The sequence below is a fragment of the Parambassis ranga genome, chromosome 16, assembly GCF_900634625.1.
Source record: "Parambassis ranga chromosome 16, fParRan2.1, whole genome shotgun sequence".
NCBI classification, from domain to species: domain Eukaryota; kingdom Metazoa; phylum Chordata; class Actinopteri; family Ambassidae; genus Parambassis; species Parambassis ranga.
Genome location: NC_041036.1, coordinates 20,557,000 through 20,678,895, shown reverse-complemented (window position 1 = coordinate 20,678,895; position 121,896 = coordinate 20,557,000). Strand labels below are relative to the sequence as shown.

The 121,896-nt window shown below is 41.3% G+C and overlaps 6 protein-coding genes across 6 annotated transcripts; 2 read left to right on the top strand and 4 right to left on the bottom strand.

The window, feature by feature from the left end:
• Positions 1–4,763: 4,763 nt before the first annotated feature.
• Positions 4,764–48,548, bottom strand: crppa (CDP-L-ribitol pyrophosphorylase A). Its single transcript, XM_028426396.1, has 10 exons — positions 48,153–48,548; positions 47,042–47,306; positions 44,011–44,160; positions 40,768–40,872; positions 38,729–38,774; positions 36,562–36,653; positions 29,721–29,798; positions 29,509–29,601; positions 24,432–24,563; positions 4,764–6,488 (listed from the first exon to the last, which is right to left on the bottom strand). Exons 1-10 carry the CDS (start codon positions 48,410–48,412, stop codon positions 6,384–6,386), a joined length of 1,326 nt encoding a protein of 441 aa, XP_028282197.1. The 5' UTR covers positions 48,413–48,548; the 3' UTR covers positions 4,764–6,383.
• A 690-nt stretch (positions 48,549–49,238) lies between these two features.
• sostdc1a (sclerostin domain containing 1a) lies at positions 49,239–51,172 on the bottom strand. Its single transcript, XM_028425870.1, has 2 exons — positions 50,888–51,172; positions 49,239–50,186 (listed from the first exon to the last, which is right to left on the bottom strand). The coding sequence occupies exons 1-2, from the start codon at positions 51,102–51,104 to the stop codon at positions 49,741–49,743; spliced, it is 663 nt and encodes a 220-aa protein (XP_028281671.1). The 5' UTR covers positions 51,105–51,172; the 3' UTR covers positions 49,239–49,740.
• Positions 51,173–59,178: 8,006 nt separating this feature from the next.
• On the bottom strand, positions 59,179–64,384 carry ankmy2a (ankyrin repeat and MYND domain containing 2a). Its single transcript, XM_028425840.1, has 10 exons — positions 64,192–64,384; positions 63,687–63,751; positions 63,141–63,279; positions 62,941–63,039; positions 62,456–62,616; positions 61,714–61,928; positions 61,488–61,623; positions 61,272–61,400; positions 61,065–61,194; positions 59,179–59,966 (listed from the first exon to the last, which is right to left on the bottom strand). Exons 1-10 carry the CDS (start codon positions 64,256–64,258, stop codon positions 59,833–59,835), a joined length of 1,275 nt encoding a protein of 424 aa, XP_028281641.1. The 5' UTR covers positions 64,259–64,384; the 3' UTR covers positions 59,179–59,832.
• A 22,580-nt stretch (positions 64,385–86,964) lies between these two features.
• pkdc (protein kinase-like domain containing) lies at positions 86,965–88,788 on the top strand. Its single transcript, XM_028426055.1, has 2 exons — positions 86,965–87,509; positions 88,027–88,788. The coding sequence occupies exons 1-2, from the start codon at positions 87,154–87,156 to the stop codon at positions 88,619–88,621; spliced, it is 951 nt and encodes a 316-aa protein (XP_028281856.1). The 5' UTR covers positions 86,965–87,153; the 3' UTR covers positions 88,622–88,788.
• Positions 88,789–89,516: 728 nt separating this feature from the next.
• herpud2 (HERPUD family member 2) lies at positions 89,517–95,417 on the top strand. The gene is made up of 9 exons (XM_028426430.1): positions 89,517–89,629; positions 91,562–91,920; positions 92,648–92,725; positions 93,009–93,110; positions 93,235–93,407; positions 93,489–93,614; positions 93,696–94,028; positions 94,174–94,285; positions 94,618–95,417. Exons 2-9 carry the CDS (start codon positions 91,774–91,776, stop codon positions 94,810–94,812), a joined length of 1,266 nt encoding a protein of 421 aa, XP_028282231.1. The 5' UTR covers positions 89,517–89,629; positions 91,562–91,773; the 3' UTR covers positions 94,813–95,417.
• A 10,178-nt stretch (positions 95,418–105,595) lies between these two features.
• On the bottom strand, positions 105,596–113,278 carry tbx20 (T-box transcription factor 20). Its single transcript, XM_028426022.1, has 8 exons — positions 113,149–113,278; positions 112,228–112,465; positions 111,331–111,495; positions 110,394–110,502; positions 108,597–108,755; positions 107,946–108,022; positions 106,150–106,262; positions 105,596–105,924 (listed from the first exon to the last, which is right to left on the bottom strand). Exons 1-8 carry the CDS (start codon positions 113,276–113,278, stop codon positions 105,596–105,598), a joined length of 1,320 nt encoding a protein of 439 aa, XP_028281823.1.
• Positions 113,279–121,896: the final 8,618 nt, after the last annotated feature.

Below are 121,896 nucleotides of genomic sequence, written 5' to 3'. Positions count from 1 at the left end.
AATGTGCCAATTTCTACTGTTGAACAGTAACAACAACAGAAACACACAACACTGAATGGAAGATACTCCCACACAGAGCTGAGCTCCTGTCATCAGCTGTCACTGCTGTTTGTTTTCCAACCACAACACTTTTCACTGATGTCTTTAAAAGCTGTAGCGAAAATCCTAAAATTAAATTATATTACTGGTTTATTTATTACTTATTTATTTTTTGTTACTTTTTTCTTTCTGCTAATTTTCAAACCTGTGATATACAATTATTATTATTATCATTAATTCAATCAAATTTATGGAATTTAAGTCGAAAATGTATATAAATGTATATTTATAAATTCCATAAATTCAATAAACACAATATATATGTGTGTGTGTGTGTGTAGCATCAAGCTTGTGTGCAGTTGGTTGTGTTCTGTGGTACTATAATGTTATGCATCCACCATGAAATTAGATGTAATCTCCACCAGGGGGCACTGTTGTCCACAGACGTTAAGGAGACTTTAAATACTTTAGGTATGATGTATTATACAGCAGGTCAGCAGTGAGGGCAGCATCCTCTGTACTCACGTCTGCTTTACTGCAGTTGTCGTTGGATCTTGTGCAGCTCCCTGACCTGTCCAACCTCCTCATTCTCAGCCTGCTCCTCTCACTCTCACCCCCCTCTCTCTCTGTTTGTTGTCTAGTCTCCAGGAAGAGGAGCTTTCTTGTGGTTTCTCTCAGCATGTCTATTGTTGGACACCTGGAGTTAACCCTTCACAGTCCTATGATGTGATGAGACGGGTCTATATGTGTGCACAGGATGAGCTCTATTATAATACCAAGGTCACAATCAGAGCTGCCGACTGGCTGGTTTGTGGGTGACGCCGAGGTCTTGCCCAGTCATACTTGTTGCAGCACAAATTTAAAGACGATCAGACGAAGCTTGCAGCTCTGGTTAGCATTAAACTAACTCGGCTTGCATTTGGAGCATGACGGATAATAAAACAGAGGTGGATGTCTTTTGTTCTCAGTTATACAAATACATGTGAGGCACTTTGTAGACGATCAGGGCTTTTAGGTCTTTATATATATATATATAAATATATATGTCTATATATATATATATATATATATATATATATATATATATATATATATATATATATATACATATATATATATATATATATACATATATATATATATATATATATATATACTTTACTTATAGAAGTAAAGATGACACATGGGACTTATTTCCCTCTGTGAAAGTAAAGTTTTAAAATGAATATCCTGGGTATTATGACCTGGATGACTGAGAATCTTCGTGTTCTGATGAAAAAATTAAAAATAAATAATAAATCAAAACGGACTGTAGGGAGTTCTACCAACCCCTGCAGTGACAGGTACATGTTGTAAATCCAACATGGCTGCCAAATGATTTAACAAACCACACTGAGTTTTCCAAAAAGTACACCAGCCCGTCCAGCAGATGCCGCTGTAGGCAAACACATGTAGTTCCTCACACCTTCTTTACATCATCCACATGGATTCATTCTGCATCATGACATCAATTCAATTTATTTTTATTCACTTTTATTGTTAATGCACAGACAATCTTTGTGCATTAACTACACCACATTTGGCGCCATCTGTCTGTGTAATGAGTAAGCTCCCTTTTTAAGGTGCTATTATTTCATGCCATTTTTTTTTCTATGGCAAAAAATACAAAACACTGGTGATGGTGTGGCTGATGTCACCTGACACATCACTCGATAATGGAATGATAAAGCAACAAAGATCAGTTAAAGAGGCAGAGTGCAGATGGTGGTGGTCATATAACACTGCAGACTTTAACCCAGGAGTCTGCGCATTACATTCACCTTTAACTCCATGGTTTTCACTTGTAAAGTTTTAGTTGGGGTTAGGGAAAATGGTGGTGTGTCTTAAAAAGAAACACATATTAATAAAATGAAATGCATTTTTAAAGGGAAACCTGTGCCCTCTGCTGTCAGAGCAAAGACATAGAAACTGAAGTGCTGTGAAATGGTGCTAAATATCCCATCCTGGTCTTTACAATCCACCTACTGATGTACACTACTGTTCAAAGGTTTGGGGTCACTTGGAAATGTCTTTATTCTTTAAAACAAATGTTTTTTTTTTTTCAATGAAGATAACATTACAGTAATCAGACATACAGTCTAGACATTGTTAATGTGGTAAATGACTATTTTAGTTAGAAAAGGCTGGTTTTTAATGGAATATATATAAAGGTATACAGAGGCACTTTTCCAGCAGCCATCACTCCTGTGTTCTAATGCTACATTGTGTTAGCTAATGTGTTAAAAAGGCTCAATGATGATTAGAAAACTGTGAAATGATGTTAGCACAGCAGAACTGCCTGGTGACCCCAAACCTTTGAACGGTAGTGTACATTTGGATTGTGGTAAGATACATTTCTAACAAGCATTGCTCAAAATCTATTTATACATAAATAAAATATAAAAGAATATTAACTAGGCCAAGATGGCGACAGCAGTATACTGTAACTAGGATGAAGCTTCCATGACATCACCTGCAGGTTTCTGAATAGTTGGCTTCAATAGTTGCCATGTTGGCAGTGCCACAGTCCACCGAAACTCCCAATACAGACACAAAAAATGTGACTTTTCAATAAAGACACCAAAACAGGACCAGGCCATAAACATGCTTACTTCTGCTGTACTGTCAGCTATTTTGACATGGGAGTCTATGTGGATTGACATTACTTTTGAAGCCAGCCCCTACAGGCTGCGGGGTGAACTGCAATTTTGAACACTTCCACAGGCTGATGTCATAAGTTGTTGATATCATCAACAGGCGAGCAACATAAACTTAGCAAGCTAGCTATAATTCAGCTAAACTGCATGGATTTCAATGTTAGCTGATGTTAGCATGCTTACTGCCCCCAAGCCTGCATCTGTCTTCTTACATTAGCTTGCCAGCAAAATAAAAGTCTGTGAGAAATCGGTTGTGTCAGAAAGAAAAGACACAAGACAGTATGTTACAGTTCACGCTGTAACCCTGTGACGTTATTATGTTAATCACACAGGTTTTTAAAGCACTCTCCACTTTCACCATCAAAGCCCCAAATGAATAAATATGACCATCACACCAGCTGTACAGATGTTTACTGGGTTTCACTGTGTGTGTTTTTTACATCGCTGGTAGCTCTGCAGCCCTCATCACGTCACTGTGTGTTAGTCTCTTCACAGAAGTCCACGAAATATAAGTCCGTGTTCTGAGGACAGGAATCTGAACATGAGGACGGTGCTTCTCTGGCCTCAGGCGGCCCTCTATCAACAGCTGGAATTCCAGCATGCTGCAGAGTAAGGCAGGAAACCGGAGATGGCCTGGATGTGTGAGAGGTGTTTGGGAAGCACGCAGGCCTTTGTGGCAATCCTAGGAATGCTTCAGCATCAACACTGTTTAAGGAGTTGTTGATGTTTTCTGGACGCCTGAGGATGACTCCCAGAGTCTAATTCACTTCAGACTTCTTCATTGCTGCCAGGTAAGAGAACAAAAATGTGTGTTACTGATCACATGCCCATGCAGCCTATGCAGCACTAGAGGTCAGAATTTATAACCTATGATTGAGGACTACCAGAGGAACTGTGAGACGTTTCACACTGAAGGTCAGAGGTCAGAAGCCGACTTGCAGTTGATACAGTTCATATATGAACGGCCAAATTATCACTCAACTCTGCAGTTCCTCTGAGTGGGCCCGTTTTATTATTGTCATTAACTTTACATGGATGGTTGACTTTCTACAACTTTACTCAAACGTCTTCCATGTAAGGATCATGGAGGCCACTGTGCTCTTAGGAACCTTAAGTGCAGCAGAATTATTTTGTAACCTTGGCCAGATCTGTGCCATAATTCTGTCTCTGAGCTCTTCAGGCAGGTCCTCTGACCTCATGACCCTCATTGCTCTAACATGCACTGTGAGCTGTAAGGTCTTATACAGACAGGTGTGTGTCTGTCCTCATCAAGTCCAATCAGTATCATCACACACAGCTGGACTCAGATGAAGGTGTAGAACCGTCTGAAGGATGATCAGAAGAAATGGACGCACCTGAGGTAAATATATGAGTCACAGCAAAGGCTCTGATACTGAGGACCATGTGATGTTTCACTTTTCTTTTTTAATGCATCTGCACAAAAGTCAACAAGTCTGTGTTTTTCTGTCAATATGGGGCGCTGTGTGCACATTAATGAAGAAAAAAGAACTCATTTTAGCAAATGGCTGCAATATAACAAAGAGTGAAAAATGTAAGTGGGTCTGAATACTTTCCGCACTGTGACTGTAACAAAACAGTGGCTGTTATCCTCTCCTGCTGTTTTTTGTAATGTATGAATCAGTCTCATTGCAAAAAATAAATACAAATAAATTTTTTAACAGCAACTTTTCTTCCATAACTATTTTTTCCTAACTACGCTTTTATTAGTGTAGGCATTCTGCAGTTTTCATAGTTGCTAGGTGACAGAGCCATTCATAATACTACTACTACTACTCATCTCATATAACACATATTGCCATCTACATATGCTTTGTCTCCGTGGAAACCGTCCTTAGTGACCACAACAACAAACAAAGTTAGTGACCCCCCCCCCCAAAAGGATCAATTAAAGCATGATACATGAACATGATAGTTGCTGTAAAAGCTGGACAATTAAGAACTAATGAAAACACAAAGCTGAAGCTGTGATCTGACAAACACTGTAAGCCTCAAAATATGAAAAAGATCTTTATTATGTCACATTTATCGTTGGAAAAGTGTTAAAAAATAATAATATATAAGCACCCTAATAATGGTCTTTCAGTCATGAACAGCTTCATTCTGTGGTTTTTTACACCCAGTTTTTCTGGCACACAAAGCGCAATTCAAATTTCCACAGTAATACGTCAACGTGATGTAGCCTGTTAAAGCAGGTCTGTGACAGCGGCGGCCGTAATCACTCAGATTAAAAAGATGCCAAACAGCCGTGAAGTGATCTAACTCGTGTCGCCTGCGCAGCCAAAGTTTGACATGTCTTATTGGTCGGTGCCGCAGAGCTCTGTTGTTGTCCAGAAACTATTAAAAACACATCAGTGAGCAACTGGGGTGATGACATGCTCTGTCATTACCATGAACACACACACACACAGTCTGCAATACAGCCACACGTTCGCCACCCCGCGGCTAACACAACAGATGTGTATTATCAACAGCTGGACATGTCAGTCCATTCTCTTCTACTGGAAGTGTCATTTCAGCGGACTGATTTATTCTTTTTAAGTTATTATTTATGGTATATGCCAATGTGTCCTCACGTATAACCAACACAACAGGTAGATATCAAGAATTTCCATAAACTAAAGCAGAAGATTGACAACACACAAAGTAACTCTGACAATGATGCAGTGAGTAAAAACGGCTGTCAACGTCCACACACAGGCTTGAATTAAAGGGGTGGGCGATAAATGAGACATTTGAAGGTCTGTTGTCCCACAGTCTGTTTTCCTTTGAGTACTGCTTATGTGGTTTGGGTTAGAACAGACCCTTACACAACATGTTACTGGGTAAACTTCTCACTTTAGCAACAAGCTTTTTTTTGCCATTTATCCCGCAGCCACAGATTGGTAAACATCAAGCAGCAACATCTGTAGCTAAGAAGTCCAGCATGCTGAAAACTGCAGTTCCTCTAATGGCCACTTAATGCTGGGTCAAAAAAATGATTGCATAATCCTCTATGTTAAATTGTCTGCAGAAATAAACATCATGTGACAACTCCAACATTTTAATTATGTAAACACTGCATTATTTAAGGTAATTCTTAATGCTTATAAAGTACCTCAGCTCCACCTCTTTGCCCGTATTTGGATCAACCAGGTGGACTATGGTGACTGCGATAGCCTCCAGACTGAGCTTCAAAAGTGCTCGTATGAAACTGTAACATTTCAATCATCACAATGTACAGTAAGACCACATTAGAGTTTTTCATGACCAATCATGTAGCATAGAAGTTGATGCCACATTTACATTTCAGACTGTAGTGAAGGGCCCTAGGTGAAATACAGTCAAAACCAACAAAGAAAAAACAGCTGTGTAATATTAATAATATTTTTCTGTCCTAACATCTCATACAGCTCTTCATCAGTGAAAAACAGTGGAGTGGTTGATGGAGTGATGTGATGAGGTAACAACAGATTATGTTATCATTATGTACCACACAGGCAGCACTGAACAATACATCTTACTGCAGATGCACTGTGGGAAATGTAGGATTCTTCCACATCTTTGGGACTAAAAAGTCAGAGAAAGTCATCATCCCAGCAGTGTTCATAGGTCATTATATAAGGGACGTTCTGCTGGTGCTGCTTCCCCTCATGCCTGCAGAAGCTGTCCCACCAGGGCAGGGCTCCTCTCCCGGATCAAAGCTGACGCAATATCAGCGACCCTGGACACGGACCCCTCCCAACGACCAGCGTCCTGAGAGAGAGAGAGAGAGAGAGAGAGAGAGAGAGAGAGCGTGAAAGAGAGGATACAGAGGACATAAAATTACACAAAGACACGATAGTGAATGAGTAACAAATGAAGACGTCAAAGCACACTTTCATCTGTTTCTCTCCAGAGTCACGGCTCGGGTTTGAGTCATCCAAACCATTCTGGGTCCAAACCAGAGGGAAACAAAGTGCCCAAGTTCCTCCACAGAAACAGACCTGTTAGGAAGGACTGACAACACTGATGGCTTGATTTCAATCTGAGCTAAAAAAAAAAATACAAAGTTTACTGTCAGGATTAGTGAGAACGTCCCCGTGTGAGTTCGCTGCAAGGTCAAATAAACACTGCATGAGCTGAATGTGAATTCACATTTTAATCATGATAGTTAGAATGACTGATTCTGGCGGCAGATTACTCCCACGTTATTTTACAGCTTGTTCAATCAGCAGACGGAAGCAATTTTCCGAAAAGGGGGGGAGCAGAATTAAACTTTCCTTTTTTACAAATTAAAAGTCATCTGAAGCTTGTGGAGGCAATAAAGAGCTACTTTGAGATTCATGGTGCATGACATTGGACAGATCTACTCTATAACCCACATGTGAAGACAAAGGGAGGCCATACATTCAGCTTCACTGTTGTGGTTGCTTTGCTTTCCTCTCCTAGTCTGCATCACTTTCTTCTTCTTCTCTTTCCCTGTGCGGGCCGCCTGCACAGTGCACGTTTAATGGTTTTAACTCCCCTGACTTCATTCCTCAGACTACACTGGCTCCTCACTTTGATTTAGCTTCTGGATGACGACTTAGAGTGACCTTTTTTTCAAAGGAACTGAAGTTCAAGGAGCTGGTGGCATGGTCCTTCACATAGATTTATGTTTCATGCTCTACCTGCATCTTGTTTTTCAGAAATTGAACTTTAATATGGCTTTTGAAGTTGCAGCAAGCACAAGGGAGCAAATATGAACAAAATGCAGCTTGTACCACACAGAGGAGAAGAAACAAAGGCCTGGGAGAGATTTAGCTTCGTGCACAGATCTGGAAAGTACGGTTTACATACTTGTAATACAGTATGCATTTAAATAGCCACCAGTGCATTTACATTTTTTGTAAGCTACAGCACATGCATAAGCTTTTGAACACATCAGAAACCTATAAACATAAAGTAGAGGTTGTTGGCACGCACAAACCTTTTTTATATCCTCACAGTGCATTCACATGATGTACACTTGTCTTTTGAGGAGTTTAATGTCATACTAAAAACAAAACAAACTACGCAGCACACTGTGTAACTATGGAGAGGACGGTCAGACAACACTGGTAGGTTTCTCTCTGATAGTCGCCATACTGGCACAGTCCGCCTGAACTCCAAATACAGGCAAAGAGGTGTAAAACAAGCGAAGCTGAGGTATATTGTCTCACTTTTGCAACCGGCCCCTAGATGCTGCGGGCTGAAATGCAATTTTTTTAGAATCAGAATCAGATCATATATTACTTTATTTATCCCTGAGGGGAAATTCTTTAAATTTACCACTTCCACATGGAAGTCATTTCTCAGCCATGGAGGTTGCTGCATGGTCAGACCCCTTCTGTGCAGCAGTTCATTACAATGTTTCAGTTCAGACACTACAGAGATATGCCAATGTCTTAAGAACAGGTCACTCACATGTAAAAGCACCTTTGCAGATGTCTTAATGCTACAGGCAAAAACTGCTTAATGTTACACCAAAATATGATTAGATTACACAAGTACACTGTCATTTCGTCCATAGTTTAAAAATATATTTCCATTCCACAGAAATATAAACAATAAAGTAATATATAGATAAGTGAGTCTGGAACAGGATTAGCTCCTAACATGCAGACGGAAGTATCTGTTGTGACGTCTATGCTAGCTAGCCTCCCATGCTAACAACTGTTAGCAATCAATTAATATTCTCTTTTCATCATCATTCAACATATATAATCCCCTGCCAAACCTGCCGTGGCTGGTTAAGTTAAACTTTATGAACTACATTGTGCTTTTCCAGCTAATGATGTCACAAAAAACTGGAGTTTAATATTGTAATCCAGAATTAGCCTTTACAACAGGACTGAATGGGGCCGAGCAGTCTGACACTTCCAGTTTTCTCAGCCAACTCTCAAAAGGCAGGTTTTCTTAGAGTGGAATAAAATAATCTGAGGAGGCTTTTCACGTAGATTTTAAAGCTCTAACAGCCAGAGAGAGAAAAATGAAAATATATTGAAATTATATCCCTCTGAAATGACAAAATACCTGTGATTTGTGGCTTGTAACATCTCATTTAGCACATCTTTGGACTTCTTTGACTTCCAATAATACTTCTCTTTTTCTTTTCTTCTTTTTTTGCATTACACAGTGAGCAGTTTAACACATCTGGAGCAGAAAATAAGCTTTCTCTCACTTTGTACTTCCTCGACCTCACAGGCCGACTCTGGCCTGGCCAGCTCCTGACAGCCGCACTCTGTGCACAGGAACGCAACAAGGTGTTAGAGCGATGAGCGTGGAATCATGCCTGACCGTGGTTAATGGGAGCAAGAGACCTGGGATCCAGCAGAACTCACAGGGTGCTGCTCTGTAATCAGAACCAGCAGAGGGGAGGGGGTGAGGGCTTGGTGGAATCAGATGACACTGATTTTCCACACCAGCAGAGGTACTGGAGTGCAGGATCATTGATTAAATCAAAGCATGAAGTCCTTACACTTAAAACTGACTAAACTAATGGATTAAACAATTGAATTGAAAGTGTTTTTTTGTATTTTGTGCACACGAGTCATTGTTCTTGTGGCCCCCGATCACTGAGGAGATGGGCCAGTACATCTGTTAGCAGTCAGCAGCTGATGGCACAAAGTTGTCCTGAGGAATATGCATCAGTTCATCAGCGATCAGTCGACAAATCAAAGCTTCTGATTGCATCTTTTCATTGTTTATCAGATGAAAGCATTCCTTCTCTTGTTATCTAAAAGCAATTACATCTTCACACGGAAACTATCCGAGATGTTACATGTGTTTGGAGGGAGCCAAAAGTCTGCGGGGATGATAAATGTGACCATCATCAGACCCTGTTACCACCCACGTGTACATCGACGACCGTCGTGGGAAAGTCACGAGAGCACGATATTGAAGACAGCAACAGCCATCAAACCACAGCTAATGATTCTATTATAGAGGTCTGCTTTCTTATAGGCAGGGAAAAAAAAGAAACCAAAAAAAGTAAGTCGAGATCACCAAGGAGGATCAAAGTTTGAGGCCTGTCTAAGTCCCGGCGCTGAATTATTCCCACTCCAGATATGCTGCCTTTGAAATATGAATCATGCTTCATAAAGCAGCATTATTAAATCAAGTAGTTGCTTGCACAGTGGAACACAAATACGACTTTAGTTCTTCATTGACTCGTGGCACAGCTTTAAGTAGTCACAACTGCCACTCAAGACTTCAAATGTGGTTTGAGGGAGAAAAAAAGAGTCAAGTTACTGAACAACAACAAACTGTGAGGCCTATTTGCATATCGAGCCTCTCAGGCTGAAATCTATATAGTGATTGAAAAGCCACGGCCGGCTTCTGGAGGTCTTGACTGACACCTCTCGTGACCCGGGCTTAGCTGCTGTTGGCGGCGATGCCTTCAGCTCTCCTCTTTCCACCAGAACCAATCCAGAGCTCTCTTAATGAGCTGCCTCATTGTTTTGGGCACGCAAACATCCACAAGAGGGATTACATGTGTTGGGACACACAAAGAGGTGGAACGTGATCCAGGAGGATTTGCATGTCTCCAGATCTTCATCATCATCATCATCATCATCATCACAGTGTTGACTGAGACCGTTTTTCCACTGTCTCCTGTCTTTTCCAGTATAAGTGGCTGTTTGCTCGGGGCTGAATGTTTCTCACCTAGACAAACGCAACAGGCAATTTTGGACAACCTTAACTGTAACAGAGCCTTTAAACCAAAAAACCGCAACCCTGATTGATGGTCCTACTTGAGCTCCTCACCTGTTTACAATGTGGATTTAATCTTCAAATGTTCCACAGGCAGACATCGAGCATGTGCCAAAGCCTAAGTGCAGTCAGCAGGAGGGTATTTCACTTTTATTTTCAAGAGGGCCCGCTTTTTTACGAGATTCACTTTATTATTATTAGACGAGGGAACCTCACTTTCCACTTCATAATGATTAACTGCCACAAATCTGCACTTAAAGGATTTACCAGCCAAACGTATCATCATTTATTCACATTAGTGGGAGGACTATCACTTGTAGTATTGAACGGGAAAGTGACACATTTACATTTTTGAAGACCTTTTTTTTCTCCACTGACAGCAGAGCGTCTGCTGCATCCATTACTGACACATCCAATCCCTCGGTGGCCTATGTAGTTCCTCTTGATGGATATTATTAAAAAAAAAATAGAAAGACTGACAGTAAACAATATTTGAACAGCTGGATGCCAGTCAAAAGCGAGGTTAGGAGACTTTGCCAGTCACAGGGTTCTTGCAGGTTTTAGTAAGTTAAATTTAAGACCTTTTTAAGACCTTTCAAGACCATTGTGAATAAAATTTTAGACCAACACGATGCAACACCCGAAACAAGATGCTGCTAATATCAGTACTACTGTGAAATGACAGATGCTTTGTAATTGAGTGAAGAAATGTAGCTCGTTAGGTATGTAGGTCGTTAGTCGAAGTGGTAGTGACACTGTGCTGGAGTCTGGAGGGACGAGGCGCTGACAAAGGTGAGGGCGGCGGGGGTGATATACAAAACTGGGTGATAGCTTGTGCCCGCTGAAGGCTTTTTACAGCAAGGCCAACACTTCTTGGGAATGAACAAAAAAAAATTGAAAAATTAAGACATGACAAGATTACAAGATGTTTGGGTGAAAATCTGGTCATTTTAAGACTTTTTAAGGCCTTAAATTTAAAGTTTTATATTTTAGACATTCACATGTGCTACATCATGGCTACAAGCACAAGGAACCCATAGATCACAAATAAAATAGATCTCTTTAATTGATTTTGTAAATGATGATGTTTTGATCCATCCATCCATTTCACCTGTTTATCCAGGGCCAGGTCACCACGACAGACCGGCACAGCGACCACATTACTGCCCAAGCTGCACCAATCTGCCGGTCACTCTCCCGCTCCATTTTTCCCTCACCTGTGAACAAGACCCCGAGATACACAAACTCCTCCACTTGGGGCAGGAGCTCTCCTCCCACCCAGAGAGGACAAGCCATCTTTTTTCTGATCGAGAACCATGGCCTTGTTTTCAAATTTTCATATTCACCCAATTTTTGCCATGAGACTGCAGGCCACAGGTAAGTCAATCATGACCAACTAGTTGTACTGAACAATGCAGAATTTTTTCACAGAATCTTGTCAGTGCAAACGGTTCATTTTTTTGACAACTAATAAATCAATTTTAATTTTAATTAAATCCAATGTTAGCTTCACTTTAAATCATTTATGATGCATTCAGGAACTGTCAAAAAAAACTTTTAACTTTATGCTGCAAAAACCTGAATTTCAGGAGAGAAGCTGTATTATAAGATGAAGTGACAGCATTGTTTGAATATATAAACAAGGCAATCCATAATTCTTTTGACTGGGCAGAAACTAGAAGCAGAATGTTCTCAATCGCTCCCATGTGTATGAATGCAACACATGCAACAGCCTTGTTATTCCACACTGTGACCACAAGTTTATGGAATGGAACTTCAATCATTAGCTTCTATTTTTGCTTACTGTTTAAAGGGGAGGATTCTGACAAGTCGTGAGGCAGCAGGTCTTTGAAACACAGAGCAGAACGGAGAAGAATGAAGGGGAGGGGGAGGAGGAGGAGGAGGAGGAGGAGGAGGAGGAGGAAGAGAGGAACAGCGGACCACACAAAAAGCAGTCCTCAGACTCTCTCCTCTTAAATGCCACAGATGCAATCGACCTTTCCATCTCAGAGGGGAGCGCAGCGGCACTTCTGCCACACAAGAAGGGGCCCGGCTTTGAAGCTGAAAGGTTTCAGGCAATTAGGACCTTTAACAGTGACAATCTGCACGCCTGTGTCATTCTCCAGCCCTGTGGACGGGTGCTGCTGCTGCAGCTGCAGCTCAGGGCTTCCACTTCTGTTCCCTTCATGAAATGCCAAGCACAGCGTCCTAATAGAAAAACAACTTATGGAAAAAGTTTGGCATGAAGCCCGAGCCAAGAGAACTGGAAAGAGTTGTTAGAGTCACACTAGCTACCATAACTAAAGTAGCCAAGAACATTTAAGATTTTATCACCCCTTTTCATCATTCTAATTTTGTCCCATCAGATTAAGGTGTTGCAGTACTAATGGCTGCAGCATCCACTTGAGGGCAGTATCATTACTAGCATTAGGAGTCCAAGACAGCGAGCTCGACTCTGGGACTCCTAAACTTAAACCACCACCTAAAACTTACTCTCCCCAGATGACCTGTGTGCTGGTCCCAGTGACACAATAGAGCTAAAAACACCCGCTGCTTTGGTCTGAGAGAGGATTGTGTTTCAGGGTTTCTGGCAGCTCGTCCCTGAGTGGGTATTGTGGTCCTCCTGCCTTTACCTCCCCTCCGTGTATCATTGCAGACAGGCAGTAGCTAGGGGCTAAACTGAGAAGAGAGAAGGGGATAACAGGTTCAAAAAATCTGATTAGATTTTACACTTTTAAGGTCCTACAGAGATTCTTTAAGAGCTGTGAATGTAGCTCTGTGGAAAAATAGCATTAAGGTCCCAATTATGTCCTCCTTAACATCTAATATGTTGTTTTTATCAACTTATTAAGAGGCTTGGTGTCTGGAAAAATCAAGATTTAATGATTGTGCTTGAGTAACAACAAATCAGCTTGATGAATTTGGTGGGTTTGGACTGGATTGAGTTTATAATGACTAGGCTTCTGGCAGATCAATGTGACTGAAACAAGGAAATAAACAGGCATTAACAGCAAAGAAAATCTCTTAATAGCACACACTTAAATACTTCAGCACTGCTTGAATCCCATGTTTTGTTTTGTTTAACAAAACCCAGATTATTTGGATGAAAGTCTTTGGCTCTTCTGAAAACAATAATCAGTTGCAAAGTAAATGTAATAACACAACAAATATTTGTGTAATTACTCTCACTGGCAAAATGGAAAGAGAAAATATAACAGATAGCATTCCAGACTAAGTCGGAAAATTTGGCTGTTGTTATGAGCCGTTAGGAATACCAGATGATTGAATAACAGTGTATAACTAAAGGTAAACGAATGCACAGAGCACCGGTATGTGAGGTTCTGAGTAGAAATCTAAGAATAGAGAACTCCTGATATTGTAATGGAACAAAATGTTTTCACTTAATTTTGTACCTTTTTCGTTTTCTCTCAGTTTATACAGATTTTGGTGAGTTGACAGAAGATGCTGTGCGGTAACTACAGCAAACCAGATGTTTTCTCCATCACATTATTTGTGTTAAAAACACAGAACAAAATCATCTGATCATAGTGGGTCTTTCTAATACAACTTCAGATGAACAACAACATATAACTTTCTCTGGTATACTAAATCTGGTTCATGGTCCACTCAATGACTGCACGGTGTCCAAAACAACCCCCAAACATCCCTCCACCACTGTGCTTGAGAGTTAGTGTTAGGTGTTTCTGCTGAAATGTTTCTGTTTGTAACTGTGTTATCTTTAGATTTTCCTTATCTAAATGGGTTTAAGAAAGAACAACAAAATGAGAGAAGACAGAAAAAGGGTAGAAAAGAAAAGAAGAGGATAAGGAAAAAAAAGACATGTTAGTATTTTCAAGCTGTGACATCACTGTAGAGGTCGTTCACAGCGATGTGTCAAATGATCATACTTTTGATATAGTGTTGTGCTTTTTGAGGACAATTCAATCTATAATGAACAAAAGATGTATCAGTGATCTGTTGAGATGAAATCTAAGCTGAACAGTGACTTCAGTTTTACTTTATGCACATCCAAAGTCTACAGAGAAGAGAGTATTTTCTGTCGAGCTTTGGGTCTATACAAACTTCAACACTGTACATCAGACGTGCACTGAGAGTTCAGCCATAAATATGAAAGCCGCTTGGATCCGAGCTGAGAGACTAAGAGCTCAGGCTGACAGAGATGACAGCGACATAAGCATTATTTCGTACTCTGTACAGACAAAGCGTCTCCAAGGAACGTGTTTTATTGAATTTTGCTGAGGTATTTAGTGTTGTTGCCTGAATGTCTGTATTTTAGATATATCTGTGTCATTCCCACTCTGCCTCACTTCATCTGAAAGGATTGTAATGTAGGAAAATGAATGAAATCTGCAGCATCCCACCCTGCTTTTGTGCCGCTCCCGTTAGCCTTTTGGAAAGTCTGAGGAAGCGGCTCGCAGCTTTCAAAAAGAAAAAAAAAGAAGGCAAACTTTTGTATTGATAACTGCTTTGAGAGAACAACTGCTGCCACACAACTCTTTCACGGTACGCTGGTAAAGCTCTTTCAACACTGGTTTCCAAAATATCCTGTCTAGGGGCATCCATCGGGCAAACAAAGCAGTTTGTTAGTCATGCCTAATGTACGACTTCTCTTTCTGTGTACCCTCTTCAGAGAAGGCAAACCCTGCTAAAAGAATGGAACACTGAGGGGGTCTGTGTTTCCACTGGATGAGAACTTTTTCAACAAGCTCTGCTGAGAGATGACTTTGTTTGAATTCATCTCACCGAAAGACATACCTCAAAACAGTGCCCGGAACAATGGCTCCTTAGTTGAGGCGGTATGAAAGCATGAAGGCATGGGTGGGATTTATGAACTGGGACATACCAAATCCTACAAAGCACTCTGCAGATGCCTCATTTACTTATCACACTGTATCACTTACCGAAACCTAGGGGAAGCCAAATACACTCTGTATCATGGGGCATCTGAGGTCAGCTGCAGGTGCAGGAATATTTTACAAAACAAGACATTTATTACTACCTGGGTTTTCAGCAGCATGCGTCCTGGCCAAGGCTTAGTGCCCTCACTTCCATCCCTAATACAAGCATGCGATAGTAATCGCAGTCGGCCGTAAGCCAAACATACAAACAGAGGTGCAACACTGTGTTTTTGTACCGCTGTCAAAATACCGGTGTGCTGCAGACTAAACAGCAGAAGGATAAAGTTGGCTTGACAGAGGTGAGAACAAAAAAAGGGCTGCTACAAGAAGTCATTTTTACATGAACACTTCATGAGAAAGTCCCACCTTGAAATATAATTATTCATAACTTCATAAATGTCCACTCAGGATTTCCACAGAAGTCACGGGCCGTTTTCACTTAATCACCTTCCAAATGAACATTTCAGCTGTTGGAGAGTAAAAAAATCCCAAGAACCTTGCTTCGGCCCTGTTTACAGCACTTTTCCAATATATTGTGGCAAGTCAAGATCATAGGCCAAGAAGTCTGAGAAAGTAGGTGCAGCACCGACTCACAGCAGCTAGAGCAGGCAGACAGAGCAACAAGCTTCTAAAACAGATAAAGCAAGATGTAAAAGCTTCATTCCATATGCACACATTGTCCACCTTTCTTCTACAATGTCTATAAAGAAACAATATCTCAGCGAAAGGGTGGTGTGAAATGTGTGGCCTAGAGCACCTCAAATACCACTTTGTTTTTTTTCTTGTATACTTGTTGCAAACTTTATTATCTAATGGTGGACTAATAGGGCTACAAGCAAAAGACTAGGTAGGAGGACAAGGCCACCGCATACTGCTTGCCAGCAGGGCTAGAGTAGCATTATATGTGAAAGCAATTTACCACATTGTTGTGTTACCAACTAAAAAAAGTAATGCATTACAGCACACCTGTGTTACCTCTGAACACTTTAACACCCTTAAAACTGAACTCTGCAGCCTAATAATGACAGCACTGATAGATGCAGCAGGCTATTCCTATCACAGTGTGTCATAAAAAATGTTATTTTTTCAAAACATCCTCATGAAAAATGACACATCACTAATTACATCATCTAGATTCAACATATGGTTATGTTCAAGATAAATAGTCAAATTGTAACATATGGATGTAAGTGCTAACATCATCAGATCATGGAACCATGCCAGCCACAAAGCTCCATGTAAAGCACACAGCGCACTTTGATTCACAATGGTCGCTTCCAAACAATGAGAATATCAACACCTTTCTCATGATGACAGGCAGTTTTTGCAGTCCAATCCAATTAGGGCTAATGGCTCAACTACTACAAAGTATACAGGCTTCTCAAGACATGTCCTCATACGCACTGACATACATATCCTCCAGGTATATTCACTGTAATCTTCTTGTCCTTTATTCCTGCAAGGTAAAGATAATGCAAATACTTCAGTGACATAAAGGCTGACCTGTCTGGCATCTCACTCATTGAGTTCTCTGACACACACACACACACACAGAACAGCAGTGACAAACCCGCAGGATCCATAGAGCCTGACCAAACACATACAAGAACAGCACAGATCCAGCTTTTATTCAAATGATATATTAATTTAAAAAAGTTAACTAAATAACGGATTATTAGCTCTTCCTGTCTGGTACTGGGCAGGGACAGCTAGTGAAGCTGCTGCAGCAGCCAGTTACATGTTGATGACAAACATTTGTAAGGATACGGGAAAGCATTGGGCCACACATGAAGAATGGAGTGCTGGATACAAAATGTATGATCCCCAAAAGAAAGAGAAAAAAATAACCAAAGGCAGCAGGCTGAAATTGATTTTAATGCCTCTGTTCGGATATTAGTAGCAATGCATCCAGTGCATTCTTCACTGCCTGCAGCACCAACTTTTCTCTTCACTTTTCCATTCTATCATCCTTTTTCACTTTAAAATAGATGCACTAGCCATTCCTCACAGCAACTGTGAGTTTGGTCGAATTTAATATGTAACATATTTAGGCTGAGTACAAAGTAATCCTGAAAAAGTTTATTGGCAAAATGTTTGTAGGCTGTATATCAAATGAGAGCTATTCCATGTAAATTTAAGCCACAACAGCACACAGCCGCAATATTTCTGAAGGTATTCACTCATCAGAAGCAGCAAGGACACGAACTGCAGACCTGCCAGCCTCGAGGAAATTTTAGTACTACCCTCCTTTACCTTGTTCTTTTATTAAACAAACTAAACAGCCTTATGTTATTTATCCTATTTGCATGGCACCATGTCATTTTTGTCTCTCCATGGTTGTTTACAATTCAAACAATTTACCAATGTGCGCACACAAACACACATGAAGACACATGTGCACATACAGGTGTGCACACTCCCACCAGCGGATGGAGAGCTCCTGTCACTGTTGCTCATGACATGCTAGGTGGACAGACTGAACTCCATTGACTACACTAGGCTAAGCTAGGCAAACAGTAGTGCCAGCATTTGGCTAGAAGGGAGAGGTGGATGCTGTCCCCTTGCTGTAAAAATGTAAAATAAAAGTTCTCTGTAGAGCTCGTTACATACTCCAGAGAAGAAAGAAATCTGTTTGTGTTCCAGAGGTGGCAAGAATAAAAACAAACTTTTTAGACTTCATGAGAAACGTGTGTGTAGTCCTCATACAGCTCTCCCACTGCAGCGCACCCCCCCCCCAGAAAAAGTAAGAGAAATAATCCTTCATTAATCAACATTTATATAGATATCTGTGGCTCAGTGGCAGAATCAACTTCATAGAATACGTAGAAACTGAATGCAGTGAAATGCAGATGCAACAAATTGCGTGCCGGGAGAGCAGTGAATGGTACAAGTGCACTTAAAGGTCAAATCATGCACAGTATGAGAAATGCGTACGTGTTGGCAGGTCTGGAATTGGGTGCTTTCTAAGAAATGTCTACTTTATAGGAGCAAATAACTCACAAGCCTTAGCAAAAACTGTTTGATATATGGTTGTTCTATGAGTACAATGTGCTAATCTGCAGCTTTTTTCCACCCCACCCAAACATAGAAAAGCATGTGTACGGAGAGGTCCCTTCAAAATAAAGAGCAGGAAGGTGAGTGGCACAAAAACAATCTTTGATGAGGCCTGTTAAATGAAAGCATAATCCCTGCAGAGCTGTGCTTCCCCCTTAACATAACTGGAAGGAAACTCAAAACAGGACTACTGTGGGTGGTCAGAAGGGGCAAAAAAAAACCCAAGTGGCAAAACAAACACACACGCATGTTTTGCCTTCGCTGTGTGATTGAATGTTTACAAACTAATTGTGAGGAACTGGCTTGCATTAATCTTTCACGAGAACATTGTGTCTGTTTGGAACACAAATTCTTGGTGTGTCATTTCCCAGTTTTCTGCAAGAGCCTGAATAGAGTAACATCAGCCCAAGCAGACTGTTTGCAGGTCTTTTTAATCTAAGAAATCAAAGCTGAGTAAACATCACTTTGGTATGTGTAAGTCCTCCAGCCAAACTCCGGCGGTCAAGTTTCACACATACCGACACACATCTGGAGCACTCTCGGCATGGAAGATCAAGCTTGATATCCTGCACATGTCAATGCAGTACAAGTCTCTCCCAAGGCCCCGACCCAAACACTCTACAAATACATCACTAAGGAGGGAGTGATCCTCGGGCTTCTGTCTGTATGGACATGTCAGGATTCCACCCAGGAAGCCAACTGTTCTCATCCATGTTTTCCAGGGGGATCTTAGATAAAGTGTAAAGACATAATTGTCATAAGACAGAGAACTACTTAGGCAAACAACAGGGGAAAAGGAGTGTATATAAAGGGTCAGGGTGGATACTGAATGCTTGCCAAATCTTCCTGAGAGACGTTGCTGTATCACAACCAAAAACAGCTTTGTGTAACGCCACGTCATTTCTTATCTGTCCTGGTTTCTGCAATGTTTTGATTAACATATCTTACATTTATGTTTTTGTGCTCCTCGCTTCAAATGTCTGCCTTTGCTGTATATTGAGACAGATGAGCCAAATAGACAACTAAATGTAATTTTAGGCCTTGCGCATGGAGAAAACTTCTTATTTTACGAACTTAAAACTGTGCTGTTTAAGGTTCCAACACAGAAACTATAACACTGGTCATCATTAGCTGAAATTCTGAAGAGAAAACTTGGGAGTGTGCCGAGACTGCAGCAGCCATCCTTGATCACTCTTGACTTGAATAGGTGTCACACAGACTTTCACTCATCTACCTTGTTGGACCTCCAGGATAAGCTGCCTGTGTGAATAAGTGCAGACAAAGACCTCTGGTAAGATCATTTCCCCTTAACGCTTCATTTAGAAATTTTTTAAGGAGTGTGTAATTTCTTTTGAAAAGTTAACAAGCAAATTCTAGTTATGGAACACTGCGGTAAAACCTGGTTGTCAAGATTATTTCTAATCATGGTTTGTCCAGGTTTGGACATGTCAACTGAAAATATCTTTTTCATGCATTGAAGGAAAACTTTGTGAAAACATTTGCAAGATGCACTGCAGCTCAAAGTTTGAACTTATCCAATTGGTTTTTAATTTGAGTGTGAAAAATTAAAAAACATACAGTAAAACTTTAATTTAAACACTGTCATGTTGCCAAGTGACACCACACTTCCAATTCCAATGTTCAATGTGAGGAGAATGCAGTCTAAGCATCTTCACTGTAAGCATGTTAGCACCTTGGGGTGCTATCAGTGGCTAGCCTGGTTGTAAACCAGTTCCTGGGACATGAAACAAACCACAGCAGTTCCTAAAGTCTATTGCTGGTCAAGGATCTGAATTACTGGATTAGAGTGGATTACTGACTTTTGGATTCATATGAGTTTTTTTAGTATCCTATTGATCATCATCTGAGCCTTCACATTTCCCTGGGGACCCAAAAGCTGGTAGGAGATTTGTTGGATTTAGCCTGAGAAAAAGTGTGGAGTGTGCTGAAACCACAGAGGCCACACCCCCTCCCTGATCTTCCTTGACCCCGGCAAGGGTACAACTCCACGGGTGTCACAGCAAGAGCTTCACTGGGCCGTGTACGGTTTCACCTGTCTGCCTTTCAGACCAAGATCTAAACAGGTAGAGGAGAATAGGTGTATAGAGTCCTCTCCTCTTCCTCCTCCCTCCCCTCCCTTTTCTCCTTTCTCTCTCGCTCTCTCTTTTCTTCCCGGCTGGCTTAATCTCTTCTCAGGTTTAGGGTTGCCGGTCCGGGCTCTTTGAGGAGGAGGAAATATGGGGTTGGGTAAACATCAGGGCTCTCACTGCGGGGATTACAACACCCATATATCACTGTGACAAGTCCCTTTTCAGCAGATGACAAGTCGCCAGGACCCTGTGCGAGAAGGGATCCAGTGACACTTCCTATCGCCACAGCAGATACTGATAGCGTATACCATCACAACAACGTGTCAGTTAAAGAGGATCTGGTGTCTGAGTGTTCTCAGCCAACATCTTTAGACCGGTTTGAGGTTTTCACACATTGTTGCACCTGATGTTTGGCTTGTAGGCATCTTCAGAGAGGCAACAACAGAAACGGAAAAGGACTCTAGAAAGGTCCTTTGATCTGACATCCTTTCAGAGGGACTGCTGCTCATTGCCTGTGACTCGATTTCACTGTCTCCTCTTGATGAAGCAAGATGCCACGCATACTAATGCACTGCTGGATGTGTTGTCCCTCAGCAGCTGGGTGTTCCTGGGTGAAACCTCATTAGGGAAAAACCCTGTTCTTTTATCCAGAAAGACATCATTAAAGGTCAGTGGTGAGGACTGTTTCCTCAGCCAACACAGTCCCAGTGTGCTCATGCAGTTTAACTGTCAAAGGTTAAATATTCAATTAGTCAAGTAGCTTTTCTTTTCCAAACAGGTGGGTGGGTCCAATATTTCCTCAGAGTAACACATAAAGAGCAAGGGCCACTTTAATGATCAGTGCACTGACAACCACCGTGTCATGTCAGAGGAGAGGATGAAATCATTCAGGGAGGTTTAACAATGGTCTGTGTCAACATTCACAGAGTACTGATGTCATACCAAAGTCAAACGTAAGGTATCAAGGATTAATCTACCAGTTCTTCTCTACACTTCTTAAGGTGTTCAACAATATCAAACTACATTATTTGTAATGTTTATTGTTGTCATTGCCGTGGCTTAGTTCATATCCTGGTCAGAAGGCCAGAAAATACATGTTCTCTAACTGCAATTATTCTTTAAGTTCTGGCCTTAACTGATGCAGGTTTCTCTCAATATTCACCCACCTTTTTATTTATTTTAGTTTTAATTCAGCATCTCATGTCAGCATCAGTAAGTGATTCTATTTCCAGTTATGTCAGACTGAAGGGAGCGGACCACTAGAGAACAAAACAAACTGTAGAAACATGTTCATATCTTTTGTATAGTTGGACATTTTAACATAGAGGTCTGTGGGGAGATCAGATCCCAGAGGCAGCTTTTGACACTTCCACACAGATTTCTAAGGCCCCGGTGTTGCTGCGTTGTTATCCTGCCTCAAAAGGAACTATTTGTTGTCACAACTTCCTGCTTCCTTCATTTGAGAATAGGTTTGTTTTAATTTTTCTTTACAGTAAAAGATCCTGCAACAGCTTCCAAGTCACTACCTCTTTTAAAACTAAAATAATTAGTGTACAATACTATACAATTACGGTCAGACTACTTCTAAATTTCAAAGCTTTTGCCTCAGGGTCTTAAATAATTGAAATCCACTCACAGACACAGTACATATGCCATGCCTGGTGGGACTCTTTTAACATACACCAATCAGCCACAGGTGAAGTTAATAACACCTGAGTGGGTGGAATATATTTGGAAGCAAGCAAACATTTTTGTCCTTATATTTGATGAGAAGCAGACTAAATGGGCAGCAGAGGGATCTGAGGTAGTTTGTTGCAAATTGTGATACCTAAAATAACCGGGTGAGAGCATCTCTAAAACTGCAGCTCTTTTGGGGTGTTCCAAGTGGTCAGTACCGATCAAAAGTGGTCCAAGGAAGGTGTCAGGTTTATCAGTGGCCCAAATGTATTGATATATGTGGAAGGTTAGCCCATGCGGTCAGACATTTCTCAATTTCCATGAGTTTTCTCGGCAGGAAACTATAAAATTCCAGGTTTTCCAGGAAAAGATGGAGACCCTAAAATGTTAGCAGTATATTACAATAAAAAAACATGTAGATACCTGCATTTTAGGCAGTTTAAAGACCCATTGCTGATCACATTGCCAATATGGGCAACATAAAGTGAAACTTATGGACCCCCACCTGCATGCATAGTCACATTACATTCTTCCCCGAGGATTATAAAACACAAGGGCTGAAGTCTGTGGAGTGTATGCACTTGTGCTATAACAAGCATATAGAAATAGCAAAGAAGAAAATATGTATACAATGTGTGAAATGTGTGAAATGTGTGAAATAAACATGCTGTATGTATAAAAGTCTGGACGGCAGCATGTTTTCATTCTGCACTGGCTTCCTTTACAAAGATGCTGTGAGACGTCCAAACAGGGAAAACCTGACCTTTCTTTGCAAGGAACAGTAAATGTAATCCAGACTGCTTTGTCACACAGGGGGAAACACAACATGTCAGCCTTCGTGTGACCAAATTCTCTAGATGCTAAAAATGCTAAATTTCATGGCAATGATCCCCAAATGGGATATCAGTAAAACGCAGCAACATCTCAGATTCACAGTTTTAATGCATCATAAAAATATAAAAATGTGTACCTTTACTAATGCTGTCAGATCTTTTTTTATTACTTATGTTCACGAGCAATATTCATACTGTAGGCCTGACAGAGGAAGTGCTGGCAGACATTTTGACAAGTATGAATAAGGCCATCTGGGAAGAATTATCCTCATTATAACAAAAAGCTAACAGTGATTTATTGGAGGCTGTATTCTGTTGTTCCACTATCTCATAACGATAAGCATTTTATCATGGTGAAACATGCATTATCTCCGTCCACTCCCTTCCCCTTTCCTCTGTTCTCTCGGAGGAGTTGAACAGGATGACTAATTAACAGCATTAGTCTCCATAATTCGGAGCAAAGCTATGATGTGCAACATCCGATAGGAGAATCAAACTCACATGTGTTGCAGCGGCGCATCGCATGCCTCGCTATAGAGAAAGCACCTCGTTCTAATTAGACGCCGCCGTGACGTCAAAGCCGGACGCGACCGCAAGCAGCCTCGCTGACCACAGTCCAAACCATGGCCTCCTTCTGCTCATCATTCACGGTTTATGTTTGTTTTCTCTTTGCAGGAGCGAATAAATCCGACCTGCTCAAGCATCGTTGCCCGAGGCGCAGAGGCTTTTACCACTGATTTGTGAAGTGATGCTGCTTGCCAAGAAACCTCATTTGTCACACTACTGCAGTCAGTCACAGGCATAAATCATGACGCCTGTCATATTTAAAGCCAACAACACCATGAATATTCATCATTTGTCTTAGGTTTGCCCTGCACATCTGGCCCTAAAATCCGTGATTTGATTTGACGGCTTTGGTATCATTTTTTCACTGTAACTCCACCTTATATAATCCCTCTAATTACTGAGCAGTCAGTTATGGATTTCAGGTCAACCACATCCACCCTAATGCTTCCAGTGCACATCTGAAAGACTCTGTATCGGATTCCAATGTTTAGCCTACAGACTGAGCTGCATGGTGCTTCAGACCTAACGCACCTCTCCAGCCTTTTCATCCCTCCGGCATTCAGTTCAACAACTCCAAAATGATATCATGTCCTCTTAATCACACTACTGGGCACACAGGTTTTCCCACTTGCACACAAATGAGTGGGTGTGAGCACACTATCACAGAAAGATGGGTGAACCTTGCCTGAAGGAGAAAAGAAAAGCACCTGACAAGACATTGGAACAAAGACACTTCCCATCATGTTTTGCTTGGCCTCTCTTTAAACGTGCATTCCTCAGGAACTCTGAGCTCACTTTAGGAAGAAAATAATGGAGACGATGAAGAAAAGACAAAGATCTTACTTTTGACTGATGAAGCTGGATGCCGTAGAGGAGAATATTTCGGATCTTGGCTCTCGAAGCCAGATCCGTGATTGCCGCTGGCTCTGCCACCCTTCCGCTGATGGACAGCTCATCTGTGCTGCTTAAACGCACCTATCAAAACAAAGGCCACAGAGACCCATCAGAAAACACTTGCCAATAGGGAGGATCTCTTTTTCCAAAAAGGCAATTATGCCCCCTTTTTGGAGCAATTACAGCACATTGTTCAAGCAGCCGTTTAAACATGTTGCAACTCAATAGGCCTGTTTATTTAAGGCTGCGTTCAGGGAAGATGAGGGAAGCGTGAGACCTGCAGTGTTGGGAGTAAACAGAGTTCTGGTTGATACACAGTCCTGTCTGAGGATTTAATGACTCTCTAATTCAGCTGTAAATCTGAATTAGGGCCCTCTGGGGTTTATTTTCTTCAATTAGTGCAGTATAATCCAGATTCACTGGTTCAGGTTACTGTCTTCTACACCAGTGGATTTCCATAAACTGAACTGCTGACAGAAACTTTAACTTAGATTTATTCATCGCAATTATTCTGTCATCCATCCTTAACAACTGTGGCAGTGAGACGGGACAGTCGGCTGAATCCTTTCAAAAGTGTCAGCGCTAAATGTGCAATTATTACACATTACTCAAACATCAATCAAATCTCTGCTGTCGTCAGCTTAAGTTCAACTTAAAGATGCATTATTCAGCACATTAACAGGTGCCTGTTTTTTTTTTCTACACCTTCCCTTTGCTGGTTTTCTGCACAGGACCACACACTTCAAACTCCTTAGAGTATGTGAGCTCATTCAAGACATAAAAAAATGATTGGATGACATGGCTAATATCTCCAGGTCTCCAGGACTTTAGTCTTTGATGAAATGTAAAGAAAAGAAGCATGCTGTGATTTTAACTTTTACACATCACACTTCTCTTACACCAAACCACATGGGTGCTGAAGTAAGACTACAATTAAACTATAAGACAGTAAATTCCAGTCAGATCTATGAGCTCACAAACTCACACTTCAAGTTATGAAATCAGATAGGAAAAGAATCAACATTTTTAGGTGTGAGGACAGCAACAAGTGTCTGTGGTGTTTTACACTGCTCTCTAACACTAACATGCCTCTTCATTGGCAATTTGTTGTGTTTTCTTTTTGGCAATGTGTTGATCTGATAGTATGACAAAGAACACTTGGTGCGAAGGCCCTATTGAAATCGTAATATGAAATTAAGTTTACAGATTTGAAAAACTTCAGAAACTAAAGAAATGATTATCATTTAGTCGGTTTATTCTATAATTAAAGAGTAAAACATGTAAGAAGGTTCAACAGAGACCAAACCATGTACTAAATATAATGTTGAGGTGTTGCGTGATCTTGATGTTAAGTGATCTCAGATGTTCATTCAGAAAATAAGTATTTGTTGTGTTGACGTTAATACGGACAGACATCAATCGCAGAGAAGAAAGGTAGTGAAATCGATAGCATGCTGTTCTGTCCTCAGGGCCATAACTCCACAGACCGTCTTAAAGTGACCATCATCATCTGGTCCGTTTCTCCGCCCTTGAGGCTTCCGCCACCATCACAAGGTTACCACCTACACTTCAACCACCCCGATCTAATAACAGGGGACAGACAAACAAAGAAAGGCAAACCCAAACACCCAGGGGCTGCTTCATGTTTGTCGTAGACACAACTTCCCAGACTGGCATTTAAAGATGACCATGAAATCAGGTTAGGCATGGAGGAAGAGGTTAACGCCGTGTGACCTGCTCCTTGGACTGTTTTATGTTTTCAAGAGGCAGTTAACTCTAAGGACAAGGTCACTTTAATATGTGTCACTGGCCATTGCCAAATCTTTATGTGCATTTTTATTGTCTTCTTTTCAGACAATTGCTTGAATTTCTTATTTGAGTAAGATATAAAAATATGTTGCTAGGTAATTTTACTTTACTTTTATAGATCGGAGGTTAAATTTACTGCTTAATGTGAGGCAGGTATCGACCGGGTGGCATCATGTTTCAATAAATCAATTGTTATATGAATTTTTACCTTCCCTTTACCTTATATCTTAACTTACATCTCTTCTTCTCACAAAAGTGCTGCCATTTGTTTACCCCTGACTCTAACCAGAATGTGTTTCAATCGTTTTTCAGTGAGCTGGGGCCTCAGTGGAAAAAACACTGCTTGACATCTGTAGTAAATGGGCCCTGCTATGTCATGGATATTGGCCCCTGCAGGTTTATTTCTTTCTCATTACCTGCTGTTGCTTTGAGCGCGGTTCTGTGAAAAGATACATTTCCCAAATTTAAAAAGGATAAACAGGCCTCTGACAAACATTGAAATGTTTCTTGTGGATTTGATCAGTTTGTTTTGGTTTTCCTCTCTGTGAGATCTCAGGTCAACGTTGCTGTGGTAGTGGCATCCGTCAGAGTTTGAAGCGGGGCTAGCAGTAAGCAAAGTTGAGCTGAGGCGCTCTCCAGAGAGGTTTAGGGTTTCCAAACAGCTACAGAGCCCCGTGACATACTGGAGGCGGAGGTGGACTACAGGTGACATTTTTACAAGCAGAAACATAAAGGTTTAGCTTGCTGTGTATTGCGCGCTCCTTGAATAAACTGAATCTGAAACAGATGTCATAAATGAGCAAGAAAAAAAGTTTATCCAAATTGAGGGAAAGGATACGGAGTAGTCTGCATGCTACAGAGAGATTTAAGGAGGCACAGGTTGCTCTGCCACTCCAGGCGCTCACCTCTACAAGCTTCCTACACACATCTAAAAACTAAGTTTAACACCACCAGGGCACTCAAGTGTCGCACGTGAGACAGACATTTCAATAAGTTCATACACTCACAGACCATACATAGCATTTCTCACGTGAAAAAATGATTAACTACGGTGCGCTCGTACGGTGTTTTCTCCCCAAAAATACCTGACAGTGAAAGTTCCGAAGGTAAAAACAGTAGGTCCCTTTGGTTAAACCCAATTCTGCACATTTATTCAGGGGGAAAGATATCTAGAAACTGCTAGAGTTGACACTGACTGGTTAAAGAGATGGTGAACAAGGTGAACAAAAGCTATTGACTATTAGGATAGAAAAACAAAAACTGAGTTTGATTAAGGGACAGTTCCTGTGAATGATTATGGAACCATGAGGCAGCCTTAAGTTCCTGCAGTCAAAAAGTATCATTTGGAATGAAGTGATTTCTCCTCCTTTCTTAACTAGAATATCTGCCTAAAGACCTGACCACTCAGACAAGCATCTGACAAAGAGCCATTAATCATTAATGCAATGGACATCTACACAGACATTGAGCTGAGTTTTCATTTATTTGCCTTTTAAAGTGTGTGTGATGAAATTTAAACAGATGCTTTTGTCCTAATGTGACAGACACAAGGTGATCCTGTAATAAAGCTTGACTTACAGCAGCCCGCAAACCTAACACAAGCCACAGGAGAGGTTTAATCGAGTCATACTCGATGTAAAGAGCTGCTTTTGTTTTCCTGGTAAAACACACAAGTCCAAAGCAGGTTTTCACAGGTTCTGTTGGTGGTGGGCTGGATTTTAGTGCAGCTTTTTCAGGTGCAAAGTTTGAAATAAAGGAGTTTAAAAGTTAAGATTGGATTTTATCGATCTAAGAGTTTGTTTTCTTCCTGTAACTGCACGCCAGGACTGCTGTGCTGTGTTCCCGTAACTGCCAACATCTACGGATTCTTTCTTCTTCACTGGTTTACAAATATGTCGTTCAGATGACAACAGGAATGGAAACATTCACCACTTTGGAAAGCGAAGGGCAGTTTTTAATATGCAAAATGTCAGGTTGCTTTCAAGCCACAGTAAACATGGCTTGATCTCAGAGAATCTTGAATAAGTCGACAATTATCCGATGGATTACCAGAAAGCGTGGATATCTGTGGGATCCAAATGATGAATCCTAGGACTTTTCCTTCAGCACAAGCATGGCATTGATCTTTGGATTTGTTAAACTCATCTCAAAGATCCCTAAGTGGGGTTCAGTTCTGGACATTATGGTGGCCAGTCCAAGGGTCAAAATGATCATAACCCTAAGCCTGATGAATACTCTTTAAATTTTGCTGTGGAGTCAGGGAATAAAAAAAACATTCATGGAACATCGTGCTTATTTAGTTTGTTCAAGCGCTCAGCTCACCTTATATAACAGTGCTGAAAACAGACTGATAATACCACTGCCCCTACAGTAGGGACTAAGCATGACAGGAGCATCACTTCATCAGCCTGTCTTCAGACCCTGATGCAGCCATCACTCTGGAACAGGAGAAATCTAGACTCATCAGATCACATGACGTTCTTCCCACGCAGACTGCCTTTTTCCAATTAGCTTTACTGATAAGTGGTTTTCTTAAAGCTACACAGCTGTTTAGCCCCAACCATTCGAGCCCTCTACACACTGTGCATGTGGAAATGCTCTTACTTTGACAATAAAACATTGAGTACTACTGTTGACTTTCTCCGACAGATTGATTTCACTGATTGTTTAAGATTGTGTTTAACCACATTTCTTGGTAGAAGACAATGGTTCACCACTATACTTTCAGGTTTTAGCTCAACAGTAGTAGATTCAGTCTCCTTTTAATGTGGGTGATTTTATTTCGCACGGCTGCAGAATATGTCTACACACACACAGTTACATCAGAAATAAGAAGTTACTGATGGAATCGGTTAAATAATGTGTTGGCAGCTGAAACATATTAATCACTTCAGTAATTATACAATGGGAGGCTATTTGCTCAGTTAAATCCAGGTGCTGACTTTTTTTTTTAGAATGTGTATTTTCTACATTCAAATGAGTAAAGGGTCATGCTAGTGTAATTTTTCACCTCTTTGAGGTCCAGCCGAGTGAAGTTTACTTTCATTATATTGGAGAAAAGGCAGAAATCTCACTGACTGATTTCTCTAAAGGTGCAGCCAATTCACAAGGAAAACAATCTTGATGTATGTATGTGTGGTGTGAACTGTCTCTTTGTGTGTTTTATACGTACTTCCATGTCTATAAGCAGTGTTTTTGGATCCTTGTGTGAACTCACCCATATGACAACTACCGGGTGGAGAAGAGCTCGATTTTCTTCCTGTAAAGCCACAAGAACAGCTTCAACTTCTGTCAGAGGAGAACGACTGCCCTGGAGACAAGAGGGAATCAAGCAGAGAGGTTTGTGCCTGGCCAGAGGTGATCGTGACTATTTCCACTGGCATGTTTTTACTTCTCAGAACAGCCAGGTTGTTTAAAATGTGAGCTTACAGAAACATGGATGAAGTTCCACTCCTTGAACAGATACCTGGCGTTGTCTCCTTTCAGATCTGGGACCACAGCCAACTCCTGTAAGACACAGAGATACCCCGATGTTAAAACATTCGGCTAATATATCGAGCCTGAAAGATAAAATCTGAGGCAGGTGCTACACTGTCAGGGTCCTAACGCATCTGAGGTCGAGTGACTGATCGACTGCGCTGCTCAAAGGTCAAAAGCCTTCTGGTTTCTGTTTCAGCCACTTCTTCAATCATTTAGCATGAGAGTACACCCACCTGCTTTCCTGCCATGAATCACTCTATGATTAGAGAAAAAAATATACAGTCAGATGCTTCAGGAGCACATGACTGAGTGGCTTATTTCCATCAACTGTAGTCAGAAACTTATTAGAACAAATGGGAGTGAGTAAAGAAAAAAACAGGAAACTTCTGGGCTCCTTTATATTTTTTGAATTGGCAGTCAATTCTGCCATATGCAAAAGACGGGAACAGCAATCATATATAAGCCAAGTGAAATTTCATTACGCTGCAAATTCAAGTCGAAGGGCGAGACACAGCCAAGAACTGTAAAAGCTTTTTTGCTCAAGGAACCAGCACTTTCAGGTCCTGATCTTTCCATTTAATTTGGACTTTGGCAAAAAAAATGACAAGGCGGCCAGATAACATATGTCCACCATGTCAGTTTTACATTCACATTTGTTGCCACTACTTGGCCAGATTCTACACAGGGACTAAACAGAGAAATAAATCCAGAGCATCATTTGCTCATTAAAATAACAGAAAATAATTGTGAAATAGTTATAGAAAACATATGGTTTAGGCTTAATTGATCTTGAAAGATAACTACCTACAGTGAAGAAGTGTTTATTTAAGTTTAGACATGGCTTTAAGAGCCAAGAAGCCACAGAGGATTGACAACTATAAACCACTGCAAGGACAGAAAAGAGTCATTTCAGAGCTCAACACTGCACTGAGTGGACTGCTACAGTCAAAGTTAAATGCTAACATTTTGATTTCAACAGAAATCTTTGGCCATATTTGGTTCAGCTGCAGTGAGCATTATTACTATAAACTTGGCAAAAAATCCTTAAAAATACAACGCTGTGTCTTATCTTTTTACTAATCCCTTAGGCTAACTGCTAAGATGGTGTACAAGCATTGTTCAAATAATGGACACTTTAGTGTAGTACTACTTTGGGTATGCAGCAGAAAGATAAGGACAGATAAGAACAACCAATTTTCAAACCTGAGGAAACTTCAGATGCAATGTTCAAACAGTAAACCACATAAACGTTATGTTGTATGTCTGCAAAGTGTTATTATTCAAGATCTTTAAGCCACATTCACGAAGCCTGATCCATGTGGCCCTGTTGAACTGTGCTTTGCAAAAAGCACCTTGGTGGAAAGAGGACGTGCAAATGGCTGAGCCGCTGTTCTGTTGATTTGTGCTACCAAGCGATACTACACTAGCGCACTCAGAGGTGTCATTATTTGACAGTGCACCACAGACACACAGCACACCGAGCATGATACAAAGCTAATTTGTCCTTTATTATGTAATATATATAATATTTGTCCTCCAATTTGGCCTTGCACCAAGGTGGCTTGGGTGGCTTGAGTTAGCTTGGTGTATTAGCTATTGGCATAAGATTGAATCTAAAAAAATCCTATCACAAAACACAAACTACACAAGAACATCATATACACTATCAGAAATGAAAGACAGCTTGACAAACTCACTTAGCTCTGGTTTGGTCTCCATCAGAAAAATATAGGCTAAATACTACATTTGATAAAGTCTGTGTCTGCCAGGATGCATATTCTTCCTGTGTTTTTGATAAAGTAGATTTATTTTCTAACAAAATAAAAAAACAAAGCATTTCATTTCTAGACTATAAACTAACTGTATTTTTTTTTTGTATTACACTGCTACCAACTCATCAGTTAAGAACTAACTTTGATCATCCGTTTACTGACTTTTCTGTACCGTTACATGTTTTAGGCATAATGTTTGTTATGTTATGTATGTTAAGGTCAAATTAAGCAAATTGTTGTCTGATACTACGTTTCATATTTCCTGCTTTAGCACACTCTCGAACACCCATCACCTACTATCAGTGGCTGACAGTTACATTTACTAGTGTGGTGCCGGCTCTGTGGTACTTTGCTCTCTATCTAAATGACAAATCCTCTTTAAGGTTGAGGGTCTTCATTAAGAACTTTCACCAAGTTGATCCATGAGTCTGAGGATGGTCTTTGATGTGGACTGCAGTTAAAAATATTCCCATACATCAAGATAAAAAGGATGAAGAAGATGAGAAATGATGACTAAAAGTGTGCAGACGAGCTGATAAAAAAAATATTTCATTACTGTCCTCTTTTTTTTTTACATAAAACCTCCACATGTCTGTGCAAGTCTTTGTTCTGAATTCAATTCTGATGCCGATTATTTCATAATCTGTATCTGCAACAGCAGATAAGAGAAGCTACAGTGCCTTGCGAAAGTATTTGGCCCCCTTGAACTTTGTGACCTTTTGCCACATTTCAGGCTTCAAACATAAAGATATAAAACTGTAAGTTTTTGTGAAGAATCAACAACAAGTGGGACACAATCATGAAGTGGAACGAAATTTATTGGATATTTCAAACTTTTTTAACAAATAAAAAACAGAAAAATTGGGCGTGCAAAATTATTCAGCCCCCTTAAGTTAATACTTTGTAGCGCCACCTTTTGCTGCGATTACAGCTGTAAGTCGCTTTGGGTATGTCTCTATCAGTCTTGCACATCGAGAAACTGGAATTTTTGCCCATTCCTCCTTGCAAAACAGCTCGAGCTCAGTGAGGTTGGATGGAGAGCGTTTGTGAACAGCAGTTTTCAGATCTTTCCACAGATTCTCGATTGGATTCAGGTCTGGACTTTGACTTGGCCATTCTAACACCTGGATATGTTTATTTGTGAACCATTCCATTGTAGATTTTGCTTTATGTTTTGGATCATTGTCTTGTTGGAAGACAAATCTCTGTCCCAGTCTCAGGTCTTTTGCAGACTCCATCAGGTTTTCTTCCAGAATGGTCCTGTATTTGGCTCCATCCATCTTCCCATCAATTTTAACCATCTTCCCTGTCCCTGCTGAAGAAAAGCAGGCCCAAACCATGATGCTGCCACCGCCATGTTTGACAGTGGGGATGGTGTGTTGAGGGTGATGAGCTGTGTTGCTTTTACGCCAAACATAACGTTTTGCATTGTTGCCAAAAAGTTCGATTTTGGTTTCATCTGACCAGAGCACCTTTTTCCACATATTTGGTGTGTCTCCCAGGTGGCTTGTGGCAAACTTTAAACGACACTTTTTATTGATATCTTTAAGAAATGGCTTTCTTCTTGCCACTCTTCCATAAAGGCCAGATTTGTGCAGTACACGACTGATTGTTGTCCTATGGACAGAGTCTCCCACCTCAGCTGTGGATCTCTGCAGTTCATCCAGAGTGATCATGGGCCTCTTGGCTGCATCTCTGATCAGTCTTCTCCTTGTATGAGCTGAAAGTTTAGTGGGACGGCCAGGTCTTGGTAGATTTGCAGTGGTCTGATACTCCTTCCATTTCAATATTATCGCTTGCACAGTGCTCCTTGGGATGTTTAAAGCTTGGGAAATCTTTTTGTATCCAAATCCAGCTTTAAACTTCTCCACAACAGTATCTCGGACCTGCCTGGTGTGTTCCTTGTTCTTCATGACGCTCTCTGTGCTTTAAACGGACCTCTGAGACTATCACAGTGCAGGTGCATTTATAAGGAGACTTGATTACACACAGGTGGATTCCATTTATCATCATTAGTCATTTAGGTCAACATTGGATCATTCAGAGATCCTCACTGAACTTCTGGAGAGAGTTTGCTGCACTGAAAGTAAAGGGGCTGAATAATTTTGCACGCCCAACTTTTCTGTTTTTTATTTGTTAAAAAAGTTTGAAATATCCAATAAATTTTGTTCCACTTCATGATTGTGTCCCACTTGTTGTTGATTCTTCACAAAATATTACAGTTTTATATCTTTATGTTTGAAGCCTGAAATGTGGCAAAAGGTCACAAAGTTCAAGGGGGCCAAATACTTTCGCAAGGCACTGTATATACAAGACATCACACAGAGGGTTTCACAATACAGGCTCGTCTTTAACAAAGTTGTACAGAGATCGTCTGTTTTCATTAGGAAGTAAAGGATGTACTGCGTATGTAGTTCATTGCATGGATCAATATTTACTGTAAAATGATTATTCTGGGCAGAAAAATACACTTTTAAAAAAAGCAAGAAAATGGTGCAGACAAGCCAGAGCATCAGGTGTCAATGTGTTTACAACTAATGTAATACAACTGGAGTATTTAAGTGTTTATGCAGAGTGCTATAATATGAATCTATGACCCTAGATACTAAATGATATGTATTCATTGTTTTCTAAATGTGGTTGAAATTAGCCAATTAATTTCGATTGTAAAAGATTCTATACAAATGAAACTGAACTGAATTGTATTTTCTCATAGCCACCTATGTAATTTTGCAGTATCGGCCCTTTACCTATGCTAAATATTGCAGTGGAGCATCCCTTGACTGAAGAAAATTCAAACGTCAAACAGTAACTCAAATCACTTGTGTTTAATATATGAAGTAATTCTATTAAATGAGAAAATGACTGGTCACTTAAATCTAGTCCTATAGACCTCCATGTTAACATGTCCAACCTCACAGCAGAAATAAACATGTTTACAGCCTGTAGGGACAAAGACAGTTTGGTCTCTATAGATTTCCTTATTCAGGAAAACAGACAAATGTCACTTGTTTTAATCATTTTAAGGCTTAAAGTTATGCATAAGGATGGGCATGGCCATTTGAATGAACAGACCCTCCCACTCTTTAAGAAAGGGGACCTTTAAAAACCAAATTGTGGCTTATCGGTTTATTGGTTTATTCAAGTAATCACTTCTACTAAGAAGATGTTAAGATATCGTTTGTGGCATTTCCAATGTGACATATTTATTTTCAACATCATCTTGTTTCTTTCTTTAAGCCTGGATTTAAACTGGACCACATGGATCTCTCAGACAGTGTCCTGCTGAAATAACCCTGAATCATATTCCTACTGTGAGTGGCTTCATTTCTCCGGCACACACACAAGCAACCAAAATCCTCCACCTGCACACAAGCCGCTTATCCCTGTATTAGATTCATGTAATGGCACTGGGACAAAGGTAATTCTTTATCTTGTGCTACTTCCACCAGCCTTTCATCCCTCCCATTATTCTTTCTCCCTCACAAACTCTCTGAAAAAGACGTATCTGGTTCCGACGCACGCACCGGAAAACCGGGGCCAGCTACCGGCCACCTGAGCACAGGACGGGAATGGCTCCAATCAGCCGATCCAAGAAGGGCCGACGCCGACCCCAATCCGTCTCTGGGGCCCGGTCCAGCACCTGACAGCGAGTTCCGCTCATTTTGACACCCGCTGATGAAGGTCTTGGAGCGAGTTTAAAGAAAGATGAACTGTCTGGATCACCGTGGAACACGGAAACATGCTCAGCTGTCGCCCTCCACTGTCAGCAGTTACACTCAGAGAGTATAAAGATATAAATATAGACACACATCAGGAAGATTCCGAAATGTGTTTCTATACATGAAACCATGTGTGGCTGATTTATCAGCTCTGGAGAGGAGTAAGAGGTGACAGGTGTGAAGAAAAGCCTAGCCACGCTTTGTGTTTGTTCAAAGAGGTGCGGACACAAATTCCTTTCTTTCATTTCATTTTCAAGGCAATTTTTCTACCTTTAGCATACAGAAATGTATTTTTAGCATGCAGGATAACCTTGTAACACATTTGTATTAATTATAGAACTGTTAATCAAATGCTTGACATTAAGTGTTCTTGCCATCCTCAAAGGAACTGCTTTGAATGCCACTTATACGATATACGACAATATCAGTGTTCTTCCTGGGAAATTTTAGCTTTACTGTGAGAGAATAGCCACGTTTTTTGTTCTTGTAAATTTCTAACTTTTCATTTTCCATTTTTTCCACAATTCTTTTTTTTTTTAAGAAAGGTGGTTTGAGTTACTGGTTACGTGGCTTGCTCAAGGGAAACCCAAAAGTTGTTGAGGTGAAGGAGAGCGTTTCACATGTGGAACCTCTACGTGGTCTGTGCTGTCACATTTAATATCGCAGACTGTCACTCTTTACTGCTTTGCATATGGATACTGTTTTCCATTGTCTATTAGGAACAATTTTACAAATTAAATGGAGGATGTTTGCAGCTGAACGCAGCATGGGAACTTGATGTGCCCAAAAATGATTATGCATAAAAGGGGAGGGATATGTACAGCTTTGGAAACTGTGAGGTGGTCAAGTCAGCCTGAGCCAGGGTGGTTGGAGGAGGAGGAGGAGGAGGAGGTAAGGACTCGTCACTAAACACTCAATCAAGGAAACTCCCACGATACAGGAAATTTGACTGCCATCTGCTCTCCTGCGTGCAGTCAGGGGGGGGGAGTGAGAGGTGGAGGTCGCGGATGGGAGAAAATGAGGAGGAGGAAAGTTTCAGAGTGTGGATGTCCCAGACAGGCTCCATTAGAGGTCTGACCGCAGATGGCAAGTCTTACCACCGGGCCACCCAAGTGGAGCGCGCAGAGTATGTGAGGGGATTTGAGGTACAAGATGGGTGGACGAGGGAGACAGAGGAAAATAACATGGTAAACTGATGAGGATCTTTACCATCATCAGCGTAACAAACCTTTTATATTGCTTTTTCTGTCACACACACACACACACACACACTCACACACACACACACAGGCATACCACATCCAGAGATGCCTTCTGAAGCTCTTCAGCCAGTGATGCAGCTTGGGCCAATCCACCTGTGATGACGCAGGCTGATCGTGACAGAGACTCTGAAAGTAAAGAGACATGTTTTAGTGTGGTACTATTCACAGCAGACATTTTACAAGAAAAGAGATGCAATGATTTGTTTACGATCGTGTGTGTAGATTAGAAATGTTGCCTCCAGATGCTATCCCACCTCATCGGACAAAACCTTTGAAACCAAATCCTCCACCATGATCTCTTATTATTGTAGCAGGGTATTTGTAGTAGGCTAATGACAGAAATGCATATGGATGCCTCCCAAATGGTCTGTGCTTAGTAACATATGGAGCTGGGATGTAATCATTTGTGTTACCCCGCCCTTTTTCTTTAGGATTTAGCTGTTGGTTGCAATGCTACATACATACACTGGTCAGATTTCCATCCTATTGTTTTAAGCACCACTTAACAGACTCTAATTTGGCCTTAAATTAGCTGTTAATCCTAAAGGTATACATACATTTGCCATATAAAAGTTTTGGGGGACCCTACTGATTTCATGATAATTGCTGTACCTTTATAGGAGAAGATCACAGCAACAACGTTTGTTTTCCAGACTCAGCACCTTTTTAATCACATTCATTTCAAGACCTGTAGGGAGAGGTTGCAGCACAAAACTGCTTTGATTGGCTCGTTAGATCTTCAGTTACAAAGACAGGTGGAATGAATCATGAAAAAGGCTGTTTAACAAAGGTAAAGCTGGCTGTGCTTGTCCTAGGTTCTTTCTTATGGCCTTTCTACACTGTGCGATTTTTAGCAATCTTGTAAGACTATTGCATGACACACTACACGACGTGAATAAACTTTGCTATGACGTCAAGTTTGATGCGTGCAGCTTGTACGATGACCATTCACTGAATTGCAGGCGATATGTCGTACGTCAACATGCGAGGAGGTGACTGTGAGTCAGTCACTAAAAAAAAAAGATAATTCATTGTTATGAATTAGGAGAAGGGTACAAGAAATGATCTTGAAGGTTTGGACTGTGTGTCCTCTGTCAGAAATGTAGTGCAGAAATGGAAGACCACAGGAGCAGTCACTGTGAAGGAAAGATGTGATAGGCCGAAAAAAATTAGTTATAGTTATTTTGCTACTGAAATGTTTCTGTTTCCATAAGGTATAACATAATGTTGACTTCTTAAAACTTTATGGCATTCAGTGTGAGCAGCAAGAATTTCATTGCACAGGGAAACCGGTTTCTATACTGTGCACATGACAATAAACGCTTTGAAGTGACAAACTGATGCAGTGATTTTCCCCAAGTTTTGCATAACACTGTACATAATATTGAATCATTTTCCTAAATAAATACATCACAGAGTCAAATATTTCTGTCTCATGTTTGATTGGGTACATATACTTGAAAAAGTGAACATCAGCTGATGTTTTGGGTCATATATACGCAGAAATACATTAATATGAAGATCAACTCACCACGCAAGGGCTCACTCACTTACGCTCACTTAAAAGCCATCTATTGAGTAATCCAGTCAATCAAACACTCACTTCAATCCAGCATACACTCAAACACACCCTGTGCATGTAGACGAGCACAACGAAATGCAAACAAACACAAAGTGAAACTCGTCAGTTTCTCAAACTGACATATGTGAGAACTTTCTTCCACATCTTTTCTTGAAAAAACACACATACACACAATGAATTCATTCACTTCAGAAGCTCTGGGAATAATCACCATGCACCTTATGTCATCATCAAACAGGTACTTGTTGGTCCAGGTGCTTGTAGGGGTGAAATATAGGGCTGTGTTTATTTCCATTTCTGCGATTGTGATCGTCTCCCTTGTCCTGACATGCTTGTATTCATTGACTGTTCATACCAGGCTAAACAACAAAGAATGTTTCCCCCTCTAACTACAGTGACGGGCAGTTTTAGTTCAATGTCACCTGTTCACTTCAAACTCAAGACCACACAAAAAGACACAAAACCCTCTTATTTCTGACCATTTAACCTGTCTGAGAGCACCAACAGGGAAACAGCCATTCAGGTATACGTGTACACATACCTTATAACGTAAGGAGATGAAAAACCTGCTATATACATACAGGATGTCCTTTAAAAAGGTACATTTATGAGGACTCACCTTTGATAATGGACTCCGCAGCAGCCAGATCCCGTTTGTAGGTCACCTGGAGGACACAATTATACCTTGTTCAAATAAAGAAATTCTGGTTTTATGTGGCAAGGTTTTAAAATATGTACCGTTCAAAAGTTTGGGGTCACCAGGCCAGTTCTACAGCTTTTCTGATCAGCGTAACAGTTCAGCTGTGCTAACATAGTTTCACAGGAGTTTTCTAATCATCAATTAGCCTTTTTAACACCATTAGCTAACACAATGTAGCATTAGAACACAGGAGTGATGGCTGCTGGAAAAGGGCCTCTGTATACTTTTATATATATATTCCATTAAAATCAGCCTTTTCTAACCAGAATAGTCATTTAGCACATTAACAACGTCTAGACTGTATGTCTGATTACTTTAATGTTATCTTCATTGAAAAAACAAAACTTTTTTTTTTGTTTTTTTTAAAAAGACATTTTCAAGTGTCCCCAAACTTTTGAACGGTAGTGTACTTGAAGTTCCTTTAACACTGTACAACAAGACCCTGGCTTCTTTTATCCACAGACAGGTATGCACCGGCTAGCAGCCTGGTTTCAACGATTTACCAACCACTTTTTCCTGTGTTGCATCTGTGACATCGAATGTGTCAAACCAAGAAAAACACAATTAGCAAACTTTTTCATCCTGGTCTAAAAATGGCTCAAAGAGCTCACTAATTGACATTTGAGCTTGATAATGCCGCTTGTTTAAGGGAGGAATATGTATATCGCAATCCTTGACAGTCTGCACTAATGTGTTGGACTGACAGACTGGCATCTATGTACTTGTGCTGCTGCCAAACCACACGGCAACAATTTAGTTTTCCTTATCGGTCTTTGCCTAGTTACCTTGGGTCAATATTTGCTTTTGAACCACTCAAACTACCGGGCTGCTTCAGAGCAGCCCGCCTTGCGGTGGGTTTTTCACAGCTGAAACTACAAACACAAGAGCTTCCAGGGTTGTTTTTTTTTTACTACATGGTAGCTCCTGAGCGGCCCTAAAACCGGTGGAGTGCCCTGTGCTTTAGGAATTAGATGCATAAAGCATGTTTTGACCATTGTAAGCTACGCTGGAGCAAGGTGATGTGACTATTGTACTTTCCACCTCCATTCTTTGTGTAATGCTGTGTGTCTGCCCTGGTCTGCATTATTTCAGGACTGCAAGGACCGGGCCTGTATGAAGTACATTTATTTAGCCTTAAAACTTTCATGTGGTTGAAAAATACCTCTGATTCTACAGTATATAGGTTTAGATGTTAAAAAAGAGAGAGACATATTAACTTTTCCAGAGACCCTGGGCCGGATCCAATTTGGGCACAGGATTTGTCTGGAGGACCTCAGAACTACATTTAGTTCCCATGCTGCCCAAAAAACTTCCTACTCTGGGGGTAAACCTGCCATACTCGACCAACACCACAAACTCATTCCTCATGTCTGAAATGGCATTTTGTTTCGTAATCTATTGTCTGACAGTCTCACAACACACATAGTGTTCATACATTAGGTCTTGTGGTTCCATGAATCCATAAAGAGCGTGGAAGAAAATGGTTTTTAAAAGAAAGGGGGTAAACATTCTTCAGCAACTGAGCTGCTACAACTCACAGTCATGCAACCTGTGAGGGAAGAGGTCACAGCTTTGGCGAGGGAGCACCCTGGCTTGTGCACCAGCACTCTGGATTATCCTCAGGCCATTAGGCCGTTAATGGAATGCTTGGAGCACAGCAAATGAAATTTGATCAACATCTTTTTTTAACACAAAGGACATTTCAGAACATAAAACTAAAACTTTTGCTATTTGGAATGGATCCTTAAATAGCTACACTACATCATCACTATAAACAAAACATATACTTAAACTCATTTCCTCGTGCTTATCCTGAATGTCACATCCAATACATTGTTGCTTTCCCTTACCTTCCATTCATAAGCTTTTTTTCCTGCTCATTAAAAAAACTGTGCAGATATATAGCTGTGCTACCCAAGATCACCAAATCCTCCAAACCAGGTCCCTGGTGAACTCACCTTCCACAGCGTTGGCGGACCCTCGATGAGCTTGGCATTGGTGCCGCAGTATTGCAGAGCGAGATGGAGACACTCGGTGCCAAACTCAAAGTCTGACTCAGTACACTGCAGAAGGGACAAAGGACAGAGGAACAGTGTGGATAGTGTATTTCCATCACATTCATAGAATTATATTAGACTCTGTAGGGAATAACACTGGCTGAGTGATGTAGTTTGTTTTTATATATTCAATGGTCAATAGATACTGAGGTGCTTTTATTATAGACACAAACATAGGATAAGTTGTAAAGAACCTTTGAAATGTCTGTGTAAATTGGTCAGTAGTAGTTGAAGCAGGCACAAAGATGTACTGAAAAGCACTGAGAGCATAACAGGATGCTGCCATCACCACATTTTTCAGCAGGAGCTGCAGAGGACACTGTTTTCTTTGGCCTCAGGTCTCTTGGCCTTGTAACACTCTTATCTCTCTGACACAAGATTTAAAATGTGCAATATTGTTTCATTGGGTTTATATGACATTTTCCCATGTTCATCTGGAGGACACATCATATGAAGTGGTCATTATTTTTCTTACAATAAATCTCTGCTCAACATTTTAATGTCTTAGAAAAACAAAGGGGCCAGATACCCCGAAGTAAGCTGGTTTAAAAATGCATATATTATTTGTGTGTCACTTCTCTGTCCCTGAGCTAAAAGATTATTATTTAATTGCAGTAATGAGCATTTTATTTGTGTGTTGACTTATTTGTGTGTTGCTGGGAAATCTTCATTTGTGAAGATCATATGGACATTTGGACTGAGGCGGTGAACTCCTGTCTGGACTACAAAGACGAACTCAGGCTACCTGAGATTATATCTGGGTAATATTTTATCAAGCTATAAAAGAGAGGGGTCTTTTATTCCAGGGGCTGTGGAACTTAAGAGAGAAATTACAGCGGAGATGTGCTCTCGGTCTTCAGGTAATTTAACCTTTAGCATTTTCTCCTGGTACAAAAGCCCTCACTGGGGACTGGATAAAGTGTCTCCCCTTTTGTCTTTTCTGCCCTAAGTTCTTCTCCTGTCAATGGATGTCAAGCTACAAATGTGCAGCTCTCAGAGATTTTTCATGAGCATGTCCTACAGTCCTAACCTGACAGACACCTTACACTTTCCCCCTCTTTGAAAGGTTGAAAAGAGGAGGAGGCGGACACACACTCTCCACCGACCTCCTCCTTCTCCATCTCCAGTTTGCCTTTTTTGACTGGCCTTGACACTGCGGCACAAAAGTGAGCTCATTTTCTGAAAAATGCCAAAGCTAACAGCGCTCTCAAAGCAATCTGAAGATTCATATGTGCCAGGAATAAAAATAACTGTTCCAGTTGTAGGCATATTTCGGCTCTTCGCTCAAAGTTTGCTGCATCCTTCATGTACCGTGGCTATTGGAGGAACTAATGAAGTAGCAAAATGTCTGAAAAATAAATAAGGTCAACTTCTGCAACTCAAATTTCACATTAAATTGGCCCAGCCAGGCTTAAGCAATAAGCCTCGACACATTTACAGCTTACGTCTGCGGATGGATTCTTTCCATTTTTCAGGTAAGCATATTAAAACGCACTCAACTGCTTAGCCTATTAATCTGAACGCGCTTTAATGTGCCATGTAATTTCAACGCTCCTTTACCATTTTTCCAACTGAGCTTTTGTTCACTTTTTGTTCCAGACTAATCTGCAGTGTGGCAGAATATATGAACGTGTCATTTCTTTCCCAGACACTGCAGCGCAGGCCAAAGGGAAAATGATAGCACCTACGCCACAAGCTCTTCTGAGTAAAACCCTGCAGGTTCTGGCACATCAGCGGAACAATGGAGGACTGTGAAGGCCTGTTATGATGGAGGAGAATCATAAAGCCCTTTGTCATCTAAGTAGTGTAATTTTTAGAGCATAAATCTCAGCCTGTCATTTTGTAATATTGGAGAGACCTTTTTATGGTAATTATTTGACACCAGGAGTGAGAGGCACATGCCTGCAGGACATGATTTGTCCATCCTGTGATTATGTGCTGTTTTTACAAATGTAGCTGTAAAACTTCGCCTCAAGAGGAACTCAAATGATTATCTTTATCATCAGAATGCCAATAATGCCACATACTGAGGACAGCCTTTATACATACCACTGCACTCCAGAGCTGTGCAGTGACGAGCTTGGGGGTTTGGTCTAAAAGTTTGTGTTTGTTTCAAGAGGAAAGCCTGATCTTGAAAACGATGATTTGATCAAGTGGTAAAAAGCTGCAGTTCCTCAAATGTCCACTTGAGGCTGGCACCAAAACAAACCAATCCCAAAGACTCTCCTAAAAATGATAACAGTGTGCCTATATGTGCAGAGTTGAGCCTATGTGGGAGGCTATGGTCTACCATGTTGGCAGTGTATTAATTTTTGTTTTTCATAACTATAATCCAAATTACATAAAAAAATCCTCCTTAAAGCAGTTGTCATAAAAGAATTTATCAGTAGGGAATACAAGGGTTTCTGTAGCAGGCTGCAAACATGTTTGGGTTGGAGCTGAACACATAACATGATGGGTCTATGGGGACTGACTCACATTTGGAGCCCATGGAAGGAACTGCAGTTCTGGATATTTTGGCGTGGGAGGTTGGCACACAGTTAAAATGTACAGCAGAAATAAACATGTTTACTGCCTGGTGCAAAAACCTGTTTTGGTCTCTATGGATAACTTTTTATAGTAGGTGAATTTTGAAATATCTCATCTGTCTTAAAAATATTTAAGCCTGTAGTTATGCAAATTAATTGCACACTTGCTTAATAACAGGTGGACAGCTGGCTTAGATTGTGCCCTGTTGGATTAACTGTGTTTGCCATCTTAAAATTAAGGGGAGACTAGAAGGTGGGTGCACACTTCTGGCTCAGGAAGCTGCCCTCTTTTTATGCCCCTCTGTTTTGCTCATATTTGTTATTAACCGGAAATTAGGCAAAATCAGATCACGTTAGGAAGAGCTTCAAAACTGTTCTTCAAAACAAAAACGTATCGTTTCCTCTTCATTTACAGTCTGAGGGTCTATCCAAGTCAGAAGGTTTGTTATGTGATGACTGGCGTATTATAAGAATTTGTATTTTACATTATATTTTACATATATTACATTATTACAGAAAACATGATGTTAACTTGCATTCTGATTAGCCTGCCATCACGTGCTGCCACTGCAACACTGACACCAACTTTTTAGGAAGACCTAAATGATGAACCTACCCTCTTATACGCCTGGTAGATGACGTCATATGTGAACCCCTGAGGCATCTCGCTGGCTCTGTACTTGGCCCGTTCTAGAGAATGATCCAGGTAGCCCTCCGATGTGGTGGCTATCACCGTGGAAACAAGAGGTCGGATGGCTCCTGCTGCCTGCATGCAAAAAAGAAATAGAAGGACTTTGTTTAGATGAAATTGACAACAACATGAGCTGAGGAAGCAGCATCCAAACTCTTCAATGAAGGGCCAAAAATAAAGAAGGCTGAGGGCCAAAAATGACACAATTCACTGCCAAAAACAGCTCCCTCTTGGTATTATTTTAATTATTTTTATTTTGTTTATTAATGTGCCTCAGTTGCTGCATGTCCAGCGACATAAGGTGCACACACTGCATAGCAGGCCAAAACAAAGACAATCTAGGTCATACTGGGCCAGCAGGCTCCAGATTGGGCAGCCCTGACACAAAGAAATACGGATCAGCAACCTTTATCACAGTTTCGTGAACTGTGCAAACGTACATGTATAATAGCAAAATCTGCACATCTGTAGTGTCAATGACACATGGATGTAATATCTCCCCCTAATGTGTTGGCAAAACTGTTCAGTTCTTTTTAATATATGTTCTCCACAACCGTTATAACAATATTATGCTAAAGACCCATGAGTTAAGACAGCACAGCCAGTAACTTGACCTGAGGCTTTTTTGTTGTTGTTGTTACAGTTCAACAAAAGCAAGAAAGAACATTTCCTAGGTTGCACTGAGCAGCCACGATCAAACTGTAATAATAAATCCATCTTAACCAGCGTAGCTAAAGCACGCACTGTGTGAAAATTTTAAATAATCAAACTTACTGTGATAATATTTTCACCTTGCTGTGGCACGAATAAAGACAGCTTCCAAGAGCAGCCTGTGTGTGTCTTCATGTGTGTGTGTGTGTGAAGCAAATAAAAGGAAAGCAAACACATGTTCTGCGTGTTACACATGCTGTTAAAATCAAAATTAATCTGCTGCTTTTCAGCGGAGACAGGCTTTCTGTCATAGAGTGTGGATACTGGCGAGCTAATGAAGACCAGGCCGCCTGCTGTGGAAGTTCATCACAAAGCATGCACACACACAGAAAGACAATTTAAATGTGTGGCCTGGTGTCAGAGAGTTTATTTCTTTACAACCTGTGTGACCCGCAATAAAGCCTGAAACATGAATCATTATGAAAGTAATGGTCAGAGTAGCCGTGGCTGTGCTCCAAATGTTTTCTGTCCATCACTGAGGACATAAACAGCAGCACACAGCTGTCCGCCTGACAAACAGTTTACAAAAAGATGGATTCATCTTGTTACAAGAAGGTGAAGTTGTTAGTTTTCTTTGATCTGAACTTAACTGGAAAACTTGACCTTCTTGTATGTAGGTGTTTGTGTTAACACTGCCTGAGACATAAACTGTAGAGCGCACAAATGAAAGTCACGCTTTGCTCTTGGAGAACCACACCAGCTGAAGCTCCAGCTGCAGTTAAACACTGTGAATTTGTCTTCAGTCCGTACTTATCAGCTAAAAGCACAAGAAGAAGTGAAGTATGAGCTACAGTTAAAATTTAATTTAGCTCCGCTGTGCTTTCCAAGCGTGAGGAACTGTTGGCTTTTGGGGTTATTTCGTTCATTTGTAGGGGGATTACGTTTGTTTTTTTAGATGTGGAAATAGACATTTCCTGCCTTCAGAAGCTTTTTCCACAATGTGACATTCATTCTGAGCTTTCAGCAATCATGTGCCTACAAAGAACAGGCTGCTTTCAGGTTTATGTATCCGTGCAAAGATTGTGATGTTTAGAATTTGTATTTGTAGGAGTGTAATTGTGATGTTTTCTGTGTGTTCTTTCCAGTGATGTTGGCTGGTGAATGGACAGGCTATAATTTCCACTGCTGCAGCTTCTACCATAGGAGCTCTATCAGACAGTTTTAAGGGTAGAAAAAGTTGCCCAACTGGCTGTTGTTAGACCACAGGAACTACCTGATTGTTTGCAGGTGGTCCATACATCCAACGTGTTTCTGCTGCTGGTAGTTTCCCCGTAAAAGCACATTCAGGGAAGAAAAAATACAATTATTAGCCACCTACTTCTCATGTTCTGTTTAACAGATCAAAGAAATATTAACACACTGTGACGATGCTTCAGTGTGTCTGGAACTGGAATCTTGTCAAGGTGGAAGGAAGGAATCATGAAAAGAAACTCAAAAGCAGACGGCAGAAAAACTAGGTCCTGGTCCTCGTTTTCTCTTACAACATGACAAGGACCCAAAGCATCCATCTTTTCTAGTGAAGAACGACCTCCAGGAAAGCAATGTGAAGGTTAGTTACTGGCCTGCAGGAGCCTTTGAAAATCTTTAAAGTGTAAAAGACCAGAGTCCATGCCAGGAGACTAGTAAATCTGAAGGAGCTTGGGAGATCTACTAAAGAAGAATGGGCCAGAATTCCTCAGGAGAGTTCCCTGAAATGTTTTTGAAAATGAAATCTAGTCACTCAAGGTTGACAATAACCTTCCACAACTGAGTTAGCATCAGTGGGCCTCATAATTTTGACCTTGTTATTATTTTAGAGAAATAATTTACTGTTTGTGTACAAGGTAAAATAATGTAAGCTTCCCAAGTTAAGCTATATGTTTAGAAGTGCTGCGTTAAGATTTTTTTTGATTGGATAAACAGAACATGGGAAATATTTGAAAAAGATAAAATGACATTATTATTGGAGGTGGATGATATTGGATGATCATGCTACCTCAACGCAGAGGCCTTTTTTGTTTAAACTCTGAGGTAAACAAAAAAAACTCAAATATTTAACAAAATAACAACCCGAAAACACCCCTGCAGTTCCGGCAGTTGAAACAGACCTGTCGACAAATACCTTTAGGGTCTAAACAAAACACAACTAGTACAACGTGTCCAGGGAAAAGTTCCTGTGGTGGAAAAGGGTCTACTGACTAACAACTGCAATGAGTAAAAGTTCATCAGAGTTACACAAAACTTAACAAAAACATATTGTACTGACCCCTAGCTCCTTGGCAGCCATTGCTATCTTGTACAGAAAGTCCTCTTCCACAAAAGGCCGCACAGCATCATGTATGATGACCACCTTCGGCCTCTCCTCCTCCCTCTCCCCCAGAGCCAAGACTCCGTTGCATATCGACCTGTGACGAGTCGAGCCTCCTGGAACCACTCGAACTTTCCTGTGCCGGAAGCTCTGGATGGTGTCCATCATCAGGTCCATTTTTTCTTTGGCAACAACCACCACGATGTGTTGGATCCATGACACCCTGCAAGAACACATCGGGCACTCAGGAAAATCTGATTTGTAAGGTGTGAAACCTATAAAATAAGGTCTTTATTTTTCCTCTGTAATCTAGAATAATCTTAAAAAATATCTTTGAAAATGCAATACAAAAAAGATACTATTAGCTAAGCATAAAAAACAGCTAGCCTGGCTCTACCCAAAGGTTTAAAGGACAATCTCTTAATCTGTAGAAAATTTAAAGGTTTCTGCATCTGTGAAGAATTTATTTAAGATAATCAGTAAGATTCACATTAACAGCAAACGTCATCATCAAATATCTGCTACAGTGATTAGTTTCTGATCTCACAGCAAGAAAATGTTAAAATATTCCTTTTAAAAATGATTATAATGATAATACAATATGATAATACTGTGTAATTGTGGTCAGGTTAGGGTCACTTGTGGTCAACTCAGCCCCTTTCCCCCCAAGACAGGAAAGACCTCTGACCTGCCTCTACTGGGAGCCTCCATCTAACCACTGGGCCACACAGACAGCACCTCTGGCACTTTCTGACACTTTTAACTGAGTAAAATATCATCAGAAATTTGCAGCATAAAAAGCGTAAAAATGGCCAAATATTTGCATAATTATTACATAAGGACCAAGCTGCTCTAGTGTGTCAGTGAATATTACATATAGTTTTCATGTAACTGGTGACCTTTAGCATTTTGTTTTATTTTATTTTTCCTTTGCTTAATCAGGGGGGTCCAACATGTATTTTTCACCAGGGGCCGCTTTTAATGTTGAGCCGGCCGTGGATGGAGGTGAGGTACGTGTCTCCATCTCCTGCCATGTCTCTACAAACCGGAGCTGTATGTTTTTTCCTACCTCTCGAAAGCCTGGATAGTGTAGCTGATGAGCGGCCTGCCCAGAAACGAGCAGAACTGTTTTGGCGTCTGCAGACCGGTTCTCTCTCCAGTGCCGCCGGCTGGAAGAACTACGGACACCGGGAAGTCGACAAACAGTTCCGGCGGGTGGTGGTCGCTCTTTCCCGACTCGCAGGTTGGGAAAATCCCAGGATGAGCGGGCCTGTCCGCTTCACAGTAATCACTCTGCATGTCACTATGACTAACCTCCATTAAGTTCATGAGTGGAGGTGTGAGTGGGCACTCAAAGCAGGTGTTTGCCCAAACGGTACATTCCCCGTTACCGGACGAGGGGGCGGGGGGAGAGGGACACGGCGGCAGCGTGGATGGAACCAACAAACACCGCTGTGAAGCTAGCGGCCTGGCACAGCGCCGGACTTCCCGTGGGACTTTCAAAATAAAGCACCCCGTGTAATCAAAATATTAATACACAACTGATCATTCCGACAGTTTCACAAAAGTAGACTGTAATTTAATATGTTACGGAAAACATATGTTTTGCCTTTAAATATGGGAAGATAATTTGATGTTAATTTGCAGGAAATTATTCACAGTGGCAATAGTTTGATTATCAACCGTGGCACAGACCTCCTCCACGCAAAGAAAGCTGAGTACCCCGCACAATTTAGAACTTTAGTGAAGTTTAGTAGTAAATAATGATAGTGCAGAATATTATCGTGTTTTACTTCCGGTGGCAGGTCATTTCTCATTATGTAGCCATTGATGTATGTGATTCTGCCGGTGGTCGGCGTCATACCTCCAAAGTCTCGCGTGATTTCTAGATCTCACTTCAAAAACTAGCAGAGCACAGGGAACTCTATTTTTCAAAATAACATTTTCATTTGCTGTACAACCCATTAAGACTGTGCTGGTGTATAACTTATGATACAAACATTATGATTGTTTTGTTTATAACAGTAGAAGATGAGTTTCTCCCCATTTCCTCCTGTATGGTCAGCATGGTTTCATTATTTACTGATTCGTGCTTTAATGTCTGCAATGTCACATATTTTTCACTGAAAACAACATGTGATAAAAAGTGATATTTATTATGCCATAAAAAGTTATTACAGGACTGATTGATGACAAAGGTCTTCTAACATGCTGATGCCACTTGAGCAAAACAATTATGTTGCCACAGAAAATATATTACATCATAAAATTTATGCTTCAAAAGGCAAGTAAGAATTTGATATATGTACAAGTATTTACACATGATTCTTTTTGAAATGTTTTGTTGTTTTCTGGTGTTGGTGCAGATCTACATCTGCATGTGAAGGGACTACACAGGAAGGCATGCACAGGGGACACAGCTGGGACAATGAGTGTTGGCTCGATGCTTCAGGAACCTCTCACACTCCAGTCCTGGTTCACATTATCTTTAACCACATGGATTATACTGTCAGGATGAGTCCAAGCAGCGTGTCCTTTGGAGTTCTCTTATCATTGTGAGGAACCAGCTTCACATAAACCACACAGAGATAATCCATCTGCAGCCTGTGGACATCTTTAATATCTCCTTCAGAGTTCATCTGCATGTGTTTCATCTCTCAGGGTTCCGTTTCGTGCCAGTTCTCACTCAGCCGGTTCTTCCCCGGCCTCCTCTTGCCTTTGGTCTTGTGCTTGTGCAGGAGCTGTGGAGGTGACAGGACTGGCTCCTCGAACTTGTTCCCCGACTCGTTGTGCTGTCTGGAGTACCTCTTGCACTTGCAGGAGGTGACCACCGTGATTTTGTACGTTCTAGTGCTGCCATCCTGGCACTGCAGCTGGATGCGCTGTGTGCGGGTCTTGTCATTGACGCATCTCCAGTCCTGGTTGCTTCCCCGGCGACCCCAGAACTTCCTACCGTTGGCCCCGCCGATCCAGTTCTCGAGCATCTGAGCTGGGAGGCACTCACCAGCACACACCAGCTCCTTGATGGGGTTGATGCTGGTGCAGTGGCCATCCGAGATGTACTTAGTGGACCTCAGCTCTCTGCATCCGATCTGAGTGCGTTCTGTGGGCACACACAGATTTCTCAGTTCATTGTTTTGTCAACAAAACAAAAAATAAAATACTACATTTACTTAAAACTCCAGAACAAACTCCTTTATAAGAACCGAGACAACACAACTTCACACCACTCGATGCAGTGACATAATGTCATTGTTCAGAAACCTCTGCAGCTTCTGGCTGTTACACAAAACAGGAGCACAAAAGCACAAAGCTTCAAAAACTTCTGCAAATATGAAAAACTCTGTTTCAAATCAATGCAAGAAGAGGAGGATTAGCCTGCTGTATTTCTGCAGGCTGCTCTCTGTACTCTCAGTGTAACCCAAGCTTGTCTCCATTCACACACCTCTATCACAAAGCCCTCAACTCTGTGACAGATGAATGAAGGAGAACTCCTCTCTGTACCTCCTTGAGGAGTGAGCCTCTCTCTCAGCTCTCAGCCAGGTGTGTGTTACATGCTGCCACAGCTTTGGAGTGTGTTTATGGAGATTATTCTGAAACTGATCACATTCTTCCACTAAATATCACACTCTATCTCTCTCTAATTAAAAGTGTTGTCATGACATAATCCTATTGGTGATGATGACAGGTCCGTCTAAGATTAAGGGGGTCAGTAAAGATCTATTAAAAGCAATAAATACCCAATCAATAACTGAATAGGTCATCCTCCCCACAGCGCATCCCCGTGCGCCCCTCAGCACTCACCGCCTCTGTCGTGCGCCGCGCTGACCGCGCTGGCCGCTCCTCTCCCTCCGTTCCGCGCACGGTTCAGGGACACGTTACTCTGAAGTTCCGGCGCCGGTGCGCTTACGTGCGTAAAGAGGAGCTCCGTGGCGTCGTTCTTGAATGCTTGGCAGCAGCTCCTCAGGAGAATGCAGATCAAGAAGAAGGAATGGCACGACTCATGCGCGCTGAGGTGCATGGTTGGTTCTGGGAAGGCAGAGGGAGGGGTGTGATAGAGGGGGAAGCAAAGGAGGTCTACTCACCGCCTATAAGTCGACCGATGCTGGGTGAGACACATGTGGGAGAAGCGGTTTTATAGAGGCAGACCCGCCCGCCTCCTGGTTTTGGCAGCTAAGGTGCGCCTCTGCCAAACAACAACCCCGCCTACTGCTTTTATTTTGGAGAGATGCTGCAGAGGATCCTTGATGATGAAGATAATGGCATTAGACCTGAGTAATTGGCTCGTTAACACTCTGAAATAAAAGTAGGGATGATTTACAGATCTGATCCAAATCACATGAATCATCAGCATTTCTTTAATGGAAACAGCAGTTTGAAACCCACTGCCAAAAATAAAACTACTGTGTGGGCAGTTTCATTTAATAAAGTTAAAGCAAATAAATTCGGGGTCCACCTCACTGTTTGGCTTGTCTATAATCACATCTTTAGCCAGGAGTATTGTTTTCATACATGGAAGCAAATGAAACACCACAAGGTTGTGCTATAAGTATAGAAAAACACACAGATCTGGAAAGGTATCCCAGAAAGCCTTTATATTCAAAGATAACAACAAAGCTCTGATCAAATGAACTCAGCTGCAGAGACCACACTGTGTGCTGCCTCTGTGAGTGTTCACTTATATTTGCATTTTAATGATGATAATCAAGAGCCATCATTTTAATAGGCTAAATTGTTAATTCATTTTCTAATCAGCTTTATCCTTACAGGGTTGTAAAGAATGGGGTACACCCTGGACAGGCCACCTGTCTATCACAAGGGGTAACATAAAGAGACTTAACAACCACAGTCACATTTACTCCTACGGCCAGTGTAGACTCCCCAGACATGCACATTTTAACAAGACTTAGGACCAATGCTGTCAAATGCTGATGTGGAGATGATTATCCACACTTTTATTTCATCTCGTTTAGATTACTGTAATTCACCTTTTACAAATCTGTTTGCACATATGCCGGGTGTGTGTGCGTGGGATTTCTCCAGGTACCCTGGCGCCCTTCCTTATACCAAAGACTTGCTTTTTAGGTCACTTGGGGACTCTAAATTAGCTGTAGGTGTGAGTTTGACTGGTTGTTGGTCCTGCAATAGACTGGTGTCTTGTCCAGGATGTACTTCACCTCTCACCCCTTGACAACACCCTCCAGCTCATACTAACCACACAGGCCATAGGAAGTCAGGGTATGGATGAATGGATAAACCAGTTGTTGGAAAGGTCCACTCTAAAAACCAGTAACCACCAAGATATTTGTACAATATGAGCTGTGGAAGCACAGCACGTATACCAAGGAGCATCTACCCAGTCAGAAGGACTGATCCTGGATCTTTCATTGGATCCTGCCTCAAGTGGCCATGTGAAGAACTGCAGTTTTCTAGCCTGCCATGGCCTGCCATTCAGCCTGTGAAAATTCTCTTCATGAACTGGGTGTGCTTGCTTAATTAAAAAATATCTGCAGAATTGCAACACCTTGAATTCATTACAACGCATACCATCGCCAGTACATTCCATTTTGGATGTTTTTTGTTGATACTGGTCCTGTTGTTGTCTGATACTGGTCCTCATGAATCCAACTGGAATCCACAGAGACCAGACAAATTCTTTGTACAGGTTAGAGCAAGAATTATGACAGCTGGCCAGGCTAGCAGTTTTCCCATGTTGGGTTTATTTCCAAAACATTAATACACACAAGATGTTTTAATTGCCTGGAAAAATGAACCCTTTCCTACATTTAGTTGGTTCAAAACTCCAATGAGCTGCTGTATTAAAAGTAGCCCTGATCATCTAGAGTAGTGACAGCACATCAATCCCAGAGCTTCAAAACAACATCTCATGTTTTCTGCTAAGGTTGAATCCTCCACCTCGCGACTTGTTGGGGCACACGTTTAATTCACGAATGAAAGCCGACACTGCGTGTGCGTCTGTCTTTGCCATGCTCCCTGTGCAGCCCTCTCAGTTCCTGTCAGTTACACGTCTAAATGGTTCGAGTGCCCAGACTAACTGGAGTCTTTGTGTGTCCGCTGTACAAAACAAGCAGAGATATAATTACTTCTTGTGGTGTGCACTCACTCCAGGCTTGTCTTGCTGATATGAAAAGAGGCGTCGTGCAGAGACACTAATTGTTGCTCATGCGAATGAAAGCTGATACGCAAGATCACTTACCTGTTTGCTTTTATTATCGTGCACACAATGATGTGGTCCCTATTGAGAGCCCGAGGATGTCATTCTTCTCATGAGTGAAAGGTTACCCTGTGAATCAGTGCCGGACGAAATACACAGATTTAAAAAAAAAAAAAGTATTTGGAAGAAGCCATGTGATGAGTAAACTTGACCCTTAATTTTATTGTGTAGTTGTGTGAAACTGCATTTTTTTGCAGGGATTCTGTGAGTTATGGCCATAGTGACCTTTGACCTTTAACTAACAATTTCTAATCATCTTTAAATCCACTAAATTTGAAGATGTTCTGTCTCCATGTTGCAGACACAGCAACATGTTGGTTATGAGCTATGTAGCCACCAAAAAAAGACACCATCTTGGAACCAAAGTCTGTGCAGCAGAGGTCTAGGTAGTGGAGGAGGTGAAGCCGCATCCTCACTCAAACGTTCACCGACTTCCACACTGAGCCAGTAGAGAGCCGGCTGGCTGCTGGGGTTTATGACCTATACTACAGCCAGCCACCAGGGGGCAATGCAGATAGTTTAGCTTAACTTTTTGAGGGGTTATGGCATCCATCTGTACACAGTCTCTGGTACACTAAGTGAAAACAACCAGTCAAATCCTAACCCTAACCATGAATTCAAAATGGGATGAAACTACAACAATGAAGCACTTCACTAGAACAAGGAAACAGAGCTGTGAGGGAAACGTCAGCCCAGCCCTCTGGCTCTTCTGTGGACTTGATCAATCCACCACAGCTCCTTGCGCCTGAGGCTATACCTCGACAGGTGAAAAATTAAAAAAAAAAAAAAACAAATAGGTCACTGTGCCCAGAATAAAACGTTTTAATAATTGTGTTGGACCTCAACCACATCACTTCTGATATAGACTATGTCAATAAATAGACTGTGTCTATGTGACTTCCTGTGTTGTTTTAGAAACTGGTCTGTTTTATTTGCTTCCTCCTTGTCTGTTTTATTTGCTGACTGTTGATGGACTCTTGTTTGAAATAAACCTCTAGATTGTGGATTTGATTTGATGAATGATCCTCCCCATAACCCTCCTCATCATCACAGTCTGACTCAAGTGAAAGAAGTCAATAATGAAGTTAGTGTATTAGTGACATGGTGTGTCCAAAAAGGAATTATTATTATTATTATTATTATTATTATTAACCAGGAGAGATGGGAATAACCTGAACAACTCAGGGAAAACTAAAGCAATAATTCAAAAGATGAACTGACACAGGCTGTGTTCGAAATCACTCACTCACTCCCTACTCCACATATGGGGAGGTCAGTGTAGGGCAGCATATAGTGAACTTATCGTGAAAGCATTTTCAGACATTCCAGACTCTACCTGCGTCATTTTGTGTCACCGTTAATGACGTCATTGCTGTCGCAAATTAAACGGGCCGATCTCTGCCGGCTAAACAAACTACGTTGTTAGCAGTTATACTTTGTGCCATTATAGCCCAATAAACGTTTCAAAACATTATTAAAGCAAACACAGCCGGTCATGCTACATTCTTTAAACCATCATTATATTTACAAGACAGGTGATGGACACTACTTTTCAAGATGCATTGTGGGATACATATATCTCTATATAGGGCCATATATAGTGATTAGGGAGTGATTTCGAACACAGTCAGAGACTAAACACACAAGGTGAGAGAAACGAGGTGGAAACAATGAAGGTGGAGCATCCACAGAAACAAGGACCAAAGGCAGGAGTTACAACTAAGAACCACAGTACACAAGTAAACTGATTTCTTCAGAGAAGAGGAAACGACAGTGAGTGGAAAGAAAAAACAAACTAAAATACAACAGAAACTAACAAAAGAAACACAAAACCATGACACAGCTGCTCTTAACTGTATGTAACTCAGTAAGCGCCAGTGATAACACTAACAGATTTGCTTTGCTGCTAAATTGTGTTAGCGGAAAACCACTGCCCCCCCCCCACACACACACACACACAAATTAAATCAACAAATAAAAGAGCTACTTTTACATTGTGAGATGATCAATTTATAAAAGGTAGGGTAGGAGATTTTGAAAATTTGTCGGAAACACTTCTGAGCATGTGCAGTGGGTGGAAAACCTTGGAAGCCAGTGTATCCCAGTGTTGGTATTGCAATGGAAAGCATCAGTAAAATATGTAAAAAGGTAAAAAGTGATTTTGATTTTTAAACCTGAAGTCCATGAATCTGACATCATTAATGTGAGTTCTGTTGCTGTTCAATTTGAACATGAATAATGTGAAAACGAAGTCTGAAAGTACTCTAATACTAATTTTCTCTTAATTTAACCGTCAAGCAAGAAAAAAAATCCTATTGTCATTTGGTTTTGTGCTCAGCCTCTGTTTTTGTTTCCTCTCTCTTTTGTTTGTCCTCAAACAGACACACCAGCGGCTTATTCACTGCACTTCCGAGAGAAAATAAAAGACAACATGGCCACCTCTTCTCAGAAGACTACTTTGACGCCCCTCTGAGCTCCTTATGGGACCGGGTTAGATAAAGCAAACATGATAGGCTCCAGTACCTTTGTGTTCTCAGTGTGTGAAGAAAGAGAAAGCTGAGAGCTGACTCTCTGTGTGTGTGTCTGTGTGTGTGTGTGTGTGTTTGTGTGTGCGTGTGTGTGTGTCTGTGTGTGTGTGTGTCTGCAGCAGGAACTGGTTGGCCCCCAGCCCCCATGGGAAATGAAAGGTGACCAGGTTAACAGCATATTGACAAGCAGTATGGCAGGAGTGTGTGTATGATCAGGAAGCACCCCTATGCATACGAAGGGGAGGTGTGGCGAGGCACAAAAGGTATGCACCACACCTGGAACAAAGCCAAGACAGAGGGGTCACCGTGGCAACACAGTTTGGAGAAGTTCCCAGCAGAAGACAAACAATGGATGACGGGCTGTGTCTTAATCATGGCTGTTATTCCCCATCAGGTATGTTAACGATTATACTGTAAACCAAACAAACACATTCTTAATTAAAAATAATAAAAATTAAGCTGACATTGAAGTGCCAAATATTACAGCACCTTAAATGCACCTGCCATTATCAATCCTCATCAGATGTGCTGCCACACAGAAAGACAGGATGATCTGTTAAAGCCACAGTGCAGGAATCTTTTACATATATGAGCAGAAATTTCATTCAAACCATTGCTAAACAAATTTACATGATATAGTACTGGAGTTTTAAATCTGGTCTCTGGCTAAGCTAAAGTGGAAAGCTGCCATAGAGATAGAGAAAGGGCTATGACAACAACAAGAAAGAACCAGCAGAGCCATCAAAGAAAAGTGATGCTCAACATACATGAGATAAGTAAGGCTTACAAGGATTACAATCATAAAAAGAGATCAACGATGAACATGTTAGATAACACCAGAAATAGGCTTATTGCTTTCTGGTGTTATCTAACATGCTCATTAACTTATTTTAATCATATATATATATATATATATAATATGATTAATAATAGGGCTACTGAAATTAAAGTCAGGATTCTGAGATTAAAGTTAGAATTATAATAAAATCAGGCAAAATTCAAAGATTAGGTCAGAATTCTGAGATACATGTTAGAATATATGAAAAAATGAAACGAATTCCAAAAACGAATTTGAGATATGAATTATGAGAATGAAATCTGAAAAATGTCAAAAAAGTCACAATTTGGAGTAAAGTCATAATACTATTTTTTTTTATTTTGCAGTCAATATTCTTTCCTTCGTTTTAAAGAATCACTGCACTATGAGGCTGTATATATTTAATATTTTGTCTGCTACAGAACTCTATTGACTTTGTCTGGTGAAACACCGCCCCCTGCTGAATCACTGCCTCATCTACACATAGAAGAAAAAAAATGTTTAACATTTACTAATAGAAACAGAAAAAAACTAAATACCAACATCCCTGCCAAAACAGGCAAAGCAAACCAGAACCTAAAGTAATCTGTTGAAAAGAGAAGTTAGTATTTTCTTTTTTTAGTTTTTTTTTCTTTGTTAAAGAAGAGTCTCCTAGCAACAGGTGTCACAGGACTGCACAGAGAATGGCGGTGGCCAAGGTGAGCAGCTTTATCAAACACAACCATTTAAACCTTAAATGGACACAAATGTAATGTTGTTCTTCTCTTAGTCGAAGCAGGACATCAAGGAGTCCCTTCAGAAGCCAGGAGTAAGGAAGGACAGCGATGTTTGCCAACTCAGCCTCGCTGCAAAGTAAGACACAGATGTACACACATAAGTCCACAGTTTAAACTGTATAGACAGAGGTTATATTGTGTGTGTGTGTGTTGTGTTAAACAGAAATCTGACCAGTGTCCCTGACTTATCAAGATTTCGCTTTCTGAGGCAGCTGTGGCTGAACAACAACAAGGTGCTGCTCACTAAGACTTAGTCATTTTTTTTATTCAAGAGCTTGATGCGGGGCAGCTGGAAGTCCAGCTTTAACAGGTCAGGATTCAGGAGTCCATCAACACCTCAAAGGCAGGAAGGGACACACTTTCAAGGACAGCAAAGTGCCTATTTTAGACCAGGAGGCCAGATAGTTCAGTGGTAGTGGTGGTGGTCTTAGACACCATCTTTCTGCCACATACAATGCAGCACCAACATCCATCTAATACCCCAGGTCACTCTCTTGGTCCTTATCTAGTTTCACCACCAAGGTCTTCAAGCAGTCTCAGAATTGTTATGTAGACAGACAAGTCCAGCTGCCCTGCTTCACACTTTAGAATGACTGTGAAGTGAATGTACAGCAGCAGATTGTTCATGCTGTGCAGGACTCACTGCCTGATTCTTACAGATCAGAGAGATCAGCCGCGTTTCCCTCAACTGCTGCTTGACTGAACTTTATCTTCACAATAACAGCATCAAGTGTGTCTCAGGTTCGTCTTCTTTTTTCCTCTAACATTCCAGATACATCTGAAGGATGGCAAACGTTCATCCGTTTGTGAAATGACAGAGGTGTGTGTGGAAATATCTGCCTTGTGTCATGTTTGTCACCATCTCTCTCTCTCTCTTGTGCACAGGCGCCCTAAATCACCTGACCTGCCTTCGACTCCTGTTTCTCCACAACAACCAGATCAGAAGTCTTGAGGAGACGATGCACGAGCTCAGGAGGATGCAGCAACTCCAAACAGCGAGTGAGAAATGAACTGAAGAGAATCTCAAATCAGCCGGTAGATGTTAAGAGTCTAATTGTGTTTTTTAATTTCTTTTTAAAATGCAGCTTTTTTCCTCAACCCCATCTCACATGAGCCAGGGTATCGCAAACATGTGATCCACTGTTTGCCTTCAGTTCAGGTCTTAGATAGAAAAGGTACAAAGGGGACGAATCTGACCCACATCTTGTCATCACAGAGTCTGATTTAGCCTTTGTTTCCAGAAGTCAAGCCAGAGGAGAGGAGGAGGTCTTTCCAGGTTTACAATCAGCATCACCATCGGGTGCTCCAGATGGTGGCCTTTGGCAGATCGGTGCCATGATTTACGAAGAGGGAGTCTCACAAATAAGAGACTTCAATACATGGTGCAAAAATGTCTCCTTCTGGGCTATGTTTAAAATAAAAACAGTTCAGTTCATGCATGGACAGAGCCCCCTGGTGGCAGCAGATATATAAGTAAATGTATAAATAAATAAATAAATGTATTCATTATGAGGGTTCTGTGTCACAAACCACCTGGCAAATCCTGTTAACACACATTTTGTAGAATCCAAAATTAGGACCCAAAATAAAACCTTAAAATCCATAAAAAGATGCAAAATAACATTGAATGTCAAAAAATGACTAAAACATACAACATTGTTCAGATGTAAATATGAAACTGGTAAATCTGGTTGTCTCACACAGACACACAAAATTGTGAAAACCTTCAAAAACAATCATTGAAGTATTTTATAGTACTTTATTTAATGTAATTAAGTTGTCAGACAGGTTCAGGACAAACAAAGTGGACATGATGTTGTGACTTCTCTGTCCATTCAGGCTGCACAATAAAGACAAACATATAAACTGTATTATTTGATAAGGATGATTCATTTCAGAGGAAAAAAGATATTGTCATTTTGTTATAATTTAGGAAAATCCTGAGCATTAACATCATATTTCACGTCACACCTAAAATTATTATTTAAAAAATATACATTTTTGGTCAACATTATGCAGCTATGCTATCCACTCATTAACTACCATGAGGTTACCAGTAGAAAAAAAACCGGCTCTGATTGGGTACACACTCAGTTCTTACCTGCACAGTTTGCTACAGTTTCTTAAGGCAGATTATTTTCCATCAGGAATGTGAACCACCAGCTCGTCAGGTCTTCTAGTCCTCCTGTGACTTGTACTTGACAGATACATCAGCCTATGCAAGGTTCACATTCACAATATCATCTGAAAAAAACATGGCGGCTGTGGCACAAACAGTACTCAGAATATTATCTCGACACACTGAAGAATAATAAATAGGAGTCCAGTCTGTGTCTGGCCTTCAGTCTGTCTGTGGTGTGTAGAAGTGAAAGGCGGTCAGTAGAATGTGGACCTCAGTTGTTGGCAGCTTCGATGGCGGTGGCGTTTGACGTCTCTGCTGCAGAGTCTGAGAGGTCAGCCTCACTGTTGGTCTCCACTGAGAGCTCCTGCATGGAGTCTGTGGCCTCCTGCACCGCTTTATTGTCCTCTGCAAACACAACGCGCTAGTTAAAGTCACAGAACTTCACTTCCTGACAGCGTGCAGCCTGGACATGGCACAGATTTATATAAAGAAGCTTTTTTGGTGTTAAGATTAACTTTTAAACATGTGTGTCGTAAAGAAACAGGATGCAGGCTTTTCACCTTTCTTACAATTCCTCTCAGGATTTATGAAGTGAAGATGTTATGAAAGTATATGAAATTTTTATATCAGTGTTAAAGTATCGCAAGCTGCTTACATAAGACACATCTTCATCTGCACTCATTACTGTCCCTGTAGCTCAGACCTGGGCAAAGCACGGCCCGCTTGTGTCTTCAATGGGGCCCGTGCACACAATATTAAACAAAGGCAGCAAAAGGCAGCTGTTGAGCACAGCATCACGGTAACGTCTTTCCAACCCTCCTTGTCTCTTCCACGCTGCTGTGCTGCGTAATCCCATCTACTCTCTGGAGAGACACGGTCATGCTGTGTACACTTTAAAAATGCTGCGCGACTGTGCTGAAATGTACGGTAACACACACAGAAACTCTATGGAGCATTCAGATGTTACCGCAGTGCTGCAGCCGAAAGATTTCATCGTCATCTGCTCTTAAAAAGCTCAGATCTTGCCCGACTTTCAGAACTCTGGGATTTGCTACTTTGACTTTAACTCTAATGGTTCTTCTGTAAAAATATCTTCATATCATCTGTGCTGCTCTGCACTGTGTGTGTGTTTCAACATACAACCAGCACACACTCAGAGTAGACATGGACACACACACAGAGGACAGAGGAGGAACCAGTTAATGACAGAGATTCTTACAATGATGAAAATGTAACAGGAGCATATTTATAAAGGTCAATACTGTGCCAGTGATTTCCAATTTATATTATTATTTATGAAAAATGTGGCCCTTTGCTTTTCTTATGGAAGTCTACGTGGCCCTCACAAAAAAAGAATTGCCCACCCCTGCTCCAGCTATGTGCTATTTTGTTAAGCGATGTTAGCTGCTCCTTTTTGCTACATTTATTGAGCTCTCTGAACAACGATCTGCTTGAGTAGGATAAGAATATTTTCTGTCCTTTCTCAACCTAAAATGAACATACCTTTGCTCTGCTGCATCCTCCGTTTGGCTGTTTCTGCTTCCTGCTTTTCTCTCTGCTCCTGGAGCTTCTTGCAAACTTTCTTGTGGGTGAACCAGTGCATCTTTTGGCAGGTTTGATCACAGTAAATCACCTGGAAGAAAAAAAAACACTCTTTACCAGAACAGTAACAGTACAGGTAAAATGATGACCCCATGTCCCCACACTAACCATTTTACAGATGGAGCATCTCTTCTCAGCTCCTTTCTCACCACAGGAGGTGCAGAACTCTGCATCCATGAAGCCCACCTGACCTGTGATGGCCTGAGTCAGCACGGACAGAGCAGTGGGGTCGTTACCCTGCATTGACATTAGGAGGAAACGGAAACTCAGTTGGGTGTAAGAAAACATTTCTATCTAATTTTGAAGTTAGATTTGTGGACTTACAATCTCCACAGGAGCGATACTCCTCACCAGCTGCTGCAGCAGAGTTGCGTCGCAGTAAGGAAACTTTCGGATGCACTCTCTGATGAACTTCTCTTGATAAACAGGGAAACCATCGCTGTCCTGACCCTTTAACAAACTATAGGAGAACAGAGAGTCAGACATTTGAGGAAATGCATTGGTTTTTTAACACATCTGTAATCATCATTCAAAGTCACTCCAGCCTCACCTCTTTATAAGGCCGTCCAGCTTGTCCTCCCGGTCCTTGAGGAAAGAGGCACACTTTCCCAGCACACAGCTGATGTAGTGCATCTTCATGGCCAGCACCTCATTCATGTCCTGCTGTTTGATACACTTCTCGCAGATGAGCTCCATCACCCGCCGGCATTGGTCCAGAGCCTCCACCTCTGCCAGTAAAGGGTTCTCCTTTACAAGCATCACCATCTGGAGGATACAACAAATACATTGACTGAAACAATATAGCTTGATGTTTCCTTTATTTACAGTACACTGCCCTTAACTAAAAAATAAGAGAGTTTTAGACATTTGATTTTCCAGCACTGGTAACTTGTCCAAAAAATAATTGATTTTTATGATATAAAATTCCTAAGAAACACATGATACGGAACAAATAAATCAGCAGCATTTTCAGGCATGGCAAATGGGTAATAACAATTTTTCACATGTCTATATTTAGCAGCATGCTGATCTGTAATCAGCCAATCACTGCAGCAGCAGATTAGGTCTCTTAATTGTACCCGTTCACTCCATGCAGCGTAATAATAAAGTAAAATGGCTTCTTGTGGCTTTAGATGAAGAACTGATCATACATCCACTTAATTCTTCTTTTTAACTTTTATTTTTTCCCCACTGGGGGAGGCAAGGGAAAGGAAGAAAGCAGTTAACTAAAAGAAACAAAACAATTGTTCATCCACCAACACACACTCCTCCTACAGTGAGGAAGGTCCTACCTTGACAGGGTTGAGGTTGGTGCTCATGATGACCTTGTGCAGGGGACCGGCCAGTTTGGGTGGCAGTTTAGGCTTCTTCTCCAAACCCTGGGGCTTGGTGTAGTAATCTAATCTGGCACGGGAGAAGAAGTTGTTGATCACCGTGACACAGTCATGTTGCCCTGAGGAGGGAAAAAAAGGATGTGGCTTATTTTTCAGCATGTAAAGTGCGTATTTGTATGAGAACAGCAGAGAGATCAGGAGTAAAATGTGTCTAATTTAAAGATGAACCCAAGGCAACTCAAAACAAAAGGAAACAGCACAATTAGTAATCACATGTAGGAAGAACTCAAACATGTCATGGCAAGTAAACAATGATATAATCACTGGAAAAACATCAGTTCCCTACATGCTAGAGTTTAATAAGAGTCAATCATGGTTTCCTAGATGCATGTATTTATTTGTATGTTTTAATTTTATTTTTCTGACTGATCAAGAACACATACCAACAAATGCAGCCATCTGTGCAGCGGTCCTTCCCACAGAGTTAACTACATCTGTTTCCGCCCCTGCATCCAGCATCATCCACGTGATGTCGGTCTTCCCTGCAGGCACAGAGATGAGTCACAATGAGTCACCTCTATAAAAAATCATGTATGTTTGTGACCTTCATCACAGATGTGTTAAAAAGTTTCACATATCAAACCTGACAGGCCGGCAAACATCAGCGCTGTGTATCCGTGCTCGTGTTCATTGCAATTTACGTCGGCCCCGTGTTGCAGCAGCAGCTTGCACATGTCTGCTTTTCCTTTGTAAGCAGCGTGCATAAGAGGTGTCATCCCATACTGTGGAAGAGACAGGATTGACAGACAATTCTCCAAATATACACAAAAAACAGTCCAGTTCATGCATAAACAATCTATAATAGATCTAATACAATGATATTTTGTATGGACACTGAGTTTTCCATTAAATGAGGTTGTATTCCTTTATGCAAGCAGCAATTATTACATAGAAAGGTACAAAGTGTTAAACACCTGATGTTGACAGGTGGACAGGAAGGAGTGACAGGAGGAAGAAAGGATGTGAAGGAGGTCCTCCAAAGCTTTTTAGTGCTGTCACTCCTGACTCTTGTCCCACACACATGTCTCTCCTCTTCTTTTTTTTTACATAAATAGCAACAAGATGTTTGTGCCTTTGTTTCTATCACTGACACATTTGACCTAAGGAAACACGCTTCAGAAGGACAAACCTCATCCAAGCAGTTGACTCGAACATCCTTGCATCCCAGCAGCCTTGAAGCCTCTTGAACATTTCCTAAAAGCAGAAAATGGTTTATAAAATAATAAATAATCCGTATATGTTAAGTACAGCCACAAGCTTAATACGAGCTGCCGTGTCTCTGCTTGCATCTACATATTGTGTAATCAATCTGTCATGTTATTCTTTCTAGTTTACATCAGGATAACAATCATGTTTTCTAAAAAGATGGCATCATTTAAGATGAAAACGTTTAGGGCATCAAGCTACCAGAAGTACACGATATTAGCTTTTAGCTAACGCTAAGTATTATTAAGCCTTGACAGCATGCTAACTTGTTGTTAACTGTGGTGAGCAATGTAATCTAACAAGGCAGCTGACACGTAGCAAAACTAAAAAGCTGACATCACTGCAAATAATTTGTTTCTGAACTTATAACACATACTAACATGAGCAAACCGGGATATCAGGGATTAGCGTTAGCCGAAGAGGCTTACCTGCAGTAATAACCTCAAACAACTCCTTTTCGCTTGAAGTCAGGTCTCCCTTCTTAGACGCAGACATGGTGAAGGCAAATACTTGCAAATGAAACTATAACAACACAAATAAAAAGCTGGTTTGTGTATAAAAACTGTGCTCGTCTGTAGTTGTGACAGTCTCCTGATGCTCCAGCATGTAGGCTAGCTCAGGTCGAGCTGTCATTTGGACTGTACCACTGTGAGCTCGCAGAGGGGAGGGAGGTCGTCACATTTAACAAACTATGAATCGTGTATTCCAGCAGCGCACACGCATATTTAAGACAAATAGAATTTAAATATTGACACAAGTATGAGTAGAAGATAGTGGTATCATCATCACATTTATTGCTGACAACGTAAAAAAACATTTAAATCATATCAATGATTTACCCCTCTTTCCCGATTACAGTAATCTGTTCCACGGGAGTCTAGAACGTTCATTCAGAAAACGCTTTACAGACAAGCAGCTGAGAGGGACCTGGTCATCCTCAGCCAGAGCATTTCATACTCTAATAATATTAATAATCGAGAAGGATAAACTTGCAAAATATAAGGAAATATATAATATGTTGACAGGAGGGCAAATTAAATCACAATCAAATCAAAGTACAATTATTTCCTTGATATCATTCATTTAGATTTATACTCAACAAGTATAAATATTCACGTTTGAAAATTGAAATTGTTTTACTGTAGGCACATTTTGTGAATTAACTGATTGCCTAATAATTTCAGCTCAGCAGCACAAAGTGTAGCTGAATAACAAGGGGGACGTATCCTTATCAGCTACACTACATTTTTGTAATTATGTCAGATTATACAGATAAGATTAAATTATACTTCCATGATCAAGATTGAAATTACTCCTTCAGGAAAAAAACACAGAGGAACAAAACATGACATAAAAATGTCAACGAAAACACCCAAAATGAAAAAATTGTAAATAGTAATAAAACTCATGAACTTAAATGCCTTAAATGTATAGAAACATGGCAATTCAATGTGATACCAGCATGCAAATGAATGACACTTACCAACAAAACACCAGGCTGTCACAGGTAATTGTGTACGCACTACGCACCTTTGTAAGAACTGCAGTTAAAGCCTGCTTTCTGACCATAAATCAAAACATTTAAACAGGCAGAGTAGACACTAGCAAACTGTTATGCTCATTATCAGCTGTGACAAGAGCAAATGAGGAAGTGTGCTGTATTGTTTATGTAACAGGACAAAGTCTGGTGTACCTTGGATCAACAAAACCTCAACACCAGAGATGCTGTTGTCCTGTATTTATTATTGGAAAAAATGTTACAACTAAACACATGTGCACACAGCAGCCACCACGCCACCAGACAGGAGAGTTCTTTCACAGCAAAATTGCTAGACTTTTTTTGTTACATAATTATTAGTGGTTTATTTATTCCTCAAATGTAAACTACATGGAAACTATTCAGAAAATGCAAATGTGTGTGTTGTGTATCTGTTGAGGGTGTTGGTGTTCTGTGTTTTGGGGTGTTGGTTGTTCCTTTTTCCCGTAGGGGGCGCTCGGTTCCCATGGTGGGAGCGCAGTGGAGCTTGGCTGGAGGCGGATCTATGACACCTTACTTCCTGTCGGTCCTCCTTTAAAGCTGGAGCGCGACTTATCTTCAACGCTGGATTGTCTCCTTACGTGGTACACTCTTGCCGCAGTTCTTAAGAAAGGAATTCTTTGATCAGTCGTTTTTTGGGAAAAGATTTTGAGAAAGACTCACGGTGCTCTCTGCTCTGTTTCAGGTACGAACTTTTGGATTCATTGTGCTCCTCCAGCCAGTTGCCTGCGCCTCGCCACCTCATCTGCATAACAACTCTGTAACCACTTGTAAATATTAAAACTCACCGTAAAACGCCACCCTCTCATGTCCTGCTTTTGGGTCCTACACTGAAAGCCTTACAGTACAATCCAGCCAGCTATGGACCCAGCGGACACTGATCCTATAACCAAGGCCCTGAGTGCCCAGGGCATAACCATCGGCAGGCACGAGACTCAGATTCAGGAAATGGCTGAAAGCATTCGCGGCCTAACCCACGCTGTCAATAGGATGCAGGCCCAACTCACTCAGCTGACTACTCGTCTGCTAGGCCCCGAGGAGGCCTCACCGGCACCTGGTCCATCGTTACCTCCAGCCCCGGCATCTACACAGTCACGTGAGCCAACTGTTCCCCCACCTGAACCCTACTCAGGGGATTTAGGGACTTGTAACCGCTTTCTTTTTCAATGTTCGATTCTGTTTGGTCAGCAGCCAGCTCAGTTTACCTCAGATAATGCTAAAATCTGTTATATGGTGAACCTATTGAGGGGCAAGGCTAGTGATTGGGTAGCGGCTCTGTGGAAAGGGAATTCCCCTGTGTTACACTCTTTTGATTTATTTGTCACCGAGATGCGCAAGATTTTTGATCACCCAGTTCAGGGTCGCGAGGCAGAGGGACGTTTGCTGAGTATCCGCCAGGGGGCTAGATCAGTGGCTGAGTTTGCGGTGGACTTCCGCATTTTAGCTGCAGAGGCTGGGTGGGAGGATCAAGCGTTACGGGGGATTTTTTATAAGGGACTCTCGGATAGAATTAAGGATGAACTCTCACACAGGGACGATAGCTCCTCCTTTGATGCGTTGGTTGCTACCGCTATTAAGTTGGATAACCGTCTTAGGGAACGGGGTCGAGAGAAAGGAACTCCTCAGGGAGCTGGTGGCAATCGCCCATTTACTCGAACTGGCCCTATAGTTCCGGTTTCTACCTCTCATGTTTCTCCGGTAATTACGGATGAGGAGCCCATGCAGTTGGGCAGAGCTAAGCTGTCTCAGGCTGAGAAGCTCCGTCGCTACGAGGAGAAGCTCTGTTTGTATTGTGGAAACGCTGGCCATTTCAAATCCGTCTGCCCAAACTCTCCGGCTCACCACTAGTAGAGGGAGCTCTGGTGAGCCGAACAGCCTCCCTATCCTCTCCTGTGCAGTCAGGTTCACAATTGACTCTACCTGGTGTTCTCCTTTTTCCTTCTCAGAATTTTCCCTTGTCGGTTTTGATTGATTCCGGTGCTGATGAGAGCTTTTTGGATGAAGGACTGGTTTCTAGTTTAGGATTGTCGGTGGAAAAATTAGAAACAACGAAATCCGTTAATGCTTTGAATGGCCACATTTTGGCCACTATCTCCCATCGCACCGTTCCTGTGACATTGCTTTTGTCTGGTAATCATAGGGAGACTCTGTCTTTGTTTGTGATTTCATCTCCTATTCACCCTCTAGTGTTAGGATTACCTTGGCTAAAGCTACATAATCCACACATTGACTGGCCCACATGCTCCATTCTCAGTTGGAGCCCTCGCTGCTCTGCAGTCTGTCTCCACTCCGCGTTACCCTCTGCCCCTGCCTCGACATCTCCTGTAGCCCCCAGCCCTGACCTGTCCTCTGTCCCTCCTCAGTATCATGATCTGGCCCCAGTTTTCTGCAAGAAGAAGGCAACCTCCCTTCCCCCCCATCGCCCCTATGATTGTGCCATAGATCTCGTTCCCCGGGCATCCCTGCCCGGCAGCAGACTGTATAACATCTCCCGGCCAGAGAGGGGCGCCATGGAGAAATATATCAAAGAGTCCCTCAGTGCAGGATTGATCCGACCCTCCTCCTCCCCTCTTGGCGCTGGTTTCTTTTTTGTGGAAAAGAAGGACAAATCATTGAGGCCATGTATTGACTATCGAGGTCTAAACCAGATCACTGTCAAGAATAGATATCCTCTTCCCCTCATTGACCCAGCATTTGAACCATTTCACCACGCAACCATCTTCAGTAAATTGGATCTCCGGAATGCCTATCATCTGGTCCGCATCAGGAAGGGAGATGAGTGGAAGACGGCTTTTAAGACCCACCTGGGACATTTTGAATACCTAGTCATGCCGTTTGGTCTAACTAACGCCCCAGCAGTTTTTCAGGCCATGATCAATGATATTCTTCGTGACATGCTGAATCACAACATTTTTGTGTATCTAGATGACATTCTTATCTTTTCCCAGAGTCTGTCTGATCACGTTCAGCATGTGCGGCAGGTCCTGCGGCGTCTCCTGGAAAACCAGCTCTTCGTGAAGGCAGAGAAGTGTGAGTTTCACGTCCCTAAGATTAGCTTCCTGGGCTTCATCATCGCTGCCGGGCAACTGCAACCCGACCCAGCCAAGATCGAGGCTGTGGTCAACTGGCCTGTTCCTCAGACCCGCAGGAAATTGCAGCAGTTTTTAGGCTTCGCCAACTTTTATAGGAGGTTCATAAGGAACTACAGCAAGGTGGCTTCCTCCCTCACCTGTCTCACTTCCCCGGCCAAGCCCTTTGTTTGGAGCCAGAAGGCTCAACACGCCTTTGACACCCTCAAGACCTTGTTCTCCACAGCTCCGGTTCTGATTCACCCCGACCCCTCAGTCCAGTTCATAGTGGAGGTGGACGCGTCCGACGTGGGGGTAGGAGCCGTGCTCTCTCAGCGCAGTATGGCTGATCAAAAGGTTCACCCCTGTGCTTTCTTCTCTCGCCGACTCTCCCCAGCAGAGAGGAACTACGACGTCGGCAACCGTGAGCTGTTGGCCGTGGTTATGGCGCTGCAGGAGTGGCGGCACTGGCTGGAGGGAGCGGAGGTTCCATTTTTGGTGTGGACCGACCACAAGAACTTGGAGTACATTCGCTTTGCTAAAAGACTCAACCCACGACAGGCGAGGTGGGCACTGTTTCTCGGTCGCTTTGATTTTACACTCACCTATCGCCCTGGCTCTCGGAACACTAAACCTGATGCCCTGTCCAGGCAATTTTCCCCGGACTCGTCCCCCACAGAAACCCCCCCCATCATAGCCCCTTCCTGCATTGTTGGAGCCGCAATATGGAGTATTGAATCCAAGGTGAAGGAGGCACTGAAGGAGGTGGAGATCCCCGCCGAGTGCCCTGAAGGTCGGCTCTTTGTACCCACTGATCTCCGATCTGCCGTGCTCCAGTGGTCCCACACTTCTAAGGTCAGCTGCCACCCTGGCATGCGCAGGACGCTTTACCTCCTTCGGCAACGGTTCTGGTGGCCCCGCATGACCGAAGACACACGGGATTATGTCAACGCCTGCTCTGTCTGTGCTCGTGGGAAGTCCAGTCATCGCCAACCAGCGGGCTTGTTGCAACCCCTCCCCATCCCTCACCGACCCTGGTCTCACATCGCGGTGGACTTTGTCTCGGGACTTCCTGTTTCCCAAGGTAACACCGTCATCCTCACAGTCGTTGACCGTTTTTCTAAGGCTGTACATTTTATTCCTCTCCCCAAGCTACCCTCTGCCTTGGAGACGGCAAGCCTTCTCTCGGACCACGTTTTTCGCCTTCATGGTTTACCCCTGGACATTGTGTCCGACCGGGGGCCACAGTTCACATCTCAGGTTTGGTCCGCCTTTTGTAAATCCCTGGGTGCATCGGTCAGTCTAACCTCCGGTTATCATCCCCAGTCAAACGGCCAGACAGAACGTACTAACCAGAGCCTGGAAACCGCCCTCCGCTGTGTGGCTGCCCGTAACCCTTCGTCATGGAGCTCTCAACTAGTGTGGGTGGAGTATGCACATAATTCCCTCTCCAATTCCTCCACAGGGATGTCACCTTTCATGGCTGCCTACGGCTTTCAACCCCCATTGTTTCCAAGCCAAGAGAAGGAGGTGGCTGTCCCGTCGGTGCGCGCCCATCTCCGCAGGTGTCGCGGAGTCTGGCGGACGGTTAGGGCTGCCCTCATTCGGTCATCGGCCCGGTCCCAGCGGGATGCCAACAAGTTACGTAGGCCGGCACCCAACTACCAACCGGGCCAGAAAGTCTGGCTGTCCTCACGTGACCTCCCTCTTCAGGTCTCCTCCCGCAAGCTGGCTCCTCGCTACATCGGGCCCTACACCATCGAAAGGATCATAAATCCCTCCTCGGTGAGACTCAAACTGCCTTCCTCCCTGCACATTCATCCCACCTTCCATGTCTCTCTGCTGAAACCGTTCACCCCCAGTGATTTGTGCCCACCTCCTGACTCCCCACCTCCCCCCCGACTGGTCGATGGACACCCAGCTTACACTGTCAAGGAGGTGCTGGACGTGCGCCGCAGAGGGCGTGGATTTCAATATCTGGTGGATTGGGAAGGATATGGTCCCGAGGAGCGGTCCTGGATTTCCCGCAGCCTCATTCTGGACAATGATTTATTGAAGGACTTTTATACCAGGTTTCCTGGGAAGCCTGGCCAGACGCCCGGTGGCGTCCGTTAAGGGGGGGGTACTGTTGTGTATCTGTTGAGGGTGTTGGTGTTCTGTGTTTTGGGGTGTTGGTTGTTCCTTTTTCCCGTAGGGGGCGCTCGGTTCCCATGGTGGGAGCGCAGTGGAGCTTGGCTGGAGGCGGATCTATGACACCTTACTTCCTGTCGGTCCTCCTTTAAAGCTGGAGCGCGACTTATCTTCAACGCTGGATTGTCTCCTTACGTGGTACACTCTTGCCGCAGTTCTTAAGAAAGGAATTCTTTGATCAGTCGTTTTTTGGGAAAAGATTTTGAGAAAGACTCACGGTGCTCTCTGCTCTGTTTCAGGTACGAACATTTGGATTCATTGTGCTCCTCCAGCCAGTTGCCTGCGCCTCGCCACCTCATCTGCATAACAACTCTGTAACCACTTGTAAATATTAAAACTCACCGTAAACGCCACCCTCTCATGTCCTGCTTTTGGGTCCTACACTGAAAGCCTTACAGTGTGCTCTTCCTGACAGTCAGTGTGATTATTTACATAGAAAGAATACGATCCCACCTGTCAGTCTAACAAATCCTAAGGTTCATCTGTGTGGCCTAACGTTTTAATGGCCCTGTAAAGTTGTCAAGAATGAGAAATTAAACATACAGTTTCAAAGTGTCTGTGTACCAGGCTGTAAATATTCCTGCTGTAAAGATGGACATTTTAACATGGAGCTCTATGAAGACTGAAGTCAGTTGCACACTTGAGGAACTAGTAGTTAGTAGTGTTTGGAAGTGGATCTTAGTAATTAGTTTTTTTTTATGTAAACACTTGGTTGTGTTCAGCAAGTAGCTGTTGTGGTCAGGTTAGCATGCACCTCAACATTATAGATGCAGGATTATTTGCAAACCTGCCTGTCCTGGTTTTAATATGAAACCACATGCAAACAGCATGCAAATGGATGACACTCCCCAGCAAAAGACCGGCCTGTCACGGGTAATGTTGAATAACTACCAACCTCTGTTATCTGCCATAAATCCAAACATTAAAACATGACAGGCAGATATGAGGTCATGAACTTAAAACTTCTTCAATGTAAATAGTTTCAATCTTTAACAGGTCAAAAGCTGAGTGTGGTTCATGAACAGACAGTGAAATACGTGTGATACATCTTTTATAATCCTAATCCTGGCAGAGCAGCAGTATCATTCTCTGTTTAACAATCCAACTATCCACAAAAATATGTGGACACTCTCACACCATATATGCTTGCTGGACATTTCTTTTTAATTCCTGTCCAGGCCTTTAAAGATTTGTAGAGTTGGTGGACGGTGTAGGATGGCTGACCTTCGATGACCCTCGGTGGTGGTGGGGGACGGAGGTTGTCTGTAGCGGACTGTTGTATCTTCAGAGTTCTGGGTAGTTTAACCACTACTGGGTTGATTATCTTGAGTATCTGGAAGACTCCGATGAACCTGGGAGGCAGTTACTTTGACTCTGTGTAGAGTTCTCAGAGACCTGAGTGGTTTCAGCAGGTTCAAACTGCCGAGAGAGTGCATCAGGTTTTACATCTTTAGAGCCAGGGCGGTAGGAAATAGTGAAGTTAAAACAATCAAAAAACAGGCCATCACGTGACCAAGTGACCCTTTGTAAACTTTATAGTAATCATTTCAGAATTTCTTCAGAATCTTTATTTGTCATGACATTTTACAAGTGTGCTTTCTGTGAGATCGAGTTACAGTTGTAGAAAGAAAAAATTGTGCAGTGGTGTCTCTTCATTGGCTCGACTCAGCCTTAAGATGAACAACCTTGATTTATATTTGATTGATTAAATTCTGCACCAACGATTATTCCAAGGTTCTTTACATGATTACAAGTGTTTATCACCAGTGCTTGGTGCTTTGATAAAAACTCTTCCATCTGGATGCTTTTTCCATTGCAGTGTAAAAACTCCAGTCACATCAATGTTCATCAGCTTCTGCCTAATCTGTGGAGAAAATGAAAATATCCTCATAGCTTACTAGTGTTTGTTTGCTCCTGTGTCTCATTAGCAGGTTATTTAAACATGACTATCACTACATTGAGCCCCAACAATATTAAAGTGCATCTACACTTTATTTTCTGTAAAACCTACTTGCTCCAATACGTCGACTTGCATTGCAGCTCCTTCCAGGTCCAACTCCGAGCTCAGTGACATGCTTATAAAGAACTTCGCAACGGGCCACGCTGTAATGAAACACACACACAGGCACAGAGGCAGAAACATCAGTGCTTGGAGTCTGTCAGTATTTTAGCACAGGGGTTACAAACTTACATCAGAAACAGGAGTAACTCACATTTGCAGATGAAAGGATGCTTTTCCTGACATGCTCGTTCATCCCATCGCCCAGATTCTGCTTTAATCAAAGCAACACAGGATTCTACACCTGGTTCGGCGCGAAGTACTTTGTCTGCTTTCCAGTATCTCAGTGATGAATAAGTCTTGTCTGACCACTCCCAGGGGTCTCTGAAGAGGCCGACCCACACCTGACCCTCAGCTACTTTTGCAATTTCCTGGTTTTCGACCTCATTCCTCACACTGGCCAGGTCGGTGTGGTTTGCCCTGCAGTATTCTCGGGCGCTGGTCCAAGTGAACCCTTCTGAAGGGCAAACATACTGTTCTCCACTGCTGTTGTTTCCTAAATTTAAAATAGGTAGATGTGTTTCTGTTATGAGGATCGGTTGCAGCTACATTTTAAGGAATTAGTGTTTGTTGCTTTGTCTCAAACGAGTAACACTCACCATCGAAGCAAACTGAACGCTTTTTGACGACACATGAATATGCATACAGTTTTCCGTCTTTGTAAGTGGCACAGTTATCATCTGTTTGTTGGGCCCAGATCAAATAGTCTCTCTCTCCTTCCTTGTAGAACTCTTTGCCGGCCAGAGACCAGTGCCACTTGCGGGTCATTCCTTTGAAAAGGCCGATCCACACGGCGTCATTGTATTTGCCCTCCACGGTTTTAAGAACTGATTCCATCTCTCTCATGTCCTCAATGGTGGCCAGATCCACATGTTTCTCTCTGCAGTACCTTTGTGCCTCGTACCAGGTCTTTGGAGTTTGGACTAAAATGTTTTGATGCTGAGAGACACATAGAGAAGACGAGGCTGTGCGGGGGGGGGGGGGGGAGTTGAGAAATTTTACAACACATGTCAAGCAATCATTGTGGACTCATAAATAAATAAGTAAAAAAATACAAATATCAAGCAAGAGAACCTGACAAAGATATACACAGATAAACTTTCCTGATGCAATAGTAAAAATTGCTCTTGTTTTTAGTGCAGTTTATTTGTGCTCTGATTGAATTCAAGTGTCTGCCTGAAGGCAGCATTTTAAACAGGTGCTGTCCTAGGGGGTATAGAACTGTAGTCCCTTATTAAAAGGGAAAGGGCAGCCATGATTTTGTGGGTGGTGATGATGACCCTATGAAGGGGCTTCCTCTCTTGGTGGGGTTGAGCACCAGGTTATTTTCAGTGTTATTTTCTGGGCACCACCCAGACAACCGCTTCGATAACTGGCTGTGAAGCTGTGAGGAAGTCCTTAATCCAGAGGCACATGGAGAGAGAGGGGCCGAGGTTTGATAGTTTGTTCAGCAGTCTGTGTGGAAGGATGGTGTTAAAAGCAGAGCTAAAATCTACCTGGAGACTTAGTCGTATTTTCTTTGCGTAGGTGTTACTTTTCCATGTTCCTTCAGGTTCCTGTTTTATTAAACAGGACACACACAGTCCTTAAACAAGACAGCAATCAATCTGGAGTTAAAACCAGGTTATGGGGCGCATGTAAATGTAGTGAATGATTGTTTCCTCTCCACCAGAAATCTCACTTGACCTCATGAACACGCTGGCAAGAAAACTGATACTCAAAGCCAGCGAGTCTGTCTTTCAAACTTCAACCTTACTTGAATGGACACAGATTGTATTTGTGGGCTGGCCTATACAGCTGGAGGATATTTAGTAATAATATATTTGTATTTATTTAGAATTTTAAAGTGGCTGGTTGCCTTAGAAAATAGTCCAAAGACTTCACAAAAAACAATTAACCTGTTAACATGTAAACATATTCAAACTCTAACATGAAGAGCCTTTATGGCAGTAATGAATGTATCCAAATATTCAGTGTTGATTTTACCTCATGCTGATTAATCTCGACACAATCAGCTGACTCTAAACACACACAGGTTGAATTTCCACAAATAGAAATGACCAACACTGACCTGACATGAGTAGAATCAGGTGTGTGATTCCTTTCATAGCTTCTAAAAAAGAAGAACGTGAAGACAGCAGGAGAGTGGAGGATGTTTCCCTTCTTTCTTTGTGTCGATTCAGAAGTGGATCAGGGTGGGATCTTCAGTTAATGTATGGAAATGTTTCTTCCCCACATGTAAAATAAATTGAAACCAATCATTCAAAGACAAATGCAAATTTGTCCTTCTTCCGACATGTCAATGTGATTTTTTTCACAGTCCTTGTTCACATATAGAAAAAAATGTTAACACTTCATTTCTGAACCTTAATGCACCATTACTTTGTTAAGAATGAGGCAATTAAACATAAAGTCAAAAGATTTTTGTACATTGCTATGAAGATGTACATTTTCACATGGAGCTCTAGAAAGACTAAAGTCAGCCTCAAGTGGACACTTGAAGAACTGTACTAATAATATATATTATTAGTACAGTTCCTCAAGTGTATATATATGTATGTATATGTATATATATATATATATATATATATATATATATATATATATATAAATATACTGAAATACGGTAACAGTAGTAATTTAGGACTTCAACACAATATTTTTTTTGTGCCAACAAACACACAAATGTATCATCTAAATGTTCATATGTTCAATACCTGTAACATTCAGTCAATAAATGGAAGGTTGGAACTGTTACAGTTACTGGAACAGGAACATTTTCTGGACATTCCACCAATTTGTTCATAAAAAGTCATAATTCATTAATTACAGACAATAAATCCATGATGCATACAAACACCAGTTGCAGGTCTAGTACAATACAGGAGGATTAGGATTTCAACCTTTGGAACGAAATGTCCAAAAACACAACACAATTTCTGAACTTTATTTAATATCACAAAAAACACAATGAAAGCCTGCACTCTACAACCTTCTGGTATTTTTAAAATTAAAGCCTAAACTGAGTAATGTATTGTAAATGAACTGTAAATTGTGTAAAGAATAGAAAAATCCCCCTGGTCTACAAAAATAAGGTGTCTTTCCTGCACTCTACAATGTTTTTGTTTTCCTCAGCAACAAGTTGCCGTGAACAGGTTCTCCACCCAGCCAACCATGGAACTAACATCACACAACTCCGTGGCTTTTTCCCAGGGTCCTTCACTGTTCGTGCCTTCACAATGGTAATGAAACAATGAATGTGTTACATGGGAATTTATTCAAACTCAAACAGCCTTAATAGCTGTTATGGATGTAGTGTTAATTTTGCCTCACTAATATCGAGACATGGTCAGCTGACTCAGTAGCCTGACATGAGTAAAATCAGTTGTGTGATTTCTTCTATAGCTTTTAACAAAAAGTGCATACAAATGTGTATGAATGTCTTAAATTGCACTTGATCCGAAACTGTGTATGCACCTCTAGCTGTACATTCAAAAATGTAGATATCATGTAGATATCAGATCTGTCAGATTTATCATTTAACATGTGTCAATCCAAAGGCTCACAACCTTATGTCAGATCCCTTGATTCTTTATTATGCCCAATATCTTATTATTGAGTTTTTTGTATAATGTAAATCAATTTATACACAATTAGACACAGATTAATATATAGGTATTTTTAAAGACACCTGTTACAGGTAATTGTGTACAACTTCCTGTCTCTCGGCCTTCTGGACATAAATCAAAGCATTGGAATAGGCACATTAAATAATAAACAATGAAAAATAAACAAAGTACAATTTCACCCTTTTATAAAGTTATTATTCACACCTGGTTCTACTCTGACACATGAACATATTTCAGTGTAACTTACTGTACACAAGCAGACCACAGGACAAACTACAGCACTCAAGTCATTATTATTATTATTATATAAGTGAAGCACTATACATAAGTTCACGGACGTATTCATAAATATAAATGTTGTTTCCAGTGTTAACAATTTTTAAACTTATTTGATAAAATATAACTGAACATATAGTTGATGTTTTAACTAATATTCGGACTAATTAATGACTACTAAAAATAAAAGAAAAAATAGCATAAAATAATATACATTCAAAATGTCTGTTCTGTAATAGGTGTTTATTTTTATTTAGATCATCTAAAGGTTACAGAAAAGAATCTAGTAACCCCATGTCATGAATTCCTTTGTAGATGAATAGTTTAAATGATTTCTAGTCCCTAAATACACACAAAAACAAACAAAACAAAAATTGTGTACATGTCAAAACTTATCACACATATTTTTCCAACCTCATACAGCTTGAAAGTTGTTTCAGGGATCTCTTCTGACAAAAACCCTTCTATCAGGCCGCTCTACCCATTTTAACTGCAAATTGTCAAAGCCAGCCAGCTTCAGCATCAACTGGGAAAAGACAAAGTAAGATTATTACACAATGTACAGGATAGGAGTGTCCACACCTTTTTGGCTTGCAAACTACTAACTTATTAACCAACTATTAATCAGCCCGTCATTAATGGATGGACTTTTGTTGCTAAAAGTAGCTAACTAGTTAATTCACCAAAGAGCCGGTCCACCCGCATCATGGTTGAGGGGCATTACAAGCCATGGCATGTGTTTTACTATGGTATGGTTTGTGGTCTAGCAGCAATCAAATGACAAGTGATAAAAGTGATAAAATTACTTCTAAATGACTTGCAAACTATAGAATATTCAAAAAAACTAAATAAGCTGCTTTTTGCCTCCAGGGCTTGACAGGGCTTCTTTGAACTGAGCATCAAAGGAAACAATGATATGAGTCCATATTCAAAAGACTTACTTGCTTTAAAATGTGGCCTTGCACTGTAGGGTCATTTAGGTCCAGTGCTGAGTCCTGTAGGCTGACCATCACTTTAATGGTCCTCACTTTGGTTTCTGAGTAGACATGAACACACACACACTTTGAATGAATGATGCACTTTTAAATTATGATAGAAAATACGATATGAATGACCAACCTTTCCGACAGCCACAGAGGAACATGTGTGCGTCTGAACATGGCCGCTCTCCCCATCTGCCAGGTTCGAGCTCCAACAAAACCCCACAGCGTGAGATACCGTCGGTGTCCTCGCTCCACACCGAGTGGTTCGTGGGCCAGTATCTCATCGACGAGTCACTCTGGTCTGACCACTGCCAGAGGTCTCTGAAGAGACCGGTCCACACCTGCTGGCCACTGGATACGTTTTGGATGATCAGATTCTCAGCATCATTCCTCAGACTGGTCAGGTCTGTGTGGATGGTTCTGCAGTAGTTCTGAGCATCAGTCCAGCCCATTGCTGTGTCAGTGAGAATGTACTGCCCTGAACCTTCTTTGGTTCCTAAAAAGAGAAAGATGTTGAATGTGTTTAGAGTGTTTTTGAGTTTTTGTGCAACATCTTACCATCAAAGCATATTGCTCTCTTTTCATAATGACAAGGGACTGCATACAGACTTCCATCTTGGTAGCTTCCACAGTGGTAAGTTGGACTGGAGGCCCAGGGCAAATAGTCTCTTTCTCCGTCCTTGTAGAAAGTTTTGTCTGACAGAGACCAGTGCCACTTCCTCTGTGTCGTTTTCCAAAGCCCAAACCAAACGGCATCGGTGTACTTCCCCCTGACAACTCTAAGGACTGTTTCCATTTCTCTCATGTCGTATATGGTGGCCAGGTCAATGCAGTTCTCTTTGCAGTAGCTCTGTGCCTTGTACCAGGTGTTTGGGGTTGTGACTAAGAGATACTGGTACTGGGAGATGCACACAGATAGGAAACACACCCCTATAGGAGAAAAGTGGATAAAGCTACACTCATGTTCAAAAGTTAGTACCCTCTCTTTTAATGCTATGTTTTTAATTTGTGTAAATACATAATACAAATCTGATCATAGTGGGTCTTAGTATTAGGCAAATACAGCCCAAGATTTAAAAGAGAGGGTACTAACATTTGAACACGACTCTACGACATCACATCAAAGTGTGACCCTGTTGTCACATAATTGAAAGCAGGTCCATTCTACATTTACTCCAATATGACATGACTATTATTATTATTGCTGACTGTTGTTTCAGCAGCTCAGTCACGTGACATAGCTTCCTCTGCACAGAGGACAATTTATACTGCTCCATTGTTCAATTTAACATTGCATAACCATGTGAAATAACTGCAACAACCAACATGTGTCCTTGCCTGCCTGTGAGTCCTGGATCAGTCTTAAAGGATGCTGGTGGTCCCTAAGGACTGTTCACATATGGAACATGGACTACAGGCAGAGAGTACTGAAGTACATATATATATATGTCAGTATATACATGTGACATAGCTTATAGATATATTTAGTGTAGCACTGACCTGTAAGAAGAATTAGATGCATGCTCTTTCCCATATCTGGAAAAAAATGTATCAATAACACACATTTCTTTGAAAGATGCCAACAATAATACTAATATTTTTTTCTCGTTTTAATAGACAAATCTGAAATTTTCATTCACCTCATTCTTGATTAAAACAAAAAAGTACAATACAACCCAAAGCTGACAGATTGGAAACAGTCATATTACATTTAGAAGTGCTATAAATATGTCTGAGAATGTAGGATTACCTTTAATGAGTCTATCAGTGTGTGTCTCATCACAAACATCACATTAGGAAGAATGTAAAACACTCGGATACACTGCATTAAGAACTATGCAAAATGCAAAATAACTATGCAAAATATCTTCTAATTTGTTTGAAGGGCAAACTAAAGTCAGGGCTTTACTGCTGATCCCCAAACAAACACCAAACCAATCAATGTAGTCAAAAAAGAGACAGATAGCTGCTATTGTCAGTTATTAGTCAGTTAAATCATCACATGTGTGTTTCACCATGTGGAGCTGAACTACACGTTGTTTTTCCCAGAGGTTATGATGGAGGAAAGCTCAGGAGCGAACCATCTCTCTTCCTTATTGTTTCTAAGAGGTGAACATGTGTGACAGTGACCAGGAAGTGACAAGAAAACCTTTCAAAACACAACACAATCACGTCTAAAAATGCAGCATGTGAGGACTTGGCATATTTATGACTTTTACGCTTTCAGACAGGCTGGTTGGCATGTTAACTATAATAAAGAATTTTTCATCCAAACTTTGAAAACATAAGATTTACAAAGTGTTTAAACATGCTAACAACAAACCAGCACAACATGGTAAGACGAATATATTAAAGACAAAGAAATGGGAAATCATTAAAGAGTGATTGTTTATGACTTTGCTATGCGTTACAGTAAGTCTTCTTCTGTCTTGAGCCACCATAGAGAGATTCCTTCTTAAAAACTCTCCCATCAGGATCTTTCCTCCATCGCAGCTTCACATTGCTCACACCCATCTCTGTCAGCTGCTGCTCCAGCTGAGGAACACAACAGGTAATAATTAACAACTGGAAACAAAAAAAATCAAGAGATAAATATTCAACAAATCCATGATAAAACATGAGACACCTGCTTTATGATGTCATCTAGCACTGCAGGATCATTTTCTATCAACACAGTGTGCAAAGAGTTAAACCTCAGTGTGAAGAGCCTCACAATAGGACCTGTTAAAATTGGACACACACACACACACACCTTTCTTTAGATAAGTCATGAATATCATCCACAACATTATATATCATAGATTACTTTGTTACAGTGGTGGAATGTAGTAAACAGGAAGTGGAGTTGATTCTTGAAGTTGTTTACAAATGGACAGATTTGAGTGACTTTAACAAGGACCGAGTGGCCGAAGGTTTTTAAAATGTTTTTTTTCCTCCTTGCAATAAATGCCTCCTGCCAGTAGTTGTAGTAATTTTTGTGCCTACACAAAATTAGAGAGAGAAAATTCTAGAACTGAAGAAGCTGCTTGGATGAGCAGCGAAATGTCTTCAAGAAAACTCTACAAGACGCCTTGCTTCAATCTTCTCTGCCTACACAAAATGAGTTTGTGTTGCCTCATTAAGCGTGAACATGTAGAAACTCACAGTAACAGAGGAAAGGATGCTTTTGTTCACACGGTCGTTCTTCCCATCGCCCAGATTCTGTTTTTAACATAGCAACACAGGATTCTTCACCAGCCACAGTAAGAACAACTTTGTCTGCTTTCCAGTATCTCAGCGATGAATAAGTCTGGTCTGACCACTCCCAGGGGTCTCTGAAGAGGCCGACCCACACCTGAGTACCGGCAGCTACCTCTGCAATTCCCTGGTTTTCGACCTCATTCCTCACACTGGCCAGGTCGGTGTGATGTGCCCTGCAGTGCTCTCGGGCATTGGTCCAGTTTAGCGCTTTTGAAATGAGAACATACGTTTTTCCATCAAGGGCTTTTCCTAAAATAGAGAGAGAGAGAGAGAGAGAGAGAGAGAGATGCCATGTTTGCGAGAATTAGGATTAGAAATTTGATTGTTGTAGTACTGCACTGAACCACAACGCGGTCTAGTGAGTTGGTGAGTGAGTGTTCTGTCAGCCCCACACTCTGTGTCCATGTCCACTGTTTCATACTTCTTATATACATACTAGATGTACTTACAGATCTTCACACCGAATATGTTGTACGAGGGTACACATGACATTTCATAGACCTATGGAAGAGGCACAACAGCTTCAGCAGCTGACTGACACTCACCATCAAAGCAAACCATAAAACTGTAGACTTCACATGAAACTGCATACAGTTTCCCATCCAAGTTCTGTGCACAATTATTTTCTGTTTGTTGGGCCCAGATCAAATAGTCTCTCTCTCCTTCTTGAAAGGCCGATCCACACGGCGTCATCGTATTTACCCTCCACGGCCTTAAGAACTGATTCCATCTCTCTCATGTCATCAATAGTGGCCAGATCGTGGCATTTCTCTCTGCAGTAGCTCTGTGCCTCGTACCAGGTCTTTGGAGCGTGGAATAAGACAAAGTGATGTGTGGAGACACACAAAGACAGAGGAGACAATGCTGTGGGGGAATAGATTACAATAACAAATAACAAAAGCTTAGCAGAAACATAAAAATGTAACTTTATGCATTTTTTAGAATGTATTTATTAAAGTTGATAAACATTTAATGTTCATTCATTTAATCATCATATTTCAACTGATTAGCTTAGAAAAAGGAAACTACACACACATCATTTCTTAAATAATAATAATAATAATACTGACCTGAAATAAGAAAAATGAGACTTGTGATCTTTTCCATAGCTGTTGAAAAGTACAGGTAAACTTTCAGTTCCATTATTAGTATTGTTATTAATCATCTCAACATTAATTATTACATTACAATGATTACATTTGTTTTGAATTTCTATTAGCACACCATATAATATCGTGTGAACTTTACTTCGTAGTTAAAGTTGCACATCACGTCTTTGACCCAAAGGCATCATATTTTATCATATTTAATGAAATAGTATAAAAACTTAAGCATAAGCTTACCTTTCCTTCCTCTCCTCCAGCTCAAACAGTGATAGGCTGATAAAGAATTTCTGGAAGATGTCGTCCTTTTAGTTACACACTGTTCTGGTAAGATCAGGCTACATCATTGGTATAAATGTGCCCTTGTCAATATGTAAAACGTATGAAAATTCATATGCAAAAGGTTACAGAGATGTATTGTACTGTAAGCTACATTTGATTCATAATGGATGATGACATGTTGATTTTTATCCTAGCAACGCTTTGTTTGCTGTATGCTGGGAGATGAATCATTACACTCAAAAAGCAGAAATCTTTTTTCCCAAACATCCATCTATCATCTGAACCCGCTTTGTCCTGCAGTGCAGGGTCACGGGTGGCTGGAGCCTATCACAGCTATCTATGTCTGAGAGGCACGGCCGGTGGTGGAAAGTAACTAAGTATTTGTACATTGTTACTGTACTTAAGTAATTTTTTGTATGTAAATTATTTACAATAATGGTGCATACTTTTTACTTTTACTCCATTACATTTTGCAGCTATTATCTGTACTTTCGACCCCCCCCCCCCATGTGTCTTAAAAAAATGCTGCCCCAGGCTGCCCCGTTTGCCTGTGTCAAACTCCGCTACTGTGCCGGTGTAGCACAGTTACATAACCAGTTAGCTACTGTCTGCTAACATAGGTCCATCCATTAATGTCTGATTTTCCTAAGTGGTGCCTAAACCTTTGCATAACACTGTAGGCTATATATCATGGATGTACCAGAGCGGCCTCAAAGAAAAGAGCTGCAGGCAGGACTACTAGTAGTGACATCTGTAGAGGCAGTACTGTTACCAGCTACATCTGCAACACACACAGACAAACAACCATTCACACTGACTGATTTGTCTTTTACCATCTGACACCATGTGACTGCAACATTTTAATCAGCACCAGCTTCCATGTTCAGGAAACAACATTAACATGATTGATGCTTCACAAGCTAATTTTTATGCCAAATCGAATCGAATCGAATAGAAATATTATATATTATTCTCATTATTATTCTTATTCTTATCATCCTAAACTGGGAAATTTCACAAACGTGACTGCTATGCAAAAGACTTTCCATAAAACCAAAAAAAGATCTACAAAGCACAACTGTACAGGAATAACATGGACCTTATCTTACAGTCAAAAAAAAACAAAATCAGGCAAGGAAACATACACTAACTTTCAAAAGTTTGGGGTCACCTGGTCGGTTTTTAGAGCTTCTCTTTGTAAGAAATGCGATACAAAGTAAATAAAAGAGGCAAAATATTAACCAGACAAGTCGTCAATACTAAAGACAAAAAATGTCTGGCTGAAGTTTTGGTTACAGGTTCTTGTTCAGTCACACAGCAGCTCGCCGCCTGTTTTTAGATGAGTTTTGAGTTGTTTTTATATTTTTATTGCAACACAACACATGCTTTTTGCTACTCACACTGTATGTGTAGTCTGTGTTATCCTTAACTTTTACTGGTCCTGTGCAATACATAATCATGACTGATTTGCATCGTACCATCTGATGCCTTGTGGCTGCTGCATTTCCATCAGGCCCAGCTGACAATCAATAGTGGACAGTGTTTCTTTATACTGCAGGAAACACCATCAACATGGGACACTTCACAAGTGATGTTGATGCCAGATGACAAAAGACTTACTATCAAACAAAACTAAAAGAAGGCCACTGGCTGGAATTAAACACAACATGACAAAGCATGCAAATAAATGCTTTACCATGCAATGCTTGTTGGCATATCAGAACAAAAATACAACAAAAGCACCAGTTACAGTCTAAATAAATGACATGTCTGAGAGTGGTAAAGCTAAATCAGTGTTAAAATAACAACATGAATTTACTGTATTTGGCAACGATGTGGCAATGTGTGGAATCACACCCATAAGGTCAACCACATACAGTAGCATGCTGTACTGCTGCTGAAATTTGAGTATTACAATTTAGTAATCCCCAAATTTCCTGTAAATAATCAACAAAAAATAAGGTGGGAACTTGCCTGCTTTTGAATTTCGCTTGTCCAAAGGTCACTTGGTTAAACAAAAACAAACATATAAACATTTTTTTTAAATGAATGTTTTTATTATGAACTATTATCATTTATATCAGGGACATGTATTTAATTCTGAAAATAACAAATGTTTGATTAAAAAGTTTTGTTGTTAAATGCAACATTTCAGCATTTGACCATGGCAAAAAAGCCACTATAAAAATAATAAATGATTAACATGATATGTTTCTGTTTTGAAATAGCATTAACACATATATTGTGTGACTTTAATTAAGATATATACACTGTAGAACATGCACATTGATTTATTTTTATAACTTTTACATTGCATCAAATGTCGAGGACTCAAATGGCACCCTAAGACCTCACACTTAGAAGGACACAAAATCTACACATCAGAGTTGCGAAAAACAAATGAAGAAACACAATGATTTAATTTTTTGAATAAAAATTTTTCATTTCAACCGGCCATACATACATGGTCATGCTCAAATTCTGTAAAAATATAATAAAAACATATTTCATAAAACATGCATTCAAGTGTTCCCTTATTCCTTCTAGGATTTCATTAGTTGAGCTGCAGCAGGTGCTGCTGATGATCAGTCCTTGATGAGTTGATCATCAACAGGTATACAGACCTCTATAAAAACAGATGTTCTGGATCAGGTGTGTGTTAACACAAGACCCAAGAGCTACATGTAAGAGTCTACAGACCTCACTGAGCATGCTCAGTGTTAACGTGACAGCACAACACTTGAATATTAGGTCCATATGAGTTATTGTGCTAGAGGCAAATGTGAGAGACTGATGAAGTCAAACAGGAAACCATTGCTATCTAATGCCCCACACCTGCAGTACACACATTTCCATCAGACCCGGCTTATGTGCTTATGTGCACACATGGTGGTATGTGGTTAGTTTCCTTGACCTGAGATTACTGGCAGGACTGTAAGAGTCATGAATTTGCAAATAAATGCCTCAGCAAGCAATGCTATATGCAGTACCATAAAAACACAACAAAAAGCTGTACTAAACATAAAACCATTTCTACTAAGTCTAAAAAGCACAATTATTAGGGGGGGGGGGGTTATAATAATGATCCTTGTAATTTATGGTTTGTTCAAAAATAAAATCTGTTATTCCGTGCAAATTATGATAATCATGGCTTTCTCAGGGATAACACAAATTCTTTGCTTTATTAAGAATATTGGGAAATATCTAATAAAGAAGGATTTTTATGGGGGCCTAATAATCTGCTAGGAGACGGCCTAATAATAATTATATCTGCATATGTTTTCTTACTAGGTATCCATAATTAATATGTAAATGAATAATATGTGTGTATATTGTGCCATAATTTTGCTTACATTTCATTCCTGGCTGGAAAATTAAATAAAATTATGAGAATTTGGCTGTTCAATTATAAATTGCATTGGAATATAATGATTTAAGATAATTTTTTCAAACATTAAACATATGTCATTATTTTATCTTAACTAATCCTGCTTAAATCCTGGTTGAAAAAAATGTGCACACTCCAGTCCAGTAGGTGGCAGTGTGAATGAGGGAAAGGGGGAGACCAGCAGCAGTGAGGTGAGAACTACCTGACAAGGAATGACCGGGAAGCTGCTGCTGCCTGTCACAAAGTTGTGGTACAGGCTGGGGATGGTTCTACTCATGGACTGGATGGCTGCACTGCTCAGAGGTCGATTCCTCAGGTTAGTAAGGAACATCTGATAGACCATTTGCCTCAGCAGGGAGCCTACAAGGAAACAAAAACAAAAAACGAAACACAAAAGACACTTTAAGAAAGTTTAAAAAGTGCTGGCTGGTTCTTGTGACACATTGTAAGATACTTAGTGAATACTATTAAAATGTATAATATAGTATAAATAAAGTATAATCAATCTAAAGAAATGTAAATTATTTGAAGTTTACATCATTTTGATTGTCATTGAATTTGTGATCCTTAATGTGATGATTATCACAATGATGTGTGTGCTGACAAATCTAACCCAAAGAAATGAATGGATACGCTGCAATGTACGTAGCTCTATAAGATTGTGTTGAAATGCGTGGCTGTGGTTTTCTCAAGTGTCCCATTAAGTTAGAGAAAAAAAAATGAATGCACATAATGCAAAAATGCACATAATGCACTTAAAAATGCACATAATGCAAAAAACACGTAGTCTATTTTTAAGTAGACTACATGCAGAGGAAACATTCATTAAAGAGATTTAATTAACATTTTTTTTTTTAAAAAATCATTAATTAACTGATGTTAAACAACCATGAAATGGACACTCTCACCCTCATTATTGTGACAATTATTGCTGCTATTAATGACGTAAGAGTTTAATGTGTGTTTTGGCATCAGCTTTTGTGGAACCACTTTCCTTTCATCTGGGCCACAGTGCGCTTCTCTGGGACACTCTCCAAACTTTTGACACAATTGTTTTGATTTGTGTGGTTGTAAAGTTCTTTTGGCTCCATCGCTCCTAACAAACTGTGAAATGTACTGCTTCTCAAGTTGGATCAGCCTCTAATGTGATTTTTTTATTTTGAGTATGGTTCCAAATCCAGACCTCCATGGGTTAATAATTATGATTTACATTGATGATTTGTATGTTATTTTGTTCTCAACGTATTCCACTTTGTAATGAATGAAGATTTTGAACTGGAGTATTTCATTCATTGAGATCTAGGAGGTGGTATTTTAGTGTTCCCTTTATTTTTTGAGGCGTGTGTATGTTATGTCTGTGGTCCACACTACAGTCCAGTAGGTGGCGGTAATGCACCTTGCATGTTGGCTGCTAACCGCCAATAAACTTAAAAGAAGAAGAGCGGCGGAGTGAACTTCCTGATCAAAACGTATACAGTCTGCTGTCTATGTGCCTGTCTGTGTGTTTAGACGGATGTTAGAGGGCTGTTGGTCACATATTTAAAGTCTCTGCATTCTTCTTTGTTGGCCACAGTGTTACAGCAGCTTTAATTCGGTCTGTGAAAGACAAATAAAGCTGGTTTGGGTGCTGTGGAAATGAAACAGGAGTACCAGGATACCATCTTGGAGGCGTGTGGTGCTTCATCTCTGCGGGTTGGAGCTAAGATCCAGACACTGTGGAGCGGCTACGGGGAGATTGTTCGGGTCCACCTGGAGGGCTGCGACCGGCCCTCTGTGGTCGTCAAGCACGTCAAATTTCCAGAAGAGGCTGAGCACACAGATCTGTCACACAGGCGTAAAGTGAGATCCTACCAGGTGGAGACTCACTGGTACCAGAACTACTCCACCAATCACAACTGCCGCATCCCTGCCTGCCTGGCTGCCTGTTCCCATGGAGACGAGATGCTGATTGTGCTGGAGGATTTGGATGTGGCTGGTTATGATCAGAGAAGGTCAGACAATCTTCATAGGTTACAGTCAATATCAGTTTAGTTCCAATGAAAATAAAGAATATCAGGCTCAATAAAACGATGCAGGTCAGATATTGTAGGATTTTACTTCCTTTAATTCCTTGGGGAAATTAAGTTGTAAAAGCAGCATATCACAGAACAATAAATACAATATATAAGAAAAACTATATAGTAAAACTATATTATACACATGCACACACATAGCAGCAGACGAACATAAAACAGAGTTAATGTAACTGAGAAGTTTGAAGTGCAGCTGACATGATGCAATATTAGTCCAAGTTTGTGAGCACAGCTTTGACAGTTACAGGTGAGTTATAGAGTCTGATGGTGGACGGCATGTACTGTATGACTTCCTGTACCGTTCCATCCTACTGATGATCAGCAGCACCTGCTGCAGCTCACTTATTTAACTCCCAAGGACCACAATTTAAACACACAACTTAAAGAGTGGTACTAACTTTTCAACACCACTGACTTCTCATTACTGTCTTTGTAGGACCAGTGTGAAGGACAGAGAGATAAGGGCTTGCCTGAGCTGGCTTGCACACTTCCATGCTCTGTTCCTGGGTGTGGCCCCAGATGGTCTGTGGCCTGTCGGTACCTACTGGCACCTGGAGACCCGACCGGATGAGCTGGAGGCCATGGACGACGCCGAGCTCAAAACAGCAGCCAGCGACATCGACAGGATACTCAACGAATGTCAGTTCAAGACGGTCGTTCACGGAGACGCCAAGTTAGCCAACTTCTGTTTCTCCAAGAGTGGACAGGAAGTGGCAGCTGTGGACTTTCAGTATGTTGGCGGCGGATGTGGGATGAAAGACGTTGTGTATTTTCTAGGAAGCTGCATGAATGAGAAGGAGTGTGAAAAGAGGGTGCCAGGACTGATGGACTACTATTTCACAGAACTGAAGCTGTCTGTGAAGAAAGATGTGGACTTTGAAGCGCTGGAGAAAGAGTGGAGGGAGATGTTTGCATACGCATGGACAGACTTTCATCGCTTTCTGCTGGGGTGGATGCCAGGACACTGGAAGAACAACCGGTACAGTAAACAGTTAACCAAGGAGGTTCTGCGAAGGCTGAAACAGCGATGAGAAGCACTAACCTTTAGCTTCCACTGAGTGGTTACCCCCAGATGTCTTCCTGACGAAAAAAAAAAAACAATAATAATAATCATAAATCAAACACTGCCCTCTTCTGTATACTATGAAGCATGCCATGTGGATGAATAAAGGTATTTGAAAAGAGCAGTTCCACTTTTCATTACACTGCAGCTCATTTGACTTAATGTGGTCATTTATATAGGCATTTATGATGAAATAACATAATTGAGGATACTACAGAAATATTGAGATAATTGTATCTTAGTACCACTTTAAGGCCCTAGACATAAACAAAAAAATGATGACAACAGTATTTTTATGTAGGCTATATAGTAGTACAGTCACTACTGAGTAAACTGTAAGACTAAATACCGTAAAAATAAAAGTAGCAGGTGAATTGAAATTTAGTGTAACACTTGACAGTATCACTTTTTTCACAATCCAATGATATACACCCATACATAAATGTAATTTTAAAGGACTGTTTAAAAATGACAATCATTTTTTTAATTAATGTAACCTAGGTTTTTCTGCGTTTTTTATGTAACGCTCACTCTCACATTCAATATTAAGTGAACATTTTTAATGTAGTGAACACACAAGAAATTAGTAGAAAATAACCAAATGAATTATCTTGTATTTTATGCACCAATGCTGCCATTGTCGAGTATTTCTTATTTTTCTTATTTTCTTTCTAATGTTTATCCTATTGGTGTGTTGGTGTAACGAGCAATTCTAATATGAAACACAGGTGTGATTAAACTACTGTTCCTGAATAATAGTTGCTTTATATTCATAAATGATGTTTATATTATCTTTATCTCTCTAATCAGTGTGTGCTATGTGAGAAACTGCTCCTGGCTTCGTGGTTTGTTTTCTCTGATCAGCTGTTGTGACGTGGGGTGGTCACGTGTTTCCGCTCCCACAGCCGACATTACAACAACAAGGCAGGAGAGGCGAGCTGGGGCGAAGAGACGACAGGGACAGAGGCGCGGACAGGTAGGACAGCTCGTTGAGTTGATAACCTGCCTTCTCTTCACAGGTAGACGGTTAAATGTGTTATTAATTGTTGTCACCGCGAAGAACGGTTTTCTAGCAGAGCTAGCAAAGCACAGCCATTAAACTAACATTAGCCAAAAAGCTAACCGTGCTAAACAGGCTTCATGACAAAGGTGAACTAAACACTGAGCCCCACAGACGTGCTGTAGTGTTTCTTTTGTCTTTATTTTAAACTGTGGCTCGGTTTGTCGTAGAGTTTTACAGGTCAACAGCGTAATTAGCTGTGGACCCCGTGATTTTACTTAGTTGTTTTGACAGTTTACTGTGAAGGTGATGTAACATGGCAGGTGTCCGGGGCGGTGACCCTTCACCTCAGCAGGGCCTAGTTTGTGCTCATTAACTGTGTTACAGCTGAGTAGTAAATGTGGTGCGATGCTCTGTCTGTGTACTGCCTGACTGTGGCTGTGCTTCAGTTCCTTAGAGCTCTGCTGTTGTCGAGTAAATAGTGAAAATACATCACATGACAAACCTGGAAGTTCTGGTTGGTTTTTTGTTTTTTGGAAAGTACGTTTACAGATTATCATTCACTGCTGGTCTTTTGGTGGAATACAAAAATGTAGACATGCCAGCCTTGTTCTCTTATCTTTGCAAACTTCAAACACACAAACCACCATAGATGAAGACTAAACTCTGGGTTTTGTCTGCAACAGGAAAGGGTTAGGTTAACTGAGAGGTTAAGATCAAATGACTCTGCCAGGTAGGAACAGGTTTTATTGACTCCAGCCCCAGTCAGCAGCAATGTAAACATGACACGCAGTTGATACACTGATGTTAGTATGTTCTAGCACCTCTCGGCCTGTAACTTCTGGGATTCTTTGCTATCTCAGCATCAAATTTCCAGCTCTGTGTTGAGCGTTGGTTACTGACTGTAACCTCTGGTTTTGTGAATAGTAGGTTTTCTGGTGGCGCAATGACACACAGGGAAAAAAACGCAGTGGGCAAAGGGAAGAAGCCTGTTTAGTTGGTTGACCTGCATATTAGACTTGTGCAAAATCGTATCGTGTGCAACATGCATTAGGTGTGCAGCGTGGAGCGTTGGTTGTTGCCATAGTAACTGGATGTTTGTAATTAAAAGAATGAACTCCGACTGGAGAAGCTGCCTCCTGATCTTTATTTAAGGACTCCACAGCAAGATAGGAAAACATTACAACAGCGAAGTCTCCTCCAGCAGATATCGGAAAGAATTCCACTCAGCTGAGAATCCGCTGTACGTTTAGTCATTGTGCTCCTTATGACCAAACTAAGGTGGAAGAACGTAACGCAGGGGGATTTGAACAGACATACATTTAAATGTGGAATTGTCCCGTCTGCTGTTCTACAGTCTGAGTGAAAACATGCACATATTCCAGTCACAGGTTCATTTGTGCAGACACATTTTTTTTATGTGACATAATCACTGATGTGACCTTTCTGAACTTATTTGTCCTGTTTAATTTTAATGTTGACATGACTCTGTGACCTGAAGATAAGAACATTTGAAGGACAAAGTTACTTTAAATGTTTGCTTCATTATTTTTTGAAGCAGTTTGTGCATCTGTTATCAATACATATTTCAAACATGGCTGGTTTGTGCCTAATCACTACTTACTGACATTCTAACAGGGTAAGCTGGTATCATTTTAGAACAATGTGGCGATTTAGAGTCAAAAACATGTCAGTGCAATTGTCATCAATTAATAGTTATCGGCTAAATGCCACAATTAATCATGATTAATTTTTTTGCCAACATCGCCCAACCTTATTGCATATGCACAGTATTTTCAATTCAATGGAATTTATTTAGTTTACACAAACAGAATAATGTTTCATGAATAGCATGGATTACTGCCCAATATGATTGTGTCTAAAAGAAGTACCCTCTTTCTTCCCCAGGGTTGATCATCATAAGGGTATAAGGATATAATTGGAAAGCCTAGAGATGAAGCAGGTGTGAGGGGGAGCTTTGCCCCTCCACGTGCAGCAGGAAGTGTTTAGGTGTCTGCAGAAGTGAGGATGGAGAGAATTTGAGGGACTTTCTCCTCAGGTTTACCCTGAGTTGTGACACTAAAGCTTTCTTCAGGGTCCACCCTCTAGTAATATGAACCATGGATTCTGGGGCAGTTGATAGTCCTGTAACCCTGGTCATTAAGGCCCCCAACCAGAAGTATGAAGACCAGACCATTAACTGCTTCCTTAACTGGACCGTAGAGAGGCTGAAGAGTCACATCTCCATCGTGTACCCCAGCAAGCCGGTGAGAAGCTCTCTGTTCATCTCCACGCTCTGCACACCAACATGTTTTAGTCAGTAGTTACAGTTTTTTTTCATTTTGTAGTCACAGTAGCCCTATATTACTCTGCAGTCAGCACGTCCATGGAAACAGCACAATCTCAGCTAAAAGCAGAGTACAGTTAGAAATTCAATGAAAGAAAAACATAAGAGCAATTTTATTGTTGGTTTTACAACCAAAAAAAACTAGGATCATTGTGTTGAGCAAAGGCGTAACCAGTCTTAAAACAAATAGCATCTCCGCATGCTTAAGATATTTATCAAATTACAACCTCTACAAACCAGTTTTGTCTCTGCACCACAACTGCTACATTGTCTCCCTATTAGCTGTAGAAAGTCAGCAAAACAAATCAGAATTTTTGTCACATGACTGCTGACTGTAGTGGCTTCAAAGTAAGAGTGCAGTATTTATTTTTTCACATTTCTTTCTTTTTTTTTAACATTTATTTTTGGCACACAGTGCACCTAAATATACAGGATATACAGTCTGGGTGTGATAAATGCTCTCATTTTGCTTGGACTTACAGAACAGTAGTGATTCCAAAAATATTATACTGATGCTATCGCTGCATATTCAATCGTCCTGCCTTTGCCAGGCCAGAAAGTGCACAAATAAAGTGAGGTGGAAAAACATCTAACACATGATGTGTACACGTTTAATGTCTCACCATGTGATGCTGTTTGTGTTACAGCTGTCCAAAGACCAGCGCCTGGTGTACTCAGGGAGGCTCCTTCAGGACCACCTGCAGCTCAGAGATGTGCTTAGAAAGGTAATCCAGACACACTTATATTAGGATTTAATCTTCACACTACAAAAAAAGAGAAGTGAGAGGTGTGTGTGTTTCTTTGTTTCAGCCGTTGCGTGTGTGTGTGTCTTTGTATATGGAACTGAAACAGGCTGTGGGAAACAAAGAGTGATCTGATGTGTGTTGACAACAAACAGCCAGCATTGTGTCTGGATTCTGGTCATTTCCACGCTAATCCTTGCCCTCTCTCTACTCTGCCTTCACCTGTTTTTCCTTCACATCGCCGGGTCACCTTGTCCTCTTGCAGCAGGATGAATACCACATGATGCATCTGGTTTGTACCTCTCATAGTCCCCCAGGCTCACCCATGCCTCGAAGTCCTTCCAGCTCTTCAGCCTCTGACTCCAGGGTGAGTAGATAGACATACTTTCCTTGGTATTAAGTTATTTCTTAATGTTGATTGGTGATTCACAAACTGGACATTTTATCAAATCAGGAAGTTGTTTGTTGATTTGTTGTTCTCATTTTCACAGAGTTCAGACAGTGCCAGCCCTGCCTCTCCAGCCACCACACCAAATTGGGACAGTCAGCCACCCTCTTCCCCCACCTCCTCTACTTCTTCTGTCCCAGGAACTCACGATGGGCTGAGGTATCGTGGCAGCTTTCCCCAGTACAACCCTCAGATGGCTACTGGTGTCCATCAGTGGTAAGCAGAACTAGAAATCCTAAACTGTTTGAGGGAAAAGTCTGGTGTGTGCATAAAAGGCTTTGTTTCATCCTTTCCCAGGCCGGATGGTTCCCAGGTACCTTTACAAGGCGGCTTCCCTGCCAACATGGCCCCTCACCCCATGTACATGCCCATGCAGATGCTGTGGTGGCAGCAGATGTATGCACGGCACTACTACATGCAGTAGTAAGTGAAACAAATGCCTGCCCTGTCATGGCTGCTTCTACCAGACAATCAAGTTGATGGATTTCTATCCTGTCTCCTCAGTCAAGCAGCAGTTGCCGCCTCTCAGCCTCCCAGTGCCTCCCCTTCCTCTTCCCCCTCCCCTTCACCCCACCAGCCCGCCCAACCCAACGAAGTCGTGCAGCCACCGTTGGGGCCTAACCCCGCCCCCAACCCCTTACCAGAGAATCAGCCGGCCAACCCCATCCAAATGAACGCGCAGGGCGGGGCGGTGTTAAATGACGATGAGCTGAACCGCGACTGGCTGGACTGGCTGTACACGGTGTCCCGCGCCAGCGTCCTGCTCAGCATCGTCTACTTTTACTCCTCCTTCAGCCGCTTCGTCATGGTGGCCGGCGCCATGTTGCTAGTGTACCTGTGAGTCATTGCAATGATTTTAAAAGTAAATTTGCTGTAGTTCTTTTAAAATAGATGTGACAAGGTGTATTACATGTAAACAGAGATTTATTTCTTCTTGAGGTAAGCTCTAAAACCCAAATATAAGAGTGTTCATGTGTTTTAGGCACCAGGCTGGCTGGTTTCCCTTCAGGCTGGAGCAGCAGAACCTTGGAGGAAGAGAAAGGGCTGAGGTTCCTCAGGAGGAAGTGGAGAGACACCAGGACATACAGGAAATGGTGAGTTGAAGAAGGCTTGTCTCTGCCTTGCTGCTTGTCTTATTTGTCTCACTTGTTGATTTTGGAGACAAATAGCCTAGCTGTTAATTCAGAACCCATTCTGAATTTAAATGTGATATTTTCTCAATATTTTTCATGTGTCATTTTTAACTTAGACTGTTTCTGTAAAAAATAAAAGGTATTCATAATTGTTTCACTTGGTAGCAGCAGTCACATGACAAAAAGTCCACAAGTGATTGGCTGATCTGCTGCTTCTCTGTAGAATATATAAAAGTTGCCTTTCAGTATCTGAAACCTCTTTCACCATGTTCCTCTCTGCCTGTCTGTGTCAGGAACGTTTGATGGATGAAGGTATGGAAGATGATGATAGTGGTGAAGAAGGAGGAGGAGGAGGAGGCCTAGAGGACCCAGCCCAGGCTGCAGCTGCTGCACTCCCTGAACCGAGCTTCCTCACCACCGCGTGGTCCTTTATTAGCACCTTCTTCACCTCGCTCATCCCTGAAGGACGACCCCACCAGGCCAATTAGGTAGACCCTGCACCTCTCGAAAACAGCAGGTACCACAAGCTTGGAATACACACCTTCATCCTTGCTGTCCTTAATATGCCCAAATCACACCCAACCCCACAATACACTTTTACCCCTGTACCTGCTGCCAAAATACGAAGAGCAGATGCAGTATGTTGCTGCAGCGAGAAGAACGGAATATTGGGAAAAGAAAGGTCATTCGGTGTTAACGGAGTAAATGCTTCTGTTTTTTGTTTTTCATTTATCGATCATGAATTTATCGAGACGTGGCGATGGCCAGAGACGCTGGGAGGGAGCTGTCTTCCATTTTGAGCAGTGATAAGGTCATGCTTTTTAAGTTAGGGTTGTGGAACTGATCTACATAACAAACAAACAAATCTCCCTGAAGGGACAGGGAGACACAAGACCTTAACAAACCATGAAAAACGCATCCCTAAAGACATTTTCATGTATGCACGGAGTGTGCATAAAAGACATTGCAGCTACTGAAACACATTGTTTTCCCACTTTGTGTGTTTGAGCAAATCTATTTACACATGTAAGTGTATGCATCTTTAATTCCTGAATATATGCTTTTTTTGAATAAAAATCTTGCAGCAGTTTGACTCCTGGTTTACTTCATTTGTCAAGTAGTTCATCCCTTCACCTGCAGGTGGCGACATCCACTCACAGATGTTAGAGTGGGACTGAGGTCTGATTTAACTTCCACAGTTGTTTTTGGCTTGTCTCTCTTATCTCGTTGTCAAGTAAAATGTTCCTACAACCCATTTCCACATTTATTATGTATTTGTGTATTCCTATTTATGTATTTTTAGTTCTTATTTCATACAGTTACAATTGATTAACAGAATTGTGTTTATTGCCATGTAAGTGAAGAGGTTTCACATTACTAGGTATTTTCCTTAGTGATTAATGCGTGATATTGTGAAGTGACAGTGCAGAGCAGTATGTTAATTAGAGTTCAACAGTCCAACAGCAGAGGGGAAGAAGCTGATCCGACCTGCACGCCTCACATCACAATTGCGAATAACATTATATGATATTAGAAGATTTGCTTGTAGAACAGTTATGCTTCACAATGGTGGAAAATAATGTAACCAGATTAGATTAATAGAAAGACAAAATACAAGTACAAAAATAGAAAGGTTCACATGTTGGGAACACAATGATAACCTTTTTCTGCAGTCAATGACTCCTCATCCAGTTCATCCAACTCTTTTTTTTATTTCCTGTGTTGTTGTTACTCTCTATTTAATGGAACTAGGTGACACCTGGCTTCCAGAGCTTAATGGTATTCTTGAGATAGTCCTAATAATAATAACAACAGTCAGAGATTGTGACCTGTTATTCAAGTAAAGAGCAAGCAAAAATGAATTGCAGGAACTATTTTGTTCCGTGCCACAGGGCAGCTTTATCATTGTGCAGCAGACAGCATGCATAAATGTTATGGCACAATCTTAGAAGACGTCATTAATGTTTACAGTCAGTCACATGTTCCCAACCAGAGGCCTGTTGTTCGTGGCTTAGATCTGAAAAGCTTGGGAATTACCACTAATCCAGACAGATAAACAGCAGCCCGGGCCAAAGGGAATACATAAATACACTGATTTGTTGGTGAAATGTCCCTTTAAGAAAACATGCAACAAAAAGTAGTATGCAGTAGTTTAAGTTGCAGTGGCTTGCAACAGTAAATCTAAAGATATGGCCTTCAGCCTCAGCTCTAGTTAGCAAATGTTAACAAGCTGAAATAAGGATTATACAAGCTGCATGCTTCTTAACTTCGAACCTTAAATGTTTAAGTTAAAGGGCTGCAGGCTGACGTCGCTCTAACACTGTCCTCACAGATAGAGAGGTGAACTGGGAAGCAGCTCAGACAGCGATGCACTTCAGAGAGTCCTCCAAAACCCCCTAATCAAATGACCATGGATTTTTGTGTAGTTGGTCGTAGAAGGCCCAATTAATTATGCATGACAGCGGCTTGACGGCCATTTGATTTCGTTACGTGCGCCCCTTCTGAGCCGCAGATCCAATCAGGTTAGGACACCATCCCCTCCCCCCATCATCTTCCTCCTCCTCCTCCTCCTCCTCCACACAGCTCCAGGGTTAGACTCCCCTTATCAGAGGGAGAGATTTCTCTAAGAGGGTGTTTGGGGCCTTGTAGGACATTTCATCATCATAATAAGTCCTTGTTATGCAGCCGGCTCGCTCCTGTTTCCCTGCTATCAGGCATCGTTGTCTTTGGACAGGCAGCAGTTGGGCTGGACACCTGCCACACCACAGAGGGGGAGAGAGAGAGACTGAGTTTATTAGGTGAACAGGGAAAAGATGAGAGGGAGAGATAGAGGGTGACACCTGTTAGGACAGGGAGGGTGATGCGCTGCAGCTTGTGGAGATGTTTAAGGAAAGGTAATTTAGACAGCTGTATTCAGACCTAAAGTTTTTATTTATTTTTTTTAGACTCTTTCTTCTTTAATATTTTATGGGGAAAACAGAAAGCAATGAGCCACATTTATTTTGATTTTGAGGTGAAACTGTTCTATGAATTGAACAGTGAGAATTAACCCAAATGTGTATTCCTCATCTGTATTTGCATTCATCAAATGTATTTCATTGTAGATATTATTGACCAACACAAAGTAGCATGTAATTGTGAAGTGAAATGAAAACGATTGAAAATGTTAAGTGTGGCGTGCACTTGTATTCAGCCCCCCTGCATCAATACTTTGTAGAGCCACTTCTCTGCCTGATGTTTTGCTCACTTTTGCATTTTGTCAGTGCTCTCACCCCTAGAGGTAGCATGAGGCGGTGTCTACAACCCACAAGCTGCTCAGGTAGTACAGCTCATCCAGGATGGCACATCCATGAGAGCTGTGGCAAGAAGGTTTGCTGTGTCTGTCAGCACAGTGTCCAGAGCATGGAGGAGACCAGGAGACAGGCCAGTACACCAGGAGAAGTGGAGGGGGCCGTAGGAGGGCAACAACCAAGCAGCAGGACCACTACCTCCTCCTTTGTGCAAGCAGGAGCAGGAGGAGCACTGCCAGAGCCCTGCAACATGACCTCCAGCAGCCACTAATATGCATGTTTCTGCTCAAACTGTCAGAACCAGACTCCATGAGGGTCGTATGAGGGCCCGAAGTCCACAAGTGGGGCTTGTGCTTACAGCCCAACACCGTGCAGGGCGAGAGAGAACATGTGACAGACATGACAGAGTCTGGAGACGCCAAGGAGAACGTTCTGCTGCCTGCAACATCCCCCAGCATGACTGGTTTGGTGGTGGGTCAGTAATGGTGTGGGGATGCATTTCTTTGGAGGGCCGCACAGCCCTCCATGTGCTAGCCAGAGCTAGGGGAGAGTGGGTTAGTAGTGCCAGTTTTTACAAAAAGTGCCATTTACGCAAGGGGATTACAGGAATGCCTCCAACTAATATATGTACATATAGTTTAGGATGTTGTGCATCCCTGGAAGCAATCACTTTGGATCTTAAATAAACTGTTTGAGAAATATAGCTTTAGAAAATAAAAGTGGTTTTGTTAGTCAGAATACACTGGGGCCATTTATAACTGAAATAAAAAAAGATCATTTTAATCTCTAAACGATGATGCTGTATAAAAGCAAGACAAATTCAATAATAAAGTACTTGTTTAATGTTTATTTAAAGTTTTAACATCATCAAAGGCCAGTTTCCTTCAACAAGGCCTAGCGCCACAGGAACACATGCTCAGAACAAAATGAACATTCCAAATGAGCACCTAACTGCACCTGCATCTGAACATCTTCACAGATTCAGCCTACTGGACAGTCCACTCAGCAATGCTGCAGGGGAATGTGAACTTGTGCTCCCAGATTCTGGCTGTGCCACCAAGCCTTTGTGGTGTGGGTAGTTTCTTGAGCACATCACCTCTAGACTCCTTCATCATTCGTGTGAATGTGAAGATGGGCTTTCCATCAACAGACGTCTTTTAACTTTGCTTCAGAAACTTTGCACCGATCTCATCACCTTCAACATTCTCCACCAATCCAACATAGGTATAGTTTACATTCAGATCGGCTCCAAAGAACTATCCAATAGCTTATACTTGATCTAACCTGCTTTGTGGTCTCTGATCCAGCCGGCAGGCACATCAATGTTATTTCCTTGTGCAAACTCAAAACCCAGTTGACGGCATTATATGACACATGAGCCATGAAACACTGGCACAACTTAACCCAGGTCCTTTGGCACAATTTACCCCAAGCTCACCATTTGGAAAAAAAATGCATCCCCCAGCTGTTTTGAGCTAGCATAATGCTAACTGTATAGACTCATGATGTAGCTTACTAAAGCCCTAAAACATGTGTGAACTGTTTGCAACATTTCTATAATTGTTTAAACACAGCAATCAAAAAACCTTAATCATAGAAATTTTACTTTGGAGGGCAAAAAATGTTTTTTGAATGTGCTTAACTCTCAAGCCATGAGTCTCCCTTCTTTGTAGGATGAGTGAAATAGATGCCTCTTCAGAATTATGTGGTCACATGACCATCTTCTTCTATGGTTTTCTAAATAACAGGGCTGGCACTACTTGCCCCTTGGCACAAAATACCCCACTCTCTCCTACCCTGACTGCCATTAGGTGCCAGGATGAGATCCTCAGACGCAGGAGAACATCCGCCACCTCATAAAGAGCATGCCCAGGCGTTGTAGGGAGGTCATACAGGCACGTGGAGGTACACTACTGAGCCTCATTTTGACTTGTCTTAAGGAATTTCCACTCAAGTTGGATCAGCCTGTGATGTGATTTTCCACTTTCATTTTGAGTAAGGTTCCAAATCCAGACCTCCATGTTTTAAAGGTAGGGTAGGAGATTTTGAAAACTCAGTGAGAGTCACCCAGATTTCCAAAGTAAACACACGCCCCTTTCTCTCGGAGCTCAACCCGAAGCCACGCCTCCCAATCACATGGACGCGCATCACCTGAAGACGAGCTGCGGTCTGTGACTTCGGCCATCATGCACGTACCTCTCTTGTGCACAGAGCAGGAAATGCCATACTTGCAGCATAAGTATAATGTATAAGTTGCTCAATAAATATACATATATATATAATGTGTTTGTGTGTGTTCCTATATTTGTAGTGTCAGAAGACAGAAATAAGGTCTATTCAAGACCATATCTTGATTTATTATTCATATTTCTGTGGGTCCACATAGTGTGTGTCAGATGTAATATTACATCACATGTTAAATGGATTTCCTCCTGTGCCTGACACTGAAAGGGAATCTTAATGCTTAATCCTCTCATCTGTCAGACATACAGCATTATTTTCTGATTAACATGATTATCTTGTGATTCAGTTGGTCCCCATGTAACATGCATCCAAATCACCTCTTCTTGCATAAGTTTAATTTGAACATTATCTCAGCCGTAGTGTTGCAACCAGACGTCTTTACAGTTACTTTGATCCAGCTTGTGATTTTGTTCAAAATGATGAAAAAACAGGAATTATATATTCAACTTAAATACAAAGCACATGGCAATGGCACCCTGTGAATCCACCGCAGCAGTCTCAATGTCAAGCTGTTTTGCTGTAGACTGTATATAAAAATGCACACTGTGGCTCCATGTCCTCAAATTAAAAGTAAGTTCTCTAACAATTCACTAACATGGAGAATGCCGGGTTTATGCATCCATCACTCACTTTTCAAGCTGTCAGTCTTTATATCATCAATGATTTTTGCCTGGAAACCATTCACACCACCATGTTAGCAGCATCACAGTCTGCAAATACGGGTTAGGGTTAAGGAAGCAGGAAACTCGCGCGGTAATACGGCAACCGCCTGTTAATTATGCTCAATTTTAGGTCAGAATATAATTAAAATGAGTGAGTTATTAAAAAAAACGACACAATTGATACTAGAAGGGAACTCATCATCTGAGACCAGATGGTTTTTTGTACCAGGCTGTAAACATGTTCATTTCTGCTGTGAAGTCGGCCATTTTAACATGGGAGTCTATGGGAAATGACTCGCTTCTGGAGCCAGCCCCTAGTGGTTGCAGTGTGAACTACAAGTTCTGACACTTCTGCATTGGCTCAATCATTCACTCAGGAAGTGAAGTCAGTGGGAGCTCGGATAGGAAGTCCTGTCGTCTCCTTTTGTTCTCAGACAACTTTGCTTTCAAGGTTCAGTTCCTCTATGTTCCATTGTTTGCCAACAGGTTTCACATTTCACCACAAACTCCTGTGTGTGTGTGTGTCTGTGTCCTTTGTCCTGCCCGGAGCACTTTTGTGGCCTGTTTGTTAAAAGCACTTTATCGCTAAATTTGACTTGGCACGTCTTGTCAGGAGAGATTGCAGCTGATGAGACTCCTGACCTGGAGATAAAAAAAACTCCATTAAGTGGCTTGTCTGGGCCGATTCTGTACTCTTTACCTATTAGCATATTGTTAGCCATTTGCGAGATGGTAGGGCGGCTGGATGCGCGCTGCCGTGCCGCAGCCAGTCACCACGCCATAAAGAAGCACCTCTCACTCTGCTGCCGCGCTAAATGTCGTCTCCGACATTCTAATGCTCGCTGGCTGTCCTCCGCCAGACGATTCAAATGACCGCTAAAAGCCCGGGGAGGGGTGGGCTGCTGGGGGGAGGAAAAAAGGGCCAAAATGCAAAATTGATGGAAATGACATTAGATTCAGCTCATGCTCCTCACTGTGTAAATTATGCCCCAAAATGGACTCTCAGGCCCGACTGTTAGCTCCAATTTGTTGGGCCATACTTCATGGTGGCTTGTCTTGCCCTTCCCCTCTCCCTTTAATCCAATCAGAGCCACACTGGATGTTATTTATTTGTTTATTTATTTATTTTCGAAGGATGTAACCGATTCTTATCAGAGCAGAAGTGGGGGCTTCTTCCTGGTGAAACGGTGACTAACGTCCAGCCATCGATCCGTCAGTTGGTCTGCGGTGGCGGGTGATGCTTCTGGTGATAGACTACGTGTGTGCGTGTGTTTATGAGCGCCAAAATCAATAGTGCACATGCGACTGTGTTTTGTGTGATGGAAGAGAGCGACACAACTTTATTATGAGCTCATTTTGTTTGTGAGGAAAAAACAAAGTACAGCAATAAGAGCTCACGGTCTTTGATTAGCTTCCTAAAGGCACTGGCAAGTGGCCTAAAATGTAATGTACCACGTTCCCTTTTACTGAGACATTTTGTGCAGTTCATCAGGTCTATTAGTGTACAGAACGTTATGATAAATGATGGAGAGACATATCCTTCACAGAAGTCAGAGTTAGTCCACATAGAGGAGTCAAAGTCGCTGATGTGGTTAAAAAGCTCCACGGCAGCAGAAGCCTTAGCAGAACTTGACCCTGGTTCCTCAAAGCCCCGGATGTTGTGGGGCTGTCTCTGCAGCATCACATGGACATCACAGGCTTCTGGTCTATGAGACTGTGTTGGTGTTCAGCCATTAGATGACCATAGGATGTGTGTGAACTACAGGCGTCCCTGGTAAGGCCTATGCAGGGGTGCCAGAAAAGGGTCCTAGAAGGGGTCTGGGAGTTTGCCCAAACAGTCCACATGTACTTTTTCGTACATGTTTGGATGTTCAGTGGGCATGTCCCTCGAGGTATCCTGTAGGGGTACTCCATGTGTATGGGGTGCTGGGTCTGCTATGTCTGCTGTGGGCCATTCAGTCCGACATAGCAGTGTAGTGGTTAACATGTCCAGCAGATATCAGACTTCTTCAGAGGTTGGACTGTCAGCGCTGCTCTTTGTCACTGATCCTCTTCATAATGTTTGTAGACAGAATTTCTCAGTCCAAAGGGCTCCAGTTTGGGGACCTCAGGATCCCATCTTTGTTTTTTGCAGATAGTGTGGTATTAGTAGTTTGCCATTGACTTAGCTTAGCTCTATATAGTACAGTAGTGTAGTGTAGCATTAGCTTTTTGCTTCTGATGATTGTATTTAAACTTATAAACAAGGTTTATTTGTGAAGATTATCCTGCTGAACAAAGTGTAAAGAAGTGTTTGTTTCACTGACCTTATTTTCTTTAATCACTCAAAAGCTATTAGAAAAAGACCTACTGGGTCTTTGTCATGAGGCCATCAGATGCCAATAAAAACAGTATCACTGCTGCACTAGCTCGATAGTTGGTCCAGCGTCATTGCTGCTGTTTCCCTCCCTGCACGGAGCCAGCATTTATACAATTGGCCTCACCAGGGCTTCTCTGGTTAACACAGGTGAAAACGTGCGTGAAAGAGGTGAGCTCACGGCACACACACAAAAACACACAAATGCACACAGTTTTTTTTTTGTAGAAATTAAACATATCAATTATATTTTAAACATGTCAGTTACCTCAACATTGAGACATTAAAAACTCGTTACTCCTAATAAATAAGATATATGTATTAGGAACAGATGTAGCTTGTGCGACATCTTATACAGATACTAATGTAATTAATGAGCTGAGTTTAAGGTTATGTACTTTGTGCATTTGCAAACACACACACACACACACACACATTTTTTTTATCTAAGAATCATTATTTGGATGTTTGTAGTCCCGCATTTATTATTTATTTATGTATTTTGACAACCCTTGTAACATTTTCTTTGTTAATTATATACAAGCCATGTCTGTACTGTAAATTAAGATACTTCAGCCTTTTAATGGTTGTGAAAGGTTTACAGAAAATGGTTACACAAAAATGTTTCAAAATGTCTGTGTTTGTTTTCTAACGTGTGAATACAGTGTTTTGTTTCACTTCAGTCTGATATCAGTAAAGGATTCAGGCTAAATGCATCTGGTAGCTCATTTTTCTTGTAAAGCAGACTGACCAGCAGATGGTGCTGTTGGATGCTTGATTTTTTTTTTAAATTGAACTGTTTATTTAAAGAACTCAAACATGAGATTTTATATATATATATATATATATATATATATATATATATATATATATATATATATATATATAAAATCTGTGTATATTTTTATACCCTCATGTTTAAATGATTATTTAAACAATTTGTTATTCATAAATAATATAATACCATAAATAATAGAAATCAAAAATATCAGTGTTTGGGTGGTGATATATATATATATATATATTTCTCATGGTTTACAAATGTTTTTTTTAAATGCAGCATAGTACATTACACATTATTTCCAGACAGCAAATTAAATATATTGCACTTAAAAATCATCAAAACACAATCTTGTTGGTGTCATATCCAGATTATGGCATACAAAAAGAAAACATGTTTAAAAAGAGATTATTTTCAGTGGTAAGTGTTTTTACATTTACACCAATATGGAAATCAACATTCAGACTGTACATTGGACTATAACTGTGATGTAAAGTTCAACCTTCTGCAGCTTGCTTCATGTGGATAAAAAAAGTCGTATAACTCTTTCACATGTCTGAATAGGTGTTTGTGCTGATCGTCATGCAGCCACAGAGCGATACAGCTGACGCCTTTAATGAAGCTAGTGTTCTAAAAACATTGAAATGTTTTAACCTTAATTCATATAAGTCCATCATTACAGTATTTTTTCCCAAATGATCCAGAGAAATGATCTCTCACTGAGGCAGGATGTTACTGTGTGTGTGTGTGTGTAGGATAATGATCAATGAAACTGGATGTGTTCCTAAAGAAACAATTTTTTGTCACAATACTGAATACTTCATAACTTGGGTTTTTAAATTGCTGTTCTAACTCCAGATGAGACAGTGTCTATGTATTTGTTTAGGATTTTTTTTAATAAATTCCCCCACTGTTGAGTTACTGCTTAACTCCACTCCCTCAGCTTCCAGCTCAGGCTTGAGGCCACAGAGCGCTGTTATTTCCAGGTGTAGATGTCCTGTCAGCACGCTGTGATGCAGCCGTGAATCAGCTGGATAACGCCTGCAGTCTTCAGCAGGTGTTATCGAGCTGATTCACGGCTGCAACACAACAGTGGAAAATGAGGAGACAGAGCTCTATTTAACCTTTGTTTTAGATCCAGTGAAAACAGTTTCAGTCACTTTAGTAAAAATAGCAGATATGACACATATATGTTTTTAAAACAAATGTCTTCAAAGTCATTTGTGTTGAAGCCAGAACAGAGATACCACCTGTTGTGAGGCACTGTTGACCGATTATCATTGGTGTGCTAACCTAGCATGCATGCTAGTGCTCCTCTGGTTTGAATCATACTGTTGTCTTTGTGGATTTTAAAGTTGTAAAGGGGCCCTTAACAAAAACCAAACTCCTTCACTACATCATTTTCTCATTCATCCCGTGTGTTTGTCTGCTGCGGTCAGCATGCGTCTTTTTTCTTATGTGTGAATGCAGCACATTTGTCTCTGTACAATGTATTTTAACTTCTGACACGAGCATGAACTTTGAACTGTACATATGGCTAGATGTCTGGAAAACAGAGGAGATGTTGTCTGACATGCCGTTGGAGTCACTTCCTCTTTAAAGCCACTTCCACTTTCTGTTCTTCAGGGCTGAGATCAGACATGCTCCTGCTATGGTCGTGCTTTCTGTAGTTTGTTTTGAGGTCATAAGTGTTTGTACAATGTCTCTTACGGGTTCATAGAAACCACAGGCTCTGCTGGTGTTTCTGCAGGTCCTGAGGAGGGTGCCTCAGTCCGTCTTGGACACCACATCCTCCCTCTCGTCATTACTGTCACCTCACTTGCTGCAGATGAAATATTTACAAAGACGGGAGGTACAAACCGGATGAGGAGTGATGGGTGGAGATATAAATGGGTGAGCGTTGGAGTGAGGTCAGGCCGTCTCCTCTGGAGAAGCGAGTCATACAAAGGGAGTCATAACCGTGGAGGAGTGGCGCAATCCCTGGATGGCGGCGTAGGGCCCCTGCTGGAAGTAGTGGTGGTAGCGGGGCATGTGGAAGGAGGGGAAGGAAGGCCCGCTGCCCTGCATGGTTCCAGCCAGAGCGGTGGGTGTCAGTGGCATGCCCAGTCGGCTGTAGGGGGGCAGGGAGCCCTGGATGGGATGCGGCAGGGAGGCGGCGCCGGTGCTCATTGCCGACAAGGACTGCGGGTGCTGGAAACCAGTAAAACCAGAGGTGGTGGTGACCCAGGAGCTCAGGGACAGGTTGTCGGAGGCAGTGAATGCTGATCCTATGGGAGAACAAAGAGAAAATGTCAACACTCAGATGGCAAATAGTTTTTAGGAAGAGAAACTTTTTTATGTTCATGTCAATTTTAGTGGCATTTATTTAAAACTACAGGATTTAAAACAAAAATACAAAAACAAGAAAAATGTATAATTACAGCAGTGCACTAATAACACCAGTTGTTACATCCATGTGATGTTTTGTGTGTGTGTGTGTAACAGATGCTCACCTCTGGTGTGTGTGGAGTGCCCGTCCTCGCTCAGGTTCTCCTCGTCCCCAGCGTAGGTTCGGATGGGTGACCGGGCGTACGAGTGCTTGTGGATCAGATTCTCAACACTTTCCCTGCAGCAAAAGCCAAAGACAGAGCCCCAAAATAAATCTCTTTTTTTCCTTTAAAAGATTAAACACAAATATAAATAATAAAAACATGCATTTACATGATTCCTATACAGTATGTCAATGCATTTGTTTTTTACATATAAATATTAACTGTAATCCCAATCTGGCAATAATGTCAATACAATATAAATAAAAACTAAATTCATTATTCTGTCAGTGGAGCAGAATGCAACAAAATAATTCAAAACAAATACAAATTACAAAATACATTTGTTTTTTCATTAAAAAATTCTTATTATTATAAAAACTCACAAATGATCATGTTCTTGTTCTCATGCAATATTTCTCATGTTTGTTTTGTCAACATACCCGAGTGTGTGTGTGTGTGTGTGTGTGTGTGTGTGTGTGTCTGCTGTTTGTGTTGACTTTGCATATCGATGCTTTTGTGTGTTGTGTCCTGCAAAGTGCATTAGCTCATTTGAGTCTTGTCAGACAGCACTTCTCATACACAGTGACACAAATTGTTGGGGGAGGTTTTGTGTGTGTGTGTGTGTGTGTGTGTAGGTGCGGGTGGGTGGACAGGCAAGTGGTCTGCATCATGAGAGCCATGCGTCCACATTAGCAGCCCCCGCCCCTCCAATTAGGTTAGGAAAGTGCAATATCTGTCAGCAGAGTAGTACAAATGTGTGTGTTTTTATCAGCGCTGGGCCCCTCTGGCGCAGAGGCCACAGCGGACTCCCACAATGCACGGCAGGGTAAAGGAGGGAAGTGAGGGAGGAGGAGGAGGGAGGCGGGACATGCTGGTTTCAATCAGTCACTGCAGCCAATTGAATTACAGTGTGTTTTAGTGCAGTGGCCGACTCCAGACTAATGTGATTTCTGCAGCTCCCGAAGATCAATTGATCAGGTCTAATTCACAGCCCTCAAAAAGAGAGAGACAGAGGAGGAGGAGGAGGAAGAGGAAGAGGAGGAGGGAGTGTTGTCTGGCTGTGATTCGGCGGTCTGGGTTTAGGATGTTTGATTGAAGGAAATGGGCAGATGGTTTGATTTTGTCAGCTGATTTTGGCCGTAGTGCGGGAATCGGGAATTACAAGAAGTGTGTGTTTTGGCAACGTCCAGAAAAATCCTGCGGAGGGGAATTTGTAACTTTTAGCGTGTGTGTGTGTGTGTGTGTGTGTGATTTTCATGCACGATATAGCACAATAAAAGGAGAGTAAATATAACACGAAGGGAAGAAGACAACAGGGCAGGAAGAGGGTAGAAACATTAAAAACAAAGAGAGAAAGGAAAGAGAGGTAAAAACATTAAAACAAACCCAATAACAAAGAAGGCAGTGATCAAATGACAGGAGTGCATGGAGAAGAAGGAAACAGAAAAACAAAAGAAAAGAGAAAATGGGTAAAAATAACATGTTAAAGGAAATATATGAAAGAATAGAAGATCAGAGAAAGAAAGAAAGGAAAAGACAATGAAAGAAGGCTGGGGACATAAAAGGAAGACCAGAAAATAAAGAACAGATTATATTATCTGTCTCATGCTAAGAGAAATAAACAGTGTAGCTTCTGTATTTACTAATGAGCAGTGACCCTGGATGTCTAACACTCCTCTCTCTCTCTCTCTGTATCTTATCTGCAGCAGTGGGGGACAGAGGTAAACAAACAGTGCAGGACCCAGAATCCCCTGTACCTCTCCATGTCTGTCAGCCGCGAGGAGTCCCGGAAACCTTTGGCGAATGGGTTGCTGTCAATCTTCAGTTTAGTTATCTGGGGGGGAACACAGCAGGAGGAGGGGGGAGAATGAAAACAGGTCAGACAGGCCGAGTCTTTATGTTCTCTCTTTGACTCCTTTCTTGTTCTGTTTGGGTCTTTAACGTGTCTCTTCATGCATACCAACACATGTAGAGCCCAGGGGTTTAAAGCTTTCATTTATTATTAATCTGGCTCCTATAAAACAAGCTGTAAGCGTCAGTTCGGGGTTTTCAGCTGTTTTAGCTGCTGGGCTGATTTCTGGCTGATTTTACATCCTTCCTTAAAGCTTGTCACAAACAAGACCAACACGTGTGACATTAAATACACAAACTCTAAAATTTGGGAATTTAATATCTTCAGTCATATTGGAACTTATTAACACGTATCCATAAAAAAATCTACAAATAACCTTAAAGTGTTCAGATTATAAATGTCCAGTTCAATCGATATGTGAAATAGATAGATCCCATGCTGCAGTTTCAATCTCAGCTTTTACACCTATTTTTTTTCATGTGCTGTTGAAGCTCCATGACCTCAGAAGAATAGCTGAAGCTATTTTTATATTTCCTGGTATGCAGCAGCCACTCACCAGCTGGTTCTGATAGGCCGTGACAGCAGTGAAGACGGTCTCGACAAAGACGAAGGTGCGGAACTCCTCAGATTTGAGATTGAGCAGCGAGGCGGTGTGGTCCTTCTTCTTGATGATGTGGACCCGTGGCTGGTACTTGTGCATAGAGTTAAGAATGATCTGCAGAGGAGAACAGGGATCAGTTTAGGGAGGCTGAGTAGGCTGACAGAGATACCAATAAAAAAAAATAAAAAATCAAAGCTCTGATTAAAGATGAACATAAAGCCTGAGTGATCTGGGCCCTCTGTGCTACAGAGGCCCATTGTTGTCCACTAAAATCATATTGTGAACCATGCTGCTGCACCAGCTGACACACACCCTGCAGCTTGTCTTTAACCCCATAAACACCACTCTTTAGCTGGAACACACCAAATTATCCACAGCTGAAAATAGATCTTAATAAATGCACAATTTCCTAAAAATTATAGTGAACAGCTGTTTAAGGAAATCAGATTTATGTCCTCAGTAAGAACGTCTAAGTCTAACGTCTAAGGCCTAACGCCTCATCAGTTGCAAAATAAATGCCAAAATAAACTCATTGGGTGAGTCACAGGCTCAAAGAACTAATGTAAAATCTCAACTTTAGTTTCAATATGGATGACAAGTCATGTGATTTAATAAAAATATATCGAAATAAAAAAACTATAAAATGTTTGTTTTTGCAGTCTAACTGAAGGGAAGGAAGGAAAACAAGCTTCACAACAGAAAACGATGCACATGCAGTCATATGCAGACAGATGTAAAGAAAGAGGGATGCAGTGACTGTTCACAGCCCGTCCTGGCTGGCTGCAGCCTGTAGGAACAGGTTTACAGTTCTGTCTGCTAATGTGGCACATAAGCAAATGCACAGATCACACACTCTGGATGTGTGTGAGGATGCTAGACACATTTCTTTTTGCTGTTATTTTAAATATGTTATGTATTTATTATAAGATGTTAATTTATTCATGTCCATATTGTTCACTGATAAATTAATTAGAAACGGGACCAAAATAAAAAGTATAATATTTTACTTTTGACTTTATTTTAATTATGGAAAAAACGTGACATACAACTGGCTGTAAAGGTTTATTTTAGTAATCATTATTTTTCAATATTTTAACACCATGTCTTAAGGAATATATTTCAATGTATATTTGTAGGGAATATCTGCAATAGGCTATATGTGTTTTTTAAAGTCAAATAGTCAAATAAATAAAGGGGATGCTGAGTACTTGTGTTTTTGTCATACTGTATATTTGCTTTGGATATATCCATGTCAACAGATTCAGGCAGCTATTTTTGGACTGGGACAAAAATACACACACACCCTTTAAGACAATAATTACCTTACCCAGTCTGTATCCTACTGTTGAGTGTTGAGTGAATATTGGATAAAGCTCAAATGTTTATAATTAGTTTGATTGCTGCAAAGCAAACGTTTGTTCTTCTATTAATATTACTAATTCATGATAATAATAATAATCAGTAAAAGAACTCAAAAAGCATTTTTCTGGCCTATAATATCACACTCAGCTTTGATTTCTGACATGTAGGCCTTTTAAAATATTTTACAGTGCATTTAATTAATAAGAAGTGGATTTCCTTTAGCTTTAGCCGTTCTTATGAAATGTAGTGAAAATGTGAAAATGTGAAACTACCCTAATCCAGCTTAATTACCCACAGCAGCCCCCTTTGATAATTATTATAACCTGTATTAATAGCAGAAGTGTGGTTTTATTTATTTTTCGGGGTGGAAGTAAACAAAAAGGTGCTTACATGTCCGTGTTGGTCCAGTTCGTTGTTTGTTAGCTTGACTTTTTCGAAGGAAACCATTTGCTTCATCAGCTGCTCGCCGGTGAACGGAGAGTCCGGGTGGACGTACAGCCTGCAGGAGGAACACAGCAGAGCTCTGATTGGCTGAGAGGCGAGCGGCTTTATCCAATCCGCTAACGTCGCTAATTGGGCAAATTCAGAGTCGCTAAGCAACCGTTAAAAAATTACGGCGTGATCATACAGTGAAGGAACATTTCACAATTTAATCTTTTTTTAAGTCGTTTTAAAATATGTGTTAAAAAATAAAATAAAATAAAAGACTGTGTCTGTAACTCATACATGCATTTAACTCGTTTAGTGTTTTATATATTTAGGTTATAATACACACATCAACTCTCGGCCAGGTTTCTTAAATGAGTCTTTTTTAAATCTTCTCTGTATTAAAATACGAGTCTTGCTGTGTTGTGATCAAACTGTAGATGTAAAAATAATTCCTGAAATCAAAACATAAGCTTAATATATTTGTATCCTAAATGGAAAAAAGGATAAACTTCTTGAAAACACGGCTTGAACTGGTCTAAAAGACATCAGTGGTTTCTGTGAATGTTCATGATATTATTGAACATTCCTGTGAGGGCGCCTCGCAGAAGACATGGGGCAGTGGGTAACAGTGGGTAACAGTGGGTAGCTGTGTTATAGTCTGCAGGTAACAGGCTGTGACGCGTTGACCCCCTGGCTTTCATACAGGTCGTGGGGTCTTGAAGCCATTTTAGGAAAACTGTTCAGTTAGCTGAAACTGCGAATTGTTGGTCAAGAAATATAATTTAGTTCAGTCATTCAACAGGCCCTAAAACAAAGTAACGCAGTCATCCTGGACCCCCCCTCTCTGTAACTTAACACCATGTGACAGGAGCGCAGCGCTTGTTGTACAGCTTCATACCTTGCGGGGAGAGGGGGGTCGGCCTTTCCGGCTACCAGCCACGAGGAGCGGTGGTAGGCGTACCGGTACCGCTTATTGTCCACCGGGACAATGTCCATCAACACGATGTACTTGGAATCTTGGTCCACCCCAGAAAAAGAGACCCGGATGGTTGGAAACATCCTCCTGATGGGTTAGAATAATATGGTCAGGTCACATGTTTTATTATTATTATCCTCATTATTATTAAGGAAAGGCTACAGAAATGAATTATATATAGATACAAAGGTAAATTATTTATTGTTGACTAGCCTGTAGTAGCCTACATTTAAAGAAGGAGAAACATATAAATATAAAATATAGACTATAGCCCAATAACAGAAAGAAATTAATATAATAATAAATTGTAACAACGTGATGTTTTAACGCTCTGCCTATGGGGCTGCAGGGTCAATGTACTTAACGTTTATTTTATTGGCTTGGAAAGGTCACATGTAGAGTAAATATACAATTGTAATATACATGTTATTTGTTTAGCTGTAGATTGCAACGCTGCAGGTTATAATCTACATATAGAATTTTTTTATTATTATTATTGGCTTTAAAATGCCGTCACGTCTGTGTCCGAAATATTATATACATCTGTTTTTGGATGGTGTCATTTGGGTTGTTTGGAAAAAAACTAAAATCTTTCACTATTTTCTTTTACATTTATTTTCGTTTCATTTTTTTTAAATGTTCATTTTTAAATCACTCATCGATTAAACAAACAGGACACTATATTTATTTTATTTTATTTTCTATTTTACTATCTGATGTTGCCGCCTCCTCTGTTTTTTCTAATTTTGTCTCTCTGCTTTAGTACTGTCAGCATTATTATTATTATTATTCATTAAATATCGTCTTGCGGTACTTTACCTTCCAGACTTGGTGATGATCATCTCAGTGCCGAGCTCGTGAAATTTGTCCCACAGCTCTTTGGTCTCCAGGCTGCACGAGATCTTCGCCATCTCCTCGCTGGGGATGCCGGGATTGGTGGGGATGAGCGGCTCCGTGCACACGGCGGGCGCGCTCCCGCTGAAGTCACCGTGTCCGTCCAAAGAAGACAGGTCCGGCAGAGACTGCTGGTTGCAGTTAGACTTCTCCACGAACTGCTCTGTTTGTTTGAAATGATATATTTTTTATTTAGGTTGAATGTTCGGAGAGAAAGAAGCAGGAGAAGTGTTATTTATTGTAAGAAAGCATCTGCACAGATTACACATCCTGTAATATTTATCATCACTCAGCGGCTCTGATGAGCTCAACTATCTGAGGCTGTCGGTTTTAAACAAGCCCTCAAAATCCTCTCTAGTATATCTGCTGCTTTTATTTTAATAATTGTTATTAATATAAGCACAACAAAGGAGTATCATCAGTCAGTTTAAAATTAAAAAAAATGGAACAAAACCTTCACATAATTAAAAGCAGGCTAATACTTTGTTACGGAAAACACCTTTTGATGACATCATTTTCTACAAGATCTGTAACACATTATACTCATACATGTCATTTCTCCTTTTCCTCTTTATTTACGCTACAGGCAGATAAAAATCCAACTTTGAAATAATCTCATATTTTGGCCCTTTGCGCACTGATAGCTGTTCAAACCATGTCTAAATATTTTAAACTTCTGCCACAGTTCTTTATCTGTCTGCGCGTTCTCTGCGCACTCCTCTTCTTGGAAGCACTGTTTTCCTTATTTCTTTCAGTGTGAATTAATTCTTCATAAACTTTCACCTTTTGTTTTTTGGATTATTCTAGCACCAGTTGACTTATTTTGACCTCTCTCTTCCATCTTACCCAGAGGTTTGATGGTGTTCTCCTCCGCCTCTTTGTCCTTATTGGGCTTCCCGCTGGACATCAGGGCGGCTATGGAGAACGCATTAGCCCGGGATGAGAGCTGCGGTTTCGGGGATGACGTGTACTCCATGTCGGTGAAAAAGATCTGAAGCAAAATATTCCTGCTATTTTTTTTTTCAAAAAGAAAAAAAAAAAGAAAAATCCTCCAGAAACACGTAACCCCGCCTGCTGTTGGTTCCAAGCGAAAGAACGAAAAAAGGCGCAGAAAGATACGCACAGAATGTCCTCGATACGCTCACACACACAAACACACAAACACGCAGCGAAGAGGTAACAGTAGAAACACTTGTCACTGCGAAGTTGTGCGTCTCTTTGGATGCATGTTGAGGGAAGGCGGACAGCTGACTCCTGAGTCTTGCGCGCGTCCTGCAGTGCCAGATCTGAGGCCGGGCTGCTGTTTGGGACGCTCCAGTCAGGCTCACCCTCCCCTTTTAATTCCACTCTGCCCTCCAATCGCTGCCTCTGCCTCCACGTCACACTCCCACTGTCCCACAGCGGCGCTGATACGGAGCAGCCAATTAAATAACCTGAAGCTGTCAGGGTGTTTTTTTTGTCATGTCAAACACACACACACACACACACCCACAGAGAGAGAGAGAGAGAGAGAGAGAGAGAGCGGTCAGAGAGGGCTGATGTGAGATTTTTATTAATGTCTGCTCAGAGGCGATGACAGAAGGAAATGACAAACATGTGATTGGGAAATGGAGCTCTTTGCTGTCATTGCACAACTTTAAGAAAATAAAAACCAAAATTGTCTTCATATTAAAGCCCTCTAAAAGGTCCCCAGACCACATGTTGGAAACCACAAGTCCAGAATGTCAGCAACCTTAGGCCAGGATGGAGCTGTTTGGTAATTAACGCTGCAGTGAGTCTTTATCTTTTGCTGCTATTTGTTGCTTTTCTTTGCAAACTCACTTCCTAAAGATGGCCTGTACTTACACACAATCTTATTGAACATCGGCTGTCCTCAGTGCAGGTGGTTACATCAAGAATGTGCTCGTAGAGGACTTTTTTCTTGTCTTTACCTTGGCCGTTTTACATTTTATCTATTTACATTATTTATTTATCCAGAATCACAAGCTTGTATAAGAATTATAAAATTATTTTGTCTCTTTTTGTGAGATGAAATTTGTTATTTATATAAAACCACCAATAGAGTAGTTTAAGATTTTTGTGCTCCTGTTGGAGAAAAGTCCCAGCAGAAACTCAACAAATAAAAACATGTCTCTTCTTTTGCAGAGAATTATAGCATCACCACCTGCAATATTTATGTAACCATGGAGACAAGTTTTAATAAACACTGAAACTTAATTATTATAAATGACAAACACCTGTCTGGTGTGAAACAGGTACTTTCATTTGTGTCTTGCGCTCACACATCATTCTGTGACACAGTCAAGTCAGCCATATTTTTTTAGCCATGGTTACAAGTTCCAAATATCTCTGTCAGTAGGATGAAGCGGTGGTGGATGGATCCAGCCTGCAGTGGTCCCTGACCTGGGAATCCTGTGTTCCTGTTTGGCCCTGAGGCGCTGCAGAAAGACAATTCCAATTGTGTGCATGAAATAATACATTTAATATTACCTTACAAGACTAGATTTTCCATTATTATGAGAAATAGGTGTGGTGGTTATAATAGTGATGGCTTATTTGGGCTCTTCTGGTTGGCAGAACAATATTTTTTTTTCAGCCATCCTCCTTAATCCTCCTAAATATATATATTGAAGGCCTTTGAAGTGTCTGAGTGGCAGCCATAATGCAGCAGTGTCAAAAACTGCAGTACCTCCAGTGGCCACTTGAGGCTGGCTCCAAAAAATGAGCGCTAGAATGTCCAACTTTTTCCACTCATTTTAATTATATTCAGACTTAAAATTACGCATAATTATGGACATTGCAGCTTTGAGTGACAGGTGGTTGCCGTATCACAGTGTGAGTTTCCTTGATTTGCTCGTGCTCCCTTTGTCCGTATCTGGAGTGTGACGCTGCCAACATGGCGGCAGTCTGAGCGTCCTGGAGCCTCCCACCGAGCCTAAAAATGGCTGACGTCACGGAAGCTTTGTCCATAGTTTCTACTGTCAATGGTTTTGACCTCACTTTTGGGGGGCTGCTATGTCATCCATCTTTATACAGTCTCTGGCTCCTCCATACTGAGGTTTGAAACCACTGTAACACCTGTGGGTGATGTTACAAAAAAGTTTGTTCATTTTTACTTATTGTCAGTGGAAATAAGTGGCGTCCTCCTGTGGTCACATGATGAAGTGCATGGGGTGTAAAAATGACTTAAATATCATCAATATATTGACTATTTGACTGGTGTTTCTGTTAGTAACTTTGATTTGTCTAACTGGAGACAAAGTGAGCTCAGCCCCCTCCTGCAGCTCTATGACGCGTGAGGAACGACCACTTTCCCAAGGTCTACAACCAAAAGCTGTCCTCACAACTATAGCTTTAAAAGTCCACACAACACAGGCACCTTATTGAGTGCAAGAGTTTGTGTCGGGTTAATCTGTTCTATGACACACACCAGTAAGCACCTAATCTTTCACACACACACATACACACACAGCTTTCACGTGACAAAAGGAAATTCACATTATTTAGTTTTATGGGGCCTCTCCAGCAAAAGCACGAACAGTAGCAGTCCAGTTGTTTTTTTAATGGTGACAAGAGACAACAGGTCTGCCAGGCTGCTCACTGTTATCATCTGATTACTGTCCTCAGCCAGTTTTATATCACAGAAGAAAGCTTTCAAGATGGATTAAATACATCTTTATTATTATTATTATTATTTCCTTTGCTTTTAACTCGACAGAGACAGAATCCGGTCTAGACGTCATCTAATGCAGAGTTATCAGGACAGAATGTTTTCTTCCTTCCTGAATACTCCGCATGCTGGCAGCCAATCAGAGAGAGCGACACATTTCAAGGGGCACTCGAAGGCATCACAGAAGCGCTGACTTCATATTTTTTTTCCAAAGGTGTGTGTGTGTGTGTGTGTGTCCTCAATGTCACTCTCTCTCTCTCTCTCCTCTCTGACAAACACAGAGGAGCCAGAGATCCAGCCAGCAGCTAAACCTATTAGGAGACTCCTGAATGCAAATCCGCTGCTGCAGATATTTAATAAGAGACCTGTGCTGGCAAATTAGATTACCTTGCAATTGCCAGTGGATAATGTGCTAAAAGCTTTCCCACTTAAGCGTTACTCCTTACTGAATATTATTCACACTTTGAGGGGCCGGAGCGGGCCTTAAAGGAACAGACGGGCCAGGAAGGAAAACACAGATGGTGTGGGTGCCTTTCACAGCTGAGTCCAGGAGTTGTTCCTCTATATAACTAAGAGCTGTTTGATATAGAATTCTATCTAAGTTAGACTACACCCTGCTTTCACAGGATTTAATTAAGTGAGCTGCAGCAGGTGCTGCTGATGATCAGTCCTTGATGAGTTGATCATCAGCTGTTGTACAGACCTCAATAAAAACAGATGTTCTGGAACATTCAGCTGTGTGTTAACACAATGACCATCAACAATGGTTTTAGAGAAGCAGCTGTTGCTGCACATCAGTCTGAAAAACTTCTAAAACCATTTCAAACTGTTTGGAGTTCAACGTTCTACAGTGAGAAAGATTATTCACAAGAGGGAAACATTCCAGACAGCTGTCAATCTTCACAGGAGTGGACGTCCCAGAACATTCACCCCAAGATCAGAGAGATACAAAAAAAAAAACCCAAGAGCTACATGTCAGAGCCTACAGACCTCACTGAGCATGCTCAGTGTTAATGTGACAGCACAATTAGAAGAAGACTGAACAAGTACAGTTTGTTTGAAGGGTTACCAGGAGAAAGACTCTTCATGGAAGCAGGACTGAGGTTCACTAAACTGCATCTGAACAAAGAACAACACTTGTGGACCAATGTCCTATGGACACATGAGGCCAGAGTGGAGCTGTTTGGTCTTAATGTTCACCACCATGTCTGCTGAAAACCAAACACAACATTTCAGCAGAAACATCTCATACACACTTATACACTTGTGCTTGTTTACAAATTTAGATTTAAACATAAAACTGCTAAACACATCTAAAAAGGATCTGAGTCAATGAAATGACTTGTTAGAATCTATACATGTTTCCAGCACTCTGTCCTCTTCTGGCCACATAGCAGCAGGAGATAAGAGGATAGGTGACGGCTCACCACACTAAGAGCCGGCAGCACTCAGGGATATGACAGTGAAACCATCTTAACAATTATTCCTCGGGATGAACGGCCACAGCGTGAAAAAGGTCAGCAACAAACGACAGCCAATTCCCCGCAGAGTGGAATCTGAGGAAAAATAATCGCCCTGTGATTGAATTGAATCCTGAGACATTTGAGCCATAGTAATGAAATGGCTGTTGTTATGACCCGACCCTTTCACCTCACTGACTATTTTTTACCAGATTACAGAACAGGCAGCAGGGGCGACTATTTGCCTACAGGAACACATTTAATATATGTGCATAGCTTTGTTTTGTCAATGTAAATCCCCATTATGGCAGCCGCTTGTGCATATTACATGTCAACGTTCACCTGCAGGGCCGACAGGGCAGCGAAGGGCTCCTCTCTGAGAAAGCTGATTTCTGTAGCTCTGCTTATAGTGCTGTTAATGGATGCTCTTTAAAAGAATCTGCTTAAAGCAGCACCTGACTCTACACTATTTCCTAGCTACTACTATTAATATACTATAGTGTACTATTCTGAAAATCCATCTGGCCTTAACACATCAGTAAATCAATCTCAACGTCATCACCGCAGGTCGTTCTAACACCTAAAGCAAACACGAAGCTGCCATTAAACTCCACACAGAATGAGGTCTTAAGCCAAACTTAAGAAGTAACTTTTGCTAGCAACTAGCTACTGTGCATTTCTTGGTGTTGACACGATTTAACAGCCAATTTAACATCCACTTAAAACATATTTTGCTACACAAGGTACAAACATGTAGTGATGCAAAGTGTCCTGATTGGCTGTAGACCAGTGTCAATCAATCTGCTTTGTGCCGAGTCTCCTGTACAGGTTTTGATTTTTGGTTTCATTCTATAATACTGGACTTATTTTTCTACAAAGGTTTGAACTTTGAGAGTGTTTAGAAAGAGAGAAAAGTGTGAAAATGTGAATAACTGATTGAGAAAAGTGTATAAAGTGTGTAGTGAGGGGTTTACAGCCTTAAAACATCGATAATAATTGTAAAGCTGACTACTTCGTGGATTTTGCCTATTGCAGGTTATTTTTAGCCAACAGCACTGTAGGCTAGTGCTAAGTAAGCAAGCTATGTTTTAGCCTTAGTTGTAGGTTAACTACATGCATATGGTTTAAATTAATTGGTAACATTTGTTATGATCAATGTTTTAGTGGGTTTTATATTGTCTGGTTGTTTTCTGAGTCTGTTTCTGTGTTTTAGTTGGCTATGATTTTATTTCTCCTGTGTCTTCTGCTTCCTGTTTTATTTTGAAAGTCTGGTTTCCCTTGGTTTCTGTGGTTGTTTTACTTACCTTTCCCTCCTCGTTGATTGGCTGCTCCACCCTGATTCTTCTCACCTGTGTCTTGTTAACCCCTTGTGTATTTCAGTCAAACTAAACTCTATGAAACATAATTGATAGCCAAGCTAGGAAGCCAAGTTAGCAGCTTGTAAAATTCAGAAGTTCGGTAAATACATATTATGATACATATTATCACGTATCATAATATTCTGTTTGCCGTATTATGGCATATTATACATATGTATTAGACTGCTTCATTTTTTTAAGTTCAGTATGAGCTCAGCTACAAGAACACAACCATCCTTTGGGAGAAATGTGCGTTTGTAGAGAAGCAGCAGCAGGCTTGTTTTCCTTGTGTTTCAGACACTGATCATATGAAATCACACATTAACTGACAGCACAAAGCTTTGATGTGAAGCATGTCTTCACCAACATGTACTCTGCTGTTGACTGCAGCAAGTCAGACCTCCACACACACACACACTCCCACCCCCACCCCTGAGGCATGCAGTGGTCGGTCTGTTGACTCCGTTCATATGACTAATTAGACCAGCTTCACACTGCGCCGTTCCTTTTGATGCTGATCCCTGGTGCTAATTGCTGCGTCAGTCCTGGGCCACAGTCAGGTTAAGTTCAAATGCAGGACCGACGTCTCCACTAACCCCACCACCTCCACCACAGCTTCAACAAACAGAGTCTGTCAGAGTGTTCTAAGCATGGGGGATATGAAAAGTTAACATTTACATTTGTCCAGATACATTTGGAATTTTATAAAAACCTTATACTTTGGTTATTTTTAGTCTTTATAGCAACCATGTCTTCATTTCGCTTATACATATTAATGGTATGTAATCTGACTTGCTTTTGAAGCCACCCTCAAGTGGCCTCTTGAGGAACTGCACGATTCTGCAATTTTTTTAAAGTTGTTTATATTTTTTCCAACACTGATTCTTTAATTATTTTTAAACGATTACACTAAAACAACGATCGTCCTGCATGATCCATCCACCACAGCACGTGGCTGCAGCTGCAGGTTTATACGTTTGACCCTTGGATAACAGAGCAGGTTTTCCCTCCAGACTTCACCCCCTTCTCCTCCAACTTAAACTCTGTTTTGCCCAAACTCAGTGGGATCACACTGGGCCTTGGTGAAGGATAGGTCAAATGAAAAAAAGGAGGCGGGTGAGATGGAAGTGAGAGTGGAGGAGAGAGAGAGAGAGACGAAGACCACAAAGCCACCATGAACAAGGTAATAAAATCCATTTCTGAGCTTTCTCACATCACTTCATCAATTCAGTTTCAAATAAGTTGAATTCAACATGCAACCAGGAAGCACCTGTTTACAGTTTGGAGCCATGAATGTCCTGTAATATAAAGTAATGAGCATAGAATAGCATACAGAGTTTTGCATGCCATGGGGTGTAGAGCTGTGGCAGTGTTTCTACCACTGGACCATCCCTCTCTGAAGGCCATTTTTAGGATAAAGTAAAGAGCTAATTGTGAGGTACATACTTGTGAGTGGCTACAAACGTTTCCTGGACCAGGCCACTGATTGTTTCTATTCTGAGGGAAGATTTGTGGTGGTTTAGTGTTTAGTGTTTGTCAGGCTGGGAGGATTTGTTAGGTATGGCTGGCTGGACAGAGGCTTCATGGCATCAGGTATATATATATGTGCAATAGATGCACAGTGCATTATGGGTTAATGCATTTTCTAACATAGCATTTGTGGCAAAATGTCGCTTATTTTAGCATATGTTAGATGCTAAGACTTATTTTTGTTTGTCCCTTTATATCTCTATTTCTTCATTTTATATCCTTCTATCAAGATTTCACAATTTCAGTCGTAACGCTTCGCCTGTCATCCATGGAGATTTGCCATGAAAGGAGCCAGGTGTCAACTCCCTGACTTGTGGAGCGTTTGACTGACTGGCTGTTTAATATTGTGGTTGGTATAAAATATAGCAGATGTATGAAACATGAAACGTGTAGGGACAGTAAAGTGGTTGATACATACCGGTACATAGATGTATCTGAGATCATCCCCCACATGGGGAAATTCTAAATTCAGTAGACCTGAATGATGCTGGCGGATTAGGATGGATTAAGCTTTTTTTTTTTTAACCAAACTCATGAACCTAGTCTAGCAAGCAATACAATCTGGCTGATTAGCTGTTGTTCCTAGAGCACCACCTCTGATACCATCCCTGATTTCAGTTGGTAAGAAACAGACACTCTAACCTTGGACAGTTCTGTGTACCCGGTGTCAAAGTTCAGGAGTCAATCCAGAAAGAGTTTACTCCTCACAGACCAGGATGTGAAAAGAAGATTGACGTTGATCGTTGTGTATCACAACTTGAGTTGGTCGCAGTAATGACTAATATAATTCATTTTATTCTCAGACTCATTTAAGACAAAGCAGGAATCGTCCTTTAAAGAGCAACTCTGAAAGTCTTTCGTGTCTCACCCCTGCTCTCGCTCTCTCTCTCTCTCTCTCTCTACACAGCTATCAGACATTCAGCTGGTCAAACAAGTGTTAGATCTTTAAATGGGAATGTTTGACTCAACACTGCTCCTGAATAATTGAGGAGCTCAGTGGTTTAAAAAAAAGGCTGGATTAATGCACATCTACAGGGTCTCTGCGGTGTGTTCTGTCAGCGTGACAGACGGCGACAGCGAAGAGGCTAATAACGCGCTTACTGAAACACCCGAACCCTTTTTGCAGCATGGCAACAGACAACCATAAGGTTTTAACAGCAGGGGCGTGGTGCTAAAAGCTAACGTTTTAGAGATACACTCCCTCCACCCTGCACTTCAACCCTCTCTTACATCTCTTTAAGGAGGGGAACTGTAATTGTGTTGTGATTCCACAGACCGGATCGACCTTCTTCAACCCCCAGGGGGGGGAGAGGCTGCTTCTCAGATGTGCCAAGAGTCACATCACTAAATATGGCCAGAGTGAGGGGGGGAGTCATCCCTGCATGTTAGACTGTGGACTTCACCTCTGTGTCCTTCTATTAGTTTGACCTCAACTTCAGAACTCCACACTTCAGCTCCACAGATTTTCACTTTGGCAATGAGAGAGAGGGAGATCTGCCCACAGGAACCTTCACACCAAGAATCACAAGGCAAAGTCAAGGTCAGAAAACAGGCAAAACTTATTCAAGATCAAACA

What these genes read in the sequence shown, in the direction of transcription:
- herpud2 (XM_028426430.1), top strand. Translation starts at nt 91,774, where the DNA reads ATGGATTCTGGGGCAGTTGATAGTCCTGTAACCCTGGTCATTAAGGCC. An exon ending in CTTCAGCCTCTGACTCCAGG is followed by an intron (nt 93,111 to 93,234) that starts GTGAGTAGATAG and finishes TCATTTTCACAG; the next exon opens with AGTTCAGACAGTGCCAGCCC. An exon ending in GCCATGTTGCTAGTGTACCT is followed by an intron (nt 94,029 to 94,173) that starts GTGAGTCATTGC and finishes CATGTGTTTTAG; the next exon opens with GCACCAGGCTGGCTGGTTTC.
- crppa (XM_028426396.1), bottom strand. Translation starts at nt 48,412, where the DNA reads ATGAACTTAATGGAGGTTAGTCATAGTGACATGCAGAGTGATTACTGT. An exon ending in ACTATCCAGGCTTTCGAGAG is followed by an intron (nt 47,307 to 48,152) that starts GTAGGAAAAAAC and finishes GTGTTCTTGCAG; the next exon opens with GGTGTCATGGATCCAACACA. An exon ending in ACCCGGTAGTTGTCATATGG is followed by an intron (nt 24,564 to 29,508) that starts GTGAGTTCACAC and finishes TTGTTTTGATAG; the next exon opens with GTGCGTTTAAGCAGCACAGA.
- pkdc (XM_028426055.1), top strand. Translation starts at nt 87,154, where the DNA reads ATGAAACAGGAGTACCAGGATACCATCTTGGAGGCGTGTGGTGCTTCA. An exon ending in GCTGGTTATGATCAGAGAAG is followed by an intron (nt 87,510 to 88,026) that starts GTCAGACAATCT and finishes CTGTCTTTGTAG; the next exon opens with GACCAGTGTGAAGGACAGAG.
- sostdc1a (XM_028425870.1), bottom strand. Translation starts at nt 51,104, where the DNA reads ATGCACCTCAGCGCGCATGAGTCGTGCCATTCCTTCTTCTTGATCTGC. An exon ending in CGCGGCGCACGACAGAGGCG is followed by an intron (nt 50,187 to 50,887) that starts GTGAGTGCTGAG and finishes GTGTGCCCACAG; the next exon opens with AACGCACTCAGATCGGATGC.
- ankmy2a (XM_028425840.1), bottom strand. Translation starts at nt 64,258, where the DNA reads ATGTCTGCGTCTAAGAAGGGAGACCTGACTTCAAGCGAAAAGGAGTTG. An exon ending in GATGTTTGCCGGCCTGTCAG is followed by an intron (nt 63,040 to 63,140) that starts GTTTGATATGTG and finishes CTGTGCCTGCAG; the next exon opens with GGAAGACCGACATCACGTGG. An exon ending in ACAGATGGCTGCATTTGTTG is followed by an intron (nt 62,617 to 62,940) that starts GTATGTGTTCTT and finishes TTCCCTCCTCAG; the next exon opens with GGCAACATGACTGTGTCACG.
- tbx20 (XM_028426022.1), bottom strand. Translation starts at nt 113,278, where the DNA reads ATGGAGTACACGTCATCCCCGAAACCGCAGCTCTCATCCCGGGCTAAT. An exon ending in GACCCCCCTCTCCCCGCAAG is followed by an intron (nt 110,503 to 111,330) that starts GTATGAAGCTGT and finishes TTCCTCCTGCAG; the next exon opens with GCTGTACGTCCACCCGGACT. An exon ending in AACTGGACCAACACGGACAT is followed by an intron (nt 108,756 to 110,393) that starts GTAAGCACCTTT and finishes TCTCCTCTGCAG; the next exon opens with ATCATTCTTAACTCTATGCA.